The sequence below is a fragment of the Dermacentor albipictus genome, chromosome 5, assembly GCF_038994185.2.
Source record: "Dermacentor albipictus isolate Rhodes 1998 colony chromosome 5, USDA_Dalb.pri_finalv2, whole genome shotgun sequence".
Classification (NCBI taxonomy): Eukaryota; Metazoa; Arthropoda; class Arachnida; order Ixodida; family Ixodidae; genus Dermacentor; species Dermacentor albipictus.
This window is the reverse complement of record NC_091825.1, coordinates 31230464-31374642: the sequence shown is the minus strand read 5'-3', so window position 1 is coordinate 31374642 and position 144179 is coordinate 31230464. Positions and strand designations below refer to the sequence as shown.

The window sequence follows — 144179 nt, the reverse complement described above, 5'->3', positions numbered from 1 at the left end:
CTATCTTGTCATTTGTGCCAGCATTTGTATTATCAAATAATCGTTAGCAGTACATGTAAAATAAAGCAAATTAGCTTACATGGTGGTCACTGTAAGTAACCTGGGCTTGAAATAATTGAGCACTCGGTAGTGTTGCTCAGGTTGTGGACTCGCTCTATGTATGTAATGGGACTTTGGAGAGGATATTTCACATTCTCAGATTATAATATTTTCCCGCTTCGGCACATAAACACTAAGGCAGTTTTGAAAGCTGTTGACTTGGTCCCCACCCAGCAAATGCTAAAGGTACTTAACCATTATAATTCTTTCATTGAATATTTTACTTCTTTAGAATAATTTAATATTTGGGTCGTTTATCTTTACAGTCTGTTATTGGTTATTACTATTCAGTATATTTGATTCATTTACTAAGTGTTAGAGCGTGAAATGAACATTCAGAGTCGAACATAGAGCCAAAGTTCCATATCTATAGGGTCACCTAGGATTTTTCCAGCCAAAATATGTTTTCTTTCTTTTTTGTGGGCGAACAGCGTCAAAATTTAGCTCATGCACAATGACGCTGACCAAAGAACAAGTGACCGAAAAGCGTGCCATGACGCTTACAGCGACGGTCAGTCTACTAATAAAGAGTAGTACGCTGGGCGTATAAAGGTAAGATGGACTTGTAGGAAATTTGTGGGCAAAAATGAACGACGAGAACAAAAGCAATGGAAGCTGGACGATAGTGAGTAGATTGAAAAAAAATAATAAATCGTAAAGCATATTGTTAGATTATGACGAGTTTTATTTCCACTTTGCATAGAAGCCCATATCTAACCTAATACCCGTGATCTAGCGTTACCTTGCAACTGATGCATACAGTACGAAGTTTGCAGTGTAACCTCTGTTTTTTCGACATGGCTTGACGTCCTACGTACTTCATGTGTCTTTTAACATCAGTAAAAGGCAACCGTACTGTTTGTTGCCCTTCTGTATTTGCTACTTGCTCGGTCTGGTGCCATCTCTCTATTTTAATATCATGCAGGAAAAACAGCGTCTATTCAGCAAGTGAAAAGAGCATTTCTAAGAACAGTTTCTTAGTTGTGGTGCACTTAAGCTGCGCAAATTCGGGAAAATTTTGATTGTGACAGTGTTTTTTTAACATCACCTCGTTCAATTGTCTCACGTTTGTTCCGCTCGGATGCGTGCTCCTATTCTTCAACCACATGCCAACGTTCCGTCCGACACCACAATGCACAAATGCACTTAGTACTATGCGAAGATAAAATAATAGGACGAGCATGTTTTGCTACACATAAGTGGGCTAGCTTCCAAAAAAGGAACACCCGGTTTTGAACTTTTATTAGGTACATTTCTCCATACCAGAAGCGTCTATACAAAAATCAAACACACGAACATAATTTGCTATATCGTCTCTGTATACGATTGCCAGGAACGTCGGTAGTGCTGGCTGTTTGTTTGGCATTGAACTGCCTCCCTGGATCTTGTGGTAGTCATCTGGAAGTTCACGTTCCCAGGGCCTTTAAACAGGCAATCCACTTCTGTATTTCGTCTACACAGTTGCGAAGCCGTAGACGTGGTAGCTGTACTCGCAGGGAATGTTCAAGTTTACATTCTCCATCCTAACGTCAGTGAAGCCGGCTTCCAGGAGAAGGGAACCACTGTCTCGGTTCATGTAGCAGCCACCGGTGAAGTACATGACCATTGGGGCAAGAATGTCCTGGAGGGATCTAGCGAACGTACCTTTAGGATGGCCAACGTGCTCGGCGAAAAGGAGGCGGCCACCCTGCGCGTCAAAAGTGCCCTTAAGTTACGATATTTCAGATTGTAAAAAAAAAAAGGTGCACATACACGTTATTGCGAAATCCACTTCCTGTGTATAAGGAAAGCCTCCAGCACCTATTGCGACTGTTGCTTTCATAAATATTTCTGCTCTTCACTGACATAACGTTGAGTTGCATATGTCGCAGTAGGTGTGAGATCCATTGATGGTGCTGAAATCCTTGCCCATTCCTGTTCATTTCTCAAAGCCAGCCTAGTATTGGGAACAACCTACTTAATATAGACATTCAATATAGGAGAAGGTGAAGGCTAGGCGGTAACCGACCGAGGAAGGCATCCAGCTTTTCCGGACCTCAGGGTTTAGTTCGCGTGAGTGCCACCACGTGACGTACTGGCATTAAACTTTTAAAACAGCCCGCGGTGACGTAATGCTGACGTCAACAAAACAAAATTAGATAAATTAAAAGCTACCCGTGCGCACCGTACTTCACCACAGTGTTTGCTCCAGCGTCGTTATCAGTGTTCTTGATAAAGCATAACCGTTCTTCGGCAGGAAAGACCTTGTCACCCTAAGAGCCTTTCACCATGACGAGCGATAACTGACTTTGGTCTTTTGATATGCTTCCTGAAAGGCAGCCCCGGTTCTTTTTCCGTGGTATCATTAGTAAGTACGCTTCCGTGGTAACAAGCTGGGGTAACCGTCTGAAGTACTCCGCGGCAAGCTTTGTTTAATCGGCACACATTCTTAGCGTCCGAAAATCCGACAGCGCGCACAATAGCCGCCACCATGGAGGGCTTACACGCAAAAGGCACGATACGAGAATTCGGAAACTGCCCTTATGTCGTTGTCCGTTAGCATTAAAAATTAAAATTAAATTATGGGGTTCACATGCCAAAACCGCTTTCTGATGATGTGGTACGCCGTAGTGAAGGACTCCGGAAATTTGGACCACCTGGGATTCTTTAACGTGCACCTAAATCTAAGTACGCGGGTGATTGCGCATTTAGCCCCAATTGGAATGCGGCCGACGTGGCCGGGATTTAATCCCGCGACCTCGAGCTTAGCAGTCCAACAACATAGCCACAAAGCAAGCAAGGCGGGTTCGTTGTCCGTTAGCATGCATGGCGGAAGATGCTCGCAATATTACGTCACATTTACTGGCCACCAGGCCAGCTACACTTAGGGTATGACGTATGTAGCAATAGCAGTTAGTTCTCAAGGTAGTCTCCTGTCACGGTTAACTAAGTGCCTGAAGGAAGACCATTATTCAAAATTAATGTGCAGTAATATACGCGGGGTTTGTCTGTTTCCTATATTGTATACCATGTTGTCGTTCCACCATTAACATATAGCAATAATGTAGACTAGCAGATATCGAACACCAAAAAGACCACCCACATACTCAAACACCTCGCCTACAACTCCTGGCACTTACTTGTATTCAAAAGTCATGCAGCTGCCAAGGTCATCCTTAAGAAATTTTAGGTCATAAATTATGGATATTTATGTGCAAAAACGAAGATCTAATTATGAGGCATGGTGTAGTGGGAGGCTCCGGAGTAACCTCGACCCCCTTGGGTTCTTTAACCTGCACGTAAATCTGAGTATACACCGGTGTTTTGCTTTTCACCCCCATCAAAATACGGTCGCCATGGCCGGGACTTGATCCCCCGACTTCGTGCTTAGCAACCCATCAGCATAGCCACTAAGCAACCACGGCGCTTAAGAATGTTGACAGTTCGATGAAGGTGACAGTTGACACGGGGACAATGTGTTCGCATCCTCATTGCGCGAGAATCAGTAGGAGCATTTGAAGGATAACGCCTTATAATGCCGTGTATTTAATGTGTAGTCGGAGTCCGTAATTTGAGGCCCATGCTTCACGCTGCAAGGACTCGCCCTTGTAAGGCTGATGACTAAGCATCTCGCTTATATGTGTAGTCACCCAATAGCTGCCAGGTGCTGGTGTCGGCCATAGGAGCTACAGGACCTCTCTTCAACACTTGCCGACATTTGCGCCTTGTGTCGGGCAATCAGGTTCCAGCTGTACTCTTTGAAAAGCCAATTTATTTGTCCCGAAATTTGGCTACGCTGCCAACGTACGTTATTGCTTTTTATCATTAATTTATCATTATATGTAAGGTAGTGCTGTACTGAGATTTCCATTGGTTTCATCATCATCATCATCATAATAAGCCTGGTTAAGCCCATTGCAAGGCAAAGGCTTTTCCCATACTTCTCCAGCTACCCCGGTCATGTACTAATTGTGGCCATGTTGTTCCTGCAAACTTCTTAATCTCATCCGCCCACCTAACTTTCTGCCGTCCCCGGCTACGCCTCCCTTCCCTTGTAATCCATTCCGTAACTCTCAATGACCATCGGTTATCTTCCCTCCTCATTACGTGTCCTGCCCATGCCCATTTCTTTTTCTTGATTTCAACTAAGATATCATTAACTCGCGTTTCTTCCCTTACCCAAGCTGCTCTTTTCTTATCCCTTAACGTTACACCTATCATTCTTCTTTCCATAGCTCCTTGCGTCGTCCTCAATTTAAGTAGAACCCTTTTCGTAAGCCTCCAGGTTTCCGTCCCGTACGTGAATACTGGTAAGACACAGCTGTTATAAACTTTTCTCTTGAGGGATAATAGCAACCCGCTGTTCATGATCTGAGAATGCCTGCCAAACGCACCCCAGCCCATTCTTATTCTTCTGATTATTTCAGTCTCATGATCCGGATCCGCAGTCACTACCTCTCCTAAGTAGAAGTATTCCCTTACCACTTCCAATGCCTCACTACCTATCGTAAGCTGCTGTTCTCTTCCGAGACTGTTAAACATGACTTAAGTTTTCTGTAGATTAATTTGTAGACCCACCCTTCGGCTTTGCCTCTCCAGGTCAGTGAGCATGCATTGCAGTTGGTACCCTGAGTTACTTAGCAGGGGACCAACTGCAATGCATGCTCACTGACCATCGGTTTCACCTTCCCCAAAATTTGCGCGTTTTTGCTAGCCTCTCTCAATTTCTTAGGCGATTTTTAGAAGGTGTTAAAAACCATAGTGCGGCCCCCTGACGATGCCGCTCCAAAAGTCATTTGACTTTCCCGAGGCCATCTGCAAGCTTCTGTCTTCTTGCTGTTCATCAACTTCATGAATCGACTATCAATTGTAGCCCATTTTGACGACTAAATTCCCGTGGAAGTCGGAAATTGGGTAACGGTCATTAGATTGAAGCCCTTTAAATACATTTTACCGTGGACACGACAGCCGCCTTCTCTCACTTCGGATATAACTACTCCATAAACGACCGCGATTTTCAAGCATATAACTTCATAGTCTAGAAAAAATATGCTGGTCGGCGTTCGTGTTGTCCACTTCTCTACCCTTGTGTCCTGTCTGCGCGCCTCATTTCTATTTTGCATAATGTATGCTGGTCCCACGCGCTGTGGCCATCGATGTAAGCGAAGCTCTCTGTGTTGTTTTCTTTGATTGACGATATTTAGCGGTGACGGTGACTTCGCATGTTTCTTTTCGTCGGCATTTCTTCGTCGGATATTTTTATTGAGATTTTCTTCCCTGCCATGAGGTGAAAGCTGACTAATAATCATTAAAGTGTTCTTTATTCTTAAGAGCTCCTGTTAATATACGGTTACTGTTTTAAAACCTCCTAAATTAAATAGTAAGTTATGAATAATACTATACTGCGTTAAATGTGTAAACGCAAACGTAAGAAAAGAGTCCCAGTCCATTTCCCAATATTCACTCAATTAAAATGCAGCAAGTCTACATTATCACGTTGTAGTGATGTGAAGAATAAGGCAGCTTCAAAAGAGTGAGTCACGAACGTCACTCATTGAAACACGAGCCTGCGCTGGAAAAAAAAAACACACTCAAAGCACAGCGATGGCTGCACGCAAAGTTGTGCTTCCTCTGAATCTTATCAACGGATCAAGGCATCAGTTCATTGGATTGGAATGCTCGTACATTGCAGCGCAATCTCAGGCGCTCAAATTGGATCGAGAATGTACGCCAGTATTCGCTTCACGCGCGTTATCTGATTAGATAACGCTCTTTCATTATTCAACCCCTGGCAACATTCTGGATATTAGAAATACATGCAGGCGCGTCTTAAGCTAACCGATAACTTTGGAGCAGTGGCGAGACGCTAAAGAGAGCTCACCCACAAAAATTACAAAATTAATGTGAAGTTGCTTCAAATATTAGCTGAAACAGTGCTTCGTGGTAAAAAGGACCCTCAAGACTGGTGCCGACATACCAAAAATCTAAGAGCTAAACGCTTTCCGATAACTAGTATATACCAAACCAGGATTTCGTATTGCGCTGTATCCCTGTAGTCCAGCGGTCCGTTCCACCGCGGGCGTCAGAGTTCATATTCTATGTGATTCTACCTATTCAAGCATTTTTTGCCATAAAATCACAGTATTCTCCTCTTTTGCTCATAACATTAGACTGCAAAAATATATGAAGCAAAACCCTCATCCTAATACTTCAGTACTTTTCGTTCTCACGTACAGTCCTCATTGATTAAAACGCGATACTCAGACAGCATGGCGGCCTGTACGTTTTTGCGCCACCGTTGAAGGCAGGGGACATTGAGCTCGTGCGCTTTTGTCCGACGTGAAAACGAGAGTCATTTCAATGCACTGTGACGCATTTGGGCCCCCTGAACGATCTCCCAGACCTCACCGGAGGCGTAAGAATCACCGGCCGCCATACTGTCCGAGTATCGCATTTCAATTGCTGAGCACTATACAAGTCCGCGCTGCTCCATATGTTACGAAGTGCTGAATATGCATCCAATGCTAACACCGGCGTGCATAGATTAATGCGCATGTTAAGGAACTCCAGCGGGTCCAAATGTTTCCGGAATCACTCACTACGGCGTGCCTCTTAATAATATCGTGGTTTTCACACGTAAAGCCCTATAATTTCAATAATTTTAATTATCACCACAAGCAGCTGTACTTATTGCTAATGATGCCAGAAAACCGAGCCTGATGCCAGCAACGATTAAAGCACGGTGGAAGAAGAGAAGGGCTCCGATGGCGCGCTCGCGCTGGAGCGAGAGAGCGGCCACTTCGTGAGACCGGAAGTGAGCGCCGCCGCTAGGAGGCAGCACGTGTACCGGGGGCCTCGCTCTCCGCCAATTCTGCTGGCGCAAGCGTGGATAATTTACGACCTCAGTCAGCATTGAAGCAGCCATACCTAAATACATGACCTTATTCGTGATTCAAACGCACAATTCTGAGCAGGTGGAAGGTTTCATGCCGCTTACTGTAAAAATACCATCATTTCTAACACGAGAAAGACGCGTCGTCTGCTCGAGCATACGAAGCGCAATCGGAGGCTGCTCTTGTAAGCCTCAAGACACGAGGCCGGCTGCTGCACCCGGCTACTCACGTATTTCAAATGCTGGAGAGAGCCGAAGCACTTTTGCGGAAACATGCTGAAAAGCCTGATGCTTACAACCTCACCATCGTTGAAATGCTTGATAAACATCACATTAGATTTCCATGTGCTGGGCGCAAAATAGATATTGCAGAGCATCTTTTAAACTACCATGTTGCTATGAGGATGTGACAGCACAAATAAAGAAGGTCTGATAGCTGCAAGTCACGCAACTTGAGAAAGCTCGCGAAGTTTGTGTGAGATACATGCGCGGTTCTGCCAGCCGAGGTGTCAAATATGAAAGCTCTCGGTGCAAACAGCCGGCTGTCAAGTGTTCGAATGAGTGCACATCTTCCGCGGCTTCTACGCGGCTTCAAATGATCAGCGGCACACGGTAACGCGAAACCAAATGTCTACGGAGCAACCGACGGCGGGATATTCGATACCGTCAACTCACTCCTGCGATAGCCCCACATAGAGGCTGCAGTATGTACAAATAAAATGGCCCAAGCTTGCAAGTGATTGTAACCGTGTGCGTCTGCTGAAGAGAACAAAGACATTCGGTGCTGGTTGTGTTTCTGCGTTGCTTGTAACTTTTTTATTTTGAACTTTTTGTTTTAGCCAATTCAAGTATATAATTACCTGTTTCCTTAAACGAGGTACACGGCCTTTTTATAATGCTGGGCATCACTTCTCTTATAATAAAAATAAGGAAAACGAATGCAGTTTTCTTTGGCTGTTGCACTCCTAACACAATTCAGAAATCGATTACAGCACCCCTCAAATTGTGCCGTCACAATTTGCAGATTGAGCAACGCATGACTTGTACGCGTTGACACCTGTGGATGCTTATCTAGTGCTCTAGCACTCCTCTGAATGCATGTTACACGGCGCTCACTTTGGCACTTTTAGTAAGTTTGCCATCATATTGCCTGTGTTTCTCGTAAATATCAAAATTCTTGTCTTATGCAGCATGACAGCGGCTAGAGCCCTCAATAAATATGTCCCTCATGCGCTCTCTAATCGAATTATAGCTCAGAATGTCGGCAGAAATATAAAAGGACGTTCCACCAACCAAATAGAGCCGTTTTAAGCAGGCGAACGGCCTATATGCATTGAAATGCAGAGCCTCTGCCGAGCACGCCCGTAGAAGCGCCAGCAAAGCGAGCCAGAAAGTTGCGCGCGTGGCTGCCGCAAGGGGCAGCACCTCTTCTGTTGGCGCCTACGGTCACGCTAAGTGGCCGCGCCTTGCGCAGCCCTCGGATCACCTAGCTTCTTCCAACGCGCTTAGAAGTCTAATAGTGAGCGCGCGGAATCTTCTCGCACACCTTGTGTGATATACCGAATCGCTAAGGTGCTTCTTGTGTAATGTAGGAGAATCGACTGTAAAGGTTGAACTGCATGGTCGGGCACAGGCATTTAAGTTGATAACTTGATTAGCACGAGGAAGGCCTGTCCAAGCTTTAACACTTGCTTGATAAGAAGTCTACTGCACCATCAATATGCCGGCTGCTTTTAACTGCACCAATTAAGCTATTAGACCAATGAAAATAAAGGTGACACCCTTTATTCATTCGATTGTTCAGATTGGTAACTTCTAGATTCGGAGTAAGTTGAAACGTTGTGAGCGTAATTCACAAAGCTACGTTAACTAAACTTTTTAGTAATTGATTTTAGGTGGCTAAAGCAAATTAGTAGTTTGGGGCCCGTCCTCGAGATGAGCTATCCGAACAATGATGCTGCCATTAAAGCTTTCTGAAAGCGTAACTGACGCAGAAAAAAGCACCCCTGTGAGGTCAACCTGACCGCACTTAGCGTTTTGCAATATTCCTATCAGTACAACGTCTCAGTGAGCATGCTCCTTGCAGCCAGTCCGCTTTTTCCTTTTTATTCACGTTTTTCGAAGGCAAGCAATTTAAAGTATTAATGTCAATACAGCAGCGAATGTGTGCCGCCGGTAGTTTGCTTGGTCGCAGTAGTGATGTATGACACAATAATGGTGACAATTTAGCGCGTCGCTGGCATCAAGACAATGCGCTACCGCCGAGGGAAGGAAGGTAATGAAAGTCAACAGCTCGGTAGCTGCACACGGAGCCGTGCTGATGATGACGGTGCCATGGTGACGACATCTGCGGCGGCGATATAACCGGCTGGGGCTTTTTTTTGCTTCATTTTGCTTTCAGAAAGCGATACTGCTATAAATGCACGGTCATTCATTCTTGTCTCGTAAATATATATGTGGGTTTAAATAAACCCTATGTCCCATTCGTCCCCGACAATATTGTGAGCAAAGAAATGCTCGCTGGTTTGTTCCCGCACAAATACACCCACACGCACGCAGACGCACAGAGAGAAACGACACATGTTCACCTGAATACATATTCCCATGCGCCAACGCATGTACGCACGCATAAAAAATGTGCGTAAAAAATAAACTTATGCGTGCGCCGATTCAAATACGGAGACACAAACACGCGCGCATACAAAAATGCAAGCACACACGCACGCACTCACAAGGCGTGCCACACGCATACACACTCTCTCTCCTACCCTGCTGCCTCCAAAAACATGCATGTGCAAACAGACTGAATGACACTAGCTCTGCAATTACAATCCAAACTCCAGCTGTTATAAATCACTTTACGGTTTAGATTTCGAGCTTCTTCAATTGCCCTCTTTACAAGGAGTGCAAAACCATTTGCTCCTGCCGTGTGACATAACCGCCCATCCCTGACCATAACACTGCTTTAATGCACCACTAACGTTCAGATTAAGTCCCATAAGTGTATATGTTGTTAGAAGGGCCTACCCTATCGTCGCAGTCGAAATTTGTTGATACTCGGCGGATACATTGAAATAAAATTCTGTAAAATTTTGTCCATTCAATTGCGCATGTGCTCTGCCGTGAAGTTCCACAGAATGTTGAAGGAGCGATCTCCAGAATTCCTGAGTATGTGCATGCTACAAAGCACGATAGTTTTTTAGCGTAGCACATACATGCGGATGCTTGTTATGTTGTCCAAGGAATAAAATCTGATTATAAAGGGAGTAACTTAAAAACGAACAACCCATTGCTACCTTTTAGGAAGGAATAATAGAAAATATAATATTTTCAAGAGCACCGCTGAAGAACTAAAACCGAAACAAAATCTTCAGTTTTGTGTTACTGCCATCTATTGGGCGAATGTGGAACTAAGTCCTATCTGTCCTTAAAAAAGGTCACGGAGGACTGTACCCATGGAGGAAAGAAAGAAAATAGAAGATGCCTTGACATCAAGTTTTTGAAGCCGCAAATGCAGCCATGATGGTGAGCTATCTCTCTTGGTGCCTCCAATCAGTTCGTCGGAGCAGGTAGACGCTAGCTTTGAGCTTGCATCGCTACAAGCCGTCGGTAGTGCGTGCTACTGACGTGCGTCAGGACAGAGCCTGCCAAACTTTTATAACAGTTTTAGTGAAGCGGATGCGCTCCTGTGCGTTTCCTTGGCACGTTAAAGACGACGGCCAAGACCCACGCCACGACTACTTTAGTGCGTCTGCTGCTGGACTGACAACTCACGCTCACAGACCCAGAAGGCAAGTTTTAAGTTTACGCAACACGCTCCAAAGTCGGTATGTTTCGCGAACAGAATCTGCTGTGAGAAGTACACGGGCCGGAAAAAAAAACCTACCTGACTTTTCAGAGGCCTAGAGCAGCAGAGAGAGCTTCGGGAGCGTGACTGCTATGGCAACATTGACATTTTGGGAACCACTCCCAGTGATCCTTTGCGAAAAAGAGCCCTTGACTTCCGTCACACTTTCTCCAATACGTCAGTGCTTGCCGGGGCGTCTCCTATGCTTTCCTTCCTCCATGACGGTACTGAACCGATGCCACCATGATGCGGGTCGATAGGTGTGTGCGATTAAACCACACTGCCACGGTTTCCGATCTTTCCGCAATGATATTCTTGGGTTCATTAGGATACCATGTAAATTTGCACAACTGAATTTCAATAATTGCTTTTGGAACAGTGTTACGTCATGTGTATAGAGTCGAGATAGGCATCAATCGAAAGCTGAGTCTCCGCACTACATATGTTCTAGTGGCTATGGCAATAGAAGCGGTAGTTTTATCAGAGCTACCGCTTTCGTCTCCAAAATCGAATAAAAATTGTAATCGTTTCCATCGGCTTTGATTGCTGAATCTTTAACCACTCTGGAAACAAACTTCTGGTTTCCTACAACATGATCACTGCATCTGACTCGTATGAATTGTCTTTTAGAACATGTCCGTCACATGCCTTTTTCAGTAATCGACCTGCGCTTTTATATGTTCGCGATAAACCAGCTAGTTCCATTCAAAACAGGCTAGCTTCGTGCCGCGGTCGCTTGGGGCGCTTGTTGGTACGTGTCCAAAAAAGCTGGATATGTCAAGAATAAACTTACTGCAGTAAACGTTTATTCATGGTAAGAGGGAAAATACAATTACGAGATTTAGAACAAAAACAATAATATAATCATCCAAAGAAGCTCACACAACGTTCAAATAATGCATTGCTACTAAAGCGCTTAACTGGGGGTTAGGAATGGTTTGTTAGGTTAGCAAGTTCACAGCAGTAGTTTCTTTGAGATTCGATGCTCAAAAGTATCAATGACGGCACACAAACAGACTTTCCTCGCTGCAGTGCCAATATTTCAGCAATCTATCCCTCACAATGATTTCATTAGAGAAACAGTTGGTAATATTTCAACGTGAGAAAACCGCCATACTGGGGGCATATGCATATATAAGTGTAGCTAAATACGGATATGCTGCATTGAATTAAAGGCAACAGCCTGGTACAATTCGATACCATTGTTGTCTTCTCGACACCAACTGCTCCTTCATAATCAACGGTTCTAGTCCGGGTAACATTGTTTATTGAATATATCTTTAAGAGCTGTCTGATCGAACGCATTGCTAACCTTTGTTCTGCACTGCCTTTATTTGGGAACCACAAGCTGAGTACGCGCAATAACAATTGCATATACTTGATATTTGTAACAGTAACTGAAATTTAGCAACCACTTCAGCAGTTTTTGTGGCGGCTCAAACTGCGTGTGTTGCAGGGTTTCCTAATAATTATTGGCCACGTGGTTATTAAGGATATAATACTTACCTTTCTGAGCACACGTTTGCACTCGCTTAGAAGTTTCCTGCCATCCTTCGCTGTGCACAAGACGTACGTGAGAACGACTGCGTCGAAGTGGCCATCCGGTACCATATACATGTCCTCGCCGTATCCTCGAATTGTACGCACTAACTGCACCTAGGGAAAGAATGAACCGCCATTGTTTAGAAGAGAGAACACGCTTCCTACAGAAACTTGTTGATGTATAGGTGTTTAGGTAAACAGAAATCAAACGTGTAACAAGTACTATAGCAGGATCCTGCAATGCACCTGACTAATAGCACTGTAAGCGTTCATAGAAGTCCCCAGTCACGACAAATTAAAGGCGGTCAATGAAAGTGCTCGAAGTCTTGCGTATTAGGCGCTGTGTGACGTGTGCGAGGTTGTTAGTGGGAGTGTAAGTCTGGTGGAAGAGTGTTGGTGAAAATTTGGAAGAAGAAGCAAAGTAATCTTTAAAAGTATCTAGTGCAATAAATAAGATTTTCTTTCTACGAGCGAGAAATCTTAAGCTTAGCGAGCAGACGAATCCAAAGAAATATAAAAGCAGAGCTTTCTGCCTTGCTACAACACCACTTCAGGAGTGGTTATGCAAAGTATATTCCTTCCAAATTGAAATCAATGCCAAGTGTGCATAAGAGACAAAGCAAGAATAGGAAGGGCAGGGAGGTCAACCAGACGAGCTTCCCGTTTTCTAGCCTACACGTGGGATAAGGGAAGGGTAATTAGAAAGAGGCAGAGATTGAGCCCGTAGTGCACGTGGGACGATGCACAGAGACACTCCTATCTAAATGCATGTAAAAGGAGAATTCGTTTTTCTCGGCAACCACTGAACTAAATTTGACGAGGTTTGTTGCATCTAAAAGAAAAATATAAATTCTAGTGACTGTTTGTTTCGAATTTTTGAGTTAGGTCATCAAATCTTTAATAAAAATTGGCAAAAATCGAGAATTTTCAAGAAACGAAACTATCAAGTTTACAACTCTGTAACTCAACAACGAAAAATGATAATACAATTATGTGAATTGTATCTAATAGTAGATATAAAGCGGACGAAATTGATTTGTTACACGTGAATATAAAAAATTTAGTAATATTGAAATACAGCTTTTGCAGAAACCTTGAACCCAACGTAACGAATTCGCGTAAAATGCAAAATGACGTATCAAATTTGTCCGCTTTAAATGATCTAATGGATGCCATTTACGGAACCGCAATATCAGTTCTTGATGCAGAGATATAAATTTGTAAACTCCGTGCTGCTATTTTTTTCATACGGTCGAATTTTTGAATATCGTTTTAACAGAATTCATGCCCTAAATCGAAATTCAGCTTTCTACAGTTACTAGAATTTAACTTTCTCTTTCAAATGCAACAAATTTCATTAAAATTGGTCGAGGGGTTATCTCAGAAAAATGTTTTTGGGTTTACATGTATCTGAACAGGCCGCGTCGGAGTTGGGCCCGAGCTAAAGCTTCCTCTTAAGCCGGTGCACTTCGCGGACTGTACGAGTGCGTAAGTTTTATGCAATTCCAGGCATCTGCTCATATTTTTCTGGTATGGCTGAATGAGACTATTCTCCAAGTTTTTGCGACTCTAAGAAGCGAAAAAAATTTGAAAATTTAGGATTAGGTAGACAAACGTTCTTGCAATTCAGTAAGAGGGTGCAGAGTAGCCTCTAAATATAATTATTGTAATAAATATTGCGCGAACGTTACATTACCACTTTAGGGAGGCTTCTTAGGTGGCCTTGGTGAAAGATTCCCATATCCTTACCAAGCCAATTAGTGTAGTTGATGTAGTTTTTTAAAACTGCGTTGACAGAAGTTACATTTAGCATTAAGAATGACTTCAGAATCATAATTACATATTTCTTAGTATGCAAACTTACCTGCTAGAGAACGTGAAGTGTTTCTTTGTTTCCATGGGGTCGGTATAAACTAGCAGTAGAAAACCAAATTACTATAAACTTTGGTCCTTTCTTGTTTACCTCTCTGCATGGTGATATAATTTCATATTACTCTTCTTAGAACGTGTTTTAGTGAACTGTTGAATTGTTTTTTTCTGAGTGACAGGAATCCGTATTCTGCCGGCGCGCAGACTCTCAATTCCGAGCAATCCTGGCCAACAGTAATGGTTTTTGCTGAAGGCCGCGCTTTCACGTCACTTGTGCTAAATGACATAAGGGGACGCTTACCAGTCTCTTGCATTGACCAGGGCTGTTCCGTTCCTTGTTGAGAGGCTCCGCGTAAATTGTGGGTGGCAAAGGGGTGAGCGGCTGGCTAGTAGCCAGTTGCAACGATTAGGCAGAAATTTAATCGTTGTATGCAGCCTCGTAATTTTCTTATGAAGATTTATAATTTACGTGCGAGACACTATTTATTGTCCCAGGAAAAGCACAATTGTTTAAATTCCGACGTTTGGATTTTCAGGTTTCCAGAATGTTGGAAAATATAAAATTTTCTAAACCTAGCCGCAGTAACATAAGCCGGCGTAGGTATAGCGGACATAACCGGTCCATCAAGAGACATCTGCGCAAGTGGGCCTGCCATTGCTTTTAAGTATACACTACGATAACCTGGAACCCATACTAACCCACCAGGCTTATATTTGATGGGATTAACCACCTAATGTAGTGGCTACAGTAGGGTGTCCGAAGATGAAGTGAGTTAAGTGCATACTGACAGTGAATCAGTCACTACAACCACTGTTGAATAATTTGAAGGAAGTTTTTGAAGAGCTAAGATAACTGCTCATAGTTCGGCCAGAAATATGGGTGTGAAATCTGAAAGCTGTAATGCATATGACCGGGGCAGTTACTTAGGAAAAATACCCATACCCGCTTTTTCCTCTCACTGACGCATCAATTACGATCAATTGATCTATTCCCAGCTGCGTTAAATGATCTTGTTGCATGCTGTTTCAATATGTAGTTGGCAAGCGTTTGACATGATCAAACTAAATCGTTATATTAGGCCTGGGCTTGTCTGGACAAATGATCTCGCCTACATAAACGTTTAGAGAATCGAGCTCAGCTTCTACAAACAAAACCTGAGGTCTATGTAAGCGGGACCAATGCTCATCGAAAAATGCCCTCATTTCACTAACAATTACAAATTGTGATCGTCTGAAAGAAAAAACATAAATGTTTAAGTATGCTTTTACTGTTAGAATGCGGAATTGGCAGGGAAGAGTAGGCAGTCGTGTTTCTTGATATAAAACGTGGTTAGCTATAAATTTTGGGAAACCAAGGCAATTCCGGAGAGATTCCCGCTCCAGAAGAATCAGGGGGTTAATTTTGTATCATTGCACCAAAATTCCGGCAACGACTAACCGTACCGGTGATAAATCATTATTAGAGTTTCCCTTCGTAATGCAAAAAAGTTAAATTACCAAATTTCACTTACGAAACCATGATCAGATTGCGAGGGACGCGGTAGTGGGCGACTAGGGAAATTTTGACTACCTGAGGTTCTTTAACGTGCACCTAAATCTAGGTACACGGGTGTTTTTGCCCCTTCTAAATGCGGCTGCCGTGACCGGAATACAATCCCACGCCCTCGCGCTTAGCAGCCCAACACCATAGCCACTAAGTAACCGCGGCAGGTGCGTAGTGCAGAGTGATGTCGGCCTAGTTTTCTTATCATGCCGACAGCGCCTGCTGCCACCATTACATGCCTTATGTAATGCCATCTGGACCGGAAGCTGTGCCAAGGAGCAGTTGAACAACGTGCTGAAGCTCTTCCATTGTTACCTCTTAGAAGACATCCCCGGATTAAGCCCTCGCGAAATTTACCTACAGCTGAGTTGTGAACCACTGTTCTAAATCTTTAGCAATTTTATCTAATGGTCACAGTTGTTTTGGTGTCAGAACAACTGAGTCAATATTTATGGACTGAAACGGCCCTGCAAAAGCTGAGAAACCTAATAAAGGCTTTTTTGGCACCACTTCTAAATAAAAAATGATACCGTTTTTTGTCATAATTATTCTTCGCTAATGAAACTGTTCTTCGAAGCATAGCAACTGCACACTTATAATTACTCCAATTAGTAGGGCACTGATTGAAAATAGGTTTCTTCCATGGAACTTCTCGGCCTCTATAATGTCATGCGGAATCACTAATTCACGATGGACAGTCAGTACTACCTTTTGTTTGTGACACTACAAACACATTTTTTAATGGTAGCTTTCAATACGAAATAAAGGCTCATCGCATCGATATCTATTCTATACCTGTCCCAGAAGGGAAAGTTGACGGTAAACTATTTTTTTATTTGAATAGTCCACAAATAACTGCACATATTTATTTAAAGAAATCAGGGGCTTCTTAATATCAATGACAATCGGGCTATGATCACTACGAGTGGCGGCATCGACCACACCACAAGAGAGGGAAACGCCGAAGGTAGAAAATGTCAAATATGGCAGAGATCGCAACCGCGAAGGCACGAAAGTGGCAACGTTGGTATTTTAACGTCTCAAATTGTTAACTTTATTCCAATCCCATAAAAGTTAGCGTACGTCTTCCACCTCAGCGGGCAAGTAGGAGCTAAATACACAGAGTGGAGCATCGACCCGGAATATCTATATATAATATTAAGATTTTACATTCGCATGATAGAGTACAACGTGAAATGTTTCCTTTGTCACAGAATTTAGGGCAGATGAAAGAAAGAAAGCTAATGTACCGCCCCGGGAAGATCTATTCGATCGAAAACACTCGTAGTTGTTTAAATAAAAGTCCTGGTCAGCGGGCAAACGAGTTTCTTGTAATAGTGATACTGTTGGAAGATTAAATAAAATAAATCTGTAGTTGCAGGAAGTATTGATCGGTAGTTCCACTGCAGTATTCTTAGGCACGCTATGTTGATGGTAGACGATAAGCCGCCACTGCTTGGTCCTGGATACTGTGTTTTAGAAAGTCAGTTCTCGTGAGTGGTCCTTTCACACACTTTTTTGTTTTAGAGTTAGGTGATCGCCGACCTCCTTCTGGCTCCAAGACACGCGATGGAGATTTAACTTTCTAGTGCTCTTCTTCGTCCATGCAATAATTTTAAATAGTTACATGATTTGGTCAGCAGTGCTGTGCTTCTACTTGCTTACTTTGTAATCATTGCCTCAACAGTGGAGACCTCGCTAGCAAATTTATATTCTGGATAATCATTCATGCAAGCGTATCAAGATAATACTCGCTGTTCTAAGTCCTTTTGGGCTTTTTATTGTGTTTCCCATCGACATAATGATGAGGGTGGCGAATATTTATGTTTTCGCAGTCTTCGAAACGTGGTGGCGTCAAAAAGTAATCTAGCCTGCTTGAGCTAATCAGTTTTTGCATCTATTGTAGTCTAGCATCCTACCTATCTCTCCTTTATCTTCAATCTCTCCGTTAAGACCTCTGTCTCTACATTGTGCATCGTACAGTTTGCCTATGCGTGCAACGATCCCGGCTCTATCAATCTCCTTCTTGCATTTTCCTCCATCAGTACTCTAAAAATATCGGGCTTATCTCGACTGCTGTACAGTTAAAGCTTATGTGCGCTTAGAATGCCAATGCTTCTGGAAGGTGGGGCTTTTGTTCTGGTCTTTGCTAGGTTAATACCATGGCATTTTATTACAATGTGCCGAGTCGCTCCTGCCTTTTCCTGTAGCAGACACATGCCTCAATCTGTTAGTACATTTTCTCCAGCATATTTTTGCTGTCAGGCAGCAAGCTCGGGCTTTATGTACTAAGTCACTGCCCTTAGTGTTACTTCACAGATTCCCTCCCCCAATTTCTTGGTTGCCGTACTTCAAAATCACAATATTCTTCATGACATCTACTTTAGCGCTTCGGTCTGGTGTCATGAGACGTAACTATAAAAGCCATGAAAGCACAGGAAGAATTATCTGTCCCTTTATGTTTTGCAGAGATTATGAAGAAAAAAGAAGCGGTTGCGGATATAAACCTAACTTGCAGCTGCGGTAAGCCGATGCCATATCTTCGGCATTATGCGAGCCATGTTCTGTCGATTGAGACACCACGGCGAATGTCCCTAACATCCGTGCCTTAGGTTCATGTAGTACGGAGCGCCTGCGGTTGAATGTACGATCCATATGCGCTGCCGTTGTCAGGAGTAGTGCTCATGGGGCGGAATCTACAACAGGTCCACCAATACCAAAGGAAGTAGACGAGAGGAGCACCACGGCCATAGCTCAACTGGTACAGCGACGCCCACTTAGTGCGCCAGTTGCGGGGCTCGAATCTCATTCACTGCAAGTTGTCTTTCTCTGCACTTTCTTTTCAATTTTCCTTATTCAGGCAACCATAACTGACATTCCCTGCGTGGAAGGCTTCCAAGCTTGGAAAGCCAATTGTAAACAATATACATAAGTACTGTAGCCTGCCAAGTAAGTTTCGGCGTAGTTATGGCATGATGGTTCCTTCTTGCAGCCACGACGCCTTTTCAATATAGCTAGCTGTGTACCAGCGCAAATGACTCGACATATTACGCAAGAAAGCCAACAAAGTAATTTTCTTACTTTCCGGTTGGCAGCCAGGTTCTTCTGAAATTCCGGCTCGAAGCTGACGTTTGGCTCCAGTCTCCAGTACTCGATGTTCCGGTGTATGTAAGGCAAGTTAGGTCCATAGGCAGCTCCTACTTCGAGCACACGGACTGCGTCACGTGCTTTTAGCGTGGCATCGTGTGACACAATATCATCAAGTCCGGTCATCAGGACGCGTCGCACAGAGCCGTAGTCATCGTACCACAGGCGTTGCATAATCAGGTATATGAAGGCGAAGAATATTTCTCGTACGCGGTTGCTTAGTGCAAGTGCCGGAAAAATCAATATGCCAAAGAATCCGATGGCGCAAAAGCATGCGTGGCCCACAAATATGCGCATCCAGTCAAATAAGGAGACGCTCTCTCCAGTGACCAAGCGCAAGGATGCTTCCGAATGAGGATCGCATTTTGTCTTCGTTCCATTTGACAAGGTTGTTGAAGTTATGGTACTGACTCTCGACATTTTAAATCCTGTCTGTCGCGCTCGTGCCTTGTGAAACTGTAATTCTTTAGACTACAGCGCTTTCAGCTCTGACGACAAAGGCATCAGGTTTTGTCTAGACGGCGATGTTTTCAACTTGATTGTTTAGGGCCGTGCTTCAAAGGTTGTATTAGCACTTGCTGACCCCGTGTTCAGCCAGGTTCAACTTCAGTGCATCTGGAAGCAGCTCATACGAAGCAAGCGTCTCTCGGAAGAACGTCTCCCTGGAGTAGAAAAAAAAATTCGGGTGGGTAAATTAGAGAAAGCTGAGGCACGTGTTTTATGAGCAACTCAATGTTGAAATAATTACCTCACAGCTGCTAGAAAACCTGCATCATACGGTAGCACACAGTACACAGATCAAAGACATCGAACTTCGTATTTGTCTTTACAAACAGATGTGCCTTAAAAAACTACGTAGAGTGTTCCCATTTCATGCGGAAACGAGTTTTAAAATTTTGCTGCATGCTTTCCCGTTCAAGTGCGTATACAATTGATTCCATTTTCTTACAACTATTCTGGTATGCAATTGCAACACAGCCACTATGATGAGGTACCGAACAAGGAGACGCCGAAGTAAAAGCCTCCAGTTGAGAATGTCCTGCTGCTTATGCGGGCACCCAATGATTGCAAAGATCTTTCTAAAACTACTCCTTCTTTAGCATCTTTCGCACTCCCTCATGTTTCCATTTTATTCACCTACACTGAAGTGGTTATGAGTGGTTACCTTTTCTATTAGAAATACTAGTCAAAACACCCTTCAATATGGGACAGCCCCAAGACCTGCTTGAGGTCTCGGGGCTGCTACTGCTATTCGAATCTGTTCACAACAAAGAGTCCAAACAGGCTTTCTAGACTTAGGAGAGGAGCATACCATACAAGGTGTAGCTGAACAATTCCTGCTCACTGGCTTTTGTCTAGCTGGCTGACCTTGATTTCTGCAAGCTGACAACCTCAAGCGAACAAAATATGAAAGCTACCCAGGGGCCCACCATTTCGACAGCCGAGCCAGCATCCAAGTGTCAGTTTGTTGAATTCACCAGCACATACGTGTCTCTTCAACTTTTTGGTTACCTTAAGTATTACGAAGACATCCAAAGGAGCTGTGCGTAGCATCATCTCATGTTTCGTAGTAAAGCCACGACGGACGACCACAGAACAAAGCGATTGTGGCACTCATCTGCAGACAAAAGTAGTTTTTACAAGCTAAGGGTCGTACCTATTGAACGACTAAACTCCAATTTTACCTTATTATTCTAAAGTCGACTGCATCCATCTGGCAGCAATATCATGGGGGACATCGTGTACTCGATGCCTAATATTAATATGAAAAGCAAGAAAAGCGGGGGAAATCATCTATTTTTGTCTGTTGTTCTGAAAAAAGTCAATGCGAAAGGAGGCTTAGATTGCAAATCAATGTTGATATCTATTAAGTAAAAGAATGTATTTAAATGGAAATAAAGGCCCCTTGCCGCTTGTTGGAATCAAAGTGGTGACCTTATCTCTTTCCGTATACGTTACCCTACCCATTTTTCTATGTAGACGGTTCTCGTCATGTCCAAATTTACCGTTATTTATGCACATATAAAAATCTCACCTCGAGAGAGAAAGGCCGAGCCAGTGGTTGCCCTCATACTCTGAACCAAAAGCTTTTTACACTCTTATACGCGCATAGAAACTCACAGTATGGAGAAATCCAAACAGACTTGCAGAGGTATTACTCTCAAACAATTTAGGAATGTCTCTGCTTTACCTATTGAAAGAGGAGTACAGTTCAATATTCGTACGATACTTGCTTTACGCATAGCGTAGAGTATGATGTTGCTGAAGACTAGGAGCGCCACCTATGCATGAGCAACGGAAGACAATTAAGGGCCTCTGTTTTGCTCTATCGTACAGTTGCTTCCTGTATTATAAAAATAGCCTTCTGCTTTGTTGGAGTTTCAAGGGTCAGAACTCTTCAAAGATTACACTCTGGAGGCTAGCCAAGATGAAGCCAGAGCCCGTTAAATATTGCTACTGGAACGTAACTAGTAAGGCAAGAATAATGATGGATGAATTTCTTTTTTAAAATCTCTGCTAACATACAGCAGACATCTCCTCACTGAGCTGAGTAGCTCGAATATCCGTTCATTACTTTCACTAACATCAAAATACAACTAACCACTACAGCTTTTCTTACTACTCAAATTTTAACAAATTTCTCAAGAACCGACATTCCAATGTACTACTTGATGCTATTGATATTGGTACGCGCATCCACTTAGAAAAAAAATCAAACGTGGCGCTACTTTTGCGTTAAGCACTGTCAAGCTTGCGGCAAAATGGCATCGTTCTTCCACTTATCCTTTAATAACATGAGTTTGCATGAATGGAAGTGTGAAAAGTCGGGAACACCGATCCATTTCGTGGCAAACTTCGTGAACGCGTATCTCGAGACTGGTAGCACGTTGAAAGTTTCTTTCAAGTGGATGCGCCTTGCGAAGTCACTAGCGACCATTCGTAAATCAGAATGTGTTACACAACATTTGTTTAGAAAGTAAATAGCGAATATTTTTAACTACTTGATTTAGTTAATTGTTTTTTTGTGTGTGAATACTGCCGCTTCTAAAAGAAGTCATGCTCAAGAAGTAAAGTTTTGCAATTGGCCGCGTGAACTTCTAAAAATCCTGCAAGCAATAAAATATACACCCTATACAGCGCTAACCTACATTTTGATTCAATTTCGACTTCCGACTTCGTTTGAAATGGGCATGAATAACAGCTGATTTACAAATTATCAGTTTCATTTCAAATTCAACGTTACTTAGTTTGAAGTACAATTGCAGACGTGTACATGTAGTTTAGACACTGCTGCGAAGTGCATCTATACTAATTTGTACGGATTTGTACGGGTCGAACTAAGGATAACGTGCGCTTAAACATTTCCAGAGATTTTTGTTTTGTTTTTTACGTACCCCAAGAAGGATACTTCGCGCGATGCAAGCATATCTGAGCTCAACGAGTTTACTGTTTCTGTAATAGTCTTCGCACCGTCAGAAGGCACATGTTCCAATAGACACATGACAGTGCCTTTCTAAGATTTTCGATCGATGGGCGTCAGGTAGTCGATCCCATCATAATGCGGGAATTTTTGCCTAGGCCAGACTGAGCGCTGTTTGAGTAACCGGCTATAGGAGCATGCTCAAAATAAAAACAATAAATAGGACAAATTGTGCATTGTTTTACACATGTATATTTGTGATCGTGCTAGCGACAATTTAGTGGAATGCGCATACGAGCCAGGACCTAAAAAACGACTACTTTCTCTGTGGAAGTGCTTTTTTTTTTTCAGAATATGAAAAATGGCCAGTGCGTCCTGATTATGAACAGCAGTTGGCTTGATTCATTGCACTAAATTGCGTATAAGAAAAGTTCGTCTATGAGCACCTTGCTAAGTTTTTGAGTACGAATACAGATAATCATGCTAAATGCTACTGCTAAAAACGAAACAGCTTAAAAGCCGTTCATAGCTTCCAAACTAACCACAGATAAAAATTTAGAACAGATTAATACTCCCTGTTGCGAGGGAAAACACAGGAGCAGTGTTGTTCCTATGAGACACCTGTCTAACAATAAAGCGTGGCATGGTCACGTGCTAAAATGAGGTGGCGTGCAGTAAGGAAACCGTGCGACCCTACAAAGAGAGATGCCGGTGTACCATTGTTATGAACAACGGAACACTTATGTGTAGACCACCCGCAATAAAGAAATGCTTGCTTTAGACACATGTGACGTCTACGTCAATGGGCGAAAGAAGTTACCTGTAAAGTTGGGCACTCGCTGTGGTTATGCCTTGAGATTAACCACCTCGCCAATGTTTCGCTGCAAAATAAATTAATTTTACGGTTATTTTTACCGCTGTACAACAGTGGCAGTTGCTATCCATCGACGAAGCTGCTGTTACGATGTAAATATATTTACTGTTCCGCTTCGATGTGTGGTTAATTCACTATGGGTCCACTCTTATACCACTATGCTTGCTCTGCGTAACTTCAGTTATGCTTAATAATGTAAGATTACACAGGAAGGAAGAAGAAGACCTCGCGTGAAGGACGCACTCCGAATGCGCTCCGACTCTTGGAACACCTCACAACTGGTCTCTGTTTCTACAACGTGCTTACCCCCACCGATCGACGGTTCTTAATGGGTGGAATCGTTCGAGACCAAGATCTCCCAGATACGGTGAGACCTCGTCCCTTGGACATTTGGAGGCGAGCAGGCCGCAGCGCAAGGCGTAACCTAGGCGCTACAATTACGGCCTGACGGAACCGCCTGCCGCTCATGCTCACTGCACTGCCATGGTACCGTGAAGACGGCTGCCCGGGACCCCCTAACTGCCGCAGAATATTGGACGAAACTACACCAGCCGCCGCTATCGATCAATAACCGAGTCAAGACGACGAAGACGGGAGTTGGTTTCTCGTGGGCCGAAAGTGCAAGAAACAAGTTCAAGTTACTTCGAGCTTGCCACCCAACACTGAACCTATACAGCAAGGCCACCTACATCTGACATTGATCAATAAGGGCTCGCAGATGCCCCCGCTTGCGATCGACAACTTGAACGCAGTATTCCGACCGAGAGAAGGACTAAACCTCGGTGAGTGGCCGCAGCATTTAATAGCAAGAGCCATAGGCATCGCGGCTCCATCAAACGCGAACACACTCCGCCAGCTAACCATTCGAATACACCGAGAGCAGAATGTCGCAGTGTCCAGCGCACCGGATGAAGAACTAGTGGAAAGACTGCAGCTGATTTAGTCTATATGCCTGGAAAACAAGGAGTACGAGGTTAAGGCCTATGTGGCTGCTCCGGATGCCTCCTGCAAAAGGAATCGTCTCCGGCATAGAAAAGAACACCTTGGCGAAAACGCTCATGACGACCATTGGATCCCTGAAGGTTCATGTCCTTCATGCAAGAATGAAGCGAAATTCCGCCACGGCCATCATCACGTTCTCTGGCATTCGGTTTTCCCGGTACATATACTATTACGGAGCAGAATGCCGGTGCTGCATTCATAAAACCTGACAGCAGCTGTGCTGCGTTTGCCTCGCCACGGGTCATCGAGCGGATGTATGCCCAACGCCGGATAAACCCCGGTGTATTGCATGGGCAACTTCCAATCCCTCCAAAGGACATTACTTCATGCTGAAATGTTTCCATTGTGGAGGAGAGCACCCCGCCACTGACTTCCTATGTCAAGTAAGGCAACTAAAACCCTTTAAGAAGAGCCACGTGTTCCGAGAGAAGCAGCAAATCGCGGAGCAACAACTCCAGTAGAATACGAAGTCCAGCAAGGTAACGAGACTCAACGTTGCGGCACCTACGGCTACTTATGCAACACGTAGTCGTCCCCGCAACCGGTCCCGGGGACACAGCCAGTCCCTAGGTCACAGTAGGTCCAGGGCCCGCAGGCCGTCCAAGGACCAGAAGCAACCACTAGGTTGAAGCCGATCTGGAAGGCGCAGCCAGACGCAGCAGAAAGAGCTACCGAAAAAACCTCAGGCCGCATGAACGAAAATGACCTACCGTCACGCCAGGAAGGCGACAATGGTGAGTTGGTCAGCGCAGTTTCCCCCTCTCTTCTTCTCCCTTCCTTCACCTCCATCCGCAGTGCAAACAAACAAACAAAACAATCTCCCGCACAGACGATTTCACTCACCCAGGCACCCACACTCGCACCTGAGAAACTCCCTCACAATTCCTGCACCAAACAAAACGCGTGCGAAATTATAGAGGAAATGGCGACTGTTTTGAGAACGGAGATGCAAAAAATGAAGGAAGACATTATGGCAGATGTCAAGCACATGCTACAACAGGTCCTACAACAAGCCATGACTGACATGAAACAATTCATCAGCGCAACTTTCAGCGCAACTTTCAACCATCAAAACGACTCCCTGCCACATGAAACTAACGCCACTCGAGACCCACAAAGGTCACGCCCTTATAACGGTCCGGCTCGTACAACAACACCTGCCCTAACCAGCGAGGCGGTATCAACTAATCATGGCTGCCATACCTGAGAGACGCACTACCACCCCCTTCCATGTTTGGCAATGGAATTGTTGAGGGTACCGAAGGAAGACGGGCTCCATTACACAATTTCTAGCCACACAACCTCACCCATCAAACCTTATAGCACTTCAAGAAGTACTTTGCATTCCCACACTAACTGGATACAATGCATACACTGACAAGCATGGCACCACTAAATTACCACTAGCTGTCACCCTTGTGTCCAAACAAATCACAGTGTACGAGCACACACTCGACAGCTCCCATATTCCGCATGTGCTCTTAGAAATCGTACCCAGGAATCGATATCAAGCCAGCTTGTTTTTGCTTAATGCCTACAGCGCACCTAAATCGTGACGAGACGACTTCAGACAACCTTTTTCGATTGCCAACAAACAAGCCAATAAGCGCATTATTCTAGAAGATTTCAATGCGTCCCACCCAGCTTTGGGGTACCAAACAGAAACTCCAAAAGGCCGCCGTCTAGCTCCCCGCCATTAGCCTTCATCGATTCACTCTGCCGACAGAACCTGACATACCATCCAGAATGGGGTAACAGCGTAAGTAGGGATACTTGCACTGACCTAACGATGGTCAATGGGTGGACTCAATGCTCCTGGAACAATCTAATGGAGAATATGGGCAGTGACCACAGCATTCAATCCGCAGAAGTCCAACTGGTTGTCATACCCACCCTACCAAGTGCAACTAAAATAACGAACTGGGATGCTTTCCGGCGCAACCGAGCCGAACCGAGTCTCACCAACACTACGCGCCATCTTTACACGATTGGACAAAACAGCTACAAGTACATATTGAAGCTGCCACTAAGCAACTTACTGCAACAACGGAGATGCCGGATGTGGACAGATATCTACTCCGTCTCTAGGATGCTCGGAGAGGTCTGGCCAAATGATGGAAGAGGCAGCGGCACAACCACAGACTGAAACAAAGGATCGCCCGAATCACAACAGAAGCGGAAAAATACGCCACCAGCCTCACCAATAACAATTGGCACAATCTTTGTGACCGCCTTAATGGCACATTAAGTACTTTAAAGGCGTGGTTCCTCCTCAGAGGACTGCTCAAACCAACGCGCACAAAAACGCGCACAACCAACACCATCCGCTCTATCATCCACAAAGAACAAATGGATGATGATGGTCTGCTCCAAACACTGCAACAGAGATGCATTGCTACAAGTCACCGACCGGAGTACAATGACTATGCACACGAGGAAGAAACCGAATTGGACGGCGATATACCAGAGACAGAAGGGAGGGCAGCCCTGCACGGCATAAGATGTAAGACGACGCCTGGAGCAGACGGCATTTACTATGCGCAACTACGCAACCTTAACGATCAGGTCATACCGCAACCCACTGAATTGTACAACGACAATTGGAAAAGCGGAACGCCTCCACAGGAACGGCGACGCATCGGTGTGTTCTTAATTCCGAGAACCTGGAAACCATGGTCCCTCCAAAATCTCAGACCCGTTTCCCTGACTTCATGATTCGGCAAACTCTTCCAGCATGTAGTTCTAATTCGCCTCCAGCCTCACCTCGAAGCTCGACAAATCTTGCCCAATACCTTATTCGGCTATTGACCACGTATGTTTGCGCAGGACATACTTCTACAACTTAAGGAGGATGTTGTGGATGATGCTAGTGAAGCTCAAACAAGAGTGGTTCTGGCATTGCACCTCTAATGGGCCTTCGACAATGTCTCACATGACCTCATTCTAAACAATCTTGGATCCTCCCGATGCAAAAAATGCATATTATATTTATTATTATTATTATTATTATTATTATTATTATTATTATTATTATTATTATTATTATTATTATTATTATTATTGTTGTTGTTGTTGTTGTTGTTGTTGTTGTTGTTGTTGTTGTTATTACATGTGGACACAGACTGCGAATACATTTTTGACCGTGGAGTGACTTATTCTGATTCTTTTATGAAGTAATGTCCTGTGCAAGTACCGCCGCATGGCACCATGAGAATCTCACAATATTTACAACTTCACTGTGAACTACTCAATTATGAAAACACGATGAAACTCGGCGTAACGTTACTCTTCTTAACGGCTAAGTGTGATATAATTTCTTTCGGGATAGTTTTGATGGAACAAGAGTTACAGCCGTTTTCTGCAATCACACTGCATCCTTAGACGGCCATGTATTGACAGCAGACGGGAATTCGGTAACGTTTACAACTTCACTGTGAAGGACCTAATTATCACAAGTAAATGAAACTCGGCATGATGACAGAGTCGTCTTAACGGCCAATTTCTTAGTGGTTAATTTCTTCCAAGATGCCTACATTAGATTGAGAGCTACAGAGCATTCGCGAGAAACTGGGGACGAAATTTTTTTTGTGTCGACGTGACGCGTAGACGGAGGGACATCGACCACCATCGGAGATCAGCTATATGCATCTTTGCTCTAAAACGACCAAATCATCGCGACGGGACATCACAAGCTGTCGTCCTATGCGTCGAAGTCCCTAGTAATAAATGAATTATTTCTGAACAGCTCTGTCACATGCTCTAGCTGCGTTCCAAACGCACGGCACGGTGCTAAAACGCGCTCGCTGCGAAAGGGAAACATTGTGCGTGGGCGCACATGCAAACTCGGTCGCTGTGAACCCACGTGATCACTGCATTGAGACTTCATTCTGTTATGCTTCATTCGGTTACAGAGGCAGCCCACTATAAAAACATATTTCACATAGTTCGCTCTCCGCGACTGCTTACCTTTCACGCAAGAAGCCGGATTGGGGAACTCATCGCACCGACCGCGTGCAGTGGGCCGTACACTGTACATATTCGGTAACCGTTCTGGGCTTTCTGTTTGCCCAATATTAATAATTCGAGAATAAAAAACCTCCTTCGTTTCGAGAGTAGTTACTGGAAGGTCCAGGAAGGCCCCCGCCGGTTTTATTTAGCGCCGATAGCTAAACCTATGAGGAACGCGCCACGTTATCCCTCAGACTACGCAAGCGAGGCGCTTCCGACAGATGGCGACTCCCTAAGTACTCGCGCCCAATAAGACACTGCTAATTTGAGCTGAACAGTTGCGTAGCAATAGAATTTATTCTCTGTTCTACGCCAATATATATGAAAATCCTTATAGCCCTCAAGCATGCTACTTATCTTTTGACGAAGAGTAATATTTGATAAGCAGATATACGCGTAATTTTCTTGGTCAACTAAACTGGGCTAAGTACTGTGTGCTCTATATGTTTTCAATGTATTTCACGGATAAATTCGAACAAAGAAAAATAGAACATTGTAGTTATATTTGTATTTGTTACTATTTTATATTATATATGCATTTTTTTCTTATAGCATCTATGCTCTATTCGCAGGTGGATTTACTCAGCTAAAAAAAAAAATGGGCCGAATAGACAACATTGCTTACCGACGGCAGTCGTAATGGTACCAACGCTGCGGATCACGAAGTGTAACTGAGTGCCCGAATTGCTCGCTAACCCCTAAGCCATCTCAGATATATACTGAGCGAGAGTTTCACGCCAGAATTGTGTACTGTGAGAGCGCGAAAGGATCACCGAAAGAAATATATAAAAAGGAACAAAATCCGAAAAACTTTGTTGTTGACAGTGGCAATATAGAGACAAGTGCTGAGCTCAGGTGTAGGGAGGAGGCTGAAATTCTAATGAGACTGCCGCGACTGGTTGTGAAAGTGTGCGCGCGTGCTCGACTGCTGAGAGCGAGAGCGCTAAAGGGTGAGCTGCACTCGGGTTTCCAGACAGAGGCAGGTCGAGGTCGAGACAGCGCCTTTAGGGAGTTTGCGCAACGAGTTGTGCCGGGGTGAACAATTCGCGCGACGGCACGAGAAGCAGCGATAAACAGTTGGTACATGCGCGGTGTCGTTTCTTATTGAAGTCTGTGTACAGTTGTCAGCAAATGTAAGATTGCGTTTGCGAGCGCGTTGAATAGAAACACCGTGAACCGTAGATTAATATAACAGGACCACTACACTGAAAAATAACGCTTACGTGAACTTCAATAAACAGAAACAAACCCACCTACTCCCATAAAAGTAAACGTGAAATGCTGCTCAGGTTATCACGTCTGTTGACAAGCAGGACGGCAACCTCAAAAAACTATCGCGATAGAAAGGGTGATTCTGGCAAAGTTAAATAACGCGTATTCTCAATCTAACAAGACATTTGCAGCACTGCGCAAGGCAAGAGGCGCACAGAAGTAATTTGATTGTGCAGAGGAACATGGTTCCGGTGAAATGTTCCTTGTCAGAAATTTAGAGTCATTTTGAGCGAGTGCACGTCACCGCTAGTGTGATTCGCAGGCTGCCACAAGTGAACGCTTAGTGACATTCGCTGTACAACGCACTCGGCGGCGACAGTGTCCGCCGAACTTATTTCGCTGAGTCGAAGTGTGTAGCCTCGGTAGCGATGCCTACAATATGCATAAACCGGTATTCAAAGCGCATTAGGTAGTAGTTTTAGACACGCGTTTTCGTGATTGCCAATGTTAGAAGCTACTCAAATGTGCTACACCTTAAAAATACTCCTGCTGTGCTATTCTCGATCTCAGGATGTTTATGAGTTGTGGCCGCGCACTTGTTTAGGCCTGTGCATGCCTGTGCTAGCCACTCTAACTCTGCAGCCGCCGTCGTTTGTTCCTCATTTATTGGACGGAAGTAGCGCATCAGTGATGACACGGTCGGACGAGGAGACCAAGGCGCGCGCGCGTGGGTTGCCTCTATATTACCGCTACTCACCGGTGAGAACGATGACACGTGCGTCGTGGTACTACAGGTGCTGTATATATATATATATATATATATATATATATATATATATATATATATATATATATATATATATATAGAACAGATCTTCGGCGAAGGAAAGTTTGCGGAGCCATGATATATATGCGCTGAAAATGCTCGACAACGCTTTACTTTCACCCCCGAATTTCTATTCTACGCATAGAAATTCAATCTCGCCGGCAGCTCCGAGCAGCTTGTGCCCGAGCGACCGGTGGGCTGCCGTCTTCCGTTTGTTCAGAAACGGTACATCCTACGCCTGTTCCAAGAACATCACCACCTTTGTTCGGCCTAATAATGCATCTTGACTCAGTGCACGTGAATTAGGCGTGACGAGCGTTTTTGCGGCTTTCTGATGCCGCGTGGAAGATAGACGAAATGGGCACAAGCTGAAATAAGTTCGTCCAATAGCGGTTGGCGAATGACAAAACACAAATACAAATACAAATACAAATACCTTTACTTCAACATCAGGGATGTTAGAGGTGCACCCAAAAAGCCTATGACTGGCTTGACTGAGGGGCGCACCCCCGTACATAAAACTCGGCAGCAACAGAACATTGACAGAACAATAAAGAATGACAACAGTGCACAGGTAAACATCATATTCAATAAAAAATTAGAGAACATGAAGTAATAATAATAATATTTGGGGTTTTATGTGCCAAAACCACTCTCTGATTATGAGGTACGCCGTAGTGGAGGACTCCGGAAATTTTGACCACCTGGGGTTCCTTAACGTGCACCAAAATCTAAGTACACGGGCGTTTTCGCCTCCATCCAAATGCGGCCGCCGTGGCTGGGATTAGATCCCGCGACCCTGCGCTCAGCAGCCTAACACCATAGCCACTGAGCAACCACGGCGGGTTATTGCGCCGATTATGAAGAGTTGGAATTATTGGAGTTATATGTCGGAGCATTTGACGACCGTAATTAGTACGAAAGGATGGCACACACCAGACGTCGTTGTTACGTGTTGGGTATAGTAATTGGCTTTCGGCCGTAAGTTAGCTGTGTCATCAAAGAATGCGTCATAATTTTTCCGTTTTCTTTCATATCGTTTACTTAGCAATAAATTATATAGGTCATTAATTGGAATTACTTTTAATGACGCGAAATCAGGTTCAGCGTGAACAGTTAACGGGGCATACGCAATGACACGAATTACCTTTTTCTGTATTTTCTGTAACCTATATGTATTTGACCATGTTGTTGTACCCCCCACCAGATGACAATATGAAAGGTTAGATAGAAATAGCGCATTATTAACTAAACGTCTAACACTCAGAGGTAGTAAAGAGCGGACTTTGTCTAACATGCCTGTGCATTCTGCAAAATTTTTAACCAGATTGTCGATGTGTATGTCCCATGAAAAATTTCCCTGCAGTGTGGCACCTAGACTACTGACTCCGTTATTTCAATGCTTTGAGAACCAAGCGTTAGTGCAGGCAAATGTTCTAGTGGTTTGTTCTTAGGTCTAAAAAGTGCCGCTTTAGTTTAAAAAAAAAGCATAGCATTTGAAATGACTTGCGTTTTTAGCCCAGACCACACACACGCTTGCGGACGCATGCGCGGACATTGCCCCTGCGTGTCAGAACGCAGTGCGACCTTGGTTAAAGCTCCTGTCAGTTATCGCGCGCTTGGGCTACATCGTGATGGCGCGCCTGGCTACGCAGCTACGGCTCTGCACGTTTAACACTGAGTGAAACAGATTTATATTATGCAAGAAAGTGCTTCATCTTTGTCTTTGTGCTGATATAAACGCTATAAAAAAGTGCCGTTTCGCCCAAAACGCGAAGCACCGATTGCGATATCAAATTAGTAGATAGCTGTACGAAGTAAGAATAGTAGTTTTATCAGCCGTATAAACCTGGAAGCATTCCCTTACGAATTAAATTAATAATGCAAATGCGTACTTGTTTATCTTTTTCGGGTGACCGCATTTACCGTCGAACAAATGCTATCGTTCAGCACGAGACGCGCGCGCATGTATCGGAAGTCTCTCGAATGTTATCGATGGTTCTTTCTGCTGTCTGCTTTCTACCGAAGCTTGAGTGATTTGACTGCATTGTGACGTGAATTGCGTAGAATTTTCTGGAGTACACGCAGGCACAATTGATTACTCTGGAACCTTCGATGCCTCATGGCTAAATGCTGACGGGGCTGACCCCCTCATCAGATTTTGGGCGATCGTCGACCGTGTTTGCCGCTATTGCTGTGTTTGAGTGTAACTTGCTTTTGTGGACAGAAGTTTGCCCAATAAAAAGTTAGTTTCGTCATTCGCAGTTTTACCGCTGCATTGTTCACCGTCGCTGCTGCGTGACAGTATAATCAAGGTAAATATACCTGGTAGCGAAGCTTCCATACGAGCCCATACGTTCAAAACATGGGGGTTCATTGGCGGTTAATGCCTAAGCGCGACTGAACGAGGACGTAGAAAGAAATAGGCGCACAGAGACACGCCGCCTCTGTGTCTGTTTCTTGCTACGTCCTCGTTCAATCGCGCTTGCACATTATATCATGGATTCAAACCAACTAGCCCGCCAACGGGTTTTACCTAAAATAACAAGCACCATGTCACGCGCGCACAGATAAACATGAACATATCTCTTTAGATGATTGCGGAAAATCCCCTGTCAAAATGTTGGAGCGAGGAGTCGCGGCAGCAGGAGCGCTCGAATTGACCTTCATTTATCTCTGGCTTCCACGCGAACGATGAGTCTAAAGCACGACGCATAAGAAGCTACCGGCACTACGCGCACTCTGCAAACATAGCAGATCGCTTTGAAGACGACGCCCGCACGGGCGCGCGCTGTGGCAACGTCGCTTTCACTATACGGCGCCTGCACGGCCACGCCGTAAACAGCGGCCGCCGGAGAAGAACGTCCCCTCCCACGCCTCAGCCCCAGGAGAGGGCGCGCACCCCGCTGAGGCGCGCCCGGAAGAAAGTAAATGGGCTGGGAGAGTGGTGAGGTATCTGTACAGGAAAAGCATTGATTTACAGTGGAGGAAAATAACTAGGAAGCTTACCAGCAAGTATGCGGCACGTAGGGTGGGCAACACAGCAACAGAGAACGTCAAGCGGAAAGTCAGATAGGCTCAAATAATCTCATGGGTGGCGGCAATGGAGAAGAAACCTGCCATGAATATTTACTTCAGAGGAAGAAATGAAATCAGAAAAGAAAAAAAATTATGATAATTCAAAGGGAAGCTCATTACTTTTCGAAGCGAGATCGGGATGCCTTAGAACACGCACCTATAAAGCGAGATATAAAAAGGAAGAAGAAAAAAGTGCTTGCTGCGGTAAAGCTAGGGAAACTATGGAGCAAGTTTTATTAGAATGTGAACACGTCTACCGAGCCGTCGATATAGGTACCACTGGCCTCCTTGGAGCCCTTGGGTTCAGCGAGAGGTGCGGAACAGTAAACATGTCCGCAATAGGGATTAGTTAGAGGCGATTGCAGGATTGGTGGAAGAAAAGTAGGGAAACGACAAGAAACGGAGACGCACAAAAGCACAGTTCGCAACAGGAGGTCAGAAAATTTGGTTGTGGGAATTGATAGTGTTTTTTTTTTGACCTAGGTAGGACATTAAGCAGTATAATAGCAAGAGCTTGGTGGCGCAACCCCCCCCCCCCCCCCTTTCCTAACGAGGCGCTCATAACAACCATCCATCCATCCATCCGCCGCGTGTGGAAAAATGGTGCGAGGCCGCTGCGAGCGAACTGAATCGGGGCGGAGACACGGGCTTCGCGGCATAGTCAACGTAATGGCGCTGCGGGCGCTGAAACTGATTGCGCGCATTCGTTCATATCAGGGCGCTTTTTTCAACTGCAACTTTATATCGATACCTTTTTGCTACGTGTACATATACATGGGCATGGGTTATACAACATGACGCCTTCGATTTCGCTGTCGTTGCCAAGTGTGCCGTCTGCTAGCGAGCGCGCGTTCGTTGCGCGGTCGCTTGTGGACGCCCAGTTTTTCTCGCCAAAAGTCTGTGCAGTAAAATTTTTTGGGGTGTTAGTTGCTTTGGTGCGCCCGCGATTCTGGTCGGCCAGTGCCAATTGTAGTTTTAGCCACGCGAACTGTTGTCTTTAACCCGGTTTCCTAAAACATAACACGTAATATTTGCCACAGAAGCCACCTATGTGCAATATGAATCTATGTAAGAAAATTTTATTGATATCGTACCATCTTACGCACACATCTTGTTGGTAGAATATTGATCAGGGACAATGATCAAACATAACACTATTGTAGTGGTATAAACCAGGTTTACTTACTGCGTGGAGCGAACAGATGCAAATGACCAATGCACTTCTAGCTAAATCTCAGGGTACACAGACATATATAGCCACGACGTATATGTACGAGAAAAAAATAGCAAATATTCTAAATGCACTGATTGCAGAAGTGAAAGCTCCAGATCGGAATAAACGTGTGTCTTTTAAAAGATACACCAGCCCCAGGTGACCCAATGAACTTTCCGAGAAAAGGAATGAAGGCAATTAGTGAACGTTAACATGAACAACAGGGTTAGGAAAAAGACATTGCTTATGAATTCAAACTGAATCGGGGAGACGGGCAAATCTTTACTAATGTAATCTCCGTGGCTTGTCTGGCGATCTCCTTCAACGTGCCAGTAGGTGAAATGAAGTAGAAACATATAGTAAATTTGAATGGTATTTGCTATTCATATCGTATTTGACTTCTCAATTTACTATTCCAAATTATAGAATAGCCGTTTCCGTTCCAATGTAACGCATAACATCACTTATGAAGTCTCGCAGGTGAGGGGCTGGTGCAAGTGAGGACTCTTGTTTCGGATGATTGTGCTGCTGGAGAGTCGTTGCTGTGCAGAGGCGCACCAGTTCCTGAGAGAATTAACGCACGTGTGTTAATTGATTCTGCTGAACAAGTTCTCAGTTGTCATTTCATATAAACGCCCCGTTGTGGGGCAGCCTGTGAATCTACTAACTTGATTCAGGCAAAAAGAAAAATATTTTTTTGACAATCTCACCATATCTGCAACCCATTAAAACTGGGAGCCCAATGTGGTACCAAACCTATCTTCTTTAACGAGCACAGCACATCTACAAATATCTTTACGTGTATGTGAGGCATGCCGTTCATTCCATTGCTTTGTTACGGTCCTTATGGTGGTGCACCGGATGATTGATAGCCGCAGTTCTTAAGTTGAGCGGACGTACAGATTGGAACGGCATTATATTTAGGTATGAAATATGAGATAAGTGTAACATGTTTTTCTCAGAAATCAGACTCGAGAATAATTTCTTTCTGTTAAACTACTAAAAAAAAACCCGAAGGACGCAGCTGCCGTCTTTCTTTTATTGTTTTTTTAACTAAACAAATTCTGGCATTTTACGTCTGACGATATGATTATAAAGCACTCTTTGCAGTTCTCACCGACCTGGTGTTCTTTAACGTGCACCTGAACAGAAGTAAAGGAGCGCTTCTCCATTCCCTCACCATCGAATTTCGTGACCTGGTTTGAACTCGGGAACTCGCGTTTAGCAGCGCAACGCCATAGCCACTAATTAGACTACCACGCGGCTTGGATATGTTAAGCATGGATTAGACAAAAAAAAATTTCACATGGCTTGCGGGTCAAATATTAGCATGTATAATGGCTACTTAAAGCTGCTTTCTGCGCCCGATGTCCGACCGCAATAAAAGAACCCGTACCAATTGCTCCGTGTTCTGTTACGCGAGGAATACGGAAACATGAGTGCAATTTCGCTCTGCAGTTTTTTTTTTCTATAAGAATACTTATAAACCTCAGCACAGGGCGCCGTATGGGGCAGTTAAGTTTTATTTGTTTGAAGCGGCAAGCAGGAAGCTTGCGTACGTGATGTAAAACTATATGCGCGAAAATACACCCGAGATATACATGCTGCCTAAAGAACAAGAAATATATTTGTGCTCCAAAGAGAACCATACAATAACATAGTACAATGACTGTTGCGGCCGCAATGCACGCGCAATAACCAAGCGACGTCAAAAAATAATGTGAAATTAAGGCAAAGAAAGGCACCTATTAGGCATAAATACGTGTCATATGCAATTATAAACACCGTTTGAGTGGGCTGAACGCGTAAACCAGCATGCGAAGCTGTACGAATGACCCTTCTTAGCAGAATCGCCAACACTTTCCAATGGTGCGACTTTGATGCGGCCCAAACCACTTCGATCGCAGCGCCACCACTGTATTTTTCATCGTCGCGCGCCTCACTTCAAAGCATGCGTCGCCCCAGCTGCAACCGCATTCTAGTGCACTCTAAGCAAAACGGCACTTCGACGGAGCACGTGACGGACCAGCTGTTGAGGGAGGGGAGAGGTCATCTCCGCGACGCCACGTCACCCTCGCTTTTGCAAGCCTGTATTATCCACACGTTCATGGTTCGCGCAAGCTCTCACATGCGTTCTAACTTCACCTCGGTAATAGTTATAAAGAAAATATTATTAAAATAGAACAGAATAAATTTGAATGGAAAACTTACGGCGTAGTGAGTTCCGAACTTACCACCACGCGCTCGGAAAGCCGAGTATCTTATACTGGGCTAAACCAGTGCTTTTTTATGGTATATTTAATGATAGCTTGTACTTGAGAAAGGCATTTACATGACGGCCAAAACATTCACAGTCTCGTTCGCAAACACGAAACAAATGTATCTCTCAGTACAATTATTTCTGTAAACTGTCCTCTAAAAGCGGAGGCTGAAAGATAGACTCCTTCAACAGTAGATATCAGTCTGGTTGGAAGTTTCTTTGATCGTAAAAGTCTTTCAGTTCTGAAATCATCTAATGAAATGTGACTGCAAAGATGCAATTGGTTCTGCATTCCGATCTTACATGCGAGTTTCCCGTAAACTGTTCAACGCCATAAGTAACAGCAAGTGAAAAGGCACATCGTCACACTTAGGTGGCATAAGATATCGTATGATATGAGTGTTTACATGAAGATCCGGTTTAAATGTTCTTTCAATTATTGTCTCCTTTCTTCCTTTTTAGTGACAGTTCTCACGCACTACTTCAGTGGTTCCTGAAAGTGAATTTTGTCAACGTTCTACAAAATTTAATCATTTCTGCAACTTTTGCTTCGCGTTCATATTCGCGGTGTTTACGCGTGAGGTGCACCTCACAGGGCGCTTTCTTAAACACTTGAATAAATACTTGTTCTCTATCTCACAGAAAAATGTTTATAACGATTTAATTGATATGTTCATTTATTTAAATAAAACTCCTTTTTACCGATCGCTGTACATTGGCTGACCTGAACAATCTGTCAAATGCCGCTTTTTCCACACTTTAATACCTTCTTCTACAAACTGCATACTGAAACGCTACAATGCCTGGTTAAGTGAAAAAGGCACCTTTGTATCATCGATTAACTGCCGTCTCTGTATTGTACCTGGAACTATAGAGAGGGCTATATCAGCGCCTCCTTGATAGCAGGCCTGTGTACTCAGCTTTATTTCCTCATGCTACTTGAACCAAAATTTCCGTTGGCAAGCCCAGCGTGACGAAAGCGGTGACGTCAAAATCACCAGGGCTTTCTCGGGAGCGTGTTCATTAGATGCCATGGCAGTCGGTCAAGGTAGCATGACGTCACGGATCGAAGCGCAGCGGCCTTGTGCTACCTGGGAGGCCTTGGCCCAGCGTCCGAACGCGCTCCCAGCGAGAAAAATTCACGACTCGAAGGACCGCTCAGCGACGTTCAATCGATATTAACGCTTTTGCACTCACAACTCGTACGAAGTGCCTAAGTGTCCTCGAATATTTCTCTATTCGGACTTCCCACGCTGCTGAAATATAGCTACACGTGCATAAATCATGTCTCATTATCCTTCAGGCTATCGGCGTGCTGACCCAAAAATGCAACTCGGCGTTCAATCGAAGTTGATTTCGCCATTAGGGGTTTCATTTTATTTATCTTTATTACAGTCAAGCGCGTATGCATTACAGAAGGGAGTTGTACATAACATGTAAAGACAAATAACAAACACACTCAAGATAGCTAAAGAAAAGGCCATACAGAAAGCCAACTCCAAGAGCGCAATAAAGAGCCACATACATGTTTAGGTAGAAGCAATCGATAAAGGGAGTAAACGGTGATATGCAACAATGCTACACAGTAGCTCAAACAATAACCACAAGCGGAGCAACATATATACGTCACAGAACGCACTGAAAACCTGGTAACTGGGTACACACAAAAAAAAACGACTGAAAATGTCAGCGATCAGCTGAAAGATATCGCACGAGAGATAAACTAATTGAGTCGCGATCTGGTATTAATGCTACGCCAGGCGGAAAGCGATTCCTCGCGGCCGATGTATGCGGTAGAAAAGAATTAAAAAGTGAGTTGGTTTTACAACATATAATGTTTAATTCGTAAGGATGGTCGATGCGGTATATATGTTTTAAAATATAACGTAAGCCTGCTGCGCATACATTTTCCCTGCGTAATAACGTGCTCTGTCAGCGTTTTGTGCATTGGGAGGTATGCGTAGTGTTTTCTTCTACTCCTACGATTACTTAGTCATCATGTTGCGTAATTTTGTGGGCAAAAGTGGATTGCCGGAAGAGGCAGGCGTCGCTTCCACAACAAATCGCAGTGATGTCGGGTATAATTCAAAATAATTTTAATCAATAATTCTCTTATTTGCCTGTCTATATATGCTCAAATTCCGAAATTGAAGCCTAGCATTAGTCAAGCGATATCTGTTTCACTCAAATCGTTACACTGGAGCCACTTTTGAGGTATTAGTCACCAAAAGTTGCTAAAACATTGCTTTGGTATTCCAGTGAAAATTGTTCCGAGCTGCCTGAGCAACCATTTTTGGGAAACTGTGAACGGCAGCGCCATTTAGTTCTTAGCACACTTTCAGACCAGATATCTGGAATGTCCGTCGTTTCTCTGTTGTCATGCAGTTGAGGGTTCACTGTGAGAGCCAGCATCTGTCACATCAGATGAATTCAAAACAAGAGAAATTCCTTAAGTTCGTTGATTTTTGCGTGTGGGTTCGGTGACCTTGTGGTAATTTCCAAATATTGCAAGAAAGCAGGCCACTCTCTTTTAAACCGTTAGCTGAGCTTGCTACCTAGTTTCGCGATGTTGGTTCTGTCTGCAACCAGACAGATGAGTGAAAGAGGTCAGAGAGTCACCGAAAGGTGCTCCATCGATTGAAGCACTGCTGGCGGCAGTGGGAGAAGAGTGTTTGATGACGTGACGAAAAGGTCCATTTCATGTGACACCACCTCCCTGACATCATGGGTGGTGAAACCCACCAATGGCGCCTTGCACTATCAGGGAAGGTTTGCCGCGGCAAGGTCATGCGTTGCTTTTGCTTTCGTCACTTGGTAGCGGCGCTATCGCTTGCCGCTTGCCGGTTAACCAGGTGTTTAACATTATGGTGTTGGGGGCGCCGCCGGTGGTGCATGATTCAACACGCTGCTGCCGCCCCGCACCAATGAATGCTTTGAAAGCCGGCGAGCACTTTAGCATCGGCGAGGAGCATAGTTGTTCAAGCGAAAACGCTATAAAATGTATTTTACACTGAATTGTCATGAAGCAACCACAACCTTCCCTTCCCCGAAAGGTTTGGTGAGCTCGAGAACTGGAGGAAATACTGCTAGCCCACATCACAGCTCACGTTCGCACTTCAGAAGTTTTTGACGATTGTTGGCACATTTTTTATAGCTGCAGCTTTCACGCAATACCTTTAGGTATTCATATTTAGAATTTTTGCACCCTAAAGGTTTGTCTCATGGCTAATACCCTTCTATAAGGAAGCTTACCTCCGGGGTTCCTATCTAAACATGGAGAATTAATAAATGAATTAATTGCATTCTTCGGCAAGCAAGGGACCAAATTTGATGCAATTTGCTACATTTAAAATACAATTTAAACTCCAGTGACTCCAGTAAGAAAATTTTTCATTTAGGCCATTGATCTTTTTATTAGTATAGCTAAAAATTGCGAAGTAGAAAACTACTTACACATTCTTGTAACTCGGCAATAGAAATATAATTAGAAAATCCTATAACGGTACCTAATTGTAGACATGAAGTGCACAAATTGGTCTATTATACACTGCTCCAAACTTGGCAATATTATGCAACTAAGACTTCAAAAAAATCTTCGTGATAATTTCGCTTAGGCTATATGTTCTGAAATCACATTTGTGGGGCTGTGGAAAACCACACGCTAACATGTGCAATCTGTACTTGCGCCATCTTCTGATGCTGCAATAAGCTGGCGCACTGGGCACATGAAAACAACCTCCGCGCGCTACAAAAATTTGTTCTTCAAAAACTATCAACCCTTTCTGTCTAACACTGAAAGTTTTGTTCCTTTCATGCCCATATGGTTGCCTCATATAAAAAAAATTACTCGTCAGCTGATGATGAGACCTGCTAACAGCAAGCATGGCTTGGTCGCGTGGATATATGTGCTCTCGCTACAATTCAGGGATTGGAATAAAACTGAATGCACTGGAAAATATGAAAATTCAAAGTTACGTTTTGGGGCTATAAGTGCCAAAAGCACAATATATATATATATATATATATATATATATATATATATATATATATATATATATATATAATAATAATAATAATAACTTTATTTGCATCCGAAATACACGATGCCGGAGGCCTGCAGAAAAAGCTGTCGCATTGCAGCTTGACAAGGCCGCAGGCCCCCGCACTGGCAACTTCACGTAGCAGTCAGCAAATTATAAAAATATATGCGAGTTACAATCAGAACTCACTGAAATCCATACATACAAAAAGATAAAACTCATTCCATATTCAGACATCGTTATACAAATTATCTTATACAATTTGAAGTTATACAATTAATACAATTACAGTAGCGATACAATTCATACAAGTAATACAATACAATTTGAAGTTATACAATTATGAAGTGCAAACATTCAGCTTTCAAGACTCTGTTTATCCATGCAAGAACGCCACCAGAGACCAGCGCACACAAAATGAACCGCAGAAAGCACAGATAACTCTGCGGTAAAAGTGCAACAAAATTATACACTAACTATACCATTCTTTTTTTCCTTTTCTTGTTTTCTTCCTCTACGCACTAAAGTATTTTCGAAGGTCCACAAAAGTAATTTTTTCAGGCTCTATATTTTGTGTCTGTAGGGTATTCAATAACCTTGGCAGCCGGTTTCTTAACATTTGTAAGCCATATGTTGTCCTACAAGTATCTATTGCCCATGTTTCAAAATTTCGCGTATTATATGTAGTAGAGTGACATTTCAACTTCGCTAACTGACGCAAGAAACAAGTATTATTTTTTATCTCTTGTTTATATCGCTTGTACAGGCAATAATCATAAATATGTGTTACTGGCATTATGTTGTAGCTGCGAAATAAGGGCTCAGATGGATAGTACCTGGGTACATCCGCAATAACTCGCAGAAACTTTTTTTGCAAAACATGGATTTTTTGCAGATTGGTTTGCGTCGTAGAGGCCCAAACTAGGTGACAATAATTAAGTCTGGAACAAAATAAAGTATTGTAGATTAGCATCATTACACTGCGTGGTAGTATGCTTGCGTTCCGATATATGAGGCCGATTACTTGGGAGAGTTTTGTTGTTAACTGATCTATGTGCTCGTCCCAAGACAAGGTATTGTGGAAGACAACACCCAGTGTTTTAATAGAAGGCACTATATCAATTGGAGTTGAGTTAAGCAGAACCTTTTGATTTAATGATATCTTCTTGTTTCTAGCGTGAAACAACACTGCCTTTGTTTTCTGTACATTTATTTTTAAGGCATTTTCTTCTGTCCACTTTTCAAGCTTACCCAGGATTTCGTTGGCGTTGCGAACTATTTGGTTGGTTTCTTTTGCTGACAAAAATATACTAGTATCGTCTGCATAAATGACGAATTTTACTTCTGGACATATACTTACAATGTCATTTATATAGAGATTGAAAAGAAATGGTCCCAAGATGCTGCCTTGAGGCACACCACAAGAAACTGCTAATGGATCCGAGTGAAAGCCTTCTATGTCTACAATTTGTTGCCTATTTCTTAAATATGAATAGATTAGAGAAGCAGCAACACCTCGCATACCGTATCGTTCTAGCTTCCTAATGAGCAGTTCATGATTAATAAGGTCAAACGCCCTTGAAAAATCTATAAAAATGCCCAGTATTACATTTTCTTTTTCGATTTGATCTAGTATATACTCTTTTTGTGCAAGAAGTGCCGATTCAGTGCTCAAACCTTCACGGAAACCATACTGGCAGTCAATCAAGATGTTGTGTTTCTGTTCGAATTTTTTCAGCCTCTTGAGGATTACCTTTTCAAAGGCCTTTGAAAACACGGGCAATATAGAAACAGGCCGGTAATTGCCCATGTCGTTCTTGTCACCCTTCTTATAGAGTACCTTAACACGAGCAACTTGCATTTGGGGTGGAAATATCGCTTGCTCGAGGCATAAGTTAAACATGTACCGTATGCATGGAGCAAGCAAAGAGGCAGCATGTTTCAAAGGCTTCGCTTGCATCCCGTCAACATCCAACGCACTGCTATTATTTAGGCTTATTATTACCTCTGTCACTTCAGCTTCAGTGACAGGGTCAAGGAACACTGAACTGTTATTGTAGTAAACATTTTTTAAATCACTCGTTGCTGCCATTTGACCCGCGGATTTCACAATATGCTCATTGAAAGCATTGGCTAACGCCTTCTCTGACAACTCGTAGCCATTGTATTTTATTTCATGAACTGATTGGTTTTTGACATTATATTGTAACACTGAGTTCAACTTCTTCCAGAGAGCATTTGAGCAGCCAGAAAGGGAAGTAAATAAATTATTAAAATGATGTTTTCTTGCTCTTTTTAACTCTTTGTTTAAACAGTTACGGAAAGTTTTAAACTTCTTCAGTGCGTCTGGATCTCTGTTCTTAGTAAATTTGCTAAACATTGTATTTTTCTCCCGAATTTTTGCTGCCAGGTCAGAGGTTATCCAGGGCTTACGAATTTTTCTCTTTTGTTTTAAGCGTACAAAAGGAAAGTTCTCTGAATATATAGGTTTGAGGATTTTAAGGAATTCTTCGTAAGCTGCGCAAGCATCTGTAATATTATACACAGTGTCCCACGGTACCAACGAAAGTTTGTCTACAAATGAGGAAAGATTTTGCGGCGTAATACGCTGTATTAAATTTGCAGGCGAATTTTGTTTCATGTTCACCTTTTTACTACAGCATAAAAAAATAGGCAAATGATCACTCAACTCAGCCGCGATAACTCCAGCTCTTATTCTCTCCGGCATTACATTTGTAACAAAAATATCAATCAATGTTGACGTATTCAGTGTCACTCTTGTTGGAAGATTAATAACATTTGTAAGGCCATTGGATTTCAATAGAACATCCAGCTTAACCTTTGACGGATCACTGCTCAACATGTTAATATTCACATCACCACCAAAAATGAGATCGAAATGGTAATCATTTACAAACGCAAAAAAACCTTCTAGGTATTCTAAAAATGGTGTCATCATTCCGTTCGGAGGTCGATAGACAACAGCGATTACAATCCTTTGCAATTTCAACGAAATGAACTCATAGTCGCTTGTGCTTACGCAGAACGCCTGAAGTAACTCACACGAGAAAGTATTTTTTACCAAGATGCATACACCACCACCGCGACCACTGGTCCGGTTAGCATAGAAAGTTTGATAAGAAGGAAGACGGAAAACAGTTGAGTCATCTGTGCTCCATGTTTCCGTAAGCATTATCACGTCAAACACGTGATCAAGCTGCTGGAAAAAAAGAGTATATAAGTATAAAGAGTATAAAGAGTATATATATATATATATATATATATATATATATATATATATATATATATATATATATATATATATAGTCATATCATAAGAAGCCAACAAACACTGACACCAAGGACAACATAGGGGAAATTACAGTTCAAACGAGGACACATAAATACCCAAGAAAGTGGATGGGAAAACGGCGCCGTGGTAGCTCAATTGGTAGAGCATCGCACGCGAAGTGCGAAGGCTGTGGGTTCGGTTCCCACCTGCGGCAAGTTGTTTTTTCATCCACTTTAATTTCCTTTAATTTATCATTTCTTTATTTCATTCATTAAGCACGAGTAATTTCCCCTATGTTGTCCTTGGTGTCAGTGTTTGTTGGCTTCTTATGATATGAGTAATTAAAATTGGGCCCTTCGGTTAACCCGCTTTCTTCTCGATATATATATATATATATATATATATATATATATATATATATATATATATATATATATATATATATTGATATGTATGTATTTTTAATGCGAGGGTGAATACATCAGGGCTATGGGACGCGGAATGATTATGAGGAGCGCCGCAGTGGGGACTCCAGGTTATTTAGGCCGCCTGAGGTGCTTTCGAGCTCCCCTCAAGCACGGAACACAAATGTTTTACATCGAAGCCTTCTATGGCTTGGACGCTGGGATTTCTTCGTGGAGTGACGTTCACCGTAACTTATCATCATGAATGGCTCCTGCCCCCAAATGCAATGGCTCATATCCCCGAAAGGGAGAGGCTATAAGCACTCAGCAAAATTGGAAGCGAATGGTGCATACATCCTGTCGAATCACGCATACAAGATACAGAACTGGGTAAGTTTCAATAAATAAGAAGCTCGAAACAAGCATCTCCACCACATAATTGCTCATGAGGAGCTCCTGCGCCCAGATGAAATGCGAAGCACGTAGCGCTCCCAGCATGCGTTTCTAGGTAAAGTTTATTGTTGCTCAAGCTGGCATGGCAATAAAACTTATCTGTAGCATACGAAGCCATGGGCGACATCACTACACTTTCGTACGTAAAAGAAAAAAACCCGCCTAGCAAGTGATTTGTGTTGTGGCAGCGTTACGGGAAGGGCCACGTTTAGTTAAGACTCCTGCGTGCATACGAGGCGACAGGAATTTCTCTTTCCTTTGGTCCACTCCTTGTATACACGAAGCAGTGGCACAAGCCAAGAAGCCGGCTGTCGAAACCCCCCGTCTTACGCTAACAATAAATAAAGTGCACGTGAATGTTGCCAGCTGAATAATTTCAACCTACGTTGCAATGGGTACTCGTTCTAGTTGTTTGCACTCTCAATGTCCAACCACCTTCGCAGCGTGGATTGGAGACCGTTTTTTTGTATTACGCCCACGTCTAATTGCGGCCGCCGTGGCCCGGATTTCATTTTCCGGTGTCACGCTTTGCAGCGCAACACCATAGCCACTAGCCCACCGTGACGAGTACTGAAAAATGCCCACTTCTAATTATCGTTCGCAAAGAAATTTGTCTTCATTCAATGAATATGGGTATTAGCATGTTGAAAATAAACCAAGGTCAAATATTCAAAACAAAAACTCAGGACCCTTCCACTCTGTGGAGAAGGATGATCAGCGAAGCTCTGTATGAGGGCCCCTTAATGCCGAACTGCACCTCCACCGCGGGTCGGTCAGCATTTCACTATCTTCGGGATCCGCCCGCGTATGAATAGCGTTTAACGCCTGCTTCACCTCCACCGTAGCTCGGCCCGGCATTTTCATGCAGTATCTTTCTCAGCTGTCTATTGCTCATAGCGCTGCAGAGAACTTGGCGTCGCGGAGCGCTCACCATTGCAGGCGCATTTGTATACTAGGTCACACTACTGCAATGCCGAAGCGTACGCCGATGCAGGCAGCTCGGGAAATGCTTGCGTGAAAGTGGTTCAATCGCTCACGTACCTTTCCTTCCAGCGATAACTACGCATTGCAGTTCAAACAGTAAACAACAGCGCTTGGTAGTTTGGCAGCTTTTATTGGTTTTTAGACCAAGGACATTGTCGTGGTGTACTTCTCGGGAGCGTCAAACGAAAGTAAAACCTTTCAAGAAGCGAAGGTTGCGTGCCCAATGCCCAGAATCAAACAACTTGCAAGCGCTGACACGTTATTCACCTGCGTAGTTGAAGCAGTGGGTCAGCTTGCTTCTTGGATTAGGAGCTCAATAAATAGGGAGGGGGGGGGGGCAACCATGGTTCTCTCATCTAATCACCCCATGTAGATTTCTCAATAGGTGCACAAACTCTTCAGAAACAACTTGTCAGTTCGTGTGTAACGGCATTGAAATGCTTCTGAGGAAGAGGTTATCGATTAGCCCGAGCGACAGCATCAGATTCTGCGCCTGTCTGGAAAGTCAGCCCAGTCGGCCCAACTGTATATTTTGGTTGAATAATTACAAAGATTGTGCTACTGGTTGCGGGGTTATTAAGTGGCTCCTGTAAAAGGCGGGAATGTGGATTGAATAATTGCCGTCGAAAGAAGCAGATTGGAAGTTAAAGGTTTATTTATCTTTGTTAATGAAGAAACATGTGCGAAAGAAATATTTAGGAGTTCAAATGTTCAGAAAAGAGATAAATATATTTCGTGAAGGAACTTACAGGTGTCTTAAACGCACTAGCCCATCTTATGCTGTTTGCTGTCCGCAAGATGCCGCATTCCTCCGGCTCAATAGTATGCAGCAAACTGCGTGTCTTCAAATCATGTCTGGTGGACAATATGCAAAATTACGCGAAGGTGAGGTGAAATATTCAGTATTTGCTCTATTTCCGCACTTAGAATGTCTGGTTAGATACTTTGCCAGAATTACAATTTTATTAGCGCGTCTCAATACGCCAGGTACTTTGTTGGTATTTAGGGAAAAATATACTAGTGTTGATGTAAAATTAACCCTCAATTATCACGTGATAACCCACACAACTATAACCACGATATCGTGAACGAATTAAAAATAATACTGATTTCTTCTTAGCCTAGGTTAATTTTTTTTCGAACAGCGTTTGAAAACAAAATACACAGAGAAGTTTATTAAAACAATGAACGGGACTACTTCCCAGGTAGCACACAAAGTCTTCAAAACGTCGTATTAAGGGATTCAACGTCTGAAACGGAGTTTGACCAAAATCGACGCATCAAAGAGGTTCCAAACAAGATAGCTTAAAAACGAGGGGTGAATACATTTTGATAACGTTGGAAGCCAGGCAGCTTAAAAACGAGGGGAGAATACGTTTTGAAAACGACTCAAGGCGCCACCGCCACGCCACGGTGCGTCAGCCTTTTTAGCGGCTTCTACAATATTCAACAACCCATCAACGCGATCCAACCTTGCGCAAGGTGATGATACCGTCGTCAAATCATGTGACCAAGGTGGCCACGTGATAAGTGATGCCGGGCAGCCGGGCGAGCCGGGCATAGTCGCGTCGTCATGGCGTCGTCGCGTCACCGCACTCGCATTGCGCTGTGGTGTGTTTGCGGCTGTTCTGAATGTACTGCTGCTGCCCTTTGCTATGTAAGTGTTGCAGTGTTTTGCTGTCAAGAAAACGATATTCTGTGATCAGTTTGGGTTGTGCGATATGTTTGTGTGGTTTTAATTTGGAAATCAGTAATGTTTTCAATTGCAATGTGACCAAGGCGGCCATGTTATTCGTGAAGCCGGGCATAGTTGCGTTATCGCACTCGCATGGCACTATGGTCTGTTTGCGACTGTTCTCAATTTGCTGCCGCTGCCCTTTGTCATGTAAGTGTTGCAGTGCTTTGTTGTCAAGAAAACAACATTATGTGACTAGTTTGGGTTGTGCGATCTATTTGAGCCGGGCATAATAGTGTTATCGCACTTGCATTGCGCTGTGGTATGATAGCGGCTGTTCTGAATGTGCTGCCGCTACCCTTTGTCGTGAAAGTGTTGCAGGGTTTTGCCGTCAAGAAAACGACGTTCTGTGATTAGTTTGGGTTGTGCGATCTCTTTGTGTAGTTTAATTTGGAAATCAGTAGTGTTTTCAATTGGAGGGCGTGGAGTGGAGGGCACTAATCAGCTCTTCAAGTTCATTGTCATGTTATATGAGGCGCCTTTTCACTGACGATGTAATTAAGGCGTTAAGGGCAGTATAAGGACGAAAGTTAGAGGGACAAAATCGTGCCTGTGTGTCCCTAGCGTCGGGATCGGCCGCTATGCGTGATCCTAACAAGAAAGCATTTTGCAGAATGCGAAGAAACGTGGCAAAATTTCTGTCTGTGCGCACCTTGCCGATCTCCGCAATAGAGCCGTCATCGTGGTATTTTAGTCTCCCGTTTAGCAAGAGTGTTGCAGACAAGGGAACTGGTTCAAACAGGCTTTTTTTAAATGATTCAGTACTAGTGCGGTATCCCAAAAAGTGAGGTCAAATGGTCGCCCTATTTTCTTCCCTCGCGCTACAGCGCACTGACAGAATTTTGCGTGCACCATACCGTGCTTTTATTGTTTGCGCTTCAGGTTCTCGATTGTATTTTCGCCCCCTTTACCCACGTGATGGGTATTTCATGGTATTACCGGGTACCACATGTGTCCATATATTGTGTCCAATATATGAAACGGCCAAATTCGATTTTATTTGACGCCTCAAATGGTAGTAATGTATTGAGTCCCTTGTAGCTTTGTGCTTGTTATAAATTTTACTTTTTGGCGAATGGATAAAGCATGTACGCTGCATAACTCGCTTGTGGATACCGCATACGTGAGTCGCGGAGTCGAGTATGCCCTTGGTATAAAATAACTTGTATGCTTTAGGTAGTACGATTGTTTGCAGTTTGGGACATGTGTAGGAATGTACGCTGTGCGCCCTTCGAGCTTTACGGCGGCCTGCCGAGTTCATGCGGGTGGCATATGTGCGCATGGAGTTCGCGAAGCGCTCTCGCAGTTTATATATATATATATATATATATATATATATATATATATATATATATATATATATATATATATATATATATATATATATATATATATATATATACATTACATTATATCCATCATATCCATTACAAATCGAATTTCTCGGTTGGGATTGGCTCCTCTGCGCAAGCTACGAGAGTAAGCCAGTCGCATCGATAATTTCGATCCGGATCGGGCGTGATCGCGATCGAGAGTGGTCGTGTGACACCGGTTTTACACATGGCTCCCACATAGGGAACACTTTAAGTTCAATGCTACTGAGTGAAGAGCAAGTGCATATATATGCCAGTGGTGGTATGTGGGCAAGTCTCTCTGGTGATGCCAATACTTGTGCATTCAAAACATTTCGATTAGCAGCGTAGTGCATCAATGTGTCTACTTCGACAAAATGGAGCACCAGTGCAGATACCTGAGCATACCTGTCCAGGGCAGCAAGTGTGTCTACATTGAAACCACTACCAGCATGTGCGGCAGTTCTATTTCCAGCAGCGGGACTGCACAATAATCAGTAGGGTGCTCTCAAGCTTTTTATCTATGAAGCTCTGCCTGGACTGTGTGCCAAATATTTTTGGACGCGAAATTGGGGGTGAATTGGTAAACATCAGTGGAACTGTGCCTGGACTTTGTGGCAAATGTTTTTGGATGTGAAAGTGTGAGTGACCTGGCAAAGAAATTGCTCTGGGCTACATGTGTTAAACGTTTTTCTCATTCAGAGTGCTTTTTTTTACTTTAGGAGGCTGGAGATGTGCGCAAAGTGTGACATGTCAGTGTGCTAATTAATGTATTTGCTGGTTTGCAAATTATTCGTTGCAACTTTGTTTTTGCCAGAGAGGTACAACTTTGCCTCTTGTAAAGGGCTTTTTAGATAAAACACATACCATTTATTATGATCATTGCTTCCTTTGTTACACAAATGCAGCTTCCAGTGCATTCCAGTTTATTTCCATGTTTATGTAAGTTTCTAATATGAGACTTGCACATTCATTTCTCATGTTATGGAGTGGCAAGATGCAGCATTACTCAGTCTCATCGTTCACTGTACTACAGTAGCGCTCAGTTGTTACACTGACTCCCCGTTTAAGTATTCTATACTAATTTCACTTTGTTGCTTTTTTGTTGTATGGTTCTTTTTCTCGCCATTACATTCTTTGATATACCATAAAGCAATATGTCCAATTTTGCATTGTTCCCATTGTTTTTATTTCTGTCACAGGTTTGTTTTATGATGGTATGCGGTGGTATTTCTTTTTGTGCTCTTTTCAAGCTTCTAGCTGATTGGTAACATTGCTTGGAGGCAGTTACCATCCGATTCGTACTCTAGCATGTTTCAGTCTACTTCTTCCATTCGCTCAGATGTCACTTCTGCATAACTCTAGTCCATCTAATAATAGCACGTGCACTTTACTATGATAAATTAGACACTTTAGTACACTCCAGGTTTTTCTGTTCATTTTTGCATGTGTGTTTGGAATTTTGTTTATGTGCTAGTGAATGTTCACTTTCGAGTTCATTACGAATCCTTTCTGCGACTTTTGTCATTGTTGATGTGCCTTTACTTAGATCTGCATTTCTCACACAGTTTGTTCGAACCTTGCATAAGCATTAAATTTTAATAAAGTGTTTTTGCTTTGTCACAATGTTCTATTGTCATGCACTCTTGGAATGAAGGGCTTGGTCTGGCCACCTGCCAAGACGTGGCCATTTGTTCTTTGCAGGATGTCATTCCTATTGTGGTTGTAAGCATCGTAGCTTACTAAATGCGGTATTAAGGATTTATTATTCCTAACAGGCTCATTTTCGTGCGACATGGTAGAGGATGCACCGGCCATGCGGGGAACAGTCCGTGGCACTGTGCCGTTGCTCTTACAGTCGACACCGACGCTTCTACTCATCTGGGGCGTGATTGGAGATCGTTGTTCGAAACGCCCGATCAGTTTCACCTCACGTGATTGGCCTAGGCCGTGCCAACGGGAGCGGCTGACGACGTCTGCGCGGCATAGGCCAGTCGCGTGAGGCGAAACTAAACGCGTGTTTTGAACAACGATGTCTGATCGCGCCCGTCACCCGCGAAAATTGGCTTCAGATGATCGGAAACCTTTCAAGACCGCTTCTAGACCTGCTTTTTGATAACTTCCTAAACACGTTTAGAAATTGGTTTCGAATAGTTTTGCCAAAGGGATAACTTGTGTCTTTTTCAATCTTATTTCTAGACCAGCTTTTCGAATACGTCTTGCAGACCTGTTCTAGATCGGCTCAAGAAAGTAATTAAGCCGGACATTAGCAGAGATATACGACGTTTTCCCGCCGAAGTTCTCTCATTCGTGTCTTCTTTAACCCGTCTTTATCGTCTTGGATAAACGCTACGAAAACGTTACGTATCTATTTTGTGCTACCTGGGTTGGTGGACGTTCATGATTATATTGCGCTTAGTGTTACACTGACGAACGTAAAGGACAGGACGCGGACGTACGTATTGTGCTACGTACGTCCGCGTCTTGTCCCTTATATCCATCAGTGTAACACTAAGCGCAATATAATCATGAACAAGGAGAAGTGTTAATGTAAATCGGTGGCCCAGGAGGGAATGTTCAAAAGAGGGCATTCATCAAATGTTGCATGTATGTGAACCTTCTGCCACTGGTAGGACTACACTTATTTCGTAAGTTCTTTAACTAATCTGTGCATTTCACTTTGACACAGGTATTTGCCTTAGACTATAATGTTTCGTTATTTTCATGGGCCAATCACATCCATAAATGAGAAATATTAAATAAATACTGGGCGTGATAGCGCAGAGAGTATGCTTCCACCTCTTTCAGTGGTAATCATTCCTCTAATTATAAGCTAATCAAAGAATATCACTTTTAAAGCAGCCATTATGATAACCTGCTATTCCAATAATTTACTCCATGCATAGCATACATTCAAATATGAACGTGCCTGTAGCAACACATTTCTGCAGAATAAAGGCACATTTTCTTGGTATGATTTCTTCATATGCTCCTCTATAAGACTTCTTAGCGCCGCGAGGCATAAAGAAATGTGAGTATACACTAACTGATTACGGGACTATATATTTGTGTGTGTTTGGAAGAAAAAGATTTAACCGATAAAGAACAGGTATGTATTAGGCTTATAGCGCAGCTCAGTCAAAGGGAAAAGTAAGTTCCCTTTGACTACCCCTACCTCCTTCCTTTTTTGCTCTTTCCGAGCTGCTCTATAAGCCTAAAACAGTCATGACATACCAACTCACCCAAATTGCGACGCTTTTGACCTTCATTCCTAATTCAACGGGCCCCTCTCTCGCTACAACTCGTGACCCGTATGCTACTCGTTCCCGTTCCCTTTGACTACCCCTACCTCCTTCCTTTTTTGCTCTTTCTGAGCTGCGCCGTAAGCCTAAAACTTTCATTACATACCAACTCGCCCAAACTGCCACGCTTTTAACAGGTACGTACACATAAACAAAGAAGGCAAAGGTTAGCTTTAAGGTTAGAAATAAAGTATTTTAAGATACATAATAATAAACCGCCACCTTCTATAGAGAAAGAATAGAGACAGAGGAAAAAAAATGGACCCAGAAATTGTTAGATGCCCTAAATAATACAGCCCATACTGGTACAATGAGCATAGGAGTCGTTTAATGTACCCGACGTCAAAATGTGATACAGACAGGCAGTTGAAATTCTCACTTGGTTCCAGTTACAGGTTTAAACGGTTTCCAAGACAACTCTAAGGAGGCATCGCAGTTATAAATATGCTCAGAAAGTTAATGCTATGCTTTATAAAACTGATCTGGATTTTTACTAGAGCTTGTTTTTGTCTCTGATTCACAGAAATGGCGAGAATAACATTTTAGTGACAGTTATGATATTAATATTATTGTTCTTAATAATGATGCTATTATTTTTATTTCTATGTTTGCCTGACTTGATGCATAAAATGGGCACTCAACCGGGACCACTTCACCGTCGGCAGCGATACATTGATATGTTAAATTGATCACCAGTACTTTCACAAATCACCTGGGTTGCTGAAGGCGTTTGCCATTGCATTGACAAAACTTCGCTCATCGACGCGCTGCCTACACTGCTCGGCTGGTTTCGTCGCCTGGAGTCTGTTCTGGGAAGGCTGGTCCGGCGCTCCCGCATAGAAAAGGCGCGGTTTCACCCGAAAGGCCAAGAATCAATTGTGATAGCAAATCAGTAGATATTTATACGAATAAAGATACTAGTTTTATCGGCCGTATCAATTTGTAAAAGTTCACTGACTAAATAAATTAAAAATGATATAATATGTAAGCGCGACTGAACGAGGACGTAGAAAGAAACAGACAAACAGAGACAGCGCTGACTCTTTATATCTGTTCCTTTCCGCGTTCCCGTCCAGTCGCGCTTACACATTCCATCATAGATTAAAAACAACTAGCCCGCCAATGTGTTTTAACTAAATTAACAAGCACAGTGCCATGCGCTCACAGGTAAACATGAACAGACCTCTTTTGATGAGTGTGGAAAGTCGCAGTCAAAATACTGGAGGGAGGAATCGCGCCAGCAACGATCGAATATACGTTCGTGTATATCTTGCTTCAGCGCGAACGAAACGTCGAAAGCACAGCGCATACGAAGCTACTGGCACTACGCGCACGGCAAGCATCGAAGTTTGCTTTGAAGATGAGGTGGGCGCTGTTGCGGTTGGCGTCTAGCAACCCGAGCAAAAGCGATGCTCAACCACAATGCCTCATTGAAACGAAGGGTGAATCCCCAATTTGTTGGGGATTGCCGGTCTGGCTGGCGCCCCGGTGTGCTTACAGGCCCCTTTGTATGTGTGCGACTTTAGAGGGACCCTTTCCAGGAACTGTCAAGCTCTATAGGGGAATTTCCGCGAACCAACGTCGCCTAAGAGAATAGATCAATCGCCCATCCACAATCAGACACGCTTTCCGCGAACTAAATAGGCACCGCGGGTTGCCACCAGAAGAAGCAAGAACATACCACCTTACTTGGGAGCATGGCTCAGCAGCCCCATCCCCGACAAGGCAGCAGGGTTGCCACCTGTGGAGGCGGGCCTGTAGAAGCTCATCAGGCAGAAGTGATCAGCTGCCCATCCTCAACCACACTCAGCGCCTGCCATGTGAAGTTGACGGGAGCAAGATCCCGCCTACGAATTTAGTAGGCCTATTTAGGCATAACTGCGAGTCGGCCTAGTTGGAACATATTCATATTGATACTTTTTGTGCGCAAACAAACAGGGACGAAGAATAGGGGCAACACAAGGACGAGCGCTTTCTAACAACTGGTTTATTTTTGAAGAACTACTTACTTAAATACCCACAGAACTGCGCGATCCAGTCAACAGAGCACCCTACAGCGCATATGATACCCGCTGATCTGCGCCATCAAGTCAAAAGAGCAACGTCAATATTACATATAACACTTGTGATAAAAACGACGTGGACAAAAGCCACCTGGTCATACTAAAAACAGCAAAGTGCATAAAAACAACCACTTACAATAAAATGCGTTAAAGATGTGATGATAGAAGCGAATTTTCTTTATCTAACAATGAAACAGAAGGATGGCTGATGCATTTATCTTTTTGTTTTTCTATCCAGTATGCTTCCACGATTTCCCTAGCGGTTTGATTCCTATGCCTGTATAAAATGTCTGTGCTAGTAAGACAAGGGGAGCAACCATGTTCTTGGCAATGCATTGCCAAATGCGTACTAGGGCGACCTTTAAGGCTAGACAAGTGCTCCCTTAACCTAGTGTTAATGCATCTCCCAGTCTGCCCTACGTACACATGACCACACGTCATAGGAATCCGGTAAACAACGTTCTTCGCGCAATCAACAAATTGGGTCTTGCGCGGATGTTTAACAGTGCATTCTTTCTGTACATCACCCTTACTTTCAAACTTCTTTTTAACCTTGGAACACACACTACCTATTTTGTTTCTTGCCGAAAATACTACTTTTACTTCATAACAACCAGCCACTTTTTTAAGTCTGTGTGAAAGGCCGTGCACATACGGAATCACTGAAACATTGGAACCTCCATCCTTCTGCCTTGAACGTTGTTTACCGGATTCCTATGACGTGTGGTCATGTGTACGTAGGGCAGACTGGGAGATGCATTAACACTAGGTTAAGGGAGCACTTGTCTAGCCTTAAAGGTCGCCCTAGTACGCATTTGGCAATGCATTGCCAAGAACATGGTTGCTCCCCTTGTCTTACTAGCACAGACATTTTATACAGGCATAGGAATCAAACCGCTAGGGAAATCGTGGAAGCATACTGGATAGAAAAACAAAAAGATAAATGCATCAGCCATCCTTCTGTTTCATTGTTAGATAAAGAAAATTCGCTTCTATCATCACATCTTTAACGCATTTTATTGTAAGTGGTTGTTTTTATGCACTTTGCTGTTTTTAGTATGACCAGGTGGCTTTTGTCCACGTCGTTTTTATCACAAGTGTTATATGTAATATTGACGTTGCTCTTTTGACTTGATGGCGCAGATCAGCGGGTATCATATGCGCTGTAGGGTGCTCTGTTGACTGGATCGCGCAGTTCTGTGGGTATTTAAGTAAGTAGTTCTTCAAAAATAAACCAGTTGTTAGAAAGCGCTCGTCCTTGTGTTGCCCCTATTCTTCGTCCCTGTTTGTTTGCGCACAAAAAGTATCAATATGCCTATTTAGGGCCCCGCAATGCACTTTTTCACTTCATTCTCTTCTAATCTCTCACGAACCATTGAATAAACCATGCAAGTTTCGCACTAGGAATCGTCTCGTCACTGCCTGTTCGCCATGATCTGCTGGATGCTTGCAGCCCGCCGACAGCGCCACGCTATCCAATAGTAACGCCGTTCGAGCTGCGAGAAACAGGCGTCGCAACAACTGGTCGGCAGCGGTGAAGTAAGCTACCCTCGAGAACGCAATAACTGATTGGCAGCGATTGGGATACGCTACCCTGGAGACCACAACATTGGACGTCATCTAAGAGATGGTCTCCTCTTCGTCCAGGTGATAACGTTCGGAAGGAAGGTGTCTGGATTCATGACTGTAAATGGTGAGTGCACCGCTTTTCTTCACTAATATATCACTTGGTTTGCGTATTTTTTGGAATGTACAGAACACTAATATTTCTTTAACAGTTGACGGAAGTTTTGAGTACGTCGAGGTTGAGCACGTCCACATCTTGTATGATGCCAGGGTTAGCGCATAGTATGAAGTCTATTTCATTTCTAGTCTCGCCGTTCGGGCTCCTCCACGTCCACTTTCGGCTATCCCGCTTGTGGAAGAAGGTATTCATTATCCACATATTATTCTGTTCCGCAAACTCTACAAATAACTCTCCCCTGCTATTTCTAGTGCCTACGCCATATTCCCCCACTGCCTTGTCTCCAGCCTGCTTCTTGCCTACCTTCGCGTTGAAGTCGCCCATCAGTTTAGTGTATTTTGTTTTGACTTTACCCATCGCCGATTCCACGTCTTCATAGAAGCTTTCGACTTCCTGGTCATTATGACTGGATGTAGGGGTGTAGACCTGTACAACCTTCATTTTGTACCTCTTATTAAGTTTCACAACAAGACCTGCCACCCTCTCGTTAATGCTATAGAATTCCTGTATGTTACCAGCTATATTCTTATAATTCAGGATTCCGACACCTAGTTCTCGTCTCTCCGCTAAGCCCCGGTTGCACAGGACGTGCCCGCTTTTTAGCACTGTACATGCGTGCGTTACTAGTATATGGCTTGACACTCCCTACTCAGAAAGAGTAATGGCACAGGAAGAGCTACCACCGTCAGACTTAGCAAACCATGACATCCAGGCATTCCTCTGTGGATGGTGTCAAAACCTATTGTGCGACTCTCAATCGCCAGAGCAGCTGAAAATTTGAAAACACCGCCTGCTGGTTTCAAGCATATGGATCGTAATTCATTGCTTACATGTATAAATATACCAAACATTCTTTTCGAAGTAGCTCTGCAACACAGATCTCCTCCTCGGCAGCTTTCACGTTACCTGAAATGGCCATCACGCACCACTCAAAGATGGCGCATAGGACAATGGCTACTGCCGCTGACTTGACCGGTATTCGAGAAGCAGTCCGCTGCACATTACAAGAAAGCCTGGCGAAATGGAAGGCATTTTGGGACTCGAAAGTAGGCACTGCACCTCATAAGCAATCACATGAAGCAAATAACAGCCTTCAGTCCTCTGGCTTACTCTACTTGCTGAGCCGTCTCCATCTAGACATACCAACACGCTACAGTGTATTCTTAGTCACTGCGGAATAGGTGGAAATCAGGAGGCTGACGCAGAGGCAAAGAAAGCACACATGGTAATAAATATTACATTCCCCCGCTATGATAAACAGCTCCATCACCCAACGCCTCGATAAAAAGCTCCATCTAAAAAGAGAGAGAAAGAGCATGGATAGGAAAGGCAGGTAGGTCAACCAGACGAGCGCCCGGTCCATGTCTATCGTATGACAATGGGATGACCCCAACCATTGGCAAGATTGTATTCAGAAGCTTGACACTGGTTCGGGATTAAGGCTTGTACTTGAGCTCTGGTGAGGCCGGGAAACATTGATCCATTAATTACGGCTCGGTGGTGTGTACAATATCCAATACCTTCATAAGATTGGACAGGAACGCTAACCTCACTGTAGGTTCTGTCCCACTCCCGAAATAATGCACCACATACTTTGTGTGTGCCCTCAGTATGCGGTAGAGCGAAGGGCACTAATGTGTATTGTATGCAGTCAGGACCCTCACCTATTCTTGGAAGAGGATATTTTGGGCGCATGGAGATGGGGTTGACCTTGCCTAACTTGCCATAAAATCTCCACTGAGCGACTGGCTCGAATGTTCGTCTCTAAAACGTACCCGACCGATAATGCGAAATGTATTTGCGCGAGAAAATTTTTTGTGGACAGTTACTGCTGCATGTAGAGTGCGCATAGTCCACATGCGCGTATTGGACAACGTGTGCGTAATCGCACATTGTGCTATAGCATAGTCACGTGAAGTCGACCTCGGTTTCTCCGTGCATTTTCGAAACCCCTCGCCCCGTATAGGAGTAGCAGGCTAGATACATCGCCCGGAGAACAACCTTTCTCTCTTTTTCATATAAAATTTACTCTTTGACAGCCGTGGCTTGATCTGCAATCTTTCTAAATATGCCCGCAGCCATTATGGGGACTGGCATTCATTCGAATGCAATTAGAAGAAAATGTGTATTACAACCTTTCGCCTAAATTAAATGTAATAATTGTACCACACTTGGTCTTCCACATCATTCAGTCGTGATGTCGCTGATATATTGCCACGCGAAAGAGATACTGAACTTTTTTCTGGAAACAACTTTCATGTTGTTCTATAACTTACTGACACTTTTAAATGTGAAGCATTCTTTGGCGAACATCTGCTCCTTTGACAGTATCTATCTAGCCGCCGACGTCTTGGTCCTAACAAAGTTGTTTCGTTGCCTTGGTATGCACCAAAATCACATAATATGACAACACTGCATAACGGACACAAGAGATCGGTCATGACATGAATATCATGACATATTTGGCATGTAGGTCATGAAACAGACCCCTACCTGTTTGTCATTTCATTAACGTCATTTCATTAACTTGGTATGTCCACATTACGCATACTCGACAAGAGTGTATCACGCGCATAAACGGGAGGTCATGACACGAATCTCATGGCATTCGTGTCATGACCTACCATTCATGTTGGTCATACACTCTAGACATTATATGCCAATTTTATTACATGCCAAATTAACGAAACGACTATGAGAGGACCAGGACATAGGTGGCTGTTTCATATTCTACATGACACGCATGCCCTGATATTTATGTCATGATCCATCATTTATGTTCACCATATGCTCTTCTCATAATATTCCAATTTCGGTACACACCAAGTTAAATAAACGACCATAAGAGTGCCAAACCTTAGGCGGCTAGATAGATAGAGACTGTCAAAGTAGCAGATGTTTGCAAAGAAAGGAAAACGGTGCGCTGGTAGCTTTCTTATTGAAGTACCAAACTGCAGTCTTGTACCATACATTTACCTTAACCTGGCAGCTCAGGAAAGCTGCTGGCCTATTGTATCTTACTTAGTGTATGGAGAAATGTTTTCGTGTTTTATTACGTATGTATTCGTGCAATATGAACAAGACTTAAAGCAACGAAATAACTCTAGGACAAATTTTAGTATCTTGCCATTTAAAGTGCTTGTATTGAATCATCTGCTTTATTACATTATTTTTTGCAGAACGCGAAAAAATCATTGATAGTGTAAATGCGTTTATTAGTTGCCGGCGTTTGGGACTGACCATTAGAGCATGGCACGGACTCCCTGCATCAGCCGAAGACACGAGCAAAAGCGTTGAAGAGGACGATCCACTATATCGCTCCAATCATTGTCTACAGTAGAATGGTCAAGTTACCTTTCTTAAAAAATTATTTTGTGTACCAGTCTCGGCATCTTTTTTCCGCTCTTTCTTTTTTATTGCTCTAACCTGTTGTTATGATTATTTGTAAGTTGTAGGGTTTGTAGAATGTCTAATGTGCTTTCTTGTATTGCATATGGGGTATCCCAATATAGTATATTTCCATTGTCGATACATGATACTCTAAAACATTTCGCTATTGTTATTTAATTATGTAATGTTATGCCATGTATGTTATGTGAATTATGTATTTGTCTTTTGTTTACTTCTAGGCAATTGTGTTTTCTTAGTACTGTTCTGTTGTTTATATAAGGGTAATTTCATTTTCTTATGTCGCTACTTCGAACAGTTATTTAGTTATTTCGTTTTTCTTCATAACTTTATCCCTGCATGTGCTATTTCTTCACAATTCGTGCCACTACCATTACTATTTGCTCCACTGATACTCTTACTATGCACTACTAATAGGGGACCCAGTTCCTACTTTGAAATCTCCCACCTGGTCCATCCTAAAACATGTATGCCGGCTTACGTACATGCGATAACCAACAATAAACAAGCTCATTTTTCGGTTGGTTCCGGTAGTATATTCCCTATACCAAGCATTTTGAGTTCTATTTTGTTTATTTTTGTAAGGCTCACTACTATGATTACCCATGTATGCAGGATAAAGAAGAAACCAGAAAAAGGAGCGCGTTGTGGCGCAACTTGATTGCCCCTACCTTTCGCCCAACACTGACAGAGCAAACGGTGTTCAGGTAATATATTTTTTTCAAGGGATGCTTGCACCGGCTCACAATTTCACTGGCGATGTAGTAACGCAAAAAAAAACAGAAAAACAGTAGCTCCCAGTGCAGAGCAGCTGTGGGAAAGCACCCACAATATGACCATTTGACTGGTTGCGCGCAAACTCGACGCGCGCAACCAATCAGAGGTGTTCCGCTTCCACCAGGGAAGGGAAGGTTGGGAAGGGTTTCGCGCCCGCTGCGCCGGCTTCGTTTCCGTTCAGTTCAGTCTCGTAAAACCCATTGGATGGCCACGCGTTGTGCGTTCCCCCGAGAAACGAGCAGCCTTCGATGAACATCTTGAAGGGGCAGCGCAATAAGATGATGACAGAAGGCAGGAAACACACAGGACAGCGCTGAACTCACAACTAACTTTATTCGAAGGCATATACACACTTATGTACACAACCCATCGCCACGTGCTCTCCCGTCCATGGCATCATTATCAGTGCGTAGGCAAAAAACACGAAACACCATTTAATCTAATGCTAGGTTATGAAGCGGCCTAAAAATTCAAATTCACTATCATGCAAGTTTATCGATGGCATGCTTATACAACTCGACCCTTTTTTTCTGATATAGAAGGCCTCAATAATCTCCCTCGTAGTCTGATTTTTTGCGTGGAAAGTACTGTGGTGTTTTTATATATTGGAGTGCACCCATGCTACGACTCAGACTACGAATCAGACTACGAAAACACCCGTGTACTTAGATTTAGGTGCACGTTAAAGAAACCCACATAGTCAAAATTTCCGGAGTCCACCCACTACGGCGTGCCTAATAATCTAGAACGCGGTTTTGGCACCAAAACTCACATAACGTTTGCATTTGTAACTGTGTCTTTGCGAATTCGACCTACATTCATGCTCGCGAAATATTGCGGGCTCAGAACACGCATCCCAGCCATTGTTTGTCATAAGCGTTTACAACAGTAAGGCAGTCATTAATGGTAATTTAACGAAGGCATTAAAGCAGCTGTCCGACGAAGCCGCAGTGACGTCTATGGTGTGACAAAGGCGGCGTGTTCACGAATGAATGACGGGAGCTCGAATACTATAAACGACGAAGAGTGATTGATGTCGATGGAGTGATGAAGGTAGTCTGACTATGACTGTGCGACGAGGATGCGTTGGCGACGGTGGCATTAGAGAGTCTGATGGTGAAGTTAGAAGAACTACGATGGGACGACGGCCACGTTATCAAAACAGTATCACGACTTACTGATGACGACGATTGTGTAATGAGACAGCATGACGACGGTGGTGTGGAAACGGTATTAGGAAACTGGGATGACGAGGAAGGTAATAGCAACAAAGGCGTTCCGAAAAATGTATCACGAAGTCTGCGTGATGACGATGGCGTCGCGACGACGGCGCGAAGACAGTCGGATGGCACAGGTTTAATGAAGATGGTGCAACGACCCTGAAGAAATCACCACTGCGAGCCCACACCTATGGCCCGAGCTATCAGACAACTTGGGCCGGTGCATTGTTGTAAGAAGCTACAATAGATAGATAGATAGATAGATAGATAGATAGATAGATAGATAGATAGATAGATAGATAGATAGATAGATAGATAGATAGATAGATAGATAGATAGATAGATAGATAGATAGATAGATAGATAGATAGATAGATAGATAGATAGATAGATAGATAGATAGATAGATAGATAGATAGATAGATAGATAGATAGATAGATAGATAGATAGATAGATAGATAGATAGATAGATAGATAGATAGATAGATAGATAGATAGATAGATAGATAGATAGATAGATAGATAGATAGATAGATAGATAGATAGATAGATAGATAGATAGATAGATAGATAGATAGATAGATAGATAGATAATGCAAACCGCGATAAAATTAATATGGTTACAGCTTCGGAAGGGACCGCTTCACTCGTGTATGGTGACACGTGCTGAGAAGAGATTCGCAAAGGCACGTATAATTTCATTTCTTTACTTAAGGGAACAGGGTAGGCAAAAATATGGAAAACGATCATTTTTGGCATTTGGCACAACTTGAAATCCGCGGCCTTTTCTGAACAACAATCAATCGTTTATTTGTCTCAGCGCGACTTCTTTTCGCCAAAAAATGATATATTCTGAAACCTATAGGGTGGCCCACCACGCCCCTGTTGCTAGCCTTCTGCCGAATGTATCCGTGAACAGCTAAAGATGCTAAACAATTCGTCTGGCACAAGACTGCGGAAACTGAAGAAAGAAAGCAAAGGCTTCAAGCTTTCTGACAAGAATTGCATATCTCGCCGGGAACGTCGGAGCGATGCCTTCATTGACAAACTCCAGAACCACTATGGTTTGGCTGATACAATAAATACAGGCACCTTACAGTACATGTGAAAGGCTGTCTGGGCCACATATATTAGCATAGCACTCGCGGACACCAATCCATCCCACGGCCTTTATCCGAAAAACGCCGATGCCGGCAGAAAATTCCACAGAGCCCAGTTGAATGATGAACCACATATTCATAAGAAACACCTTCGAGCAGCAGTTCCTGAGGATGCGAAGCCCATTTATCAGCAGCTGGCTAAGTCCGAGCTACTTGCTAAATGCTTCCATGGGACAACGCAAGACCCCTGCGAGTCTTTCAACAATGTTGTGTGGGAACGCAGTCCAAAAAAATGTTTTCCATGGTCATCAAACACCGAAAATATCCATGCTTGATGCTGTGCTCACATTAAATGATGGCAGTATAGCCCGAGCCAATGTACTGATCTCATTTCGGATTTAACCGGGGTGCTACACAGTGCGGGGGCAACGCCACATTGACCTGAGTTGGCAATACTTCGCTGACAGAGCTGCACAACAGTTGACAATAGAGTATCGGAGGGCAAGACGTCTAATCACACATAAAAAAAGGGGATTTTGTGGACGAGTATCTGACTGGTGCCTATTGAAACGGTTCGTCAATTTGCTTTTCTTTCATTGCACTTTTGTAATATGCCCCTTTTCAACTTAAAACGAAATATATCTCAGTACTTATTTTTTTATTGCATATGTCCCTTTATCTCAGCAACCGCTTGCGCTAATAACATAAATTTCAGCCAGTATTGAGACCAGAGACTGAGAAAAATACTGTAGCATAATTATTGTTGTAGAATTAAAGACATTTGTTCAACACGAAATTTAATTCCAAGTACTGAGTGATAATTAAGTACCTGCAGTAAAAAAATAACAATAGACATGCATGGCAATATAAATTGTAAATCTGCTATAGTAAAAGGAGGAAAAGCTCCCGATCTCAATGATATTATAAGAACTGTTGTAACTTTTACGGTTATGGAGAAAAAGGTACATAAACAGTTCCTAAAATGCATGGCAGGTACGCCCCGTACCTGCACGGGCCTGCCCTGTTCCGTTAAGGTGTTCGGCTACTTTCGCGCACCATGCGTTGTTAGGCCAGAATGAGTACAGAAACCAGGTAAGTGCCGATAGCTACTGACACCTAGCCAGAGACGCTCGCATTTTCGAAACGCGTCAACTGAGGTGTGCCGTGAAAACGTGCGAGCGGCTCCGCGGAATAAGCATTTGGGTTAATGTCCGTGGCTCGGAGCCGCGCTTTCTACAGAACGTGGATGCGCGCCGTCTGGTTAGAAGTGTTAGCTGTTTTCGGTGGTGGCGTAATGTGCTGCCGAATGATTCTCAGCACGTGATGTCATGTATAAGCTACGCTTGTTTGTTTGAAATAGTCAAACATGGTGAGAGACCCTTAAGCAAATACATGTACTATCATTTGCATGCTCGCTGTTTGCAGCCAGCTGAATTAAGTTTGCTGTTTTTACTAGATAAGCCATTGAACAGGCGCAACAGGAGAAAGGTAGCCTGGAAGAAAAGAGCACTTGGGCAACGAAAATGGAAAACTAACCACGGCAGAGGTGCGTCTTCTTGTAGCATGCATAAGTCCATTTCCACATGTGCATATCGTCACCATATGAGTCAGGGGCAACAGGGATGCTGAACGGTGTGAGAGATATGCTTTGACTATTAGGTCTCTGATGAAAGCATGCTTCGCGCTTCTAAGACGACCGAAACGCAGGTGGAATCGTGGAAAACATTTGTGAGGCTGAGTACAAGTTCTTTCCCCATTATTCAGTGACCCTGAACTGGCACGAGGCTCCGTGCCACTTGAAGCTGCGTAGCAGAGATCGCTCAAGTCTGGGGACTTACCATACACGTTCATATAAGTAATTCATAAGTGTACTGAATGCGCAAGCCTTCTTATTTTCCAAAAAGCACCGAAGTGGGTAGTATATCAAATGTTGACCTCCTCCATTGCTGTATAGTCGAAATATCCAGTTGCATGGCCTGTAATGTAGCGCCGGTTTACGCAGCTTCTTCAATAGAAGATAATATTGGCCGCAATTGCTTCACTAGTTCGCAGCTGTAAGTACCGGACGCAGAGGGAAAATTTAAGTGATTTTGCTTCGGTAAAGGTAAGGTGGCTTGGAAAATGTACATACAGGCACGGTCACTGCTAGCGGAAACACATGACCTCGTGCCATCGTTCCACGGAGGTTCCTCGTGAAGTCTTGGCAGATGACTCACCATAGCAGACCATTCGCCGGGTTTTTTGCCAATCGCTTTGATTGCGACTGCGTGCAAGAGTTCATGTGTCACCGGCGGTTGGGCTCTCTGCCGAGCGATGCCACGACTCTCTGTACTCCCACTAACAGTAGCCACGCCTGTACATTCCACCTGGTAAGGTTGTATTTCATTACCTCATACCTCAAAATACGCAAAAGATTTCAACGTATGCGAAAATTATTTCGTAAGTGGCGCAATAGAGCGCGAAAGCTTCACCACTCATTCCTGATATGGTTCCTCGCTTTATTTCTTTTGAAGGAATCAAAAAGGCCTAAAATAGCGAGAGATGCATGCGTGTACATGTGATATGCGGTCGTCGTGTATGGAATTCTGCGCAGAAGTGCAGGTCCATTGTTTGTGTTGCTGGCATCACCTATCACTGCATGGGCTCCACTCGCCACCTCTTCGTTACATGCAGTCACCCAACTTCACTCCCTCTCCTTTCTTTTCTTCTCATAAACGACTTGCCGTGTGTAGGGTAGCAAACCGTACGTGCGTCTGGTTGAGCTCCCTACCTTTCCTTCCTTCCTTTTCATCCTTCTCCGCCTCCTGCTCCTATTTCACATACACACACACTCTTAAGAACAATCCTTAAGGTGAACATACTTCTGAGCTTTGTTTGCTGGCTTGTAGCAATTAAGTGCCGCAACCATTATTTACCTTGGGGGCTCCTATAAAAGCACTTTATTTTTATTATTTTTATGAAAAGAGATTAGCTTTGTCAAGCATCAATGTCGTCCGAGCGGACATGCTCGAATATTCCAAAATGTTCTAAATTCATTTTCTGAGCTCAAACAAATTAAAGGGAACTTCAAATGTAGCATTGCCATTTGTTGGGCATGTTGGTACATTGAAAGCATATTTAGCGCCTGCAAACAAGGACGGAAGGGAGACGACAACACAATGCGCTAACTTCAACAACTTGATTTTCAGGAAGTACACCTATATAAACCATGCACAGTGGCGCCACCCTATTCAAATCTTATCCATCCGAAAAAGCCGTCTCCTTATCTAACAGGCCGATCGAAGGGGCACTAACACACGTGTCGCTATTCCGCCAGATAGCCTGCGCTTCAATGATCTCTCGCACGTCTTTGTAAATGTAAATTGGTTATGCATAAGTGACTACATTCCAATATGACATCCCTAAAGCAGTAAATCATATTTGTGAAACAAGACTGAAACAAGTGAAGACAGTGTTTCAAATGAACTTCGCCAGACGGGACACCAACCCATATGCACTCTCACAACCCCCATTCTGAGAAGAACGCTGAAGAAGGAAAGCAGACGCGAGCAGGCATCGTGTCGCTGCGTCAACGCTTTGAGTAAGACGGTGAGTACTAACACATTACACAAGCTTTCTTTACACAAACTGAGCCATATGCAATAGCGGCCGAGAGGCATGCGTATCTCCGCATTTTCTCTATCGTTTGAGGCCATGAAAATATTTTTTCATGATGTAGGCTCATATTATTTGCATCGCTCTCGAGTGAACGCGTCGTCGGGAACTATGTGTCTCTTAACAAGGCGACTATTAGCGCTTTCTAACCCTTCCGTCATGTCAACAACATTATGGAAGATGGCGCGCAGGCTATTTCTACTTCCCCTGCTGGGCGTCAAGTTTGCCAACTGGCAATTTTGTGTTTGCCCACCAAACTGCAAGACAGCATTAGGGACTCATTAAGGCAGAACGAAGTCAGCACTGACGTTTGTAACACCGGCTGTCAAACAGAAAGCAATTGTGACATTTGCGCTTTCTTGCAAGGACTCCGTGACCTGGTTCGGGATAGGGTGATGCGCGTTTCTCAGCGGATTTCCATAGGCCACCTTATGTAGTGTCATGAGTGCTAAATAGGCCCTGCGGCCTCGCGTGTGCACGTCGCACGACTTCTGCATGCAGCACCACACCAGCCCGTGTAGATTCAGAACCCACAACTGACCAGCCGTGTCCATAACAACCGCGACGGAAGTGCCACATGCTTGACAACATAGGTAACTATTACCGCCTGAGTGAGGCATCCTCTTGGTCTAACTGGACCAAATGTGCTTGGTTATTTGAAAGCAGACACGATGTGAGATTACCTTTAGTACTACAGCGAGTATTAGCACATTTCCCTGGTGGAGTACATGCCTTCCAAAGGAGGAGGGGCGCAGTGCAGTCATCGCTAGAGAACCCATTTGCTCCCGGCGCAGCCAAGCATAAAAAAAGAATTAAATTATGGGCTTTTACGTGCCAACACCACGATCTGATAATGAGGCATTAGAGGGGGACTCCGGAAATTTGTTCCACAGATTCTTTAGCGTACACCTATATCTAAGTACGCGGGTGTTTTCGCATTTCCCCCCCATTAAAATGCGGCCGCTATAGCCGGTATTTGATTCCGTAACCTCGTGCTTAGCAGCCAAATACCACAACTACTAAGCAACCATGGCGAGTCCAACCAAGCAATGAGCCCTAGTTGTTCCGCGAGCCCTTATGCGGCAATAAATATCCCTCAGTTCTCAACACCATGCCTTTTCTGCCTTGGCGACTAACCCTTATCTCCTTAAAAGATATTGGTCCTCTCAAATCACACATGTAAAAAAAAGCTCGCGCTCTTTCTATAGGATTTCTTAGAAACGCAAAATATAGCGTGAGCACAATGCCTAGAACATCTGATAGACGTATCCACTTTCTGGCACAGCACGGACGTAGATTGGCATGCAAAATCTCACATTTTAAGGTAGCTCGTACACAGAAGTCTGGTTAAGGAATGCCAAAGGTGGTTGAAAAAAATAAATAAATTCCATTGTCTTTCGGTTTTGGGTCTTGCTTCCATGTAATTCCTGTATTCGGTTTTGTATCAGTGCTGCGGGCTACAGTTTAGCCAGCTGTTTTTTCGATATCTTGGCGGGTCACACAGCTACGACATGTCCTTTCAGCATGATTACTTTGGCTTTTAATACACGGGGAAGATCGCCTCATATTGATTGGTTAATAACGATTGAACGAAAAATAGCCTTACCAATTTATATGCATATACTATTACACTATTGCGGTGCCATAGATGGTGTGGCTGAGCACCACTGGTATGTTCAAGTCAATAGTATGGACGGTCACATTAGAGAACCCGGCTTTTCTAAGCAAAGTCTCGCTATCGCGATTCAGGTGGCAGCCACCAGCAAGATTCTTGGTGTACGGAGTCATGATGTCTTGAAGAAACCTGGCGAATGTTCCCTTCTTGTGACCGACGTGCTCGGCGAAGAGAAGACAGCCACCCTAGAAATAAAGAAATAAAAAACCCACAGAATTGTACTATGGCAGCTAAAAGGAGCAGAACACATAAATGTAAACTTCCCAAGCGAATGCCAACATGAACGGAAAGTCTTGTAGGGAAATCAGAAAGCGATTTTTTTGTGTGCTTGCGCATACTCAAGAGGGCTAAGTGACTTTCTCAAACAAGTGTAACTAAAAAGCCAAGTCCCTCATCCTTCAACCAGAGAAAAAAAAACGCTTTTGCTTTGCGTGAGTGCGCACTTTGATTTCACAGAATATGTCCTGTTCACATAGCCTCTTGGATCAATTCTGAAGGGATAATGATCTCATGTCCAAATAGTCCACGGTCGAAACAAAATGTTCGAGACGAGACGCATGGTATGCGGCGCGCATATATATATATATATATATATATATATATATATATATATATATATATATATATATATATATATATATATATATATATATATATATATATAGTTGATTCGTGTTTAATGGCGCAAAAGCGACTACGGCCATGCTCCAGTCACACAAAGAGCACTACAGCATCAGGCCAACTTTATAACTTTTATAACACCACTTTTATAACATATCCAGCTCAGCAAACTATTCAAATTCATATTTAAAATATAAAGAATCTGCTGAGAAAGAGAGACTGCCTACCACTGCGGCTTCAGCTGAAATATTTATACATATATGCGTATATATATATATATATATATATATATATATATATATATATATATATATATATATATATATATATTGTGCGTACCATGCATTCGCTTCATCTTCTCATCTGTACGTATTCATCACTACCATTTTGGGCCCTTGAGAGAATAAAGAAAGGTCTGACGGCCCGAAACCTTGTCTCACAAGTGGAGTAGCGTGCTGTACGGTTCCCCAGTTCTCTCGTTACCATTACCTGTCCTGATTGAACTACACTACGTGCCTGAAGCTTTGCACAGGACGCCGCCTCTACCAACTGCACTCTACCATGTCGGAAGACCAGGAGGCCAATACCGCGACATCCACCTTGCCTGCGCTGGGGCTGTGTTCTTGGACGTTTACCACCCCTCCGCAGGATCCACTAGACTTCGTGGTGACGAAGTTGAAGAGTGGTTGGTGCTGTACGGGCGCGTAAGTTCCTTTACCACTGGGACGAATGTGCAAAACTTGCGCATGTCGCATTCTATCTCACCGGCATAGCAAACACTTTGCTTTATAGCTATGAGCTGTGAATAACCTTCGATGATTTTCGAGCAAATTAAGAGCTTCCGAGAAGGTCGTGTGCATAGTTTGAACCTCAGTGCACTATATAACATCCATATAGCGCCCCTAGAAGGCGCCAGAAATCACCAACTCGGCTTCGAAAATGGCATCCTGTTGTTCTGGCGGGTAGGTCACGCTCACCTCCACACTTTTAATTGTGCCTCAGTCACACTGTGTATTGATACATACAGGGGTATAACTTTCTACACGAGATAGAAGAAGCCTTCGGAGTTGGAACCTCTGAATATTGCGGCTGAGTCAAGCCAAATTCTTTCTTTGGTGCACATTTTCAAAAATTGGACTATATTGGACATTTTAGAAAATGTTCCACCATGCATTACAGGAACAACAGCGCATGCGTGGGAGCGTTTTCCACATAGTGTAGTCCTCGCTCTTGCCACTCGGAATTGGATTGTTTTTGATATCTGACTGATATTTTTATGTTAAGACTTGGTTCATCGTATTACCCAGCGAAATACCAAAATAAATATTTGAGCAGAAACTCCTCTGGGAGTTGTGTAAATATACGTAAGCATTGTGCCGCTTGCTCATTTCTACACAGCCCGCTGTCATTATCAATCTTATGACACTTGATCAGACCAGTATATACGACTGCGCTGCGACTATACGAACTACGGCAGACGGCGACGCAAAGTGGATTGATGACGCCAGGAAAGTGCTGCAGGTGACGGCGCCAGGTTGCAGGTGACGGCACTAGACAGTATAAGTTGTTAGAGCTCTTCCGCGTCTTATCCATCTGCGTCGAATCCACCATGACATGTCGTACTCCGGAGCCGGCTCTATATGTTGCGGCCGCGCGGCCCTATCTTCAAAGCGACCTGAGATGGGGACAGAATGCGCCGAATGCTGATAGCTTCGTGTGTGCTGTGTTCTCTCCGCTTACATTGCGCTGAAGAGAGACGCGTGGGCCCTATCTTGAAGGCGACACTGCGATGGGCACCGAGCGCGCCGAGCGCTTATAGTTTCGGCGCGCTGTGTTCTCACCATTTATTTCGCGCTAAAGCGAGATACAGCACGAAGTTCAATTCGCTCGCTGATGCAGGCCCTATCTTGAAAGAGATCTTCTCGTGTGATGGACGGTCGGGTTCCTCGTTGGGTAAGCATAGAAATGCTTACGTGGTTAAACAATCCAATGAGTTACCAACAGCTTCTTTCACAGCTAAAACAAGGTCACCTGTCGAAGCAAGTGTAGTTGCCGCTATGAAGTCCGCGTAGACTGAAGTCGCCTTCGACATTTTGGGCGCTGAAAGAATGTACAGCACAAATATGTAAAATCATGGTAAGGAAGTGCAAAGCGATATATCTTTGCGGGAAATGCAAGCTGTCAGGTGCGCCGTCATATGGCTGGGGGCAGAGGGGGTACAACGGGCTTGTCCTCCCTTTCCTTCCCGTGTCTCGAATTTCCGCGTATCAGGAAATGGGACATAAAGCGACATGCGACAAAACTCGCCTGCCCAGGCACCATTCGCACCCCCCCCCCCCTCTCCCCTTCAAATCAATTCCTGGCTACGCCACTGCAAGGTATACTTGCCCATTACGGGCAGACGTGAGTTTTGTTTTTTTGTATTCCGTAACACACAGTAATCTGCGCCGGATCTAAAGTTTTGTATTCAAGCTCACGTTTGTTAATGTGGTGGCAAAAACCTCGCCTGTTGGAGCAGAAGAAAATTCTCTGCACATAAACTCACCGGAGCAGGCGTGCATGCTGCCCACTGTAATGGACAGTCTGTATCTTGTGAATATAGAAGACGAAGTGCTTCTCTTGCGGAACACATCTCGCCCGTCTCTGTGCCTTTCTGGACTTCTCACTGCACCTGTGGGGTCTACCGCCCCCTCCATCGCGGTGATGGATGTGCAACACCCCGAGGATCCTCCCGGTTCCCGTTCACCCGCGGACATCGGTTCGAGGAAGCGAGGAAATACATCGAGTGGTAGCGAGGACACAGAGATGTACTCCGCATCAGGTGACGAGTCCTCGGAAGACAGCTTTCGACTTGTCCAGTACCGCAAGGCCAAACGAAGAATTATCAACTCATCTTCGGCGTCCAGCTCGAACACTATGAAAACAGCGCCTCAATGATGGCCTCACTCCATCCTGTTTGTGCCACAGAACGCTACCGACAACCTGCGCGTCCTCAACAGGCAAGCACTCTCCGTGTATCTCGAAAACACTGTGCCAAACGAGATCAAGGATGTCAGGATAAACACTAGGCGAAACATCCTGGCAATCGATGTGATGAACCCGAGCGCGCTGACCATACTACAACATGTAACGCAGCTGGGAAACATCAAGGTCCGATCCATCATGCCAACGAATGGTGCCACAATAACAGGAGTCATCTATGACATTGACAATGAAATTCCTAATGCAGACCTCCCAGTTCTTATAAAACCAGCAAGTGAACGCAACGTCATTGTGCATGTTTGTCGCCTCGGCAACACACGTTGTGTGAGACTAACGTTCAAAGGCGACTGCCTTCCACCCTACGTGAAGGTCGGCCACTTTCGCCATCAGGTTCGGCCATTTATTCCAAGACCAATGCAATGCTACAATTGTCAGAAGATAGGCCATGTGAAGGGTGTCTGCAGAAATTCGGCCGTGTGCCCTCGATGTGCCGAACCCCACTCAGAAGACAACTGCAGCGCAATCAAGTTGAAGTGCCCTAACTGTCAGGGTGATCACTGCGCCTCCTCCAAAGACTGTCCCCAGATCAAGAAAGAGATCACCATTCTTAAACAAATGGTGAGAGACAACTCTACCCACAAAGAGGCTGCTGTGAAAGTACGGCGAAGACGACGTCACCGTCGAAGGTCTTCACGACAGAAAACATCAAGTTTTCAGGAACAGTCAACTCGTCAAGCAGCATCACCAGCGAAAGTTTCCAGCCCTCCGAACACCGATGTTGGAAGGGAGAGAACTGCCCGATCTCTCTCCACAAAGGAATGGCCGCCACTTCCACGTACACGACCGCCAGAGGAGCCGCAGCAGAAGCCGCCCCCAGTGCAGCAAGGTGCTGTATCCGAGGAGTCGCGGAAAACAGATGAGCAAGTGATAGCACTTATTAGGCCTTTAATGAATGCCATTCGCGTGTTGCTAAGCAACATGCACACACCGTCTGCCAGAAGTGCGCTTCAAGTACTGGACGCTCTAAGTCCGGTGCTTGCAACCCTTGAGTAGATCATGGCTCCACAGCCGCGGTCTTTTAGGGAAGACGTCGGACAAGCAGCTATTTTCCAGTAGAATGCGCGCGGACTCAGAGCGCGCCTTTCGGATTTCCGTCGCTTCGTGTACGCCAATATGTTTCCCATTATCGTCATTTGCGAGCCGAACTTAACGAACACAATCAGGCTTTCTGGATATGAATTATTTATGTCGTCAACTGTTTATGAAAACAGTAAGGTTTTGGTCTGTATTCGCCGTGACCTCACCTACACTCGTCAGCCTGTACCACCTAACGACAATAATCAATATATATGCCTAAACGTAAGGAAAAAGAATTTGGCCTTTACTTTTGTGGGCGCCTACCTATCTCCGTCAAGTCGATTTGATTACAAAAGACTGCAAGACATCCTTTCCTCAACCTCCCATCCCTGGGTCATCATTGGAGATTTCAACGCCCATCATACACTCTGGGGAAGTCCGATGATCAACGCAAGAGGCAGAGCTCTGGTATCTTTCGCCTCCAGTAATGAACTTTGGCTGCTGAATGATGGAAGTCCTACCTTCTTACGTGGCTCCACCTACAGCAGCTGTCTTGACTTGGCTTTCGTCTCACGAAGCCTTGTCAGACGTGCAGGGTGGTTTGCGGACATAGAGACGCACGGAAGCGACCATATCCCCACGTACATCAAGATCAGAGGATTGTCCGCTTCCAAAATAAGGGATACGATCCAAAGAGTGGACTGGCCTAAATTTCAGTCTATAATGGAAGAACACTGCGCCGCCAATCCATCTTTCGACTTGGAAGAGACAATTAAGAGCGCGGTGCAAGACACTATGCGCACTCTCACATGCTCTTCGAAACTGAACGAATTTGACGTGGAACTAGAAAGACTTCGAGCAATCCGACGACGTGCTGAACAAAGATACCGACGTACGAAAACAATGGACGATCTACGGACCGCCAGGCGCACGCAAAAGAAGATACAGCGCCGGTTAGACAAGCTCGAATCGCAACGTTGGGCTGCCTTCTGTGAGTCGCTAGATCCACGCAAGCCTTTATCGCAACTATGGAGAACGGTGCGCGGACTGCGGACACTTCCCGTACAGCGATTCCCATTCAAGGCACTTGCCCTCTCTCAAAAGAGATCGGAGATTGACATGGCAGAGGATTTCTGCGCCAGACTATCCGGCCAACTCACAGCTACCAACATTCCATCGCCTTCGACCAGCTGTCCGCCACCACGTGATCACCGGTTGGATCTACCATTCTCGATCCACGAACTTAAGGCAGCATTAGCTGTGTGTAGCCGCACATCAGCGCCAGGACCTGACGGAATTTCCTACCGAGCTCTGTGTCACCTGGGGGAGCGAGCGAGAGGTGTTCTTCTTGAGGTGTACAATGCATCTTGGAGAAATGGCACGCTACCAACAACCTGGAAGACAAGTCGCCTTGTTCCACTGCTGAAGCCTGGCAAGTCGCCGTTGGAGCTCTCATCATATCGCCCGATCGCGTTGGCGAGCTGTGTGGGCAAAGTAATGGAGAGGATGGTCCTAGGACGCCTGGAGTGGTACTTGGAGTACCACAACACCTACCCAGATGCCATGGTGGGCTTCCGACGCGGTCGATCATCGATCGATAACGTCGTCGACCTGGTCACCTACATTCAACATGAGAAATGCCGTAAGCGTCTCTGCGCTTCTTTATTCCTCGACGTTAAAGGGGCGTATGACAACGTTACGCATGAGGCCATCCTCTCTGCTCTCGCAGAGGTAGGAGTGGGTGGTCAGATGTTTAAATGGATACGGAGTTATTTATCCATGCGATCCTTTTTTGTAAGCACCGAAGAAGGCCATACTTGTCTACATTATAGCTACCGTGGCGTCCCCCATGGCGGTGTACTTAGCCCTGTGTTATTTAATCTAACACTAATTGCTCTCCTTGAGCACGTGCCAACTACAGTGAGGCTATCAATGTACGCGGATGACATCTGCATATGGACGTCTGCAGTAACACGCCTACATTTGCGAGCGAGAATTCAGAGAGCCGCCACACAAACTGTTCTCTACCTTCGTAATCGAGGCCTGGAAATTTCCTCAGAGAAATGTGCACTAGTGCCATGTACGCGCAAACCCATGGCCAACTACAGTGTAATGATAAATGGCCAAATAATACGACGGGTCCGATCGTACAAGTTCCTAGGTGTCATAATCGGCAGGGACTTGTCATGGAGCCCACACGTATCATACATGAAAAAACGGTTGACAGGCATCTGCCACCTGTTCAAGTTTTTCGCTGGCAAGACCTGGGGAATGTCGCCAAGTGCGATGTTGCAACTGTACAGGATGCTTTTCCAAGGATTTCTGCGATACAGCTTGCCAGCAATAAACAACATTGGTAAAACAAATCTACGCACAATACAAAGTCTTCAGGGTCAAGTGCTCCGGATCTGTCTAGGCCTGCCTCAGAGTGCTTCAACAGTGGCTACGATAGCAATCGCTGGAGATCACCTTGTCAAGACCCACATTGAAATTGAAGTACTCAGGACCCATATAAGGCATCTGACCAGCACTCCTCGTCACCACTTGGCCTCCCTAACAGCGGACAGACCACACACATCTTTCAGCCGGGCGATAACCGCATATGATGAATCATTGCCAGCTTGTTTCACCCCGGCTGCGAGACCTTCGATTCCTCCATGGTGCCTCGCTCAGCCAAAAATCAACCTCACAATACCTGGTATCTCGAAAAAAGCTGATCTATCATCGCCAGCCCTTAGACAGCTCACGCTACTGCATTTGTACCAGAACTACCGTGATTCTACGCATATTTACACTGATGGATCTGTCCTTCCAAGTAGCACCGTGGCGGCAATCGTCATACCAGCGAAAGCTACAACAATCAAATTTAAGACGACCCACGCGACAACATCAACGGCAGCAGAGCTCGCAGCGCTCTTTACTGCCCTTCATCACATTGGTGATGAACCACCACATAAATGGACAATATTCTGCGATTCGAAGGCGGCACTGCAGTCTGTACTGTCACCTTTACGACGTGGACCACACGAACAACTAATATTCCATATTGAAGAGACGTTGCAACATATAAGTGAAGCAGGCCATGAGATAACCTTTCAGTGGCTTCCAAGTCACTGCGGGATTATCGGCAATGAACGGGCGGATCACGCTGCCCACTCAGCCCATACTGAGGAGCGCTGCGTCCCGATTCCTCATTCTAGAGCTGACGCAGCACGGAAACTCCGCCTACTTGCTCGGCAGTGCACCGCATCGCATTGGATTGAGCCACATTTAAGAAACACGCGACTGTACTCACTTGATCCAACACTAAGTCTTCGAGCGCCATCACAGCTTCGCCGTAGAGACGGTACGCTTTTATATCGACTTTGGTTGGGCGTTGCCTTTACTAAAGCCTATGCATTCCGCATAGGGATGACCGACAGCCCAACCTGTGACCACTGCAGCCATGAAGAATCAATTGGCCATATTTTGTGTGCCTGCCCGCAGTACAGTACACAGAGGGCATTCCTTCGCCACGAACTTGACAAACTGGACGACCAAGTGCTATCCGAAAAAAGAATTCTACAACATCGAAAGGACCTACCGTCACAGAAGAAGGCCGTGCAAGCGCTATTGCGCTTTTTGCGATCTACCGGCCTGAGTGAACGACTTTAACTGGAACGCCTTTTGTGTGTGTGCCTCCATGTGTGCGTGTTTTTTTTTCCTTTTTTTAGCGTTTTCCTCTCTGTCATCTTTCTAACTCCTATCCCCCGTCCCCAGTGTAGGGTAGCAAACCGGAGACTCATATCTGGTTAACCTCCCTGCCTTTCCTCTTCATTCTCTCTCTCTCTGTATCTTGTGAAATAAGCTTTTGAAAGCACAGAAAAGAAAAGTGGAAAAGTGGAAAAGAAAGTGAAAAGAAAAGTGAAACAGAAAAGTGGAACACTTGTGAGGTGTGCATTATATAGGAAGCAAGTGGAGGTGTGCTACGCCTGTTGCCGCCTCGGGCATCGAGCGGACGTCTGCCCCTCGCCGGACGAAACTACGTGCAGGGGATGCGGCATCGCCAACCCGGACGAACAACACAAGTGCGACCCCAAATGCAGGCTGTGCGGAGGCCGACACTTCACCGCTGCCAAGGAATGCAAGCAGAGGTACCAGACGCCGTACCTCGTCAGACGCAGGCGCGGGGACCGATTCCGAGCCAATAGAAGCAAGTCTCCGGCCCTCGCCATGGGCGAGCGACAACTCCCGGCCGCCGCCGGTCGCTCCGCGGCTCGCGGGAGCTCTAGATCCAAGAGCCCCTCTCCGCCTTCCGGACGCCGTTCCAGGTCCAGGGGAAGATCCCGGTCCAGGGGCAGATCTATGTCCAGGGGCAGATCCGGAAGCCGCTCCAGGAGCCGCTCTGTCTCGAGGGCCCACTATGAGTCCAGTGCCGGCCAGCAGAGGAAGAGAAAGTCGACGCTATCGTGGGCAGATATGGTTGCTGGCGGCGCCCACGCGAGATCCTACCGGGGCCCACGCGACCCGCTTCCAGAGCAATCCAGGGACGCCGAGGTAGCGCGCCTTATGAAGGAAAACGCGGACTTAAAAGAAATGATCAGAAACATGGCTAGTGAAATGATAGAGATAAAGAAATTGGTAATCAGTCAGAGTGCTACATCCAACGCGTCGGCGCCGACCGCCACAGAAGCACCAGTTCCGGCCTGCGACTCGGCCGGCGCCGCCAAGCGTAGGGCAGTTTCCAGTAAGGACGACTCAGACTCTCAAACTTATGAGATCAAAGGCATGCTGGCTACGCTCACTAAGAGTGTGCAGCAGTTGCAACAAGGCTTAGCACAGGTGCAAGTCGCCCTTGGAGACCCGCGGAGAGGCCTAGGCGCGCTGGCCGATCGCATGGACGCCCTCGAGCGTCTGGTGATCCCGAATAATAATACGTCCGTAACTCCGATGCAGGTTGTTGTTCCGAACGCGTCGGGGACTCAGATCAGGGCTACGAGCACATCGGCACGTCAGAGTGGGGGGAACTTCTTGCGTGCACCTGTGCTTACAGCGGGTACCCCGGACACTTTATCTAATCATGGATAGTTCCAAAGAGGAGTTCAAAATTTGGCAGTGGAACTGCAGGGGGTACTCCAATAAGAGGGCTCCTTTGCAGCAATATTTAAGATCGCTACCTAACAAACCACAAGTAATAGCATTACAGGAAACCATCGTCTCTGCCGCATCCCTCTCTGGTTATCGTGCCGTCTCCGTGCAGGGCGAAGGTCGGGGAGTGTGCACGTTAATTGACAGGAGGCTTACACACTTGTCTCACGACCTGAAGCTGGCGAGTTGCAAGGTCGAATACGTCATGTCGGAGGTTCTGCTCAACACGAGACAACGCAACCAGCGAAGAAACAGCGTGTTTATTCTCAACATCTACAGCAATCCTAGGCACTCGCAGCAGCAGTTCAAAACGATACTCAGGAAGTCCGTCGACCTGGCCGGCACCCATCCCTTGGTCGTCGTCGGAGATTTCAACGCACCGTACTGCGTGTGGGGGTACGTCTACGACACGAGCAAGGGCCGGGGTCTGTGGCAGAACGCCAACGAAATGGACCTCACGCTCATCACGGACAAGGCGTTCCCCACCCGAATCGGCAACTCGGTGAGCCGGGACACCACCCCCGATCTGGCGTTCGTGAAGAACGTCGAGGGAGCCGAGTGGAGCAACACCGCAATAAATTTTGGCAGCGACCATTATGTGCTCGAGACCCGCTTCGAAGTCACCCGAAGTAAATCCAGGGAATTCACTGTCACGGACTGGGACCTTTTTCGCAAGCTCCGCGGCAACGACAGTGCACCCGTCCCCAAAGACCTGGAAGATTGGTGCGAGCGAATCAAGAGTGACGCCGAGTCATCCACTAAGAAGATCGTCAGCGACCTGGAGGTAGAAAAGATGGACAGTAGGCTGGCCCATCTGATCGAGGCCAAGCAGGCGCTGCTTCTAAGATGGAAGGGACAAAGGTTTAACCGAAGATTGAGGAAAAAGATCTCCGAGCTTAACAAGGCCATCGAAGATCACTGTCGGACCCTCGGCAAGCAGCAATGGGACGAGGTCTGTGACTCGATAGACGGGCAGATGCGTAACGGCAAGTCCTGGGGCATGCTTAAACATCTCCTCGACGAGGGCAGCACCAGATCCAGTCAGAGACACACGCTCGCCAGAGCCCTGCACGAAGCTACCACATCCTGTTCCGGGGACGAGCTGGTTGCCAAGCTCATGGAGAAATACCTTCCCATAATACCGTCCTAATAATACCCATAATACCCAAATACCGTCCGGAATTGGACGAAGACTTTACCGTGGGGGAAATTAGGCAAGCCATTTTCGCGCTCAAGGGGAGGTGTGCGCCAGGTGCCGACAGAATCACCAACAAGATGCTGCGGAACCTTGACGACGGTTCGATCGCATACCTCACCGAGAAGATCAACGAGACCTGGAAAAACGGCAGCGTCCCAGAGCAATGGAAGACCGCCAACGTCGTCCTGATCCCCAAACCCGGCAAGGCTCCGAACGTGGACAACCTCCGACCGATCTCTCTCACCTCCTGCGTTGGGAAAGTGGCGGAGCATGTCGTCCTCAACAGACTAAACAGATATCTCGAAGAGAACAACATCTATACTCACAACATGATTGGCTTTCGTGCCGGCCTCTCGTCGCAGGACGCCATGAAGATGATCAAACATCAAATCATCGACGGCAGTACCAGAGACACCAGGGCCCTGCTCGGACTCGACCTCGAGAAAGCCTTTGACAACGTTCTCCACGAATACATTCTGGCCTCCGTGGCAGACCTCGAGCTGGGCCCCAGACTATATAACTACGTTCGTTCGTTCCTGACGGGGAGGAAAGCGAAGCTGCGGATCGGCGACTTTGTCTCCGACGAGTTGCTCCTGGGCCCACGGGGCACGCCGCAAGGCTCGGTCATTTCTCCTGCACTCTTCAACATCTGCATGATCGGCCTCTCGAGGAATCTGGCACAAGTTGAAGGTATCAAACACACCATCTACGCAGACGACATCACCATCTGGTGCACCGGCGGTAGCGAAGGGCAAGTGGAAAGCGCCATGCAAGAGGCGGTAGACGTCACGGAGCAGTACCTGCTACCCACCGGACTCAGATGCTCCCCCACCAAATCTGAGCTTCTCCTTTATAGAAAAGAAAAAGGGCGCAGACCCAAGGGCTGGAAACCGGTCTCGGAAAGTGACATTCACCTGTTCACTCGGAGCGGTGACCCGATACCCCGGGTCGACACCATCAGAGTCCTGGGTATGTTTATAGAATCACGCGGCGGCAACGGCACTGCGTTACGCAGGATAATTGCGAAAACAGACAATGCTTTTCGCCTTGTCCGAAGGGTCACGAACAGACATCGTGGCCTCAAGGAGGACAACCTGCTTCGGCTCATCAACGCCTTTGTGCTGTGTCACTTCACCTACACGGTGGCCATGCACAACTGGCTCAGAGCCGAGCGGGAAAAGCTTAATGCCCTGATTAGAAAATTCTTCAAGAGAGCCCTCGGGCTGCCCGTCCGAACGCATACAGAGGACCTCCTTCGGCTGGGCATACACAACACCATGGAGGAGATAGCCGAGGCTCAGGAACGGGCCCAGCTAACTCGGCTGTCCACCACGCCGGCCGGCAGGCGTATCCTCGAGGAGCTCGGACTCGCACCAACCAAGAACTTGGCTGAAGACACCCAAATCCCCAGAGAAATAGGGGAGAAGATCGTGGTCGCCCCTTTGCCCCGCAACGTTCATCCCGTTCACAACGCAGGTCGTCGCAAGGCAAGAGCATTGAATATGCTAAAGCAAGTAAACAGGGACAAAATCGCAGCAAGCTTCGTGGACGCAGCTGCATACCGAGACGGCAAGGCTTTTGCGGTTTCCATCGTTGACACGCTGGGTAAAGTTATCAACTGTGCTTCCGTCCGGACGACGAACCCAGAGGTGGCCGAGCAAGTGGCCATTGCACTCGCCATGCAAGACGGTCGGAGAGACAGGGTGTATAGCGATTCGAAAGCCGCCATCAGGGCATTCCAGAAAGGCCGGGTAGCCCGGCAGGTAGTTCAAATTCTGAAAGGCGCCAAACACGGCAACACCTCCATGCACTCGATTTTTTGGTTCCCTGCACACGTCGGGGCAATTGAGGGAGTTCCTCTGAACCTCAACGAGTCTGCCCACGAGGCTGCGCGTGGCTTTACCGACCGCGCTGCCCTCGGGTCGGGCGACTCTCTCCCCGGACACCGAGACGCTCCTCTCACACACAACGAAATAACTAAATTCTTCTACTTAGAGAGAAGGGTTTTCCCCCCACCTCACTCCAAGTTAAGCAGGCCGCAGGCGGTCACACTAAGACTTCTGCAAACGAACTCGTACCCAAATCCGGCTTCCCTTAATAGCATATATCCAGAGATTTATACCAATTGTTCTTGCGTGGCCTGTGGCGAGGTAGCTACGTTGCCTCATATGCTCTGGGAGTGCGGGTCGCTGGGCCCGAAGTTCACCAAGGAAGAGTGGGACGCCCTCCTGCAAAGTCCCGTCTTTGAGGATCAAATCCTGGCCGTCCAGCGCGCCCGCGATCGGGCCGGCAGACTAGATCTGTCAGTCCCGTCGTGGGATTAGCCAGGTGCGCGTTTTATCGCGCTTTGCTGGATCAAATAAAAGTTTATTCACTCACTCACTCACTATATTGGCTTTTTCTGGTCCCTCAATAATACAAAGCAAAAGGTAACCACACATGTCGCTGCAGTGAGTTGTGGCCGTGCGTTGTTTTGACGCCATCGTGGCGCCTACGTGGTGAACAGCTTCTAGATTTTAGACACCTCTAAAACACACAAAGAAGCTAAGATAGTTTTGCTTAGAAATGAGGTCTCCACGTACATAAATTCCAAATTCAGGGCCTGTCTCACATGTGCTGTTCGTACGCGAATTAGTCAATGTTGCTCATCGCAGTCTGTACGACAGGCCTGAAAGATGGCGCAACAATTCCGTTGCACTGGAATTAATATTTTTCGATTAGTGCATGCAAGATTGCTTGTGAACAACACTGGTAAGTAATGCATGCGAACTTGTCATTAAAGAAAATGTTATGCAAAGGGGTATCTCTTTGCAAAATGTGAGTAAACATCGCACAGTGCGTGGGCAAGGATTGCCATGCACACCAGGAGCCTATACATCCGATACGCAGTACAAGGTTCACCCACAAGTATTCATAAAGTGAGCAGATGAGAGTGGTTCAACGCAGGATTTATTGTATACGTTATACTGTATGTTGGTTTTCATAGCAACAGAAACGGAGCTGGCCTGGGAAAATTTATTCGGTGACTCTTGTTGAATAGAGGAACTTCTTGGCTCGAAGTAAGGAACGACAGTGTGCGCAGATAAAACGCGATGCATTCAATATGATACCGCGGGGAACATGGCGCCGCGCGTGAATAAAAATAAGTTTTGGATTGCATAAGGGAAGAAGAGGTGCCGAGCAGTGCGGACGTATCCACGTCGGCTCGCGCGTTCTTAACTGTTTTTGGACGTCTTTCCAAGAATAATCCTGGATATATATACCTCACCGGAACCGCCAAGTTTCAAAGAATACGCCGATGCCAGAGTTTTATCGGTGGGTGGACTTTTCGTCATATTCTGAGGCTTTTGCTCTACGATCACGCCGACGAGAGAGCTAGCCCGAACGGGCACAGCCTGCTCTCGGCGCGGCAATGCAGGCAGGCCTGCCTGTAGAGGCAGTCCCGCGCTTACGTTTTGCCGTCTCTGTGCGCGACTGAAGCGACGACATGTGCGTTCATCGAAAGCGACGCCATGCCCGAAGTCGTAACTGTGGAAGGCATGGACCTAACCCTGGAAGGTCTCAATGGTGCTGGGTGGATCAGCGCCCTCAAGAACCGTAAAAAGCAGGAGACGAACAGGCCGCCAGTACGAGATGGCCAACGTGGTACCGCGAACAAGCCGGCTGGCTGCCGCACTGCCAAGGGACCAACTAAAAGTCTGTTGTCGCAAGTAACGGCAGCTTCGGGACTTGCGAAGGTCCCGAAGGAACAGATCAAGATTATCGTGCGCCCCAAGGGAGGCCTCGACGTATGAAGAGCCGACGTAGTACTGCTCGCTCAAGCCCTGGCCATGGCGGTGGCCCTGCCTGAGCATCAAACCAAGGAAGACACCGTGTGCTCAAACAAGGTACAGAATATTTTAATCATCTCTTCTCCGCACGCCGCTAATGCGAGGGCCTATGCGAGACTAAATCAAATCCATACTAAGTACGGCGCCTACGAAGTCTCGGCGTACGTCACTGCCCCCGAAGATACGTGCAAAGGCATCATTAGGCACATCGACCCCTGTCACGATGAAGGCACGCTTAGAAACAGGATTGTCAGCGAAAGAAATCCCACGGCACTAGAAGCCAGAAAAATCAAGAACTCGCATGCAGTCGTGATTCTCTTCAGAGGCATGCCTGTGCCCAAACACGTGATCTGCGGCACAGCCTTGTTGCCATGTTCTTTATACCGACGCCAAGTCGACGTTTGCCATGCTTGCGGCCACGCAGGCCACCGTGCCGACGTTTGCATCAGCAACGAGGAAGAGAGAAGCAAATGCCGCGGTTGCGGAAAAGCAAAAGCGGACGACGAAGACGAACATCAATGCTCCCCCAAATGCGAAGCATGCGGCAGGCCCCACGTCACCGGAGACCGAACGTGCAAAAAGCGCTATCAAATTCCATACATCGTACGACGCCGACCCTGAAGACGCCGACAAAGAGCAAGGAAGGCACAACTGGACAAAGAATCTCACGTCACCGACGCAATTGGCGACATCTCGTTGGCTGCACCAGCTGCGCGGAGTGGTTCCATCCTAGGTACCCGATCTCTATCCGGAGGGCGCTCACGCTCGAGAAGGAGAGAATCCAAACAGAGGCAAGGATGGGATCTCGATCTGGCTCCTCGAGATCGAGATCCCGTTCTCGCTCCCAGTCCGTCAAGCCGCCCACGTGGGCCAACAAGGTGAAGGGAGCGACACAGCCGTCTGGGAAGAAGAACGCATCAAGCAAAGAAGCGACAGGTGAGGCACAGCCAGAGCATAGGATCAATCCCCGTATCCAAGCGCTCGAAGCGGAAAATAGGGAACTTAGACGCGAGCGCACAGAGCTTAAGGAATCCTTTAACAACATGAAAGGAAAACTCATAAACCGGCATGAGGTTAGCAACAGTAAACCAGGCCCGTTAGCCGGGCAGTCGAAACGGAAGGCGCTCAACCCGGAACCATTTAGCGACACAGAGGAGGAAGAAGAGGGCGACATAACCGAGGTCAACGAGACCCCGTCCGCCTCCTAGGCTTCCCCCGTCAAAAGCGAGGGTAAACTGGAAAAGACCCTGAGTAGGATTATGGAAATGCTCTCCGCCATTGAGTTGAGAGTAACGCTATTAGAAAGACGTATGGGTCAGCCCAAAAGTAGACAACACCTACTGAACCACTCCCGACAGGATCAAATCCCGATGGGGTGCCACAGGTTTCTAAAAGTTCACAGTAAACAAGATGGCTCACACAAATAACAATACCGTTAAAATTTGGCAGTGGCGCTGCGCTAGCTTCCAGAGACGCAAGGCTCCGTTAGGTCAGCGTCAGCTCGTCAGATCGGTGACAGACAAGCCACAAGTCACTTTACTGCAGGGCACGCTCGCGGAGAAGGATATTACTCTGTCGGGGTATCACGCAGTAGCGTACAAAGGCGAAGCGGGGAGAGGCATCGCCGCCTTAGTTAAAAAAGAGTGTCTCCTTTGTGGAGCACATCGTTCCAAGATATCGTAGCGGACTAGAAGCACAACTGATCGAGCTTGTGCCCAGTAGATCAAGCAACATGAATGTCTTTAATCTTAACATCTACAGTTGGCCTGCAGATAAGAACGGAGGCTTTATTGCACTTTTACATTCCGCAATCAGGGCAGCCCGAAACGTGCCCCTTTAATTGCGGGGAACTTGAACGCTCGGAACACTGAATAGGGATACGGCTTTAACAGCAAGAAGGGCACAAACTTAGCCGGATGTGCAGCCGATTTTAACCTCACGCTTGTTACAGATCCTAGGTTTCCCACTAGAAGGGGTAATTCGGTCAGTCGAGACACAACGCCAGACCTCACATTCTTCCGAAATATCGAGGGCACGTGGGATAATCTCCAGGAGGGCTTCGGTAGTGACCACTACGTTCTCGAAATCGCGGTGCAGGTCGAACCCAAACCTCCGGTCAAATACGAATACGTCGATTAGGGTCTTTTCCGCAATAATTCGAGCCGAAACCGCCCCTTCAAGCGAATCCTTCAAAGAACTAATTGTCAATCTTAAACAGGCTGCCAAAAACGCGACCAAAGAAATCAGCACCAAACTTGAAGTCCCCATAATGGACTCTCGGTTAGCGCATCTCCTGGAGGCTAAACACGCTCTTGGAGGGAGGTAGAAAATACAGAAATTAAATCGCCGACTACGAGAAAAACTAACATCACTAAACAAGGAAATAGAGTGCTATTCCAAGCAACTAGCCCTGCAACAGTGGGACGAAACGTGCAACGAAACGGACGGTCGCATGAGAAGAGGCAGTAAGCGGAATCTGCTTAAAAGCCTCCTAAACAATAAACAGTCCCGGAATGCGCTAAATCTCACCATCGATAGGCTCATACATAAGCAGGTCACCTCAAGCCTCACAGACGCTGTAATTGTCAACGACCTGGCGCGAACTTACCTACCCGTCAAGGGAGGAGATTCGCAAGTCATAAGAGCGAGAGCGGCTTCGCGAGGCTAGACAGGCCAGAATTAGACAAACCTTTTAAGATTTCAGAAATCAGAGACGTACTCTTCAACCTAAATGGAAGATCGGCCCCGGGGCCAGATAGGGTCACCAACAAGCTCCTCCAGAACCTGGACGACAAGGCCATCGAAATCCTAACGGCAGAGATAAACGAGGTGTGGAGCTCGGGGCAGGTCTCGTCGGAATGGCGCACCGCCAAGGTGGTGCTCATCCCCAAACCGTGGAAACCTCCGCACATAAATAACCTGCGTCTCATCTCTCTAACATCGTGCATTTGCAAAGTGGCAGAACATACAGAACACAATCGAATCGTCGAACACGTAGAAAACCACGAACTATTTAGGCATAATCTAATAGGTTTTAGATAGGGACTCTCCATACAGGACGCAATGCTCCTCCTGAAAAGATCTATATTCGATAACGAGACGCGGGACGTACGAGGTATCATTGCACTCGACCTCGCTAAGGCCTTTGAGAAGGTGGCTCACCAACACATCTTGAACAAAATTTCCCATCTCAACCTAGGGCGGAAATTCATTAATGTTACTATCTGGTTCCTATCGGAGATGAAAGCGTTCCTTAGACTAGGCACGATCTCGGGCGGTCCGTACGAACTGAGAAACGGCGGAACCCCTTAGCGCTCGGTCCTATCCCCGCTACTATTTATTATCGCCATGCATATGCTCTCTGAAAGGCTGGCCACACTCCCAAAAATAGGCCACGCAATCGATGCAGACGATATACCAATCTGGTCTGCGGGGATCTTTGGCCGATCTAGAGCAATCTCTCCAGGCGGCCATAGACGTAACGGAAGAATTTCTTACATGCACGGGTCTCAAGCTGTCACCGACCAAATCCGAACTCCTGCTCTACAGGCAGTCGAGGCAGGGCGTTAGGAACCTCGAGCCTCTGGAAACGCTGCCAGTCGAAATTACAACACGAGAAGGGCACCCCATTCCGAGGGTGAACACCATCAAAATTTTAGGACCTTTGATCAACGCCAAAGGCTGTAATGCAGAGGCTCTAAACAAACTGGGCGCGCAGGCGAAAAATGTACTAAGACTCATAACTAGAACTGCAAGCAAAAGGGGCCGGGGGACTCAAGGAGGACAACCTACTCAGGGTCTTCCAAGCTTTCTTCATCAGTCACATTACTTACACGGCACCGTACCTCAAATGGAGCAAAATTGAAAAGAACAAACTCGACACGCACATCAGGTCCGGCGTCAAAAGAATACTCGGTATTCCACAATCCGCTAGCACAATAAAACTACTTGAACTGGGAATTCACAATACCACAGACGAATTAATTGAAGCACAGTTTGTTGCACAGATCTCCAGGCTATCGTCAACTAAGCCGGGAATCGAGATTCTTGATGAAGCTGGTCAACTCCCTATACAGGCACCGCTAAACCGACACCCCCTGTCTAAATTAGCCCGTGAAGGTGTAAAGGTTGAGCCCGTGCCGAGGAACATCCACCCAATATATAACAAAGGGCGCAGAAGAGCGCGGGCTGGAGCCATCCTTCCACGAATCGATCTTTACGGGGCAGATGAATTCTTTGTTGACGCCGCCAAATATGGCAGCGAGCACAGGTTTGCAATCACGGTCGCTGACGCGCGCGGAACACTTATCAGAGCCGCATCAATCTACGCTAAACACGCGAACGAGACGGAGGAAACCGCGATAGCCTTGGCTCTTCAAGCCGCAAAAGGCCCGGCGTCCATTTTCTCCTACTCGCGCACAGCGGTCAGGGCTTTCTCGTCCGCTGCAGTTTGTAAACACGCAGCCGACATTGTTAACAGATGCTTTGGTATTATCACGCGAGGAGAAACTGCAGGTCATACCATAGCATGGTTCCCGGCCCACATGGACGATGCAACTAACCGAGCGGGTTGCAACCCTAACGAGGGAGCCAACCGCCTCGCGCGTGAATTCACGACCCGCGCCCGAGCTAGCGGTCCGGCTCTCCCGCAGGGTTGCCTCTTCAAAGATAAATTTACAACGTTTCATGAAATTACGTCACATTACAAACACAGCAGGAGAAAATTCCCTCCCCCCAGCCCGAAACTGAACAGGGCTCAGTCTGTTACTTTCAGGCTTTTACAGACGAGATCGTACCTCACCCCGAGAGCGCTTAGTTGGATAGACCCGAACTTTCTGCAATCGTGCTCAAAAGGCGGTCAAGCGTGCTGCTCCTTCGACCACATGCTCTAGCTGTGCCCACACTACGCGGGCTCCGACTTTCATAACAAGTCCGAGCGGGACGCCTTGCTGAAGAGCTCGGATTTTCCAAACCAACTACAGGCCGTCCAGAGGGCCCGCGACGTCGCGGAGTCACCATCTCCCTGTCCCGTCGTGGGCGGAGCCACCAACTTTATGGGGGAGCCTTCGTCAAGTTCCTCAGGGCACTCTAATAAAGTTCTTGTCAATGTCACTGGATTGCATAACATAAGCCAACTTTTGCACGTATAATTGTGGATGTCACTTGAGCGCCTACCTTTGCAAGGACACGCTTGCATTCGCTGAGTAGTTTCGAGCCATCTTTCGCCGTGCAGAGGACGAAGGCGAGGAGAACAGCGTCGAAGTGTTCACCAGGTAACATTCCCATGTCCTCGCCATATCCATGGATGACGCGCTTCATCTCGACCTGAGGGCAGGAGACCAAGTACTTGTTGCACGCACACATTTCACACTAGAAAACTAAAGACTCCTACTAGGGTTTCGTTAAAACCTTTGTCATACAAACGTTATTTGCCTCACGCTCATGTCAGTTTATCCGTACACAAGTAACTTATTATAGATAAGCGTATGGTAACTATCACCCTCATCAAGAGTTTGGCGCATCGCAGCAGCAAATTGCCGCCTATTCATTGTAGAAGCTATAGCTCCTCGAGATCAGAGTTCCGAAGGTTCTGAAGATATAACAAGATATTCTACGTGCTGTCCTGTCCTCTCTTGTGCACCTTGCACAGCATGTCTATTATTTAGGTACAGACCAACTAGGCCACAAGAAATATTTCTGAAAAGATTTTAGATTTTGCGAAAGCTCACGCCGACCAGGGGTTGAAAATCTTCTCAGTCGATGTCAACGAATTGCGCTGCTCATTGTTACCTGCTAACATGTGTCGAACTAAGCATAGACGAGTGCGGGAGTGCTTAAGTTTCCTCGGGAAGCTGGAATTTCTGTAGGCTATTTTTTGTATTTATTGAAGTTTTACTAATGATCAACTTTCATTCAGTAGAACAATGGTGCCTTCCTCCAAAAAAGGCATGGCTTCCTTGGGTCTTGGCTAGATCCTCGGCTAAGCAATCTATATTTAGTTAAGCTAGGCAAAAGCTTATGAGAACACATAGAGGGATGAAAGGTATGAATTGTGTTTATGTATGAGGAGGATTTCATAACATTTATTGACTGCATGTTTGAACAATTCTGTAAGGAGAGTGCTGAAGTTTTAAATATGTGTCGTCACAGTTTCCACCCCCTTGAAATCACAGTTGAATGGCCGTTAGATGACGGCCATTCAACTGTGATTCGAGGGCTACAGAATCAGCTCCTGGAATCAAATGGAAGTACTTATTAATTCGAGGGCTATAGAATCAGCTCCCAAGCTGATTCTATAGCCCTCGAATAAATAAGTACTTCCATTTGATTCCAGCCGCTTAACAGTAGTCAAGAGAAGCATAACGAATATATGCTTTAACAAGGTGTTAGAGAAGTCCTGCGCGCACTTACTGAACCAGTGTTTTCAGCGTCAGGCCTCGCTCTTAAAGTAAGCCGGTTATCCAACCCGTGTACTGGTGTGAGCAGCAGAAAAACCGCCTACGCAAATGCGCTCTAGACCGGGCCAATCTGACAACCTAACCCACGCAATTTCAGATAACAAAACCATTGCCATCGTTCCCTGCATCAATCAACTCTCGCATAATCTTAAAGTGGCGCTCCGCGGTCACATGAGGGTTACGTTTTCACTGCCTAACAAGCTAGGAAGCCTTTGTCGGGTGGCAGATTCGGCAAGATCAGTAAAAGCTGAGCATGTAAAAAATTCATAGGAAAGAATTTGTGGACTGCAAGTAATTTGTGATTAACCGCACCCCATTGTCCTGCGGAAATCATGATGTTGTCCAGACCAGCGTATGTATAAACGAGCGTATAAGAGAGCACAACAACAAGGTGACACCCCTGCCACCTGATGGTTTTCTTGCACAACATTCTCAAAATTGCAGTTGCAACCCAGTGTTTGATGACACTGGCATTCTAGGTAGATATAAGGACGGGCTTACTCACCTAATCATAGAGGCTGAGAATATCGACGCACTTGGTGAATCGTGCATAAGCAAGCCACCGATAGCGTTTTTGAATAATAGTTCCCTGCGTAAATGGTAGTAATGCTGTTTTCTCGCTACGTTTTTTTTTTCTCTTTCCATCTTCGTTAGAACTAGTTGCTTCCACATTATCCGTGTCGCGTGGCACATGAAATGTATACTATGGCTTGGTATTGAAAATGAAGACTGCTGTTGGCAGTAGCGTTAAGGGTGTTTGTTCTCTTTGTGCCTCCTTATGTCGTTCGTGCCTGTCCGCGCTATAGCTCGTTCATCTGAAGAAAACATTTGAGAGAGTGCAAGGGGGCGTAGCAAACAATAAAAAACCCTGGTTATTATCAGCTGAATCAAGCCCGAAACTATAGCTTCGAGACAAACACGCCACCTAACATGGTATTCAGCGGAAGGGTGACGTTGACATATTTTTCTTGAAACGCGTGCATTCTACGCCTGTCTTGTTAACTACAATGTACGGTCCACGTCGGCTAATCCTCTAGCAGTGACAATTCTCTTTACTACACATAACTGCCCACATAAATGATCTATATTGGATCTTCTTGCAGTAACCACAAATAGAAGGTTGTAAAACGGCACAGGCAAACTAATGCCATCTTATCAACAAAGTAGCTTCCAAGCAGTCTGAAAAAATTTTCAAGGGGAGAGGGAAGGTAAGCGTCTCTTGCCCTTCTTTATTGTAGAGGTAGCTGACGGTCCATTTCATTGGGTTTTCATCATCCACCACTCAGGATTTTGCACCCTTTATGGACTATTCGCGCTTTGTTTTAGTTTTCGTTTTTCTCTTTCTTGCATTTCGATAGTCACTTGAAAAGTTCTCTGAAACACCTTTAACCAAACAAGAAACCGAAAAAAGTAACACACGTTCCCAATAAAGCAAAACAAAAGAGCGAAAATGGCACGAACTTTCGGGTTTTCTTTGAGATTCCTCTGCAGAGCTGCTTCGAAGTTTCCGTTGGGCTCCAGCGTCCAATACTCGACGGAGCGGTCAATGAATTCCAGATTTGGTCCATATGCCGCGCCCACCTCCAACAGACGAACCGCACCGCGTGCCTTTAAGCATGCATCATGAGATACCATATCGTCCAGCAGAGACACGACGCCACGTCGCACCACGGCCATGTCGTTCTTCATGAAACGCTGGATCAACGTATAAATGAAAGCGAAGTAAACTTCACTAAAACGGTGACTGGCCATGAGGGCTGGTAGCAAGAACATCCCACCAACTCCAACAGCAGCGAGCAAAGCGTAGTTAAGAAAGAAGTGCGTCCATTCCTGCAACCTGATACCAAGTAAGTGGCGAGAATGGCGACCTGTTTTCATTCCGAAGACTAACTCTTGATGTATCTTCCTGCCACCCTGACAATTTCGCTGCGTGTGTTCCACGATTGCTGAGACGATTTTCAGTTGTATTTCCAGGGAAAACGTGTTTTCATACGATGAATGTTGCTTGAGTGATGAATGTTACATATCCAGCGCAGATATATTTGACAGTCTACAACTCAAAAGCGTCATAGCTTTTGGCATGTGGCTTTCTGTTTCTTCAGTTAATGGTCGAACTTGGGGCGGGCGGGAAACGACGATTGAATAGGCCGAACCACTTGCGGTCTGTAATGCAGCAAAAAGACGAGAATAAAATATTCGTGAGCACTTTCCTAGTTTCCAGCCTGTTTAGTGCATAAGACATGCCATACCTCCATAGTCTAAGCTTAAAACGACAGAAAGCTGAGCTAGTTGGTGACGATTTATTATGGAAAAAAATCATTATGTGGCATTCGTGTTGTCCGCCTGTCTTGTGTACTGTCTGCACGCCTCACCTTTTTTTGGCATAGTGATTCTGAGCCGCTCATGACTTTATACCTTCGGTCATGACGTAAAGAACGTTGTATCTATATTGTATACCTATAAGCTCAACTCTACGGCGCAGACGAAGCATGGTATATGTGTTCGCACAGTGTATCAAATTTGGTAAAGAAATCCTACTCATCTTGCCGGCTCGCCCATGCGCTGTCGTTTCGCTGGTGTGGATGGTAGAATATATATTTTCTTTTTTTTTAGTTTTTATCTCACCAATGCAACATCATCCTAATTTTTCTTTCTTATTGGTTTGAGTTGTTGTATCATGGATGAGGTAGAGGTAATTCATTTATGTTATTTTTTCGAGGCTTCAATACATCAAATGTCCCCGTTTCTAGAAAACGTTGACACGACAATGACAATGCAGCATGCGTTTCACAATTTACATCTTTAAACTGAGCTTCAAGTATCATTGCAAGCATGGGGAGTTCTAAAAAAAATTGTTGTTTGGAGGCGACAGCTAACAGTACATAGAGTGTAAAGAATAGGAGTAAACATAATTACCGGCCATAGGCGTAGCCAAATACATCGTACACCAGAAGTATAGAAACTATGGCTGTATAACCACGTTCTTCATTATGTTAATGTTTCGCAGTCATTTAATGAGACTTAGAGCTGGATGTCTTTTAATTCATTGAACGTTTAAAATCCTGGTAGGATAAACCACTGCGAGACAGGGGGAACATTTGAACGCCGCTATCGCATCGCCTTCGTCATATAAAAGATACTATAAGCAGATACATAGTGAACTGTTGCAGTTACGTTTACAGTGCGTTTCCTGTGCTAGTGTCCGTTCTACTATCGTCTCTACATTAGTAAGTTTGCGGCCGTGCATCACATGCGACGTCTGCTTTTTTGTTTCTTCTTTTGGTCGTCTCATTTTCTTACTTACTTCTCCCTTCCGCTCTATTTATGGACATTTCAACCTTTCCTCCCTTTCTCAACACTATGGAGTCTGTAGGCAATTATACACACGCCGGTAGAACTGATTGCTTTCTATCTTAAAAAAGCGTTCTGTCTCCATGTTTCGCACAAGTGAAATAACGCACCTCGAAATATTATGTGCAGTCACGAGCAAAATTTATGTGGAGATCAAGAGGCTGCAAAAACAATTTCGTTCTCTCTCTCTCTCTCTTTATATATATATATATATATATATATATATATATATATATATATATATATATATATATATATATATATATATATATATATATATATATATATATATATATATATATATATATATATATTGCTGGTGCCGTCTTGACACATCTGCTAGGTCGGTAGGCCCCATATTTCCCTCATTATGCCTCACGCACCTATGCTCACGCCATGCAATTTGGCCCATAAAATATCATCGTTGTTTAAAAGCGTTGCTTGTCTTTTATCCAGCACAAAATGTTTAACCCCCACTAGGCCCCCTAGGCAACAAATTTGCATGAGCATACATTTGCACCTTTTTATTGCAAACGCCAATAATTTGAATTAGTTTCTTTCCGAGAACCATTCGTCATTGAGAATAATTGTATGCTGCCGCATTCATTGCCACTGGACCGGCTTTATACATGATTAACGATTATTGAGTGCTGATTTTCAATTTATTTGCATTCAGTTTGGTGGATGAGTTGACTCCATGATTCCATTCTATTACGCAGGGGACACGCAATGCTAGCGACGCACGCAAACGCCGATACGTGATGTGGGACTTTAGCGACAATTATTCACTGGACATGCCGGGAAACCGTAAATGCTTACTTAGTTTGCATGATATTGTGATAGAATAGTCAAAGGCAGTAGGGATGGTGGTTTGGGTGCGTTGAATCTTTCCACGTGGCCGACTTTTTGTCTCCTAGGCACACAGCGGACAAAATAACATTTAATTTCTTTGCTTTCAGCGTGTCAGGAAGAAGAAGAAGGAGTCGCCGAAGGGAGCGAACGCACTTCACGTCGGCTCCGTTTTCCAAGAATTTCGCTGTGATTATCGCTCATTCACTTCATGAATGTAACACCAGCATATGCAGGAAGTCACCAAGATTCTACTGGCACCATATTCAAGGTGGGAAACGACTTCCTTCCCAATCAAAGAGGCTTTTGACCAGCTCCACGCTAACCCTAACCGGAGCTCGCTTCGCCGGAGCAGTGATGGAAGTTCAAGTGAACGGGGAGGACATCGCCCTTGAAGAGTTTCTCCAAGGCAACGGTTGGTGCACCATTCGATACAAGACCCAATTCAACCGCGAGGCCGCGCAAAGCAATACCCAGAACGGAACCCACTCCCGCACCGGCGAGGGAGTGAACGGCGACCGACAGCGTTCGCGTCAAAGACAGCGTAACGTCAAGCAGCAAGTCATCAGGAACAGTAAAATGCCACTACTCCCACGAAGTAATTTCAAGGTCATGATACGACCAAGAGGAGGCCTCGACGTTGCCGCCACCGGAACCATGCTCCTCGCGTCGGCCATTTACCGGGCGGCCAACGTACCGGGGCAAGAAGCAGGGGTGGACACGGTGTGCACCAACAACCACCAAAACATCATAGTCGTGAGTACACCTCACGCTACTCACGCCGCTAAGTACAGACAACTAGAAGCCATCACCATCGGTGATCGCCGCCACGAGGTCAGTGCCTATGAGACGGCCCCCGACTACACGGTGAAGGGAATCATCAGGGGAATCCCGTTGGAGGAGGACGCCAAGTCCATTCACACCAACATCGTTCACGCCCGCAACCCCGACGCCCTGGCAGCCAAACGGCTCAGTAATACCAAGACGGTCATAGTGGCCTTTCAAGGACCGCGAGTGCCCTCCTACGTCAGGTACGGCGGTGCCCTACTTCGCTGCACCCTGTATCGCAAGCAAGTCGACATGTGTCATTGCTGCAGGAGACTCGGTCACCGCATGGACGTGTGCCCCAATCCTCAGGACAAAGTGTGCCGTGGTTGTGACGCCCTCAACCCAGGCCCCGACCACCAGTGCTCCCCACGTTGCAAGCTGTGCGGGGGAACACACATGACAGCGGATCGCAACTGTCGCGCAAGGTACAAGATCCCCTACGTCGTGACAAAGAGGCAATGGGAACGACACAGGGCCGCCGAGGAAGCGGAGGCGGCCGCCAAAGCCACCAGCCCCGCCGCCAAGCCACGCTCGAGATCCAGGACCCGCAGCCGAGGCCGCTCCCGGTCCCGGAGCCGCACCCCAAACCCACGGCAGCAGCAGCAACGCCGGTCTCGCAGCCGCACCCCCAGAAGGACCTCAACAAAAGACACCGAAACCACCGAGAAGGTGAGCTGGCCAGATGCGGTCACGGGAAAAGGAGCACCATGCAACCACGAAGGCTGGCGACAAAGCACCCGCTAAAACAGAGACGGAGGTAACTAAATTAACACAGGCGATACAAGCGCTGCAGAAGCAAATAGAACACATGCAGACACAGATTCGCACAAAAGACGACCTCATACAACAACTCCAGCATGCCGTGAAGAGCGGTACCGATACAGAGGCCATGCATGAAACTCAAGAACAACCCATAGAGGACGACGAAGTCGTATACCCCGACACTAAACGCAGACCCGCTCCCTCACAGACCACTCAGGCCACGCAAGGAACAGAAGAGGAACCCATAGAGGACGACGAGGTCGAGTTCCCCGATACCAAACGAAGACCCACTCCCACCCTTACAGAGGCAACACGACCCAAACGCACGCGCGCAGCGATACGCGACGCGCGAATAGATGCACTCGAGGCTCGCTTAAGCAATCTCGAGGAAACCATCATCGCGTCCATCACGCGTACCATCCAGCGGAGCCTGGAGAGTGTTCACCTCAGACTGTCGAGATTAGAAGCCGCAAACAGCACGATCGTACCGTCGCATAGGGAAGCGGAGCAACACATGTAACAAGATATAAGCATGGCCCGACACACATCGAAACAAAAACACACGATATGGCAGTGGAACTGCAGAAGTTACCAAAACAAACGAGCGCACTTACAACAATACCTGAAAAGGATTCCCGAACGCCCAGACGTCATCATACTGCAGGAAACGAATGGTCCCGCCAAACTCGCGGGGTACCAGTCTATAACAGGCGAGGCCGAGAAACCAAACGTCACCACACTGGTCAAGCGAGCGCACACAGTTATCGAACACGATATCAAAATTAGAAACATCGAAAACGTTCTCGTAGAATTAATTCCACCACGCAAGACCCGCAATAGCAACTTCGTACTCAACGTCTACAGCAGTCCCAGATGCCGCCAGCACCGCTTCCATGTCCTCTTCAAACGGGCAATCGAAACCGCCAAGGGGCAACAGCTGTTCATTGGGGGGGACTTTAACGCGGCGCACACGGCGTGGGGTTACAAGCACGATCACCCCAAAGGCACCCATCTATGGGCAACGGCACAATACGCCGGACTCGAGCTGGTCACCGACCCCGCGGCACCAACAAGGCAGGGCAACAGCGTAAGCACTGACACGACGCCGGACCTTACTTTCACGTGCAACACACGCAAAATCACTTGGACAAACACCATGCAAGACTTGGGGAGCGATCACTACATTATTTCCATAGAAGCAGAAGGCGGTCCGCAGGAACACAATGCCGGTCGTCAAATGAAGATCACCAAGTGGAATTGGCTACGCGAACATCGTGATGAGCAACAGATGGAAGACAGCACAGATATAGAACAGTGGACCGACCAACTGCGGTGGGATATCAAGCGCATGACGCAAACGATCCCGTCCACAGCTGGGCTCGAGACAATAGACTTCCGGTTGCTGCACATGTGGGAAGCCAAAACTAACCTGCAGCACCGATGGAAACAATAGAGACACAATAGGAGACTGCGTAAACGGATAGCACAGCTCAACAAAGAAATAGAAAAGCACGCGCTTAACCTGCAACATCAACAATGGGAAGAGAAATGCGCGGAGATGGATGGTCAACTCACCACGCGTTGCACGTGGCAGATACTGCGGTACCTGATCGATCCCGCCAACACCAAGACCACACACATGCAAGGCATATACAAAATCATACACGCTTACGGGGGAACGAAAGAACAATTCCTACGGGATGCGGAACGCCTTTACATATCCCAAACGCCACCGCAAATATATCCAGACTACTCAGGAGAAGGCAACGCCACCATAGACGAGGAATTCTCCGTTGCCAAAATCCAGGCGGCCCTCGTAAAGCTGAACACCAAGTCGGCCCCTGGCCCCGATCGAATACCCAATAGGGCACTACGCAATCTCGATTACGGATCGATCGAGAAACTAACAAAATACATTAACGAGTGTTGGGCGCACGGCAAGCTACCCCGGCAATGGAAAGAAGCACATATCACACTGATACCGAAACCCGGAAAGAAATTACAGCTGGAGAACCTGCACCCCATCTCCCTCACGTCCTGCGTGGGCAAGTTAATGGAGCACGCGTTTCTCAATAGACTCACGGATTACCTCGAGGACAACGACTTATTTCCACACACCATGATTGGGTTCAGAAGACATCTCTCCACGCAAGACGCCCTTCTGCAACTAAAACACCAAACCATGGACAATCCGGAGCGTTCGACGAGAGCCATCCTCGGGCTGGACCTGAAGAGGGCCTTCGATAACGTTCGCCACGATGCCATATTGCGACAAATAGACAATCTAAATCTCGGCCTGCGCACGTACAACTACGTCCGAGACTTCCTCACGGGAAGAACCGCTCTCATGCGAGTGGGGCAACTACAGTCAGAGCAAATCAACATCGGCAGCTCGGGCACCCCGCAAGGCTCGGTGATCTCGCCAATGCTCTTCAACCTCGTCCTGCTGGGGTTGCCCGACCGATTGTTTCAAATCGAAGGACTGCATCACACGCTATTACGATCTGGACGACAACGGGCAGCGACGGAGTGATCGAGCAACGTTTACAACAGGCCATCCAATGCGTAGAAAACTACCTCGTGGGCACGGGACTCGCCTGCTCGGCCGAAAAATCCGAACTGCTGCTGTATAGACCAGTCAGAAAGGGGCGCCCACCTAGATGCTACACCCCCCTGGAAAAGCAAAAGATCCAATTAACGGCATCAAATGGCCTACCCATCCCGATAGTAGAGAAAATCCGGGTACTAGGAATGATGATAGAGCATGAGGGTGGCAATGGCGAAGCACTTCGCAAGATAACGGCAAAGGCCACCAGCACGATGCAGCTCATTCGACGCATTACCAACAAACACGCGGGCATGCGCGAAGGCAGCGTCATCCGACTCATACAAGCCTTCGTCATTTCCCAGATTAGGTACACGGCAGCGTTTCACAACTGGACGGTTGCGGAAAAAAACAAGCTCGACGCGCTCATACGCAAGGCGTACAAATGTGCGTTGGGACTTGCGCCTGGAGTTAGCACCACCAAGCTCTTAGAACTAGGCCTACACAATACGCTCGAAGAACTCGTGGAGGCGCAACAAGTGTCCCAACTTGAACGCCTATCCAAGACCCGCCCGGGCAGACACGTGCTTGAAAATCTCGGCATCACATACCACTCGCAACACGGCGTCAAAGTAGACATTCCAAGACTCATACGCGAGCAACTATACGTACCCCCATTGCCTCGCAACATGCACCCCCAACACCACTCGGGGAGGCGTAAAGCCAGGGCACAACAAATGAACAAAAGTTACTCTAACGACAAGGAGGCGGTCTTCACCGACGCAGCCCGCTATCGAGACAGGAAGAGTTTCGTGGCAGCAGTTACTAGCCACCGAGGCAACCACCTCACGAGCGTCACCGTGAACACGGCACGTGCCGAAGCGGCAGAGGAAGTGGCCATAGCACTGGCCCTCACACAAACCAAAGCTACATACGTGATCTGTGACTCGCAAACGGCAATTCGCAATTTTGCAAATGGGCGCATCTCGCAAGAGGCGTATCAGATACTCCAGCGACATCCCATACACCAGGGAGAGGCCGACTTTGATAACCGAAGGCATTTGCTATGGATCCCGGCACGCACTGGAATGAGCACCCCCAACGAAGCGGCTCACGGCGTTGCTCGAGGCCTGACTCACCGAGCAGCATCGGAGGAAGAGCCCCCGCGGGGTACTGCAAACGTCTGGGCATGGGAGGATCGTATGACCACTTTTCACGACATCACGGCACACTACCAATTACAAAGACGCATACACCCTTTCCCTCACGCTATGTTAGACAGGACGCAAGCAGTACACTTCAGACAATTACAAACAGACTCTTACAGAAACCCCAGACTCATGCACGCCATCTATCCAGACATGTACACTACAAACAGATGCACATCGTGTGGCGAGGTTGCCACACTAAATCACATGCTATGGGAGTGTCGGGACCTAACAAACAAGTCGGGCAGTGCCGACCCCTCCGTCTCTTCCACCGCCAGCCTCCAGTCACGCTGGATGACCGCACTGCTCAGCTCTGACCTGACAGCACAACTCTGGGCCGTCCAGCGAGCCGAGGAAGCCGCTTCGAGACAAGGTCTCGGAACCGCGTCCGCGGCGGGTGCCCAGACCCACTAAAAGACGCCGGACTCAAATCTTTCTGATTTGAAATAAAAGTTTACGCTCTCTCTCAGTGTGTCAGGAAGGATAAGCTCCTTATGTAAATGTGTTTAGTTCAGAAATAAAATACCACTAGACACCTCGGTTGCATAGTAACCTTGCCGTTGCACTGCTCAGTTCAAGCTCGCGGCTTCGATGCCAGCCACGACGGGTCCATTTTTTAGCACATAAAATCCCAGAGCTTCCTTATTTTGAAACAGCACCATACCACAAAATTCCCGAGCCATACCTGAATTTAACCGTGCTGCCAGTATTAGGCATAAACGATTACAAGTATTTCCTTAGCGAACCTAGTCTGCGCTCGGAGATTTTCTTTTCGTGCATGCGAAGTGGTGCGGCAAAACGCCAGCGAAGCCATTAATCGTGTTCCCAAAAAACTTCTAAGTCTGTTCTGGCGTGAACTTTCTCGTGATAAAGTAACCTGACCTGAGGATCCAGCGATTGCCGACAGCCGCCGCACGCTTGCTTCACTGAGCCAGTGATGGATACCGGGTAGCATTTAGGCCGTGCCGGCCCATTGTCCCTCCGTCGGCCTCGTTCGGCACAATCGCGCGACTCGCTCCTCTTTTGATAAGCGGATGGACCCGGTCTCTGTGTCAGACTTCTGTGGCGGAAGTCCCACAACTACGCGTTGGCACGCAACGAACTCGAATAACCTCGCCCTGCGATTGTGATTTCGCAACGACCACCTTCATTCGTTATGTGCCAACATGGTAGGGACAATCAATTCCCTGAATAGAGCCAGAATTCATTTTCTTCGGACTAGGTTTTATTTTTACAGCGAAGCTTTGAAGTGCTAGTTTCCCCAGAATCGTGTCCATATGTAGACACAGAACTCCCCGTAAGTGGGCCGATCCCGAAGACAGTGCGATAGCAGGCTGACCCGCGGCGGAGGTGTAGTTCGTCATTCAGGGGCCCACATACGCAGCTTCATTGATCATCCTTTTTTTTTGGGGGGGGGGGGGACAAATCCCCTTTTTTTTTGCTTGTTCCGCCTGTTCCGAAGCCGGCCACATCTATTGAAAAGCTAGCGGCTGCTTCCTCGTGTACAGAATCGCCACCCTAAATGGAACTCATTGTAAGGAGAACAAATCATAATGTGAATGCTTTTTCTGAGTACCGAAATCACATTTCAGCAGTTTTTATGCCTCTGAAGAGATTTATACCACAGATTTACTCTTGCGACTAACGCCCACATTGCCAGCTTTGTTCAATATTACTTCAATAATACACAATTTTCCTGAACGATATAAAGCCATGACGACAGCACCTTGATGGCCATGACTGTGATGAAAATATTGGCAAGACAACGGTGATGGTAAAGCAAAGCAGACACTGACATTAAGACAATAAATGCGGTTTCAAGATGGCGATGGTTGCCCAACAATGATGACGGGGCGTGCCAAGGATCGCAAAGAAACAACGGTGATGGAAATAGGACTTGGATGACAAGCTAAAAATTACGGCGAAGGCACAAGCGCGACGGTGACAGAGTACAAGGACGAGAGGTGCCCGAGGGTGACGAAACTTCAGCGATAGTAAAACAGTCAGCCAATCCAGAAGTTTAAGCTTTATCGCAATAATATATTGCATAGGGTATCCGCGTTCGCTACTAATCAAACAGTGCAAAGTTCATACCATAGTGACTACATCATTTTCCAACAGAACGGGCGGATGAATAAATCAAAACCTGATTCAAGTTCCTAACTTCCCTCGCAATGAAACAGTGCCAAGCATTCTACATGTATGATATGACTAAAAGAAACATTTTGGCGCCACGTTGCCTGGAATAATATTGTTTCGCGAATTATGCACTAATTATGCAGAAGGCTAGTGGGCTCTAAAGTAACGAAAAACGGTGCTCACAGTGTTCCAGATTTTTCTATTCTCTTTCATTTGCTTTTCCTTGACCACCCTGTAACCTAGTGAACCAGACGCTTCTCTGGGCAGACCTACAGGTACGTACTTTTCTGTCCTTGCGCTCTCTCTCACTCTCTGCATGGAGCAGTAATATGAAATGCGCTGCCACAACAGATATGAAATCCACCTAATTATGTTGCGTGGTAGACTGTGCACTGAATTGCCGCTACGTGTAGCAATGACCTTCCACCAACGTTATACTTAATGAACCTGCCAGGAATACGTGCAGAACAGGCCAGCAATACTTACAGCGATGTGTTATAGAATTACGCAATTCGTTCCGCTATGTGCCACGTTGGCTTAATGGTTATGGCGTTGCGATGATGAGCATGAGGACTCAGATTCGTTTCGCAGCAGGAGCGACCACATTGCGATATCAGCGGAGTCCAGCAACGCTCGAGTGTCTCGCTTTCGCTACAAAGGTGATTAAAATTAATTCGCTGCCTTCTACTCCCAAGTCCCCCATATTCAACTGTATCGTATCCAGACGGCACAGCCGCCTCTCCTACACCCACCGCATCTAGCCAAGTCTTTTTGAAATTTTAATATATATCTTTCAATCAGTCTTTAAATGAAGAAACGAAAGCAATAATGTTGCAATTCATTCTGCTATGCCTCCTCCTATACAGGGCTCGGTGTTGCGTGGGGCGGTTCCACAAAAATACACATGAAAATATATATCAAAGCTTGGCTAGATCCGTTTTCAGGGATCATAATGAGCAATAATAACATATATAAGCGGACGTTACCTTTGGCTGCAAACTGTCGGTATTATCCTATGAAGCCGTGGGGAAACAAGATGATGTACCGACAGCGTTTCTAGTACTCACAGTAGTGCGATCACAAAGAAGCAGCCAGCGAAATAACTACCAGAAGAAAAGCAGGAAAACCTGTGTGCCGCTCCGCCACTAATCCCCTTGCAGCTAGTAGCGTTGGGAGCATGGTTACGATGACGTTAGCCGATGGTCGGTTCTGAGAGCTTGGCCGCAGGTGACTTTGCAATGCAAATCACACGAAGAAGGAAGCGAAATGTGGTAGAGGTAAAGTGACGCTACTTTGTTCATTCAATTGGAGCAAGTCCAATCATTACGCAATGTAAAGAAAACTAAGTTCGACACACGTGCTGATTTCTCTCTTTCTGTCACATTTGGTCTCTTCTTGCGGCTAATAATTTACAAGGCAATGAAATAAATCCATGCTTCTTCACAATTAAGATACCTGTCTGCCTCAAAGGTATTATTTGCGGTTTAGCACGCATTACCACGAAAACGTGATTAAGCTGCTTTTTAAGAGCGAGTCCTTCAATATTTCTTTTCCCTAAATTTGGCACTTGTGAAGATGTGGCGAAATTACCCGGGTGAAATGTGGTATATTGTTGCTTAGTATGCGTACATGTCTTGAAAAGTAACTAGCGCGAAATGAGTGTATTCTGTGGTGTAATTTTTTAAGCTGTGAACTCACACTACGCGCCTTAGTAAAATATAAGAAGTCCACATTGCATTGTACATTGACCACCTCTTCGATGCCTCCCACTTAAAGTCTTGCAGCAAAACATGACCTGAAGGATATCATGCTTTCAATATCACGCATTTACAACCATGCATTGACGCTTTCAAACACAGCTTTTCATTACTCCATGAGTAAACATTCGAATTAATACATAGTCCATAAGTACAATGAGTGATGCGCAGGTAGATTTTCTAATCAAAGTGCCAAACGCTGCGTCAAACGCACGTGTCAGCAATATGGTTTGCCGACTAAAATATAGGTTGGAATGACGTATCAATAAGGAGAATGCTGTTGGACAACTGCGTTGCCCGAAGCTGCGTCCTACGTTCGGAGCACAGTGATTAAAAAACGTACAGAGCTGCTTATCGTACGCACATACATTCCCGTCGCCACATGTGCGAGCTAGAAACTTGCACAAACGCGACATATGAGTACGTGCTGCAGCGCATGTCGACGGCAATCATCATCATCATCGTCGTCGTCATCATCATCATCAGCCTGGTTACGCCCACTGCTGGGCAAAGGCCTCTCCTATACTTCTCGTACTACACCGGTCATGTACTAATTGTGGCCATGTTGTCCCTGCAAACTTTATGCAAACTCCCTGCAAACACAAAGTTCGGCGACAACAGACAGCGGATAGAAGCATCGATAACTTTCCAGAAACTTCGGACACATGCAGGCGCGTCCCGCGCTGTGCGATAACATTTGTTAGGCGACAATACTTGTCGCCCGATAAAGACAAGTACACGTGTCAATATCCCCCTCTTAAAAAGCATCGACCCGATGCTGCAAACAAACGAAACTAATAAATAAGCACTCATAGCAAAGAAAAGAAAAAAAACAAAATAAGGAAAGTTCGTTAGCGTCCATAAAATGGTTTAAGACGCACCACGTGGACCACTTCAGGTCGAGCGCGACGTCGCTGTGAATGCGAAATGCCGTCTGGCACGACCTCATAGTCCAGAGCGCCAATACGTCGGATGACCTTGTAGGGTCCGAAATAGCGTCGGAGTAGTTTCTCACTGAGTCCTCGTCGGCGTATCGGTGTCCAAACTCAAACACGGTCGCCGGGCTGGTACTCAACAAAGCGTCGTCGGAGGTTGTAGTGTCGGCTGTCGGTCCTCTGTTGGTTCTTGATCCGTAGGCGGGCGAGCTGTCGGGCTTCTTCGGCGCGCTGGAGATAGCTAGCGACGTCAACATTCTCTTCGTCAGTGACGTGGGGCAGCATGGCGTCGAGCGTCGTCGTCGGGTTCCTGCCGTAAACCAGCTTAAACGGCGTGATCTGTGTGGTTTCTTGCACCGCCGTGTTGTAAGCGAATGTTACGTACGGCAGGACGGTATCCCAGGTCTTGTGTTCGACGTCGACGTACATCGCTAGCATGTCGGCGAGGGTCTTATTCAGCCGTTCGTCTGCGGGTGGTAGGCCGTGGTCCTCCTGTGCCTTGTCTGACTGTATTTCAGAATGGCTTGGATGAGCTCCGCTGTAAAGGCCGTTCCTCGGTCGGTGATGAGGACTTCTGGGGCGCCGTGTCGAAGCAGGATGTTTTCGACAAAGAATTTTGCCACTTCGGCTGCGCTACCTTTCGGCAGTGCTTTAGTTTCAGCGAAGCAGGTAAGGTAGTCTGTCGCCACGACGATCCACTTATTTCCGGTTGTTGACGTCGGAAAGGGTCCCAGCAAGTCCATCCCGATCTGCTGGAATGGTCGGCAAGGAGGCTCGATTGGCTGTAGTAATCCGGCTGGCCTTGTTGGCGGTGTCTTGCGTCGCTGACAGTCTCGGCATGTTCTGACATAACGGGCGACGTCGGCGGTCAGGCGCGGCCAATAATACTTTTCTTGTATCCTCGATAGTGTCCGGGAAAAACCGAGGTGTCCAGCGGTCGGATCGTCATGTAGGGCGTGCAATACTTCTGGACGAAGTCCTGACGGGACAACAAGAAGGTAGTTGGCGCGGACTGGTGAAAAGTTCTTCTTCACGAGGAGATTGTTCTGAAGCGTGAAGGAAGATAATCCGCGCTTAAATGCCCTGGGGACAACGTCGGTGTGCCCTTCCAAATATTCCACCAGGCCTTTTAGCTCCGGGTCTGCCCGTTGCTGTTCAGCGAAGTCTTCCGCGCTTATCATGCCAAGGAAGGCGTCGTCATCTTCGTCATTTTGCGTCGGCGGGTCAATGGGGGCGCGTGATAGGCAATCGGCATCGGAGTGTTTTCGTCCGGACTTGTAGGTTACATTGATGTCGTATTCTTGTAGTCTGAGGCTCCACCGCGCCAGTCGTCCTGAAGGATCCTTTATACTTGCTAGCCAACACAACGCGTGATGGTCACTGACGACTTTGAATGGCCTGCCATAAAGATAAGGGCGAAATTTAGCTGTAGCCCAAACGATGGCGAGGCATTCCTTTTCGGTCGTAGAATAGTTGCCTTCCGCTTTTGACAGCGACCGGCTAGCGTAAGCTATCACCTGTTCGACTCCGTTTCTCCTCTGGACTCTGGATCGTGACGTCAAAGAACACAGTAGCAGTACTGTGAAAGACAAAACTAGCTTTTATTGGGCGAACCTGTGCCCACAAAACAGGCTACACTTAAAGCACAACTATAGCGGCGAACACAGTCGGCGATCGTCCAAAATCTGATCAGAGGGTCAAGCGCGTCGGCTTTTATACAGCAATCATCGAATGTTCCAGATTAAACGTTGGGACCCGCATGCCTTCTAAAATGTTCTACACCATTCGTGTCAAGCGATAAAATCAGATAACACAACGTTCGGCGACAACAGACAACGGATAGAAGCATCGATAACTTTCCAGAAACTTCGGACACATGCAGGCGCGTCCCGCGCTGTGCGATAACATTTGTTAGGCGACAATACTTGTCGCCCGATAAAGACAAGTACACGTGTCAATATGGTATATTGTTGAGTAGCCTTTATGGAATCCTGCCTGGTCCTTTGGTGGACGGAAGTCTAAGGTGTTCCTGATTCTATTTGCAATTACCTTAGTAAATACTTTGTAGGCAACGGACAGTAAGCTGATCGGCCTATAGTTTTTCAAGACTTTGGCGTCCCCTTTCTTATGGATTGGGATTATGTTAGCGTTTTTCCAAGAATCTGGTACGCTCGAAGTCATGAGGCATTGCGTATACAGGGTGGCCAGTTTCTTTAGAACAATCTGCCCACCATCCTTCAACGAATCTGCTGTTACCTGATACTCCCCAGCTGCCTTCCCACTTTGCATAGCTCCCAAGGCTTTTTTACTTCTTCCGGCATTACCTTTGGGATTTCGAATTCCTCTAGACTATTCTCGCTTCCATTATCGTCGTGGGTGTCAGTGGTACTGTAAAAATCTCTACAGAACTCCTCGGCCGCATGAACTATCTCATCCATATTCGTAATCATATTGCCAGCTTTGTCACTTAACGCATACATATGATTCTTGCCAATTCCTAGTTTTTTCTTCACGGCTTTTAGGCTTCCTCCTTTCCTGAGAGCATGTTCAATTCTATCCATATTATACTTCCTTATGTCAGCTGTCTTACGCTTGTTGATTAACTTGGAAACTTCTGCCAGTCCTATTCTGGCTGTAGGGTTAGAGGCTTTCGTACATTGGCGTTTCTGGATAAGATCTTTCGTCTCCTGCGATAGCTTACAGCCTTAATTTTGTACCTCTTATGAAGTTTCACAACTAGACCTGCCACCCTCTCGTTAATGGTATAGAATTCCTGTATGTTACGAGCTATATTCTTATTATTCAGGAATCCGACTCCTAGTTCTCGCCTCTCCACTAAGCCCCGCTAGCACAGGACGTGCCCACTTTTTAGCACTGTATGTGCTTCTTTTGGCCTCCTAACTTCACTGAGGCCTATTATATCCCATTTACTGTCCTCTAATTCCTCCAATAGCACTGCTATCTAGCACTGCTCACTAGATAACGTTCTAGCGTTAAACGTTGCCAGGTTCATGTTCCAATGGCGTTCATGTTCGAATGGTTTATTGGCTCGGATGGTTCGCTATTCTAACGAACGAGGCGTTTAGAAGTGGCTCCAGGCATTATATAGTTTATCAGACAAGAGTTTAAAGTAGGCCTTATATAAATCGCGCAAGAATCGGCCTTTGAAACACGCTAATCAACAAAAATAAAGCGGCGAAAGCCTTAACAATTTCAAGGCAATACTCCATATAACAAATGGAAAAACTAATCTGCAAGCCTTATAGAGGGGATCAGGTAACGTCTCTGCTTGACGCGTTACGGGTCCAGGGTTTGTTTTACGTAAGAGCTTGATTTGTTTTCGTGGCTTTTTAGTCTTTTTTTTAATTTCGACAGTGTGTCTGACGAGGAGAAATAATTTTCGTTCTGATTATGGCATGTCACAGCAAGCAACACGTCCTCACGGCCACTGGACATCCAGATCTAGCAATAACGGTGTGGTACAGTGTGTGCATCGAACAGCACTGAACCAAAGGAGCATATATCTAATTAAATTGGCTGAGCTCTCCTTGTTTAATTACCTGGATGTTGAACCTCTTTCTTAATGAACCTGTTGGTATTGTTGCTGTTGTTTTTTTAGTTCAATATGACTTCTGGCTTTTGCTCTACTGAAGCAGTATTGCATAATATGATTTCATTGTATTGCTTGTATAATGTAACATCTTATTTTATTTCTAACACGTTTCTCGCAATATTTTGCGTTGTACTTCAATTCTACATGTACTTCTTTATTGTAGATGTAATTTATTCCTCCTGCTTGTACCTTCAAAATTCTGCGGTATTTCAAAAATAAATGAAATATACCAGTGCATGATGACCACCTAAGACAGCTCTCCATGATGACCACCTGATCCTGCCATATGATCTTTACCAAATTGCTAATTGGTGTGACACTTGGCTAATGGTTCTCAATTCATCAAAATCTAGCGTGGTGTCTTGCAGCCTCAAACGCACGTGACTCTTGGCTAATGGTTCTCAATTCATCAAAATCTAGCGTGGTGTCCTGCAGCCTCAAACGCACTAACATGGATTATTCCTACTGTATCAAAAATGTCCCATTATTTCGAACCTCATCATTAAAATATCTAGGCGTAAATCTTTGAACAAACCTCTTCTGGACTTCTCACATTACCACCGTCTATGCCAGCGCTTCTCGATCACTGGGCTACCTGTGGTGCGGCCTTCAAAACTCGCGTGCACTTCTCGGCAAACTGGCATTTCAAACATTTGCTCGCCCATGACTGCAGTTCGCCGCTTCTGTCTGGTCTCCCCATTAAAATCACTTAACATACGGGAATCAATCCAAACTAGTGCGGCATATTTCATTTCCCTGAATTAAGACTACTGTTCTAGCGTAACTCAAATAAAGCTTCACCTTCTACTTCAGCTGCTATGTAATTGTCGCAACATGACCCTTTTGCCATTATTTCATAAGTACGCCCGCCACACTAAAAAACACTCCGTACATTTAGAAACGTCATCGTACACGTCGCACAGTGTACACAATCATCTTATGCCATCTTCGACTGGTCGTTTCTGAGCGCTCTGGAGCGCTCTCGCGAGTGGCGTAGTCTTCGGCTGGTTGAAAAAGGGTGCCCGCCCTGCGTTCGGCTGGTTCTTCTCGATTGCTCTTCTCCACCTTCGAGCGCTCTGAGGCGCTCCGAGCCCTGTCGTCGGAGCAGGCCACTGCGACGAACGCTCGTCCCGCCGGCGCGTCCGCCGGTTTTCCCGGCGGCGCCGGGAGCTTTGGATAAGCGAAACATCGGACGTTGGTAGTAGTCACGTGGTTTGTGTTAGAAGACACAATGAAAAAATGAAAGAAAAGGAGCTCCAGAAGGAACTACATTTTCTGATTTTTATGGACAGTGCGGAACCTGGAAAATTTAGTGATGAAATCAGAACAGTTAAAAAGGCGATGGAAGCTATTGACACGGAAAAATATAGAGCAGCAGTTATTCGGGCGCGGATGGAAAGACTGTGGGTTGATGGAACGCCGAACAAACGCGCCATTGCCGATGAAAAGAGGTACACAAGGGAAAATGAAATAAGACAGATTAATTATCGGGATGAGGTTACTTCCGACTCGAATATGATTGAACAGGCCTTTACTGAACACTACCGCAAGTTGTTCGGCGCCCCAATCCACGTGGGTGCTGAATTTGAAGCAAGTTTCGTGAATTTTATGCCGCGCGTTGATGACGACGTAAAGGCCAATCTCGAGGAACCGATAAGCGTCCGAGAAATAGAACACGCGATCGAAGAACTTCCTGCAGGCAAATCACCGGGTCCCGATGGCTTAGGAGCCGCCTTTTATAAGGCATTTGCCCCTGGGCTTGCTCAAGTGTTGGAGCATGTATACTCTGAGGCACATAAATATAAGCGATTGCCACCTTCTTTCAGAAGTGCACACATGGTTTTAATACCGAAAACAGATGACCACAAGGCGCTTTTATCGGTTGGGGCATACAGGCCAATTAGCCTTACAAATACCGATTATAAAATACTCATGAAGGTATTGGCAAAGAGGCTTCAAACAGTCATTACAAATCTTGTCGGTCCGCATCAAACTTGCGGCATAAAAGGCCGCACTATTACTACAAACAGCCACGTAGCGCGAAGCGTTCTAGAGTGTTGCGACGTCTTCGCTAGACGCGTCGCTTTGTTGCAACTCGACCTGGCGAAAGCCTTCGACCGTGTGTCCCACGATGCTCTTCTTCTTGTTTTGGAATATGTTAACGTAGGGAAAGTAATCTTAGATGGCGTCAAAATGGCCTACGACCAATGCACGACACAGATTATAATTAATAAGTCTCTCAGCGAGAAACTGTCACTCAGATCTTCCCTTAGACAAGGGTGTCCACTAAGTCTATTGCTTTTTGCATTGTACCTCGAGCCTTTCTGTTTAGCAGTGATACGCAATGACAACGTCCGAGGATTTCGGCTACAGCTTTCTGAAGTCAAGGTACTGGCATACGCTGATGACATCCCAGTGTTCTGCGAGGATCGTGATAGCGTACTTGAAGTTGTACGTCTTGTAAAGAAGTACTGTGAACAATCTGGATCCCAGATCAATTGGCAAAAAAGCATCGGTATATGGCACGGTCATTGGAACATTATACCAGCTCACTTTGCAAACATCCGGCGGTCAACAACGCCAACTAAGTACTTGGGTGTGCCACTCCAGCACTATAATGATACCGCACAGTACTGGTCCGATAAAGCTGGTAGAATGAGTGAAAAATCAAAGGGTTGGCTTGGCCGAGATTTGTCAATGTTTGGACCTGCTTCTGTGTGCAATCTCTTTTTAGTAGCGAAAGTGTGGTATATTATGCAAGTGTTATCAATGTGTCGTTCAAGTGTGCAAAAAATGCATCGTGTTTTTGCCGTATTCATATGGGCTTCCAGTTGGGAGAGGATAAGCAGAACCAATTTGTTTCTTTCAGCTCGAAGTGGTGGGCTAGGTCTGTCGCATTTGTTTATTAGACAAATTGTGTCGCGTTTTCTTTTTTTCGGGATCAGAGAAATGATTTTCTACGCACAGTAATTCAAGTTCGTTTGGGAAAAGCACTGCCGCAATATGTTGTAACGACCAGTGATGTGAAGGGAGGAAGTATTAGGGGATATCTGCGCGAAGTGGTTGATTCACTTCGTATGTTGCGTGTGCGGTTTTCCATGGAATATCTGTGCTCTGTGACAAGAAAAACACCGTATAAAGACTTAGTTGATACAATGTTGCCAATACCATTGTACAGGTCTGTAAACTGGGGAGGCCAAGGAGATGATGTACTGAAACGGGTGAAAAAAATGCCAGTTAGACCCTCTCGAAAAACGTTTTTCTTTAAGCTACACACAAACACGCTACCCGTAAAAACATGGTTAGACGAAAAAGGAATATATGTGCCATGGACAGTAAACTGCTTACTTTGTAAAAAGCCAGAGACCATTGAACACGTTTTCATCGATTGCTGGGATCCAATATTTCATTGGGATGTCTTACTACGTACAATTAAAAAAGAACTACCGATTACAGCTCTTGGTATTCGATATTTGCCAAGCGATAACGAAGGAGGAGTTCCGTACGATATGTTTATGCTCCTTGGCCTCCACAGTCTGTGGAAAACGAGAATGGCAGTGCGACACTCGGATGTCGATACCCGACCGGCGAGAATAAACTTCATCGAAAGTGTCGCGTATATTCGGGAAATATATTATGCCCAGAGTGAGCCTCCCGAGTGGGTGGCTATTCGTGATGAACTGATCAAGCTGAAGCGATTTTAATATATAATGTTAGCCAAAGTGTGGTTGACATGTTTTAGCGTTTGAATGTGTTCTTGGTTTGTGCTGCAAACAGGCAATAAAGAAAAAAAAGGAATAGTCACGTGGTTTAGCATCTGCTATTGCCTCCTCCGAGAGCGAGTCGCACGTTTGGCTTGCGCGCTCGTCCTCTACCTCTGAGCTCGGGGAACGCCGGATCTGCCCGACTCTGCTTCGGGGGATGGAAGCAATCAGCCGAAGAGAGCATTAACTTCACGCGTATCTACGGTAAAACTGAAGCTCTGAACTCGTCTTCAATTCCACGCGCCATTCGTCTGTGGAAGAGTCTCCCCGATAAGATAGTTGCGGAAACTGATCGTGAAAAATTCTGGCTCTCACTCAACTTGCTTAATCCTCGTTCACCATTGGTATTCTACTCGCTCCTTGGTTTTATTTTTCCTACTTTTTCCTCGCACTGTAATACGTTTGTTATAAACTTATCGAGTTCCTTTTTATTGTACTCATACACAGCTGAACGTAGCTAATATTTTTCTCTAATTTTTAGGCATGTGCACATGGCCGTTTTTTTTTCTTTCTCCACCTTAATAGTGTTGCGACATGGTATGTGCTTACTTGATTTAATGCCCTCCTTACTCAACGCGCCATGTAGAGATCTTGCAAGGTATTTTACGCATCAATAAAATAAACGTATCCAGAACGATTACGTCATATAAAACTCCGCAACAAGCACTACCAATTTTTAGGTACAGTAAATGGCTTGCCTAGAGGTATGGTAAAAGGATCCTCACGAAGAAATGTCAAGAGAGAACTGCTTTCAATGACAAATCTTTAGGTATGACGAGGGTTACTAGCCCCGTTTCGCAAAAGAAAACTGGTCGACTTGAGCGGACAGCTGTATATGGAGAAGAGTTGCGCTTCTCGGCTTTCCTTAGTTAGCGATTCCGTTAATTTGTACATTTCAATTGTGACATCGAAGTTTTTGTAACTGCGAAAAGCCGCAACATGAACGCATTCCTGCCAATCACTTAATGGATTGATAGCGAAGCGTAATTGTAGCATTGCAATTTGCGATAAGCACGCGTCGTCATAGTATCGCTTCGAGTGGTAGCGAATGGAATGCGTTTGCTTCCTTTGAAAGCCGCATCAGTGCTATGGAAAAAGATGTGCCAGTTCTTCTGGCCATCATGAGCACGCTGATTGGGGCGTGCGGTGGTGAAATAGTCCCTACACCACAACACGCACAACATAAACCACTGACGCGAGGGAAACCTGTATTTACGAGTGCAGCGTGCTCATTCCCGACATGTGCAAACGGAAAACATGGCAAAACGAACAAGAAACGTTTGACGTACGTCCACAAAGACGCTACCTGATCTGCCTAGCGTACCTGGAAAGAAAGAGGGTGACGTCGGACGTATGTTTAAGCCACAGCCTCTTTTATTGCATTAGCGCCAAAGTGGATAAAGTGCATCCACTATATGCACTTAGATGCAACGCCCCCTTTGCCAAGTATAATATGATAGGTAATCCTATCAGTCCTTCGGAATATTAGACGAATATGCAGGAGGACGGATGAACGCGTTAGCGGGACATCAACTAAGTATAGCCGTTCATGCGCGGTAAAACATGAAAAGAAAAACAAATTTGCGAATAGCTGCGTTAGGGTCGTCTATCGCATGACCTTATCATGCGGCCGCAGTTATATTGGGCAAGCGGGGCACGGCGTGAATCAAAGACTAGGGAACACAAGAATAACTTAGATAAAGGAATAACGTCTAACCTAGTGTTGCAATGCAATGGCCATGGATGTAAATTTCAGCTTGAAGATTGATGTGTGCTGTATCGCCATCACGAGAAAAGAACGCGGGAAATGTCAGAGGTGTATTTTATGAAGAATTTCAGAGCATCAGTCAATCATCAGTGGCTTTAGACGGCAAGGAGTTCGCGCTTTTAAGCCTATAAAAACCCTTATCTGTTTTGGTTTTACTGTTTACTGACTTCCCGACATTACTAGTGTTTCTGAGGCTGTGTTTGATAATTATATCACCTTGTGTATATATATATATCTGTGCGTGTGTGTGCGTTTTGTGATCAATAAATTCAGTTGGTAGTCAACGCTCGTGTGTGTTTCTTCTTGCAATCCTTATTTCAGAGCTGTTCACCTGACGGGCGTGTACGAATGAGCCAAATGCGTGGTCTCGTAGTGCAGTTATCTGGGCTGATTAACGTCCATAAAGTGAACAGAAAAGATGTGGTCGCTGCATGATCTCGTGAGGAGGGGGGGGGGTTGTTATGTGGGCTGGCTAATGTCCGTAAAGTGAACGAAAAATATGGCGGCGCGAGCACTGAATAGGGGAGAATGAACGATAGTAGAATAGAGAAGAAAGACGTGCCACGTGATTTCACCCTGCGCCACACTGGGCAGTGGGGGCGTGCATCCATGCTGGCCGCCGTTGCTGCCGGCTGCGTCTGGTGTCATCTACCCTCAATACAACGGCGCCGCAGTTGTGGCGGGAAAACACGGGGATGTGCACCGCAGTAGCCGCCGCAGTCTAAGAACCGGATTGTGAATTGCAGGGGGATACCACCGCAACAGTTGCAACTCCAACAAAATATGGGAAAAATGGGAAGGTCCCGCATTGTGTGCATTGTCGAAGAACAAGCTGAGTATGTGCAGAGGCGTCGACAGTACAAACGCAACTACAAGCAACGACAACGTGCTCGTGAGAAAGCGGAGAATGCGGCCAGTGGCCTAGCCTCCGAAGAACGTCAGCGAGAGCAGATGTGAGAGTTTAATAGTCGGCGTCGAGTGCAAGCTACCGATTAAGTTCGCGCACAGGAGGCCGCTCATAAGCGGCAAGCTAGGTCGTTCGAGTTTCACCGGCGCGAATTACAAATTCAAGGGAATATTTCTGAACGCGGAGTTTGGACACAGTTGCTCGGAACACCTTCACTGGCTAATCCGCCACCATGTGAATGGTACGGCGCGAAATTTTTTTTTACTTTTCTTTCTGCATTTGAGGGCTTCGCGCTACAGAAATTTTGCACATGGTCTACTGCGTCACACAGGATAGGCAATCTTCGAGTTAGCTCACAAGAGAGCACCACAGTGGACAAATTTTGGTTAATCAAAGGAGAACTCACTTTTCTTTTTGGTGTGTGGTATACTTTAGAGTGTGCGATTAATAAGCACATTGATGCAGTTCTGTAATCTATGTTTATTAAATTTGCCCTGTGTTGCTGCATGCCCACTCGCACCAAAATAACCTAAATCATGCTAGAATGTCTGCTTCCTGCGCTGACAGCTTAATCAGCGCCTGGTACTACATTTCAATTTTGCTTCTTTGCATGTGCCGTCTAAGAGCTGCAAGCAAAGCATATTCGACAAGAGAAAGGTGCTGAATGATGCCTCTGAAACGCAAGTAGAGTAACGCAGCACATTCGCATGGCCTGTCTATGCTCCATTTCAAATGTTACAGTTGCAATTACTTGCCTCCCGGGGTTTACTTCACGAAGCACTTCTTTAGACAGCTCTCTTTCTTATTGGCAGACCGCCTTCACTAAATGATATGTCCAACGTCATCACTAACGGGCATGTGCTTTTCTGTCGTAATACCATATTCAGTGCACGTGCGCTGGTATCTAACTCCTCTGTGCAGGAGGTTCTTCTAAGCTCCATGTACCACCTCGGGAATTGCATCTTAATCTGGTCTGCACTCTAATTTCTATCGTAACTGTCGTTTTCATCGCTAAATTTGAAATCAAGTGTTTTGTTCTTCAGACAAAAATTGCACTTTATATTAATCTATCAAGATTGATCGGTACCAGCTGATCAAAAAACCACACGTTCCAGCCGCCTTCCCTCTTGCAGCTTGACCTAGGAAATTTACCAACACTCGAGGTACCAGAAATCAAGGCCAAAATCCTCACGAAACACAGACCGAGAGATCCTCAGCAGCGCTTTCTGTCTTTTCTCAACTACACGTACTCCTCAGCTCGGGCTCATAAACTGTTGACATGCGAATTTCAACCGGCGCTAATCGTTTAATACCGCTAGAACTTAATGTGTTTGGAATGTCTCGCACGTTAAACACCTGCGTATGTTGTCTAAAATTGTCGTAAAAATTTCTTGTGGCAAATTGAGCTATCGGACTATTTAGCAATGGAGCTGTCGGACCTCAGTTAGAATCGTACTCCAGGGTGCCTTCGTGTGTACTGAAGAAAACTCAAGCTACGCGAGACAGCAACCTACCTACGCAGCACAAAGTTCCTGCTAAGAAGCAATGAATGCTTCTCTATATTAAATAAAGTAATAGACTGGAACACTGGATGCTGCCAGCTCTCTGCATTTGTCTTTAGAGTTTCAGTTTGGTCTCTATTGTTCACTATTCAACTTACCCGCAATATAATCGCCCTATCGCCTACGAAGCAGTCAAAGCTGCTACGTATGTTCGAGGGCAGCTGAAGGGTGTGTGCGTGGGAGATATATTCTCAATGACACACATCGTAGAGCTCTCCATTGGGCTTACGAAATGCATAAAGCTCAGGCAACCTAACAAGGCTTCAACGTTTGTAAAGCTGCTGTAAAGGCGAATATACAACAGTTGATTTAAGTGCAGGAACTTAAACAGGTTTACATCGGCGAACGAGTTCGTAGGTTGACTCTTATTTTTTATTAACGACCGAAAGTCGAGGTCCTAGACCAAGACAAAAACTTAGCTTATCTGACGTCCGCAGTTTCACTGTTGAAGTCCTCTGCAAAATTCCACACACTTAGTTCAAAACGCGCATAATTGTATATCATAAGCTGAATTATCCCGCAAGCGTGATAAGGTAATGGTAGTTGAGTATTAGCAGCTAGTAGGCACGCGCAGTTGGTACGATAGTATGGGAGCCTGCCGATAGAATTTAATACTGCAAACGTTTAACAGAATATCGCAACGTGTACGTTTCTTTCTTTCCCGGCCACCGTCTTTCATCGGCTCAGAATTGCTCAATGTTATCACCCAGGGCAAGACGCCTTGTTTTATATCGGAAGCTTCTCGAATTCTATCGCTGGTTCTATCTATTGCCTACGTTGTCGAGAAGCCGTATGTAAATAAATTGCGTCTGTGACGAGCATAGTGGTGTACTGTCACCAATAAAGGTTCGCGGTATCTGTAATGCGTGGAGTAGTGAGGCAAAACTGCATTCCGCGCCGTCCACCAAAACACAACGTAGTGTCAAGGCTCCGGGAACTTCCACGCCAGGCGAGCTTTGCGCAGCCTGGACAACACGCTGCGTGACCGTAGACGGTAACCGGGACGGCAACTGGAACGTGCCCTTGAAATGACGGAGACGTAACACCGGTTCCATGTCGTGTTCAGGCTTGGGTGTCAAGCGTGCTTCTATACTTTCCGTTCTGGGTGTTTTTATTGCATATTTCCATACAGGGTGTTTCAGCGAACACTTTCAAAATTTCTTATGAGGACTCGATTGGCGCAAACGACAGTCAGCAGAGCTCTTCTTCTAAGAGTCGGCCTTGGAGGATGCATACAAATACACCAAAACGCCAAAGGTCTACCCTCCCAGATTAGAGATTTGTATGGGGTATCACCAATACCACAAAACATGGATCCGACATTACACGCAGGAAGGAGAAAAGCTCGAGCAAAATACATAGACAAAACAACGAAATACTTGGACACTGCACGATTCACGGATGCTTCGCCATATCGGGCCAACGCAAAGAACATGGTGGCAGTTGTCGTAAACCGTAAAGGGAAAATCACCGCCTGTGCTTCGGTTTCCCGAGCAACCATTTTAGAAGCCGAAGAGATAGCCATCGCCTTAGCTATGCGAGAAGGCATAGAACGCAATGCTCCACTAATAATAGTCACAGATTCTCAGGCCGCATGTAGAAACTATCAGAGGGGACAGATCATCACGAGGGCACGTCGGATACTTACCGAAATCAACAGAGACCTTGACGTCAGGCATACCCAAACGATAACATGGGCCCCGGGACAAGAGGGTGTTACTGGGAACCTCCATGCAGATGAGGCGGCTCGAGGTTTTACTAATTGCCGAGCTGCCCATGGCAACATGGTGGAGGACCCGACACCCATCGATCCAAGTTCTAAAGCGATCTTGCAACACTACAGGGAAATCAGAAGGCTCTACCCAGCCCCGCATAGGAACCTTTCAGCCATGGACTCAGCGACGTTACGCAGGCTCCAAACAGACACATACATAAACCTAGATAAACTGCATATATACTGCCCAACAGCATACAAGAACATATGCCCGTGGTGTGGGAGCACACCAACGCTCTACCACTTCACATGGGAGTGCACAGCTCACACAGAACAAGAAGATAATAACACGAGAGCGAGGTGCGAGGCATTGCTATCCAGCTCCGCCCTTGGGGATCAGCTCAGGCTCGTCCGCAGGGCAGAAAGGATGGCGAGGGCCAGCGGCGCCTTGGAATAGGGGCCCCACCACACGGCGTTACCCCGTTTTAGGAGCAACGAAGTTCTGTCCACGAATAAAGTTTTGTTCTTCTTCTTCTTCTATACGTTGCCTGCGGCAAATAGTGAAATTCTTGTTCGTGATGCAGTCTGCTCGAAGAGGCAGACACTACTGGCGCAGAAAATTGAAATGCATAATCGACTAATTAACAAGAATGGGCTAAATGACGTCTTAACTAATTACCTTCTGGCCCATATTTCAGTTTCCAAATTCTCGCCGTGAAGTTTGCAAGGTAGATTCACTTGTAACTAATTACCAGGGTGACACCAGTTTCAAGATATTAATTCCCGAACTTTGCTGAGAAGTGCATTCATTCAGTTACTCTCATAACAAAATGCCATTTTACGCATTCAAGCACATAAGTAACTGGAACGCCAACGCACTGCTTCGCAAAGTTCGGGAAATAATATCTAGCTGGTGTCATCCTGGTAATTCCTTTCAAGTGGATCCGCCTTGCAAACTCCACGGCAAGAATTTGTAAATTGAAATATGTGTGCGTGCATGCGTGCGTGTGTGCGTGTGCGCGTATGTGCATGTGTGCGTGTGCGTGCGTGCGTGCGTTTTTGTGCACACACACACACATTACATTACACACATTGCCACACACTCACACACATGCATTTTCACTCATTGTGATGAGGTCCGGAAGTCCTCATTACAAAAAAATGTGTGTCTGAAAGGCTTGGCCTGACAGTGCCACGTTGGCACTGTCAAGCCAAGCCTTTCAGCTGCATCATGGGCCCTCTGCACGGCCCTTAGCTAGTCCTCAAACAATGGGCTTTGAAACCTTTTCTCCCACTGTGTCCATTCTTCAACGAGGTTGGGGAGAGTCGCAGGGCACTCCACCAGCATGTGTCTGATTCCAATGACGCCATTACAATCGTTGCAGTCCATCTTAATCTCCTTCTCTGGATGCAATTTTTGATGTGGTACGCTGTGGGATATGTACCTGTTTGTAATAAGCGCAGTGAGACTGCCTGAGCCCTGTTCAGTTTTGAATGTCGCAATAGGGATTTCCTGCATCCTAAATAGTAATGTTTAGTAGCGCCATTGTATGTTATTAGATTATGTCTAGATTCTCTGGTTTGATGGTGAACGGCTGGGTTGTGACTGTCATGGTTAGAAAGTCCTCGTGCGAAGTCATGAGCAACCTCATTGAGATATATCCGAGTCTCGTCCCCTTGCCCGATATGCGCAGGAAACCATCGGATTTCAGTTCTCATAATCTGTATATTTTCAAAACGTTTAGCTGCAACTCCAGCAACGTAGCCTTTATGAAAACACTTTATAGCGGATTTCGAATAACTTAAATGCAGACCCACTTAATACTCCTAATGGCTAGAGCAATTGCCGCTTGTTCCGCCACCATTTGGTCGTTGGTACAAATAGTGATAGCGTCTTGCACTTCCCTTGAACCCTTGATAATTGATACAATTAACCCTTCATAATTTGATACAATGGCCGTATATGCTTTTTTACCTTTCACCAAGGCAGCATGAAATATAGCTGCCAGTTGGTGCTGCTGCTCTATTGCCTACAAGAGTGCTTCAGCTCTTGCCTTTCTCCCTTTCACATAATATTCTAGATGCATGTTTCTGGTGAGATGGTTGGTTCTGATCTTGTTCCTAACTTCAGTCCTGAATTCTACTTCAGCCTCTATTAAGCTCCTTGATGTATTCAGTTCTGCACCTATTGCCTGTAATATGTTCCTGCCAGCTTGTGACTTTGTCAATCTTTCGTGTTACGCTAGCTGTTGGGCCTCCACAATTTCTTCGATTGTGTTGTGCACCCCTAGACTCATGAGTTTGTCGGTGGCAGTGTTACTGGGTTTCCCTAGGGCTACTTTAACGTGCTACCTGAGCATCAAATTAAGTTTGTTAATTCCTGCCTGCTTCCATTTGAGTAATCCGGCCACATAAGTGAAGTGACAGAGAGCAAAGGCGTGTATTGGCCTCAAAGCGCTGTCTTCTCCTAAGCCTGTGTGTCTATTGGTAATTCTCCTTAGTAACCTAATGACTTCGCCTGTTTTATTCGAGATATGTTGTATTGTTCTATAGTCAGCATTCTTTCCTTCCATGTAATACCCAAGAACCTTGATTTTTTCAACTAGCCTGATTACGGATCCTTCATGAGTGTATAAGTGTCATAAGGTAATAAGTTAAAAACTTAATTAGCCAATTCTTGTTATTTAGTGGATTATGCAGTTCAATTTTCTGTGCAGCTAGTGTCCGTCGCATCGAGTAGACCACCTCACGAACAAGAATTTCGCTATTTGCCAAGGACAACGAGCAAGAATTTTTGGAAATGTTCGCTGAAACACTCTGTATGAGTGTATTTTCTGCTAATAACCCCAATTCGAAGTCTGTGCTCTCCGTGTGTCTTCTTTCTTGTCTGTGTCAACGCTTTGCCTTGTGATGTAAGAATATTTTGCGGTTGATTTCGTTTTAGTAATCTTGGTTTGGCTTAGTTATTAAACTGAGTATCAGATGTCATGCCATGGTTTTTAGCTATACGAGTGTCGCTTAGTTTTCCCGACAATCTAATTTCATGGCCTTTGGTGAATATATCCACACTTCCATGTAATAAGTCATTCAATTGATTTTAAGTTATCACTGCAGTTCAGACGTCTATCATCCTGCCCTATTTTGGCGCTTTATTATCGAGCATTACGTATTTCGAACTATCGAAACTGTCCATCCTTGCGTATTCATTACGCGAGAACTGTTAACCCAGAAACAACAGATCCGAAATCAATAATTGCTTCGCAATGTCCAGATTCTCAAGTGATACTCTAGGGAAGAAAACTACGGGGGTGCCTAAGCCATACTGAGGACATGTAAATGCGAGGGCATTACTTGTCACCGAGTGTTCCGCTCAGTGAAGTCACTGAGTTTAGGGCTGCTGCGTTATGTACGTTTCCGAATGCATTGTTGCTGCATGTGCGGTCGCAACAACGCAAGACGACGAACCGGCCATATTGTGACCTCTCAGCTGAGTTTTATTTGCCGAGTTAGAGTAGTGTGTCAAGCACATTGCCATGAATGTTCTTTCGCCATGTCACCAGTTTTGAACACAATGACATTACTTTACCGAGTGATGCCAGTACTTAAGCGCGGGACACTTCATTGCTTAATCGTTGACGCTAGATTTTTTCATCGGGTTGGTAGGCGAACTCCCCCTTATACTCTGGGGGCGGGGAGGACGTCGTAGTCGTCGTCCAACATGCACCAGAAGCGCGTTGCATCTTTTTCGTCAGCCATGGGCTCCGGCGACGGCGGGTCGCCGACAGCGTGAAAGAGAGCGAGCGGCTCGCCGTGATCGCTACGCGGCCGCTCGCTGTGTCATCCAGTGAATCGTCCACCAGACAGAGTCCAACCACATGCACACGGTCAAAAATAATCAGCCCTGTCGCTTGTTACAATGATGGCCCACCATAACGTTGGTGCAGTTTCGCGAAAAAGAAACGACAGAGGAACTTGTTGCTTATGTTCATAGTGTGTACGCAACACAAGAAACAGCGCCGGACTGGATGTCTTTAATGGAGGTCCGCACAAGCCTGCCAGACTTATGAATGAGTTTTCAGCCACCTGGAATTTCCGTAGCGCTTTGTTTTTCTTGTTCTGCTCAAAACTCTGCTCCCATGTAATAAAGAAAAAATAAAGCAGCGGTGGCACAGTGAAGAGCGCGCTTGGCTTCGGAGAAGTAGCGGTGTTTGAAAGGCAGAGTATCCAATCCTCACCCTGGTCGCTATTACTTTATTTTCATGAAGATGTATCCCGTTTTTCTAACACGGCTTTTTGATGATGGGGGGGGGGGGGGGGGGGTGGCACAGTGATTCAACTAATCATCTCGCATGAAAAATGGTAATACCGTATTGTTTCAATATGAACTAAAAGCTGTTGGCCGTCTTTCAGGGTCGTGGCATCACCTGAGCATCCGATGATCACATCATTATTATTTTTATATAACAGCATGCATGCTTCAGTTGCTTATGTAGTATCTTCGTTTATGCATTCCTAAGTCGGTTTGGACATGCTACACTATACCTCTGTATTACGCACATTGAACAAAGATCTCAAAGCAAGATTTTGTGCTGGACTACCCATCTTCTAATTGTGCAGTAAATTGATGCGACTAAGCCTACACAATTTGACGGGCAACCATGAACTCCATCTCTGTTACAAATAAAAAATAACAGGCGTCAGGTCTGCAACTGATGCAGTGGTTTCTGCCTATACAGTAACACTCATTGAACAGCGGCACTCTTCATTGCGCTAGCCGAACACAATAAGAAAGCCTGAAAGTCTCACTTTCTTACTCTAAAGAAGACACACAAACACACGCAAAATATGCCCGCACGCACTCAAACGCAATCTTGCTAAATAGGTGCTAATTATATGTGATTACGAGGCATGCTGGTAATCGTCAGTGAATAGAGTACACATTATTTTGGCATCACATGTCCTCCTCTTTAGCACAGTAGTGCTTCGCTTTATGTAAGCCATTGAACATAATGTGCAAAGAACCTTTAGCAAAATGCTGTACCACTGTGGAAAGGAACGAGAACACAGCCACACAAAAATTTTCATTAGCACAGCTCGCTTTATTAGAAGTGTTTCAAGCTGTCGCAACGCCATAGATATTATAGCTGAGCAGTACAGGCACGTTCAGGTGAACCGAATTCATCTCAATAGCAGCGGAACCGGCATTTTTCAGCAGAACACCGCTTTCGCGATTCATGTGGCAACCGCAGGCAAATTTCTTGGTCAGTGGGGTCAGGGTATTTTGTATAAACCTTGAGAAAGTGCCTCTCTCGTGGGCGACGTGCTCAGCGAAGAGAAGGCGACCGTCCTAGAAGTACAGAAAAAAAGATGAGGAGCCACTCACTCCCGGTAGCTGGATGGCAAGCGAAGCTGTAGCAATTCATAGAGGTTTACACAACGGTACAAGTACTAATTTTCATCACTTGGCAATGGTAGTCACTATAGCTTTTTAATTATTGCGATATATCTTTACACGACCGTTGTGCAGTTGCTGAGGGACTTGGATTAGTGTGGTAGTAGTTCAAGCCAAGCTCGTCTATCACAGACTCAGTGAACAATTTTGACTGGTTAGAACGACTGGTTACGAAATGCCCGCTTTAAAATCTCAAACGATGCTCACAGGAGTAGTGTTATCACGGTACCGGCTAGCCCGTGCGAAGTGCGTAGTCATGAACTTATGGATAGACACTTAGGTGTGCCTGAAGATATATACCCAGTGGATATTACAAATCCGTCATTATTTTCTACGGTACAGAAATCTAAAAAGTCGGTCCCATTGTCGAGGGTGTATGGTTTTACATATAATTTGTCCTTTGCGTATATGGCAACGCCTCCTGCTCGTCAGTACATGTGCTCTTCACAACGCATTCCAGTACACCCATCAGCTTGAGCTATTATTATTATTATTATTATTATTATTATTATTATTATTATTATTATTATTATTATTATTATTGTTGTTGTTGTTGTTGTTGTTGTTGTTGTTGTTGTTGTTGTCGTAGTCGTCGTCGTCGTCGTCGTTGTTGTTGTTATTGTTAAGGGCGGACTGCTTGAAGCCTTTTTCCCCTACGCCTCGGGTCGGCCCGTTACCACAGTACCGCCGGGACCGGCCCACGCTCATCTTTTCTATTGTTGATGCACCAACATAACGAACACATGGAGCCATAGCAATATACAGCTTCGCTGTAAAAAATGAAGTCCTAGCATGCGAAGTTGATTCCCAAATAAGAAAAAAGCCAAACGCCGGAGCTGTTGTTGAACTTAGTAAGAAGTGGCATACGAGGAGCCTGTGCGCATAAGAAATTACCCTTCAAATGCATGCTAAAAATTATGTTAGCTTGTATTGAATGCGTTTCCGAGAAAATTCCTTCAGTCCTTCGCATCATATAGTCCAACCACAATGACATACGTTTTTGTAGCTTCTTTGACCCAGTCTGTACTCGTATAATGCTCAAAATTGTTGAAAAAAAGTAAAGTCAATTCCTCGTAGTGAAAGCTGACAAATCAGTGAAGCTGATGGTCGGTTTTAGTGCGATTTACACGAAAGTAGCGTGTCTCGTTGTCCTCAGTTTGCCAGATTCGAACTTCGGTTCCGGATTGCGCACATCCTTCAGTTCCTTGTGGTTGTTATGAAACCGTAGTCTACCATACACCTTGCAGCTGTGGCCTCACTCACGGTCGAGGAATTGTCTCTTGAACCATGCATCGGCAGCCTCCATGGGAGGAATCTCTCTGAGTGGACGTCTCTGCTCAGCCTCCTCTTCTCAAAGTTGGGGGTTAGCGTGCCTCTGTTGGTACTTGGCTTGGATTGCCTTTTCTTCAAAGCGAGGTTGGCTTGCCTCCACTGGCGCTTGGCTTGCGCTTCCCGTTCTCGATCCTCGGCGGTAGCAGCTTCCCTCCGCTGGCGCTTTACTTGCGCTTCTCGCTCTCGACGCTCATGGAGAGTCCACTCGGAGCTACCACCGTGTGCGGAGGTGAGGTTCGGAGCTCTTGCGTCAGCAGCAGACGCTACAGTGTCTCACGCGCTCTTCCTCGCCCTATTCCAATCACGACAATGGACGTTTCCCGCGACCTTCCACGGCGACGTCAAGATCACCGCCGATGCAGAAGGGATGCTGGTGGCGTCTCTGAGCCACCGTGCAGGTCATGCTCGAGTTAAGCCTCAGTGTGGTCAAGATCGGCGTCCAGGGACTGCCGACTTTGTCCAACACCGCTAACACCCATTGATCAGGATCATGAAGGTGGAAGCTACCAACGGCGACAATCCTGCAACAGAAGGATATCCAGAAGACCCGGTGGATGGATCATGGCTCAGCACTCGCGGCCGGCGAGGACGCCGCGCCGGCGCTATGTCTGGCCCAGGAGCACGACGCCACGAGACCCAGCATTCGAACTAAACTGTACCACGATGACCCAGAGGCCCTCACCTTCGCCCATTGATGATAATAAAGCCATCCTGCTCCCGAGAAATGATCTCATGCTCAGTGAGTGGCCTCGCCACTCTCTGACTGGCGCCGTCGGCATCGAGGCGACTCTCAAGGAACAAAAGGTTGAAGAACTCACATACGTGGTCAACGTGCTCAAAACATCGCCTTCATCAGCACTCCAAGCGAAAGAATCGCGACCAGCCTTAACAAGATGACATCGCTTACAATTGGCCCGCATCACTACCCCATCTCCACATACATCGCCTCCCCCGAGAATTCCTCCAAAGGAGTCATCACGGGTACACCAACCGAACTTTTAGACCACCTGCTGGCACCTGGGGTGGAAATTCTCCATGCTCGCATGATGGGGCGAGTAACCAAGGCCATTATTACATTTGCTGGCCTCAAAGTACCACGCTACGTGAGGTATTATGGAGCCGAGTACCGATGCTACATATGCACTCCTAGGGCTCAGGTGTGTAGCATATGCCTTACAGTGGGCCACCGTGCGGACGTCTGCCCCAGGCCAAGCAACATGTGGAACTGAAAATCCATCCACCACCGAACCTCACCAGTGCCAGCCCCGGTGCCTGACGTGCATAGGGATTCACCCGACAACCGATCCCAGCTCTCCGGGCTGGCACGAAAGCCACCCAAGAAGCAACGAGTGCGCCAGGAACTCGAGAAACAAAAACGGCAACAGCATCGCCCTCTGGCCCAATCTAGAGAGTGACGAAGCCGATCGCGGTCCCGATCTCGGTCAAGATGTCGGAGCCGAGACCCTGGCGATTGTTCTAAGAACCGCGAGCGGCTACCACATCATCTTCATCATCATCCTCATCACTACCGTCGTCACCACCACCAGTGGCACCTCCACCAGCCATGAAGAAGCTGCCACCACTACCGCAACAGCCACCTTTAGCAGCGCCCGAAGGGCCAGCCGGATCTAAAGGGGTAAGTTGGGCAGAGGGCCCGCCACGTTCACTGCGCAAATCTCCCTCACACTCATATGAACCGCAGTCCCTACCACAAGCTCAATCCCAATCACAGGCGCCTCGCGCCAAGATCCCTACGCAGTCCACAGCTGCATTGTGCCGTGACCTCCAGCATGACCTTCGACGAGAATTGCACCGAGCTATTCAGGAAATCGGAGAAAGCATTCTCACGGAGGTCAAGGAAATGATCCGAGCCGCCTTTGTAGACATCCAAACCACCGTGCTGAAACCTATGCTACATGAAATTACCAACGAACTCAAGCATAGCGGGAGAGAGCTCATGGCACAACCCCTTTCCCCTAAATCATCCTCCTCCTCATCCTCACTAGTCGGAAGCACTAGCCCAACCCTCAGCGCCGTCACTAGCGACAAGCGAGCGCGCTTGTACGTTCGCCCAGTCCAGCTACAGATTCATGGCTCCTGCAATGCAAATGCAAAATAGAACGGCAGGATAAATGCTGTGGCAATGGAATTACCGGGGGCACCGATCTAAACCGGGCTCACTGCAGCAGTACGTTGCCGCAGCGTCAGAACCGCCGGACATCATACTTCTCCAAGAGCTGGGCGCCACACTTGTTCCTATCAGTGGCTACGAGACCGTTAGGGGCTCGGATGAGGCGAAAGCGTGCGCGCTCGTACCCAGGAAGCTCACCAATACCTATACTACTCGCACGTCATACATCCCTTATCAAATCATTGAGATTGTCCCCGCGGACACGCGACAAAGTAGCCTGTACATCTTAAATATGTACAGTGCACCCCGTGCTCGGTGGGACAATTTTCATTACCTACTCTTGGAACTCATCAAGTTGGGCCCAGTGTCCGTAGTGTGCGGTGACTTCAATGTCGCACACGGGGCCTGCGGCTATCGCAGTAACACACCCAAGGGCACCCGACTTTGGGACCTCACACATTATTACCGATTCAGCCTCATAACAGATTATAGCCAGCCTAGTCACCAGGGAAATATTGTCGAGAGAGACACTTGCCCGGATCTCACTTTCACGCGGGGGGTCCAGGGTGAGTGGCTGAACACTGCCGAGACGCTGGGCAGCGATCTCCCCATTCTCATCATCCGCACCGATCGCGCCGGTTACAAACGCCCTGAAAAGAAAACTTGGATTACAAATTGAACCAAACTCCGCAAAATCCGTAGGGATCGAGCTACAGGTCATGAAAGCCCCAAAAATTATGCCAGTTGGCTCACTGATTTATGCAGCGATCTATACAAAACGACTAGCCGCATAACCACGACGACAGACCGCCGAGGTTGACCCGAATCTCCTACACCTGTGCGACGCGCGCCGAGGTCTCACGAAGCGATGGAAGCGGCAAACGTTCAATCGAAAATTGCGCTACAGAATATCCCAAATCACGAGAGCAGCCCAGGAATACGCAGACCAGCTAACCAGTGCTAACTGGCAAAGATTTTGTGCTAAGCTAAGTGGTATGCTGGGCACCGCGAGAACTTGGGCAATCCTTCAGTCGCTAATAGATCCGAAAAACACGAAAGCTCATACAAATCGGCATCTTCAATTTTCCTCCACCAGTACGGAGGAGACGAAGACCAGCTCCTGAAGGACCTTGGACAAAGGTACCTCTCCCGTGGCTTTCAGTCAAGCTATCCGGACTACCCGTACAGAGAAGAAAGTGACCCGCTAGGCACTGACATAAATGTCCACGAAATCAAAGCAGCACTCGCAGATGTTCATAGGAGCACGGCACCCGGTGAGGACGGGATACGGTACACTCTACTGCGAAATATCCCGCATGAGACCTGGAAACGCTCTGTGCTGTGTAGAATCAGCACTGCCATGCCGGCACTCTCCCTCCGGAATGGCGACGTGCCGAGATCACTTCCATGCTCAAGCCCGGAAAGCCACTGTCGATCAAAAACTTACGGCCAATTTCCCTCACATCGTGCATTGGAAAGCTGCTGAGTACGTAATCCTAAAACGTCTTCAACCTTTCTTGGAGATCCAAAATTTCTTCTCCCACACACAGTTTGGATTTCGTCACCATTTATCCCCTCACGATGTTCTTCTTCAGGTAAAAGAGGATCTCGTTGACCCCCGCCCCCCCCCGCTCCTCCGTGCGCGGACGAGAGCTCTTTTTGCACTTGATGTGAAGGCAGCTTTAGATGCTGTTTCCCATGGTCTCATCCTTGAGAACCTGGCCCACTCTGATTGTGGCTCCCGTATGTACAGTTACGTGTGAGCCTTTCTCAAGGACCGTATAGCCCCTGTGGGAATGGGCCCATGTCGGTCATCAGACATTAAAGTTCCCGGAGCGGGGACACCTCAGGGGTCGGTGGTCTCGCCGACGTTATTCAACATAGCTATGGCGAGACTACCTCAGCTACTGGAGAAGGTCGAGGGGCTACACCACGTGATATATGCTGACGATTTAACTCTCTGGACGTGCACCGGCTCGGATGGAGACATTCAGGACCGCCTACAGACGGCGGTGGATATAGTGCAGGCGTATCTCGCGACTGTAGACCTCGAATGTGCGCCACATAAATCAGAACTATTACTATTCCGACCCTGACGCAGCCCTGAAACGCAACTTTCAGTGATTGAAGTGAAAATACAAGGCATACCAATTCCCACTGAACAAAGGGTCCGAATCCTTGGTAATCACCTACAGTCTACTGCCAAAGCCCACTTCACGGTAGATCTCCTTGGACGACAGTGAGAGCAAATCATCGGTATGATGAGGCGTGTTAGTAACCGCCGCTAAGGACTCAAAGAAGCCGATATGCTGCCGTTGGTCAAGGCATGCATCATCAACCAGCTGACCTATCACCTCACATACCACAATCTGACCCCCTCCTAGACCGACCGTATAAACACAATTATTAGAAGAGCTGTTGAAGAAGCACTCGGAATTCCTGTATATGCTTCCACGGAACGGCTACATATCTCGGGGTACACAATACCATCGAGGAACACATCGAAACACACAGAATGGCGCAACTCGAGCGACTGAGACTGACCGACACAGGCAGGCATTTGTCTCACGGCTGGGCTACCCACAGCATTAACCCTCTACGCGAGAGCATATCCCAATCCTTCAAACATTCGACCCTTACTCACCATAACTCCCATACCGCGCGATATGCATCCAGAGCATCATAATGGTCACCGGAATGCACGTGTTAGATACCATCGGAAACTCATCAACGCCCAGCCGGTGGTACCGCTTGTTATACCGACGCTGTCGCTATGCTCTTGCGACTAAAAACAAAGAAACACAAGTGTCGGTAGTGGAGTACGATCAGGGTAATATCATAACCTCGTGTAGCATCCAAACCGAGGCTACGCCCACAGGGCACACGTTGGCCATAGCACTCGCCATCAACCACATCGTCAGTGACATGAAAAGATCACCAAGACACGACCACATCATCATTAAACACTCCCAAGACGCATGTCCAACCTACCTCAGGAGTCATACCTCAGGAAGCCGATCGTGCCTTCACCAGTACACGTAAAATATCCGCCATTCCATATCCCTCAATACCACGCGTCAGGCTGATTTGGACACCTGCTCATGCCTCACTGTCGGGTAATGACCGCACTCATGCGGCTGCCCGAGAGCTAACCTGCCGAGCAGCAGGCAGTGAGGTGAGCAACCCATATCAAGCCTCCAAGAATTTGCCCAACAGATACCGTGACACTATGAACTTTTACAGACTAGGGCGCTTGCGATATCACCGTCCACCAAAATCCTTCTCCCGGATGAACCCGTATCCCTCAGACGGCTTCAAACCAACCCTTATTCGAACCTCCTCCTTCTCAACAAGTTCTCCCCAACCTTATAAACCAACACCTGCACAGGCTTCGGTGCACCACCGAAGAGGTTCCACGTCACGATTGAATGCCAAAAGCTATCAACTGATATCCCTGTTCAACAATCACCCCAACCAACATATGCGCAGTGGGAGGCAATCCTCCGTCGCTCGGAGCCTCAGGCCTGGCTGACCCTGATACGACGAGCACGAGTGGTAGCGACATCCATTGGGGCCTTGGACTTAGGGGCCCAACCACATAAATCCTTTCAATTTCTAATAAAGTTTCTTCTCTCTCTCTCTCGACGCTCGTGATTTGCACGACGTCGGCACTACTGCTCTTGTGCGAGCTCCCGCTGCCACTTGCTCCCAGTGGAATGCGTGGAGCAAACGGGCGCGTGCCAGGAAAACACCTACTCTTATCACCCTCTCGTCCCCCTACCCCGGCGCGCCCTCTGATTAGTCCGCTCCCATCCCGGCAGGGCCTCGTTTTCATCACCCGCCGTGACTATGGTGTTGGGCTGAGAAGCATGACGACGCGGGGTTTGAATCCCGGCCTTGGCAGCCGTATTTCGATGGGGGCGCAATGCCGATGGGCGGCTTTGATGCCAAGATAGGCAAGAAGCAAGCTGGAGACAAGTCAGTGGGGGAATATGGCATAGGCACTAGGAATAGCAGGGGAGAGTTATTAATAGACTTTGCTGAGCATAATCATATGCGGATATTGAATACCTGCTTTCGCAAGCGGGATAGCCGAAAGTGGACGAGTAAGAGCCCGAATAGCGAGACTAGAAATGAAATAGACTTTATACTCAGCACTAACCCTGGCATCATACAAGATGTGGACGTGCTCGGCAAGGTGCGCTGCAGTGGCCATAGGATCGTAAGAACTCGAATTAGCCTAGACTTGAGGAGGGAATGAAGGAAACTGGCACTTAAGGAGCCGATCAATGAGTTAGCTGTAAGAGGGAAAATAGAGGGATTCCGGATCAAGCAACAGAACAGCTATTCGGCCTTAACTCAGGAAGAGGATCTTAGTGTTGAAAATATCAACGAAAATCTTATGGGCGTCATTAAGGAATGCGCAATCGAAGTCGGTGGTAACTCCGTTAGACAGGATACCAGCAAGCTATCGCAGGAGACGAAAGATCTGATCAAGAAATGCCAATGTATGAAAGCCTCTATCCCTACACCTATAATAGAACTGGCAGAACTTTTCATGTTAATCAACAAGCGTAAGACAGCTGACATAAGGAAGTATAATATGGACAGAATTGAACATGCTCTCAGGACCAGACGAAGCCTAAAAGCAGTGAAGAAGAAACTAGGAATAGGCAAGAATGAGATGCATGCGTTAAGAGACAAAGCCGGCAATATCATTACTAATATGGATGAGATCGTTCAAGTGGCTGAGAAGTTATACAGAGATTTATACAGTACCAGTGGCACCCACGACGATAATGGAAGAGGGAATTGTCTAGAGGAATTTGAAATCCCACAAGTGACACCGAAGAAGTAAAGAAAGCCTTGGATCCTATGCAAGGGAGGAAGGCAGCTGGGGAGGATCAGGTAACAGCGGATTTGTTGAAGGATGGTGGGCAGATTCTTCTAGGAAACCTGGCCACCTTGTATACGCAATGCCTCATGACTTCGAGCGTACAGGAATCTTGGGAGAACGCTTACATAATCCTAACCCACAAGAAAGGGGACGCCAAAGACTTGAAAAATTATAGACCGATGAGCTTACTGTCCGTTGCCTACAAGGTATTTACTAAGGTAATTGCAAATAGAATCAGGAACACCATAGACTTCCGTCAACCAAAGGACCGGGCAGGATTCCGTAAACCCTACCCAACAATAGACCATATTCACACTATCACTCAAGTGACACAGAAATGTGCGGAATATAACCGACCCTTATATATAGCTTTCTTTGCTTACCAGAAAGCGTTTGATTCAGTCGAAACCTCATCAGTCATGGAGGCATTGCGGAATCAGGGTGTAGACGAGCCGTATGTAAAAATACTGAAAGATATCTGTAGCAGCTCCACAGCCACCGTACTTCTCCATAAAGAAAGCAACAAAATCCCAATAAAGAAAGGCGTCAGGCAGGGAGATACGATCTCTGATATGCTATTCACAGCGTGTTTACAGGAGGTATTCAGAGACCTGGATTGGGAAGAATTGGGGATAAGAGTTAATGAAGAGTACCTTAGTAACTTGCGATTCGCTGATGATATTGCCTTGCTTATAGTAACTCAGGGGACCAGCTGCAATGCATGCTCCCTGACCTGGAGAGGCAAAGCCGAAGGGTGGGTCTAAAAATTAATTTGCAGAAAACTAAAGTAATGTTTAAGAGTCTCGGAAGAGAACAGGAGTTTACGATAGGTAGTGAGGTCATTAAGAATGACGGACTGGATGCCAAGGGAAGACAACCGTAGCAGGGGGTGGCAGAAAGTTATCTGGGCGGATGAGGTTAGGAAGTTTGTAGGGACGACAGGGCCACAATTTGTGCATGACGGGCATAGTTGGAGAAGTATGGGAGAGGCATTTACCCTGCAGGGGTCGTGACCAGGCTGCTGCTGCTGATGATGATAAAATGCGAAAACATCCATCTACTTAGATTTAGTTGCACGTTAAAGAACCCGAGGTGTACCATATTTCTGTAGCCCCCCGCGATGGCGTGTATAATAATAAGATCGTGGTGTGGGCATGTAAAACCGCAAGATCGAAGGTATTCTTTTTTAGTTTCACCGAAAATTACAATACTCCCTATTGGTAAATTTGACCGCTGCTCTATACGCATTTTTATTTCGCGATATATTGGATGGCGTGGACAACCTTTCTCGCGTGGCATGTTGAAAACGGAGCAAAGTGCAACAAGACTGCCTCGCTAATTGGGAGATTGCGAGAGACAGCGCGGGGGCGCCGCGCGGGCGCGATTCGTAGCAGCTGCCGCGGACATACCTCCGCTCTTGCAACATTTTCTTTCCATATATGGTATCGCTGGTGTCATTGATGATCAGACGACGCGCGATAGTGCGGCGCGATCTCGTAGCCATCGTCACCGCAGAGCCTGTCTTTCGCAGGACTACACTTTCTCACACTCTCGACATTCCATTCTCGCCGGCTTTCCGCCTCAAGGTTCCGCTACACCCTCCTCCTCCGCTTTCCTCCTCGCACTTTCTTCCCTATCACCACTTTCCGTCGTCCGCTGTGCTTCGCGTTCTCTCTCTTTTACTCCGCCGTGCTCGTTTGGTCGGCCACGGCGAGGCGGCCGCCTCCGACGCTTGCCGCAGGAGCTGCGTTTTAAAATTCAGTGTCGTAAAACGCTCCGTTGGAAATGCTTGTTCTTAATTTAAAAGAACTAATACTAGGTGTACTTTCTTTACAGCACAGCTGTTTACCTCTAGCCCCCTTATGCATCCCCCGCATGCATTCCAATTAAGGAGAGGGGTGGGTACCAATTAAGGAGGAGGGTGGGGGCCTGCTTCCGTCCGTAACGGGGATACGGCGCGTGGACAGGACTGGAGATGGGTAGGGGAGAGGGGGAAAGAATCTGGTGACGGCGCTGCAGCAATGTATGTGGCGATAACGCCTGCACCTGCGCACGTGGCCTGCGCTTGCGTGGTTATAGCGTCACGCGCGTCGCAAGTTCCAGCGCGGCTGCAGCTGGGGTTGCCGCAGATGCATGGGAGGTGCGGTGACCACGGAGGCGCTTGTGGCGGTGTAGTGCGGTGCCGCATGAAGAAAAAAATATGATTCCATAATATATGTAGCCTATGTATGGAGCCCACATAGCTTCGCTGGTAATCCGTTCCCATATGAATGTAGCACTAAATTTTCATAAACTGCTTGTGACACATAGCACAATTCTAAACCTTCAGCTAAATTACTCGATGGGGCAGCCATTAGTTTCATGAGAACTCAAAATGCTTTCTTAGATAAATAACTTATTTACACTAATTACCTATTCTATTAAATATTTGACTGTACACATTCCAGTCTGCAAATCACAGCCGGTGAGTTCACAAAGCATGAGTAATTGAAACCAATTCTCAGGACAACGCCTGTTTCAATATAATTTTCCATAGGTACAACGAAGTGCATTGGCGTTCCCTTACTTTCGTGCTCCAATGCGTAAAACAGCGTTTTCATAAGAAACTAAGTGGAACAACAGTGGCAGTGAATTTTTACCCCACGTCTGTGGGGGTACATCTCGAAACTGGTGACATCCTCAGAATTCGTTCTAAGTCAACATTCCTTGCTAACTCACTGCAATTCGTATATTGAAATATTTACTATAAGCGAATTGGGTACAAAGAAGAATTAGCACAATTAGTGTATTATTCAATTAGCCATTTTGATTTCTCGTAGAAGTAATGGCAACCTCACCAAGTAATTTAGCTGAACGTTTGGAATACCATTCGCCTCAGGCATTTCTTTTATTTGGTGCAGTTTCATAACACCCTATGTATCGGACGATGAGCAAAACGTGAACAAGGTGAATGCAGGAGCCAACGTTTCGACAAGTGGACTTTTCGTCAAGGCGACGTATGCTTTCCTCGCCAAAGTATATATAGGTGGGGTCCTTCTAAAGAGGAGAGGGTGTGAGACGGGAGGATGTGGAAACGAGGGAAAATGTGTTAGCGTGTCGAATTGAGGGTAAAGGAACGCAATGTACAACGTCAAAGCCAGGGCACCCCCCCCCCCCCCACTCCGTTCTGTCAAGGCACGCGCGTAAGTCGGCGTGTCAAGGGCGTCTCACACGCCGGCTGAGAAAAAAAAACGAAAGAAAAAAAAGGGGGGGGGTATACGCCAAGAAATAAAACTAAGTGTTGTTGCCTATAGCCGGAAGTTTAGCATAGCGAATAGATTGTAAAGCTCCCTTTGAAACGTTTATGCCTTTTGGTTCCAATGTCTTGAACTTATGGATAAGGCATGATTCTCTGTATTTTCTTTCTCCTTCAGAACGAAAATTTGACTGTAAGCTGTAGAGCTTAAGTTCATCAAGGTTATGACCTGGTTGGTTGAATGGCTCGGCGAGGGCTTAGAGAAGCTCTTTAGCTGTGTCCGCGCGATGTCCGTTTAATTTGACGTTCATTGATTGTCCTGTTTCACCGATATATTGTTCCTTACAGAAGGAACATTCAAGCCTATAAATCACATCCGAACTTGTGCAAGTGAAGCTAGATTTGACTTCATATGTATAACAATTTGCGGTGCTTTTAATTTTAATGTCACTTTGAAGGTGCCTGCAGGTTTTGCACCTAGGGCGACAACATGCTTTTATTACGGGGGAATGCTGCTGGCTGACTTTCGCGTGCACTAACATGTTTTTAAAGTACTTGTTTCGGCGATAGGTAACCCTGGGTACATCCGGGAACGCTTTTCGCAGACGCTCGTTACTTGATAATATTGGGAGGTATTTTCTTAGGATGTTGTTAATGTTTGGGAGTGCATTAGAATATTTTGTTATAAAGGCCGGTGGTCTGTCAGATTCTAATGTAGGCTGTCTCTTCGGCAATTCCGACTGTCTCTCCAATATTGACGCGGCATCATAAGCTCTATCGAGAGCAACTTGTGGATAGTTCCTTTCTGCTAGCGTTGATTTAGGGCCATTTAGGTGGTGGATGTAATCGTGTTCTTCACTGCAGATTCTTCTTATACGTTTTGCTTGTCCGGCGAAAATTCCTTACTTGCAATGTCGCGGGTGATGACTGTGGCAGTCTAAGTATTGCTGGCTATCTGTAGGCTTCCGGTAAAGTGTCGTTCTCAGCTTTCCGTTCTCTAGGTAGACCGTCGTGTCCAGGAAGTTGACCTTACTAGGAGAGTGGTGAGCAGTAAATTTAGTACTCGGGCGAAAGCGATTGAAATGGCTAATTAAGTCGGTTAAGGCGCTTGTGCCGTGTTCCCATATTATAAATATGTCGTCAATGTAATGAAGATAGGTGTGGGGCTTTAAAGCGTAGGATTTCAGCAGGTCTGCTTCAAGCTGTCCCATGAAAATGTTCGCATACGTGGGAGCGAATGGCGTACCCATGCTAGTGCCGAAAATTTTCAGGTAGTGTATAGAATCGAATTCGAAATAGTTGAGCGTGAGAACTAACCTAAGCAGCGATAAGTAAACTTCAGGAGTGTGTGCTTGGGGATTGATTGCGAGGGATCTAGAAACGGCTTCAATTCCTTCACTCATGGGAATGTTGGTCTAAAGGGCAGAAACATCCAGAGTGACTAGAATAGCGCGGTCAGAAAGGATTTGGTTGGCGTTGATGCCGTCGATAACTCGAAGGAAGTGCGGCGTGTCTTGAACGAAAGATGGGAGGGTGGTGGGTATGTTTGACAGGTGGTGATTTAAGAACTTAAATGGTGACTCGGTAGGTGTGTTGTTATTAGACACGATGGGACGGCCTGGGATTTCTGCTGTAAGTATTTCTTCGACCAGAACTTTATGTATTTTAGGAAGAAGATAAAAGCGGCCTGCTGTTTTGCTCTTGGGCATCATGAAGCGATATTCAGATTGCGTGAACCTATACCGGGTTTTTCTTTTGCCGGCACTGTTATTGCTGTTTACTCAACAATGGTTATTATGGTGGGCTTTCTGACGAAGCACAGCCCCCATCGCTGTGTGCGTTGAGCGCGCTGCTTCATTCTTGCTTCACCTTTAATTTTCCGGTATCTACTTAGTATTTCCTGGAAACACGAGAATAACGTGTATTTTTCATTTGTTCTCGGCACTGTATTTGTAGTATACATGTACACAGGGCGACAAAAGTTTACGGACCCTGCGATATCCTAAAACATTCAATTCCCGAGCAGCCTGTAGCAGTAGCCAGTGAAACTGCATACGATAATGTTCTTAGCATATTCCAGTCGATGCCCGAAATGCAAATACCAGACTGCGTTGTTAGGCTGCGGGGTTATTCAGCTTTTTCTCCGATCTCGTGCCCCACAATATATTTTCGCCGGGTGTACAACCACAAATACAATGCTGTATTGAAATACAGTACACTGTAGGAGGAGAGAAATTGACACTTTTGTGTTCTGAATATCTGGTCTTACTCTTACACACCCGCTGGTGTTCGCTAAACGTATCATGCAAAAAAAAACATGCAAATGATGCCCGCGTACTCCTCTAAAAACTCATTTTTCATGCAACCATGCGGTATAAACGTTTTGTTGGGAATCTTTAGGCCACTAGTCTCATTGTCACTAGTTATTTTCACCTTTAAGAATGTAGATTGCGATATTTGTGGAGTTTTGTGTGCTCATGAACTAATATACGGAAAGAATGACTAACACTTGCCCTATCTGAATATACTCCTATAATTAATGTAAATTGCCTTTAACCTTGCTGTAATTCTACCTAATCTTGTAATTCAAGACTAAGGGGTGTCGATAAGTTATACATTCTAGGATGTTCTAAATTGAAATTCTAGGTGATGTATTGAAATGCGTATCCTCGTACATGATGTAAAAATCATATTGCCTTTTCTGTCGAAGTTAATTAAGGAACGAGAGGGCATTTAGGCACGTTAAAGACAACGAAATGTGTGTCTTGGTTCGTAGTATCAGTTCATGCCGGCAGTCACAGAGCTACATATGTACCAAGTATGGTACCAATGCTCCTTAACAAAGAAATTGTTCATGCAAACGACTCACAGATATTAGTATCCTCTTTATCATAAAGGCACTTACAGACATGTTGGTAATTTTAATTGATTGATTGTACTGATTACTGATTGTACTAATTTTAATGATTGATTGTACTGATTAACCAATGAGACAGGTGCGCGCCAAAGTAAAAAAACAACAACTACGTTGCAAGGTACAAATAAATTAAAAATGAACCTAAACTTTAAATTCACGTCCATGTCACTCCGAAACAAATTCTGATCACATACATATTTTCAGCATTGTGTGATTATGTTCTTTACCATCTTAATTAACGATCTGGTTTGTAACTTTTTGTTTATCTTGCTGTGAACACTACTTATGTCTGTGTTGCTCTGATCCCTTGTAATAGAGGCAGTGGGCTCGTCACGATGCCTAATAGCAACTTTTATCCACCATTCCTGTCTATTTAAATAGACAAAATAAGAATGATTGAATAATTGAAAATCATATATCCGTACATGACTCAGATGTTGAAGCAATACGTTGTCAAGGAAATTGTTTGACTACATATATATGAAGCAGCTATTACCAGTCTGCTTTCTTAGTGCCTCGAGTGACCTACTTTTCCCAAATCTTAAGGCAGTCGCAATATCACTTAGGACAAATAACTTCTTCCAGGAAGCTTTCTTAGTAGGAGCACATAAAGCTAATCTCTCATATACAACTGTAGGTGAAAGGCAGTGATGGACAAAAGTTTGTGGAAATGTTCGTGCAAAATCTTGAAGCATGAATTGCTTTATCTTCGCAATGCCTAGACCTATGAAGTACTCACCTTCTTTAATACACGCTTGCACTCGCTCAGTAGTTTTGATCCGTCCTTTGCCGAGCAAAGTACGAAGCAGAGGACAACTGCGTCGAAGTAGCCGTCTGGCAACATGCGCATGTCCTCCCCGTATCCCGTGATCAATCGCTTCATCTCCACATGAGGACAAGGACGCTTCTATCGCTCAAGTGGTCGTGTACTTGCAGAGAGGATGTGACAGTGACATTCTTAAAACCGATGAACGAACACCCTCCTTCAAGATTCTCGTTTTTTAATAATACCTCAGACACGTGAATCATTACGCATGTTCAAAATATCTGTTGAAAATTTGACGGTAAAATAAAGGTGTCCTCGCACTAAAGCGTACACGAAGAGCTGTGCTACTCTGCGTAGCACATATTCTGCTGGTGCACGACGCGTAAAGAGCTCCCAGCTGCAAAGTACGCAGGGTGGCGAATGAAAGAGGTGTCATCCCTACCTACCTGCCGTAAGTCAAAGAAAAAAAATCTGTTGTCAGTAAAACGATCAGGCGGATGCTGGATAGCTACTAAAGTAATCACTGCTGAAAAAGAAACACTTTAGAGCATGCGTAAATGAGTGCCTAAAAGAAATAGACGGTAGCAGGAGGGGGACATGGGGGGATATGCATTATAATAATCGCCCACGTTGGTTTATATGCTGGCTGCACTAGCAGTCCGCACCAAAATTTGTCAGTATTCTTAACAATATGTGGGCAACTTTTATTTTGAAATGTACTTCTCGCAGCTGTGCTACTGTCTATAAAGGCCGCTATAAAAAATCCTAGTGAATAGTTCAGAGATTACTGCCTTTTTCCATCTTTAATTTAATTAGTGCAGCAGTATAAGATGACAGCGTATGCGTCGGAGGACATAGCCAAATACTGCACTTCATTGCACTTCACGCAGCGCTGCAATTCTTTTATCTTGAAGTTTTGCCTGTCAGTGCATAACGCAGGTACGTTATATACGGAATGTTATTTTAGACAATACATATTTTTATAATAAGATACGCGTGATACACCTATCGTCATCGTATACGAGCTGTACGACGAGGCGGAACTGCTTTGCCGCTGCTTAAGTTACTATGAAAAGACTAATTAACAAAGATATGGTAAATAACTTTCTTATTATTTAGGCGCAGTTGCTTCGTATATTTAAAACTTGTAGGGCGTCAAACCCGCAGCGTTGGCTTAGCGGCTATGGTGTTGCACTGCTAAGCATAAGGCCGCGAGTTAAAATCCCGGCCGCGGCGGCCGCCTTTCGATAGGGGCGGCATGCGAAAACGACAGTGTCCCGTGCATCGGGGACAGGCTAACGATCCCTCGGTAGTCTAAATTAATCAGGAGGCACCCATGCAGTTCTAATGCAGGCGAGAGCTTGAACCACGAATGAACGCCCGGATAACACACGCCTACGAGAGCGAGGATCATTTGACGTCGTGTCGATGCCCTCTCCCCTCGTGCAACACTTGGCGCGCAATTGCGGCAGCAGGTGCTCCATTTCGCCCTCTCTGCGCTGTCGAAGCGCGTTCGTGCGGTGGCGTCGCAGCCCGTGAAAATTTAGGCGCCGTTTCGCGGCTGCGGACGTCACCCCTTTCGCTCAGTGCACCACTTGACGCCTTCGCATCAACAGATAAAGTGCAGCGACTGTAGGGAGCAAAACCCGTATTCATAAAGACATGCTTGAATGGCTTATACAAGAACATTTTCACCAATCCTGATTCTGGTGGTATCCTCGGCCAAGGCGGCTGACCAGTGGCAAATGGCAAATACAAAAGAAAGCGCTGTGAATTCGGCCCGAGCATTTTACGGTATCCTGTTGGCCTTCCAGGGTGCTCTTTATGTTGCGCAGCAGATGTTGCCACCTCAGGCCGACATGTCGCCCCAGCGTGCTGTCAGGCCATCGAGCAAGTCGGTTCAGCGCAACGGCCAATTTTGTCTTTTCTTGTTTACCCTTCGTCGATACTGCCTATCTTTTATTGACGTGTGGGTTCTTTTATGTATACAAAAGGATTTTGTCAGTCGAGATACCGATAAATATCAAGTGCCAAGCGTTCAACTCTGTAACTCCATAACAAATAATGATGTGAATTCTGAAAACTCGACCTATTGAGACACCTAAGTGCTCAAATGTGGTGTAGTGTACACCATTCAGGAATGTACAACAAATTCCATTCAAACAAACACCATTCGGACATTGTTTATCACGGTTTTACTTTCGCAAAACCGTGATAAACAATGCCCGAATTCTGCTTAAGTTGAAAACTCACATGTCACATTTGTCTACTTGATATGGTATAAGTTATAACATAAGCAGTTTACAGAACTCTGAGAGCTGTTTCTGGTGCCGAGTTAAGTATAGATACCGTGAAGATCCTGCTTCACTTATTTTTCGACACGAATATTCAGCAAACTTTAAAAGTTATATCAACTTGTAAGCAAAAGTGTACTTTATACAGTTGCTAAAATTCAGATTCTTTTCTCAAATCCAACAAATTTAATTCAAATCTGTCCCTATGTTATTGAAAGAGAGCATTGCTTCCTTTACATGTATTTGATTCGAAAATATGAGCGCACCCCGAGGGAATAGTTAGTATGAAAAAATAAGAAAGCAACACAACATGGCCTTAGCATGAAGTTCTTGCGTGGGGCCTATTCGTATACCACTGATTTAAGCACTTGTAAAGCACAGAAGCGCTTACGTAAGACATACCCAGAACCGACGTTAAGTTTGCTGCATTAGAGAGACAAAATTACAATTCTTGTGACTGTAGTAAGCAGAATTTCGATTAGGCCCTGAAAAGTTTTAAAGATGCAAAAGTTATGTTTCTCAAAAATATGATGTTAACATACTGGTAAGTAGCACCAGAAATACATATTGCACTTCTGTAAACGTGTTCAGATGGAGCATCCAAAACGGGCAAATGTAATGTTTTATACATTGCTATGAAATACCCGACCAATATGTAAGTATGACTTTTGTAAAGCTCCAGAAATCCTTGTAACTCCTGTAAGTTAGAAATAATAATGCCAAATTTGTCCACTTATATGCAATATTAGGTGCCGTTTGCAGAATTGTGGTATTATTTTTGATTGATTAGTTACAGTTGCAAACATGATAGTTTAGTTTTCGGAAATTGTTGCATTCTTGTTGCCAATTTTGGTAATTGTTGAAATTGTTTCTCGTTTTTGCTATCTAAAAGATCGCTGAGCAAAACAAAACATTCCAGTAAGTCAGTAACTAGGTTTTCACATTTTCTTTTAAATGCAACACATCACATCAGGTTTGTTTAAGTGTTTACTGAGTAAAACAATTTTTCTATTCCTATGTATTTAAATGGGAGCCCAGGAGTCAAACATTCCTCTTGGGAGAGAAGAAAAAGAAAGGATGCTCTCGATTCTTTTCATAAACTGATTTTAACAAAAGCACCTTTACACTGACGATTTCGCAGTCACACTAAGTATATGTCAAGCTTTTCCCAGGTATTAAATTTCATCTCACCTAGTAGCCAGTGGTAGCCAGTGGTTCAAAACATGGGCATGCTAAAGGAGGTGCCGCCGAAAATTATCGCTTGTCTTGACAAACAAAATAACATTGTAGGGGATATTGCCAAGTAACATTGCCATTGTAACAGTCCCAAGGGATATTTATTTATCCTTACTAAGTCTGGATATACAACGCTAAGCTGCTACAGAACAAAAAGGAAAAAAAATCTTTTGATGAAGTTTCAATACAGTTAGTCCAACTACGCATGCGACGTACGTATTCCAGAAGACGGAAGTGTTTGCTACCTCAAGTTCTGAAAGCAATATTACAAATCGTGTCAATTTACAAAAAATTGTTATTTTTTTATACCACGGTGTTTAAATGGATCGAAATATTTGCTCGATGGGATCATTTTTTATGCAATTTATACTGTCGTCAAGTACTAAATAATTACTCAGCGAATGTCAGAACGGCTTCTCTGTGCTACAGTTCATCCGTGATTTACGATGCGCTATTATCAGCTGCATCTAAACAATCCAGAACCATTTTTGACATTTAATATGGATCGCCGAATTTGCGAAGAAGAATTCGTTTATTGAGAGAAAGATTAATGTGACCTTGCGACCTTCTATCTTACCATATGCTGCTAGGTAGACCTTGAACGTTGATAAATAATAGGGTCGCTAATTGATATAACATCTAGAATGCTTATTGAAGTGCAACAAATGCTGGCACACCTGATAATGATGTACGTTTCTCACGAAACTTGATGACGTTCACGGGACCATAAACGTGGTTGCTGTGAGGTTACGTGCCAGCATTATGAGATATTTTGAAATTTTAAAAATATATCTATATTTGTACGCAGCATCCTATTTTCTTCACAGTCGTAACTTTTTACACCAGTCTAGGTTGAAAACTACAACCCTCGTAAGATCATCTACCACTTAAGCAAGATATCTTTTTCGCCATTTTTCTCGACAAAATGCTGATGCCAGGTATGGCTATATTTATGCAGTCAAAAATTGTGAAATTGAGATAACGGAGACACTACCAAAATATATGCGATATATATAGGGGTGTGCAATATAACCTAACCATAAAATTTGCTATCTGAGGACGTTCCTCGTATACATGAACGTGACGGAGTTACAAGTACCGTAGTAAATCCGTAAAACATATGGCGCTTATAAAAGATGAAAAGGAAAATACAAACGTTCGAGTTTCTCTGAAGGTTTCGCATAAACGAATCCTCGAAGCTTCTGTTCGGCTCCACCGTCCAGTACTCGACGGGTCGCTGGATGAACTCGAGATTTGGTCCATAGGCTGCTCCGACTTCCAGAACGCGCAGTGAACCGCGGGGAATTAACGAGGGCTCTTGCGGAGACATGTCATCGAGATGGGACATGATGGCTCGTCGAATCATGGCCACTTCGTCATTCATGAACCGCTGTATGATCACGTAGATGAAAGCGAAGAAGTTTTCTTGGAAACGGTGGCTCAGGATCAAGAGGGGCATGAGTGCAATACCACATATCCCAATTGTGGTGTGCAAGGCGTAGTTCAGGGGGAGGCGCGACCACTCTCGCTTGACGACAGCGATCGGTTGCGTCGGAGTGGACATGCTTCCGAGCAAGACGCTTTCTCGCAGTTTATCAGTCCGGCTAATTTGCTTGTATTTGTAGAGTTCGTTTTTTTTTACAGTACAAGAGGAGATATCACACGCCGTGTAAACTCCGACGCAAATCCGTCGCTTTTACAGGCATGGGGCAGGCGCACTACACTGATGGGAAGTCTTCAAAAGCTCTCTGTCTCTGCGGGAAAACTTGGTGGTCGTACCAAAGCCGTGGAGGCTGTGTTCTACTCGCCACTGGTCATCTGCATCAGCATAAAAATTGTGAAAGATAACGTAAGAAACACTTCTGAAAACTTTGTGCAGTAACGAAAGTCAAAGGAACAAGGCCGTTATTCGTGCCCTACCCCATGCTGGAAAGTGAAAATGATGCGGCATTTATTTGCCCTCCCTTTTGACAGCGTTGTGCGATTCGCCAGTCATTCTCACCATGCCATGACCCGAGTTTTGCTGGGATTGACCGCTCGGCGTGACGAGTGGACGCCCTAAGTAGTGAACAAGAATTGATATAAACTACTGCCTCAGGTTGACTTATCAATAAAGAATAATAATACTAATAGCTAAAAATATTATTACATAATAATATTCATCTCTGCATCATATACAAGTGTTAAATATGAGAGGACAGTCCAAACATGGTAATTTGTCGGAGTGAAACCCTGCAGAAGGAGGCATAAGCATAATAAAGGGACACTCAGAGAAACACCAAATGATATTGAACCTATGTAGTATTTGTTGAAAAAGTATTTGTCGCTTTTTTGCGGTAATATGTTCATTATTAGTAGAGAAATTGAGTGACGCACTTAGATTTTCTGAGTTTCCCGCCGGAACCGCAGCTGCACTGTACGAATGTGATGTCACAAATTTCAAAGTATTTTGTTTCAGTATTTGAATATTTGTGACTGAGCAAAGTTCTTCAACACTTGCTAAATTCTGCGTACGGCTTTTTTATGACACAACATAGTTTGGCTTTACCGAAACAAATGAAACTAAGCACGAGAAGACATCCTCCAATTAATCAGGTCACGGTGATCTTGTGCCCGAAATTCAAGGAGCTCTCGCCCCCCCCCCCCCACCACACCTTTCGTACTTGCATCTTTCCTAGCTTACCCAGCCCCTCCTGAATATAAGAGGGGCTTTTAAAGCGATTGCATTTTAGGCGCACTGATTTCACAATGGAGGTATTGTCGCCTTGCCTAAAGACGCGTAACGATCCCGACGGTCATGCTGTCTAACATTGCGCCTCAAGACAATAGCCGATAGGAGGGAAGTACTAAAAGAAATGGCACGTGAAGTAAGCGTCCGACGTTTTACTGAGAGGCTTTGGAAAAAAAT

General features: G+C 45.7%; 2 protein-coding genes across 5 annotated transcripts; both read right to left on the bottom strand.

Annotated features, from left to right (window-relative positions):
* Positions 1-1324: 1324 nt before the first annotated feature.
* On the bottom strand, positions 1325-54130 carry LOC135913826 (thiol S-methyltransferase TMT1B-like). 4 transcript variants are annotated; one of them, XM_065446518.1, is made up of 5 exons: positions 28849-28899; positions 23160-23220; positions 18853-19580; positions 12324-12473; positions 1325-1786 (listed from the first exon to the last, which is right to left on the bottom strand). In XM_065446518.1, exons 3-5 carry the CDS (start codon positions 19336-19338, stop codon positions 1553-1555), a joined length of 870 nt encoding a protein of 289 aa, XP_065302590.1. In that variant the 5' UTR covers positions 19339-19580; positions 23160-23220; positions 28849-28899; the 3' UTR covers positions 1325-1552. The 4 variants fall into 4 exon arrangements, with proteins under 4 accessions (XP_065302590.1, XP_070395635.1, XP_065302588.1 ...); XM_070539534.1 differs by lacking the exons at positions 23160-23220; positions 28849-28899 and adding an exon at positions 54056-54130; XM_065446516.1 differs by lacking the exon at positions 23160-23220 and having other exon boundaries at positions 28849-28917.
* Positions 54131-67967: 13837 nt separating this feature from the next.
* On the bottom strand, positions 67968-143051 carry LOC135913855 (thiol S-methyltransferase TMT1A-like). The gene is made up of 3 exons (XM_065446553.1): positions 142428-143051; positions 88027-88176; positions 67968-68201 (listed from the first exon to the last, which is right to left on the bottom strand). The coding sequence occupies exons 1-3, from the start codon at positions 142833-142835 to the stop codon at positions 67968-67970; spliced, it is 792 nt and encodes a 263-aa protein (XP_065302625.1). The 5' UTR covers positions 142836-143051.
* Between the last annotated feature and the right edge of the window lie 1128 nt (positions 143052-144179).

Excerpts from the sequence above, each read along its gene's own strand:
- LOC135913855 (XM_065446553.1), bottom strand. The coding sequence starts at position 142,835 with ATGTCCACTCCGACGCAACCGATCGCTGTCGTCAAGCGAGAGTGGTCG. Across the intron at positions 88,177-142,427 it reads ACCTTCAGAGAAACTCGAAC|GTCGAGATGAAGCGCGTCAT; the intron begins GTTTGTATTTTC and ends TCCTGCCCTCAG. Across the intron at positions 68,202-88,026 it reads GCAAGCGTGTCCTTGCAAAG|GGTGGCTGTCTTCTCTTCGC; the intron begins GTAGGCGCTCAA and ends CTTTATTTCTAG.
- LOC135913826 (XM_070539534.1), bottom strand. The coding sequence starts at position 19,338 with ATGTCGAGAGTCAGTACCATAACTTCAACAACCTTGTCAAATGGAACG. Across the intron at positions 12,474-18,852 it reads ACCTGGCTGCCAACCGGAAA|GTGCAGTTAGTGCGTACAAT; the intron begins GTAAGAAAATTA and ends TTCTTTCCCTAG. Across the intron at positions 1,787-12,323 it reads GCAAACGTGTGCTCAGAAAG|GGTGGCCGCCTCCTTTTCGC; the intron begins GTAAGTATTATA and ends TTTGACGCGCAG.